The sequence below is a fragment of the Panthera leo genome, chromosome E3 (assembly GCF_018350215.1).
Source record: "Panthera leo isolate Ple1 chromosome E3, P.leo_Ple1_pat1.1, whole genome shotgun sequence".
NCBI classification, from domain to species: Eukaryota; Metazoa; Chordata; class Mammalia; order Carnivora; family Felidae; genus Panthera; species Panthera leo.
In genome coordinates, this window is record NC_056694.1 from 21,634,107 (window position 1) to 21,778,285 (window position 144,179).

At 43.8% G+C, this 144,179-nt stretch overlaps 1 protein-coding gene and 1 non-coding gene across 14 annotated transcripts; both read right to left on the reverse strand.

The window, feature by feature from the left end:
• Nucleotides 1–5,617: 5,617 nt before the first annotated feature.
• On the reverse strand, nucleotides 5,618–105,709 carry TNRC6A (trinucleotide repeat containing adaptor 6A). 13 transcript variants are annotated; one of them, XM_042922277.1, is made up of 25 exons: nucleotides 105,184–105,709; nucleotides 104,736–104,783; nucleotides 81,937–82,024; nucleotides 73,378–73,399; nucleotides 52,218–52,622; nucleotides 40,171–42,753; nucleotides 38,631–38,807; nucleotides 37,431–37,606; nucleotides 36,158–36,190; nucleotides 34,505–34,585; nucleotides 34,111–34,162; nucleotides 30,194–30,336; nucleotides 29,639–29,785; nucleotides 29,334–29,471; nucleotides 28,759–28,887; nucleotides 28,245–28,322; nucleotides 27,761–27,971; nucleotides 24,897–25,028; nucleotides 16,071–16,229; nucleotides 15,331–15,471; nucleotides 13,791–13,898; nucleotides 12,249–12,470; nucleotides 9,835–9,905; nucleotides 8,976–9,115; nucleotides 5,618–8,545 (listed from the first exon to the last, which is right to left on the reverse strand). In XM_042922277.1, exons 1-25 carry the CDS (start codon nucleotides 105,186–105,188, stop codon nucleotides 8,170–8,172), a joined length of 5,865 nt encoding a protein of 1,954 aa, XP_042778211.1. In that variant the 5' UTR covers nucleotides 105,189–105,709; the 3' UTR covers nucleotides 5,618–8,169. The 13 variants fall into 13 exon arrangements, 12 of the variants coding, with proteins under 12 accessions (XP_042778211.1, XP_042778202.1, XP_042778207.1 ...); XM_042922268.1 differs by lacking the exon at nucleotides 29,639–29,785 and adding an exon at nucleotides 99,566–99,686; XM_042922273.1 differs by lacking the exons at nucleotides 29,639–29,785; nucleotides 104,736–104,783; nucleotides 105,184–105,709 and adding exons at nucleotides 83,260–84,101; nucleotides 84,954–85,046; nucleotides 99,566–100,778.
• On the reverse strand, nucleotides 76,902–76,986 carry TRNAH-GUG. Its single transcript has one exon. It is a non-coding gene; the product is annotated as a tRNA-His (tRNA).
• Nucleotides 105,710–144,179: the final 38,470 nt, after the last annotated feature.

The window sequence follows — 144,179 nt, forward strand, 5'->3', positions numbered from 1 at the left end:
GTGTGAATACTGGGGTCAATGTGGTCTCCTAGATAGAATCTCTCTAGGTCAGATCCTCGACGTGGGATGGCTGGTCCATGGAAGACGGATCTTTGCAAAAGTTTTTGACAGTGGTTTGTTTGGCTGTTCTCGATTTTGTTTTTTTCAAGGATTTAGGTAGGATTGTGTGGGAAAGCCTGCGAATCTCTCCTAGTGAAACGATTTGTCAAGGCTTCTTCCAGAAAAAGGGAGTCACGGTGCGCCCTCTGGTGGCTGCTTTCTCCACTTACAGGCAAATAGGTCCAGGCCTAAAAGACCCCAAACCAATCAAGGGCTAGAAAAGCCACAGCGAAGGAGGGTTCCGCTCTCGCCGCCGCTGGCTGGGCAGTTTCAAGGCCACTCCCCACCAGCTTGCAAGAGTACTTTTAACACTGTAATGCAAGAGTGACCAAAGGGAGCCTCTTTTCTTTCCTTTTCCTTTTCTTTTCTTTCCTTTTCTTTTCTTTTCTTTTCTTTATTTTTTCTTTTCTTTTCTTTCTTTTCTTTTCTTCTTTTCTTTTCTCCTTTTCTTTCCTTTTCTTTTTCTTGGTCTTAAAAAAAAAAGGCCATATGGAGGCATAATTGATGCATAGCAAACCATGCATTAAGTGCCCAGTGGGCGCCCCCGTGTGGCTCAGTATCGTTCCTGTATTTTACCGACACCTCAGTGGGGACTGGGGCCATTCTCCGTCATCGAGCACATCACTGTTTCTGCAGTGAGACTGCAGAACTTTTCACGGTATAAATAAGACCCGTGAATAGCCTCAAATCAATTTCGCACCAAGCGAGTTTGCTTACAAACTCACCAAAAAGAATTTGGTCTTTCAGAGCCTCCTGGATTTCGGAATGATAGACTCAGACTGTATTTCTGTTTTACAGCCGAAGAGGCAGAAATATTAAGTATCGTGTACAAGGCCACCCAAGAAAGCATTCACGCCCTGCGTCGTCCCTGTCTGCCGGCCATGAACCACGTAGTCTCCCAGGGACCGGGGAGCTGGAAGTAAGCAAAACAGACAACCGCTTTCTCTTAGGAAGCTGGTGTTCTCACACAAACACTGTATGTGAGTGTTCACAGCAGCCTTATTCACAACAGCCAAAAAACGGAAATGACCCAACTGTCCAACTGATGAAGGAGAAACAAAATGTGGTCCATCCATACAATGGCGTATTGTTCAGCCATAAAGGGTATGAAGTACTGATACGTGGATGAAACTTGAAAACATCACGCTCACGGAAATTTCTGCTGAGCCAGACACAGAAGGTGTCACCATACGTACCGTGAGACGTAGAGGGTTTTATAAGAAGTGTCCAGAACAGGCAGATTTATATAAAGTGGATTAGTAAGTTGCCTGGGGCGGGGCGATTGGAGGGGAAATGGACGATGATTGCCATAAGGGGGACAGAACGACGGAAATGTCCTAAACTCGACTACAGCCACGAGGGCACCACAGCCCATTAACAAGCTCTCGATAAAGCTGTTTTAAGGAGTGGATGCTCTTGGAGGTGGGGACAGATTAGCACAGACAAAAATGCGGTCAATCCTTCCCAGAAGTCACCACCCTCTGGACACATACAGTTGAAACAGTTCTAGTTTTGCTGAGCACTGGTTTCCTACCTACCCTGCGTCCAGATACTCACCAATCGTTCCGGCCCAGCGTCCACACGCTTTCTATTAGGAGAATAGAAAGCATCTCACTCTGGGATGCATTAGTCAGGGTATTACAGAAAGAGAATGAAAACAATAGAATTGTGTATATATCGAGAGAAAGAGATCTTTTTTTTTTTAAGAGTTTTTAACTTTTTAAAAATATTTATCTATTTATGTTGAGAGAGAGGGAGAGAGGGAGCATGAGTGGGAGAGGTGCAGAGAGAGAGAGAATCCCTAGCAGGCTCTGTGCTGATACCACAGAGCCTGATGCAGGGCTCGAACTCACAAACCATGAGATCATGACCTGAGCCCAAATCAAGAGTTGGACGCTTGGGGCGCCTGGGTGGCTGAGTCGGTTAAGCGTCCCACCTCTGCTCAGGTGGTGATCTCATGGTCCGTGAGTTCAAGCCCCGCATCAGGCTCTGTGCTGCCACCATCAGAGCCTGGAGCCCGCTTCAGATTCTGTGTCTCCCTCTGTCGGCCCCTCCCCCCCACTCGTGCTCTGTCTCCATCTCTCAAAAACGAATAAACATTGAAAAGGAAAAACAAAACAAAACAAAAAAAGAATTGGATGCTTAACTGAGTCACCCAGGCATCCCTAAGACTTTAAGTAATCTCTACACCTAACATGGGGCCCAAACTCACAACCCTGAGGTCAAGAGTCACTCGCTCCACCGACTGAGACAATCAGGTGCCTCCAAAAGGGATGTTTTAAGGTACTGGCTCACATGACTGTAAAGGCTAGCAAGTCCAAAACCTGCAGGGCAGCCCAGCAGGCTGGAGACCCAGGAAGGGGGTGCATTTCAAGTTCAAAGACTGTTTGCTCCTGTTGCTCAGGGGAGGTCAGCCTTTTCGTTCTAGTCAAGCCTTCAACTGATTGGATGAGGCCCACCCACATGGAGGACCATCTCTGTACTCAAAGGCTACCGATTTAAATCTCATCCAAAAACACCCCCACAGAAACATACCAAGCTGACACATAAAATTAACCATCCCGGATTCCATCCTGTTTATTCTGAAACTCCACTCTCTATATGGATCTGGAACTTCCCCTTCTGGTTTCCAGAACCCTGCCTCTTCCAAGCGGGGCTCCTCTGGGCGGGTTGCACTCTTATCCGCGCACGCTCCCTGGCCTGGCCAGGGCGCCCACTGCAAGCCCCTCTCCGGCTCAAGTTCTTTCTCCCACTGCCATTTGTGCCCACCGCCCAGCTGGCTGTCCTTCTAGAAGAGCAGGATGGCTCAGAAGCGGCTCCCTTTCCCGGGTTCCCATAACCCCCCTGAAGCTCCAGGGACTGCATCTTCCCATCCCTGAATATGGACCGAATCTACTTTTCTCAGCCGAGCCTTGTGTGTGTGGGGGGGGTGTCTGCTCCCCAGGGCTGTGACCAGAGTAGCAGGATGTCCCCAGCCCCCTTGTGGGGAGTGTGAGGGGCCAGGCAGGAGGAGGGCAGGGCCTCGTGGACCACGGAAGCAGCTTGGGGTCCGTGCCCAGTGCAGGGGGACCACCCCCCGGGGGCGAGGGAAACCTGGAGCTTTTTAGTTAAAGGAGTAACACCCCCTCACAGGCTAATGCAGCCTCGCCCCGGCAGGTGTGTCCCCGCCACGTCGGGCAGGCCGTCTCTAATTCCCCCCCTGACTTGGGCCGAATCACACCAGAATCGAGCAGATTTGTGTGTGAGGTTTTTATAGCTCCTGCTTTTTTACGGCAAGTGGCACTGATTTTCCACACAGTGATGACATCGCCAATTTTCCTTCACCAAGCGATTGTTTTAAAAAGTTGGTCGTAGGGGTGCCTGGGTGGCTCAGTCGGTTAAGCGGCCGACTTCGGCTCAGGTCATGATCTTGCGGTCCGTGAGTTCGAGCCCCGCGTCAGGCTCTGTGCTGACAGCTCAGAGCCTGGAGCCTGTTTCAGATTCTGTGTCTTCCTCTCTCTGACCCTCCCCCGTTCATGCTCTCTCTGTCTCAAAAATAAATGTTATAAAAAAAAATTTTTTTTTAAAAAGTTGGTCTTAGGGGTGCCTGAGTGGCTCAGCCGGTTGAGCATCCGACTTTGGCTCAGGTCATGATCTCGCGGTTTGTGAGTTCGAGCCCCGCATCGGGCTCTGTGCTGACACCTCTGAGCCTGGAGCCTGCTTCGAATTCTGTGTCTCCCTCTCTCTCTGCCCCTCCCCTGCTCACAGTGTCTCTCTCAAAGGTAAATAAACATTAAAATAGAAAATAAGTTGGTTTTAAAAACTACAAAGTCAGTGGAGACTCAAGGTGGTTCAGTGATGTGGTAATGTAACAGGGGGTCTGAGTTGAATTCAGCCTACAGACTGTTCAAGACCCAGGGGCATTTAAAGCTTGTCGTTTTTGTTTTGTTTTTTTTTTCTTTTTCTGTGAGTTGGTTGGACCGAGGTACAGCCTCCCTCACTATCAGAAGCTGGGCCCTCATCTACCAGCAGGTCTGGGTGCTCCCCTACCTAGGTCAACAGCCAGCCAGGACAGGGGCATCCCCAAGGCTTGGACCGGGCTCCCGGACTAGGGGAATCACTCTCTTGCCCCTTTGCTGGAGTTCAGTCTCTGCCACCCAAGCCGACCCAAGTGGGGGCTCCTGGGGGCCTCACCATGGCTTACCTTTTGCAAGCATCAGAGCAGGGCAACTGGCTTTTTAAAACACTATCTATGGATGAAAACAGTGACAGTGCAGAATGCAACACATGTTTTTTTGACCTGAAGATGCAGAGCTTAAACCTGTGCACCCTAATCCCGAGGAGATGCACTTCTCCGCCCTCTGCTTAACTTTGGGGGTGTGCTGGTGGGGGGCTTGAGGGTTGCTGCGCTATGCTTTGTTTCCTGTTCCAGGGCCACGTTGGGGTGCTCTGAATGAAGGTCAAGTGAGACAACGTGTGCAAAGCACTGGGCATGCGGAGGACCCTTGAGTTACCATCACCCTTGTTCCCCCTTCCCCATGACCTTGCAAACGTCTGCTCGGAGGAGGGCCTGCCAGGGCCAGAGGCCAGGTCTCCGGAAGGGGCTCCCAAGGCTCGCTAGGGTTGCGATTCCGGCTCCTGTCCTGCGACCCCGCCGCCCGCACCTGAATTTAAGGGCTCCGCAGGAGAAGAGCGAAACTCTGAGGAAGAGGGAGGACGGCACAGAGCCAGTGCTTCGGGAAGTGGTGTCTTAGCCCAGTGGTGAGTGAGCCAGCTTGCTGGGTGCGACTTGCGTCTGTCCTCGATCCGAACATCCGCCCCCTTCACCCCAATCCCCTATCTTCACACTGTTCCCTCCATACCCTTTAACCTGAATTTGACCCCACCTTGTCAAGAACTTCACCCCCACCTTCCCTGGTACAACCAGTTTAACAGAGAGGCACCACTGCAATTTTTGGTCCTCGAACGTCAATGGGCAACAGCGGTTACGCCTTCCGGTGTTTACTTAGCACCGGCCACGTGACTGAGCACGTGGCTTCCACAGGCGAGCCGGAGCCCACACGGTGGCCTGGCCCAGAGCCTCGGGATGACGACCAGGGAGGGGATGACGATTTTGTAGCAAGCGGCAATGGCAGGGGGAGGGGCGGAGGTGAGGCGAGCTCGGCGAGGACCGTCCTCGAGGGTAGGTAGGGTGGGAGTCGTCGGGCAGGCCCGCTTGGGGACAGCAGCACCAAAGCAGCAAAGCAGAGCAGCTCAGGACATCCAGGGCCCGGCACGCGTCCAGGGGCACGGGAGCCACGCGACTGTGGCGAGCGGTCCTTAGGAACGCACGACCGGGAACGGTAAAGCGTTTAGGCCGCCTCCCGCAGGCAGGCGGCGACTCGAGGCCGTGGGGCCAGCGCGGGGCCCGGGGACACGTCGAGGTCGGGCCCGGACTGAGGCCCGAGCGCCTGCGAGGGGTGACGGAAGACTGAGGAACACGGTCGCTCGGGAAACGGGAGTTGTAATAACGGCAGGGCGGGCCAAAAATCAAGACCACTTTTTCATTTTTTAAATCAAACACTTTATTTTCCACATAACAAGCGCAAAAAACTCCCAAACACTTTAACAATACAGTTAACGCAGTTATGAACTCAATTATAGACACTACTCAAAGCCCCAAAAGGTCAATCAGCTTAACGTTGCAAACATTTCCAAACGTGGTTTTTCAAAGCTACCTTTGGTTTTTGGAAAAACCAGCGTGGAAGTCAATGTACGTTGACCGCACTGAACATTCGCTCGTAGGAAGCTGTCCAGTGGCAGCTCACACCCGGCCAGCTGGAGCGCGATTTGGAGTCCTCCACGGAAATACACGCGCAGGTTTGCCCCCGAGCTCCCGCGGCCGGGACAGAGGGCCGTGAAGGGGGGAGAAAAAGGCCAGTCCAGGTTGTGGCATTTCTCGTTTGTAACAGAGGTATGAGTTTGACACTAGAACACTGTCAAGTCATTAAGCTTCATGTTCCAAACGGTCTCTTGCTGAGGCTTGAGGTGGGCACAAATGGTGGGGAAGATGAAGTCACAGAAGAGCTTTGAGCAACCGGATCCCGAAGATGCTCAAAGAGGGTAGGGAGGAGCAAGCTACAGTTTCCCATTGTCCTCACATTATTTCAGGGTGAAATTGTGGAGAAGTTCGGATAGAATGTTCAAATATTTGCTTAGATTTTTACTCGGTTGCTCTATGAGGACCCTCATACACAGCAACGTTGAAACGTTCATTGTGAAAAAAGAGCGTACAAATAAATTCACAAAAAAGAGACAATTAATGTTGAGCAGCCAAAAAGTCATGGTTTATTATATTGGGAGGGATTTCATAATTCAAACACAACCAAACTGTACATTTTACAATCACATTCTATTTGTAAACAGTTAAAAGCCACTGACTTCTTTTGCATCTTAGGACACAAACAGTTAGCATCAAGGCAATGAAATGATGGCAAATTCTGCGTTGTTAAAATGTTTACCCTCGTTTGGCCCGTCTTCTTTGACTAAGCAAGCATTATAATACCATTTGTGGGCAAAAAAGGGGGGGGGGGGCGAGGAGAGAAAGGAAGTTTAAAAACGGTGTAACTCGTTAGTTTGCAACAACATTTAAAATCTTTATACAACGAACAATTCTGTGAGCCCAATACCTTGGCTACAGTATGCATAGTTACTGATTTCGGCTTTAAGGTACAACAGTTCAACATTAACACAGTCACAAGAGAGCAGAAACAGAGAGCCACTTGATGGGATTACAAAAATTATTATCACCTATTGATTATTAGCAAACCATCATCACTCACTAATAAAAAGACAGCATCTGAAAGCAGAATGTCGACTCCAGCTTCAAGCGTTTTTTTTGTTTTTTCTTCTTTTTTATTTTTTTTTATTTTTGGCAGAGAAAATTCTTGAACAGAGCAATGTGTAGTATCAGTGCTAAAAGTCGGGGTTTTCTTTTTTTCCTATAAGAAACTACAAGGAGGTTTTTTTTTTTTTTTTTTTTTTTTAATTTTTTATTTTTTTATTTTTTTCCTAACTGGGGAACTGGTTTTCCTGAGAACCATGCTCTTCGATTTAGGACAGGAATAGAAAAACAAAAGAACATGGCCAAATGCTGCTCCTTTTTCCCAGAGATAGAAAGCATCTTGTAAATCATCCTCCATTTTTTTTTTTTTTTGTCTTTTACATTTTTTTTAAATGATGGAAGAGTAAACATTTTTTTTTTCTCAAAAAACAAACAAACAAATCTGTAAACAAGAAGGTTCAACGTGGGAACCTTCAAAACAAAATGGAAAGCCTATTCAAAGTGCAGGGCCCGTCCTGGGTGGCAGGGGGGGCTGCAAGTCACAGCTGTGGCCACAGTTTTTCAAACTGCAGAGCGAAGTTCTTTAGTTTTAGAACATGGAAACACTGGTGCAATACTTTCACTTATAGTCCTAAGTCAGCATCAGAACTCGATGTTTTAAACTCCACAACACCACAATAAGGTAGGCAAACATCAAGGCATAGTAGAGAGCGCACACCTTTTAAGAACATCCTTGAGTAAACATTTACACTGGAACAGCTGCCCCCCCATATTGCCGATGAGACGGAGAGAACATCATTCAGTGCAAAGTTAAAAGCTCATACATTATCAGCCCAAAAAAATGGTTTTGCCAAAAAAATTAAAAAAAGAAAAAAAAAAAAGGAAAAGAAAAAAAAGAAAGGGGGGGGGGAGGAAAACGAAAATGGGGTAAGGGACGGGGAGGGAAACAAGGAAGGCAAAAAACAAAAAACCAAAAAGAAACCAAACCCAAAGGCTAAACATGATGACTATACACGTGAGCTCATTCTATACGGTTTAGCATGTATGGCGCTATTTGGGAGTGTAAATAGATAGATACCTTTTCACATTATAATATTGGCCTGCATGATTCAAGTATTCAAACTGATATGTTTCAGGGAAAACAAAGTGGAAAATGTGCAGAGAATAGCTGTTCCCACAGGTGGCCCCTGGCTGCAGGCGGCGAGCCCAACTTAGTGCTCCTTTCTTTCGCGTCTTGAGGTCACAGTTCGTGAGTCTGCGTCTACGCGCTACATGGACTCTCCACCCCCACCCAGGTGGTCAACAGAAAGAAAAGCATTAATGGGGGACGGGCTGCTCATTCCCCGGGGGTCGCTGCTGCTGGGAGGCCCCCACAGGCTTGTGGAATAATGGGGGGCCCCCCAGAGTGAAGTGCCGTGAAGGTCTCCACAGCTCGTTCCCGACAGCCCAGCACCATTCCAGTGATTGAGATCGGTCCGGCTGGAGAACGAGTGCGAACAGTCGAGGGAGCCCAGCCGGCTCTGGCTGGACCCGAGAGACTGCCAGCCGGGAGAAGGGGTCAGAGACTGACTTTGTGCAAAGAAACGGCTGATCTCCTCTTCACTGGCAAACTCAGCAAGAATAGTAGTGTTCCCCAATACACACCTGGAGGAAAGAGACACGGGGCGCGGTGAAAACTCAGGGTGTCGAGGGGTCTGACCCCAAGTGGGGGGACAACTCAGCCTCTGCCTCAAGGGCCAGGGGAGGCGGGGAGGCGGCGACAGGCCGGCTGCCCGGGCCGAAAGCTGCCCCGGGGAGTGTGGCTGTGCCCCCAAGACCAAGGCTCCGGTCTCCTACAGGCGACTGAAGAGGTCTGGGGGCCACTGTGGCGGAAGACGCTTCGCCTCCGAGTACTGACCCGGGAGCCTGAGACACGGCGAGGCTGCCGCCCTGCGAGGCGCTCTCACCGCGGGGCCCCGCACGCGGGCCCGGAGACGCCGCACAGTGTCATCAGCTGTGCCCTCGCACACAGGGAACCCCAAACTCTTGCATCGTGAGGACGCTTTGCGGGCGTCCCGCACCGGCCGGAACTTACATGTGCAGAGACTTCTGTGCCTTCACTACCTCTTCTTTTGAGCTGTAACGGACCAGGGCATTTCCATGTGGGAGGTTCAGGTGGAATGTTATCAGTGGGCCGTGCTGCATGCACAGAGTACGCAGAGTTGAGCCATCGATCTAGGAAACAGTGTGGGGGGCCGCCCGTCAGACCAGCCGCCACGGGGACCATCCAGGGAGGCTGTCCCCGGCTGGGACGCCGCTGCTCTCTCTCCTGCTGCCACTGGTCACTGGGGCTCACTGCTGTGATGGGGTACAGTGCCCCCCTCCCCACCTCCACTGGTCCCAGAGCCGTACCTCTGTGGCCTCTAGACTCCTGGACACTCCCCAGATCCCCACTTCCTTAGTTAGCCATATGCCCCTGCTGTGGCTTCGTGTCTTCTCTCTTCCCTGCCCTGAGGACAGGATTCATCAAGGCACTGCTCCCTGGGAGAGGAGGGGGTGGGCTCTTAACATCCGGCCTCCAGAGGAGGGTGGTCCGGGGACTAAGGAAATGTTCTAGTCTGAGAGGGTGGACCAGGGTTTCTCGAGTGCAGGAAGGACCAGGACCACCTGCTCCAAACTGCTTCAAATGCCCTTAGGAAATGCAGACCCCGAGGAACCTGTACTTCGGTCGGCTCCTGGGTACATTTCACAGGGTAAAAAAAAAACCCAGGTCGGACCATAGCCTGCCTGAGGCATCTGAAGATCGTGCCCTGTTGTGTCCTCTGCCCGGCCTTGACATCTGCTTTGTCCCACTTAGCGGGCCTGGGCAGAACCTCCTCTCAAAGCAGACTGGACCCCTTTGCTCCTGTGCCGGCTGGCGTGTGCCCAGCAGCCAGGATGCCAGGAACTCTTACCTGAGGTGTAAGGTTCTTTAGAACAAGCCAATTTGTTATTCTCCCTGAGCTGCTCTCACCCCAGCTGGAACCTAAGGACAAAAAAGGGCGAGTCAGTTTTCCAAGGCTGTGGCCTGAATGTCTTTTACGACACACACTTCCCAAACGACAGCTATTCAGGAGCATCACCTGGGCCCGTGGCGCGCATCGCTTCCCTCTTACCTGCACTCGTACACGGGGCGCTCTCCCCCCAGACTCAGAATGCCAGCTCATCCCAGCTCTGACTGGGCCTGACTTCCTGGGACACGTGGCTCTGCCTCTGGGGAGAGTAAGCTCAGACAGCCCCCAGCTCATCACATGGCAGGCGGGTGAGGCACAACAGGCCAGATCCTTTTGCGACCTTTTCAACTGTAAAGCTAAAACGACCTCAAAAGGGTGCTCTCTGGGAAAGGCCTCAGTTTGGGACGACCTCGGGTATCCTTCCATGACTCTGCATGCCTGTCGTACAGAGTGTGAAGCTCTAAGGGGACTTAAAAGCTTGCAATCGGTATCCATCGACAGATGATGGATAAGGAAGATGTGGTTATACACACAACGGAATATTACTTAGCCACAAAAAGGGAAGAGATGCTGCCGCGTATGGATGGCAACAACACGGATGGGGCTAGAGAGTATGATGCTTAGCGAAATACATTGGACAGAGAAAGACAAACACGTATGATTTCGCCCATATGCAGAATTTAAAGAACAAACGAACACACAAGGCAGAACCAGACCTATATGTACAGAGAACAAACCGATGGCTGCCGCGGCAAGGGGCGGAGGTGGGCAACTTGGGGGGGGGGGGGGGGGCGGAGTAGGCATAGGCTTCCAGCTGTGCAATGAATAAGGCACAGGAAGGAAAGGCACAGCATCGGGGACACGGTCAGCGGCACCGGAACAGCGCATGGGGACAGACGGTCGCCACACCGGTGGCGAGCAGTGACGTGCAGACTTGCTGCATCATACGTCCTGCACCAGAAGCCACTGCAGGGCTGTGTGTCAGCTGCACTTCAGTTACAAAGAGAAAGCTTGCAATGGCCCAGACGTTCCCACTTCTGCCTGGGGGGGGGGGGCCAGGAGCCCCAAGTCTGGCCTTCCGGCTCAGCCCCAGGGCACCCACTCCCAGAACTAAGACATGCTCAAGTCATCCCTACGGGTATCCAGGGTGCCTCACAAAGTCTCCAGTGTGGCTCGGGAAGATGCCGCGGGACAGGGCTCCTGCCTGTCCTTTCTCCCCCTACGTCTCTAGTGACTCCGCCCAGGAGCACTTGCGCCCCGGGCACACGCTACTCCCTCTGCTCTGCGTGGCTTACTCACCCTCAGCCGCACCCACCCTCATAAGGGGGGTGGGGGTCCCGGGCCACATTCACCATCTCCCCTCCCTGGGTACTGCCACCAGCCACTTGGCCACGCCCAGCCATGCCTGGGGCCTGAAAGATCCACTCACACACCCGACACCAATGACATTCATTGGCATTTAGCAGCTTGGAACACATTCAAGTGTTCATGTAATTAAAACTCCACCCCCCGCCCCCCAATGTCCCCCCAAATGAAACACTACCAAGCTTTCTTTCAGCCAGTCACGGGTGTAAAGATCAGAAATCACTGGGAGGTTTTACTACTCTTTTCAGCCTAGAGATGGGAAGGCTGCTACAGTTCTGGGCCTGGAGGAGAATGAAGACTGGAACTGTATTTACTGGTAGAATCGGTACACAGCTCTGAGTTAAATCTGTGGCTGTGTGAGTGTGTGTGTCAGGGCGGGGACACAACGCCCGTCCAAATCCCATGCTAGGGGAAGGGAGGAGGGGAGGCGTGTGTGGCGGTGTCCTGGGACAGGCTGCCCTGTGCCTGCTGGCCCCACAGGGTTAAGTCAGCACCGCCTTTCACCCTCGTGTGCCCCTGCTGAAACAGCAAAGGTCAGCATCATCTGGAACACAGGCCAGGCTTCCCTGAACAGGGCCCAGTCTGCAAAGCCAGGCGGGCTGCTTCCATCTTGCCCAGCCTCTATGTGTCTTTGTGACACGGCGATCCTCTGCGGGCTGCTGCGACCCGGAAGCTGTTGTACGGTTTCAGATGCGTTCCCGAGGAACCTCTCAAAGAGAGGTGATGCCCGTTTCGTGAACCGGACCACTGACTGTTGTGTGTGTTTGGGTGTAAGTGTTCCTAAGTAAACCAGACACAACTTAAAGTAAAATTTAAGAGTGACAAGGACATGGAAGTTGCGGAAGATGGTGATGACGGAGAACCGTGTGTTTATCTAAGGTCTAACCCTGCTCCACAGAGGGTAACGCAACATATGCTACTTCAGTCTCTGTTAAACTCAACTGTTCGTGCCGGTTCCTGTTCAGCAAATAAAGCACACGAGACCACCCTGCACATCTCACCCATCTTACCTGGGGTATACCTGGCGTCAGAATTTCCCCATCCTCCACCTACACGAAGGGGAGAGTTATCCCACGTAGACAAGGGTGGCTTCTGACCAGTCAGTCCCGGAGGTGGGCGGGACGGAGCAGTGATGTTTTTAGGTGGTAAAGGGACCTTCCACAGCTCATGAGCCAGAGAGGTGTTTGTAACTGAACCAGGAGACCATGTCAATTTGGAATCACTATTTCTGGCTACTCACAGGGAGAAAACACAGCAGAGAGGGGGGAGATAATACTTTTAGAAAAGAGAAAATTTAAATAATGATAGCACCCATTCTCCCACGAAAAGCAAACCAATCAAAAGACTGTCAAAAATCCCCAAATCAAACTAAACAGCCAAAAAACCACAAAAACCAAAATGAAACTGCTCCCTTGACTCAAAACAACTCAGACCATTCATCTAATATTCTTAATAATTTCAAGACTTGTGAAATTCTTAGCCCAGTGTACATAACTGTACTGTAATCGAAACTGAAACAAAGCTAAAAACACTCTGGATTGCACTAAAATAGCAACCGGGAGCACATTCCCTTCATGACCGTAAGTGAGCCACTCGAGACCGCCACATGGATCATTACAGAGATTTTAGAACTCTCTGGTTTACACACAGGAAAAAGGACCACAATAGTAGTCAGGCGGTGTCCTCAGGGGGTCTCCACCGCAGACGTTCACTGGGGGCCTGTGTGCGCTAAGCGCCCAGGTGCTGGGCACTTGGTGTGTGCTCTCTCTCTAGTCCCGACACACATCCTACCGAGGAGCACAGAGGTTAAGCAACTTGCCTATGGGTCCCGCACACAGCCAGGATTCAAACCTAGGCCTGTGTGGCTTAAAAAAGAAAGGGGGAAAAAAAAGCCAGCAAGCTCACTTCCTGAAGCATGCAGCCTCGTGGCAATCGGGGTGTGTGGGATCAGGCACACGGTAAACTATTTCAAAATAATGCTAAAAAACCATGGGGGGGCGGGGGTGCAAGAGGATGGAGAATTTTATAACTTCTGTCACTGTCCACCATTTTTCTACTTGATTCATAACGTGCACGTCCTGTAAGTCAGCGTGACTTCGAGTGTGGTCAGAAGACTGGTCACAACAGTTTCCTACTGGTGTGTGACAGCCGAGTACAGAAATTCAGAGTGAGTGTCTGTAAACCGACAGCAACGTGACATTGCCACAACTTGCACTTTTCCAGCAACTCCAAGTTCAAGTTTACTACACTTCATAAAATTATCAGTCTGTGAAGGATTAGAAATTACAAAAATAAAAGCTTCTTCAATGGAGAAGCGCTCTGAGAGAACGCGCACTAACTAAGCTGGCTCTCAGATAGGAGTGACAGCAGGCTGTTTTCGGAAAAGACTGCTGGGTACGGTCCATTTGCAAAAGGGATCAATGGGGTTACGAGTACTTTCCCAGGCTCGGAAATATACTCTCCTCCCTCCCCGAAAAGCCTTGAGACAAAAAGGAGAGCCCCCCCCCCCCCCCCCACTCTGACGGGGCCTCGGCAAGCCCGGACGAGCCCACCTGAAGTGCTTTGTGCTGTACTGCTGAGGGGAACGTTGTAGTTGGAGGCACGAATGGATGACCAGGCACTAGTTGAAGGCAGCGTGGTGTTCAAGGATGAGGATGACCCTACGTGGGGGAAGAGCCCAATTAGTCATCCCCAGAGCAAGGGACGTACGTGGTGCCTGAGAAGCAGCAGAAGCACCCGGTGAGGCTGCAACGCGACAGCACGGCCCAAGAAAGGAAAGCGGACGCCAGGGTCCGGGGCCGCTGCCCGTGCCCACAGCCGCACCTTCCTGTCCACTCATCATCCTGGTGCGGCTCGGGGACGTGGCTCCCCTCCTCCGCCTGATTCTCAGCCCCGTCCGTGTCACTATCCGTGACACGCTCGGAGACAGCGGGCCTCCTAGTCCCCGTCCCTGCTCCAGGAGGGCTCGATCCTCCCGCCCCCAAGCCCCGTCTCAGCTCCAGGGACTTTTTGGTACACGCCCCCTGCCCAGCACCACTCGCTACTCTGGGCTGGACCGTGACAGCTCTGTCCTGGCTTCCCACTCCAGTCCCCCCTGCTCGCCGCGGCCAGCCCGCCCGCCCACCTGCGACCGCAAGTCTGGGGCTCAAAACCTTCAATGGTGTGCTTCTTCTAACATCGAATCCAAACTCCTCTTCTGGCTATCTTGTACAAAAAGAAGCCCGTTTCTGCAAGCCACCAGATGCTTCCGTTAAGAAGCTGTGAGGCTCTACACTTGGCTCTGTCCCGCTTTCCTCTGGGAGAGCAGTGGGTACGTCCACCACTTCTACACAGCGGCCTAAATTCAGCCATTTTACAACGAGGAGGATTCCGTCCTTACCACTGTGATATGGCCAACACCTGTTCACGAATGATGCATTTACCGTAAAATGCTGACCGCTTTACATTTTATTACAAGCTGGCTAGCGGAATAGGAGGATACAGGTTTCAGAAACGGAAAATACTTCCATCTCATTCATCCTTTTCCAGGAGTGTGCACAGAACCCTGCAACTGGGCTGAAGAATAACCATATGGTAGGTGGCGGGACGATTTCCTCTGACACCCCACTAAAACGTGTGTCTGAGCGAGACCCTTAACTTGGCCTTAATTTTCACTTTCGGGAAAACAAGGAAAGCTCAACTGCTTCTTCCCACGAAGTCCTTTAACACCCAGAGTGCATAAACAATTAACGACAGAAAATCTTTTACAAAAAGCAGCACCCGTTTCTTAACGATGTCAACACTGAAGCCACATATAAAGCAGATAAACACCTTTTAATTGTTACTGCAATTACTGGAGAGCAAACGTTCGCTGGAGCTTTGTGTTACCTGATGCAGTGAATATGTTTGTTTACCATATCAAGTGCTAATAAGTCCCCATCGTTTCTAAAGTGGCAAAGAGTCACCTCTGGGAAAATGGAGAATTCTCTTTTTATTTTCACTATTCCCTTGGATGTCAGGTGCTGTGCTGTAAGTTTCACATCTGCTTTGGACCATTCTTAAACCACATCATCCAGCATCATTCAGAAATTCTGACTTGCGCCACCTACGTACCACTGTTCCTGTCCCTGAGGTGGTCAACTTCCCGCACAGTATTAATTGAAAGATTGTTTATGACACTGCCAGGAGTGACGTAAGGGTCAGTTTCAGGGTCGATGTTTGGATAACCTTTCCATGGTTCACCAGGGCGAAATTCTGGGAAGGAAATACTTAAAATTAGTCCAGGCTTATTTGTCACTTAAAAATCCGTTATTAAATATCCAAAACTTTGATTCCTAAAGTCCACGCAATTCTCCTGATTCAGTTACCAGAATTAGTGTAACATAAGCTGCTACTTATGAACAATTTGCACATTTTTGCTAGTGAAATAATTTCTCTGCGCTTGCATATTTTTAAACACTAACATTTTAAAGCGCTTTATTAAATCACAAGCCATAGCAACGCAACAGAAAAGGCGGCCGTAAGTACATTTCTGGTGACTCCTCAGCCCACAGAAAACACGGTCAAGTTGGTCCCCCAACACGGCGAAGAGGAACAACGAACGGAAGTTTTGTGTTATTCTTCACGCTGGCCTGCGGGACTGACTCCGCTCTCGCCGCCTGGAGCGTAGGGGCACCGGTAACGGGCCAGACCTGCTCGCTGGCCCAAGACCTGATGCTCAGCTTTCCATGCGTCCTATCTGTGTCCCCCCCACCCTCAGCCCAGGACTGGGCTACAGTAGAACCTACAACCTCTAGAGATAACACAACCTTACTGGGAAGAAACCCCCACGGAGGAAGCCGGAAGCACTTTACCTGGTGGCCAATTAACACTGCTAGAGCCGTTAGGCGATTTGGCACGTGGCCAGCCGTCTCCTATTGAACCTGGAGGACTGGCTGGAGAAGTACTGCTGTTCATAAAGTCATAGGGAACAAACGGAGACTCTTCCAGCCTGAAACCACTTGAAATAGCACCTACAGAGGGAGACACAGGACAGTGAACATGAGGCAAAATATACGCGTGATTTATTTCTTGCGGTTTCTCCAATAGCAAGAGAGAACTCGTCATGGGTCTGCGGGTTCCAAGTTGTGTTCTGCAGGCCATGTGAAAAGGCAAGGCGAAAACAAGGCTCTGCACTCTCCCAGACTTCAGTCACTTTTCACGCTCTCATGTACCGAGATCTGGAAATTATCATCATGAATTTTATTTCCGGAAGGATAATAAGGACCAGAGCCATCAACAAGTGACCCGGGTATGGGTAAGAGTACACACTTCTTTTCAAATCGTTAAAACACTGGTATCTTGGCCTACATGGAGACCGAGCACAGTGAAGTCTCTGTCCAGGAGGTGTGTGTGGGGGAGGATGGGCAGGGGGTGATGAGGAGTGATGGAGAGAAGAAAAGATCCGTGGAAAAGGAAGAATGATGGTGGGGAACACTGTGAGTGCCAAAGAGGTGTACCCGAGAATCGAGACTGCTATGCATGTAATGAAGACAAATATCCTTTTTTTTCAGGATGTTTATATTTCTACTTATACACACCCCCTCGTGACCATACCACATTAGTGAAGCTACCTGTTATCAAAATTGAGTGTGAAATCCCACAAAAAGACAATTTATGCTCACTTAGAAATCGTTACTTGTTTCCTGATGATTTATTCTCCACACTGATCTTTGTTTTGTCTTATTAAATTTTTTTTTAAATCTTTATTTATTTTTTTGAGAACAGAGCATGAGTCGAGGAGGGGCAGAGAGAGAGGGAGACACAGAACTGGAAGCAGGTTCCAGGCTCTGAGCTGTCAGTGCAGAGCCCGACGTGGGGCTCGAACTCACGGACCGTGAGATCATGACCTGAGCCAAAGTCAGACGCTTAACCAACTGAGCCACCAAGTGCCCCTGTTTATTTATTTTTAATACATATACCTTGTCTATTTTTTGCTGACAGCAGAGCGCCTGACACAGAGCTTGAACCCACGGACCGTGAGATCATGACCTCGCCAAAGCCAGACATTTAACTCTCTGAACTATGCGGGGGCCCCTAATTACCTTCTATTAATTGCTTCATGGGAGAAGGTGCAGAAGATGGGAAATGAGATCGTATAGGCGGCAGGTGTAGTTGAAGCAAGCAGAGCTGGATTTACGCCACAGAAATGCTGTGTCTTAGAGGCGGGCGTGTGAGCGGTGACCATAAGGAAGGCCAACACCGCCTGGGCACTGGTGTCTCACCCTGTCCTAGTGCTTGAGTGCTTCTGAGGTGTTGCCTTATTCACCCTCCAAACACCATAGGAGGTATTATTATACTCCCACTCAGCAGGTAAAGGTTAAGTTACTTGCCAACAGCTAATAAATAGCAGAGCTAGGTCTCAAATCCCAGGTCTGTGTCTATTTTGCCATTTTGCCATCATGTCAACTACCACTCGCACGCTTAAGAAAAATTCCAAATGTGATATGCCACTGAGTGGCAAATGTAACTTAGAATTCAGGTCTGTTTGATTCAGGGTTCGATGTTCTTTCTACCATGTGACCATTTCACCTTCCATTTCTGATAATCATCAGTCCAAGGTTCACAAACTAGCAAACTGACCTTTAAGCCAAGGTTACTCAAATAAAGTTTCAAGATAAAAATCCAGTGGAGAGGACCGAATGTCACAAACGTGTTAATCAGAGGGACAGATTTGATGCTGCTTAGGTTAGAAAGCAGAGAGGCTCTCCTGGCTGCCACCCAACCCCCCCCCCCCCCCCCCCCCCCCCGCCCATTATCTTAAATCACTAAGTCCTATCAATTCTGCTTCCTACAATTTTTTGTTTTGCACAACTGCAACAATTTAGTTTTGATAGAGCGCGCATGCCGCTGAGCGAGTGAAGGCAGGGCAGAAGGAAGAGGGAGAGAGAGAATCCCAAACAGGCTCCAATCTCAGTCCAACTCGGGGCTTGATCCCATGACCCTGGGATCATGAGCTCAGCTGAAACCAAGAATTGGATGCTCAACCGGCTGAGCCACCCAGGTCCCCCAAATGCAGTGATTTCTGAATTATTTTGTTTTGGGTCCCTTGTATGCAAAGAGTTGGATTTTGCTTTATGATTCAATCTGAATTTATTTTGATAAATTACTTTGGCTCATTTTGCTTATCAATTTTATATATATTTTGGTTCTAGTTTCTCATATTATTTTATATGATGCCTTTTATTTCTTCACAGATTCTTTTTTTTTTAAGTTTACTTATTTTGATAGAAAGAGAGAGAGAGGGAGGGAGAGGGAGGAGAGAATGAGAGCAGGCACAGGCAGAGAGAGAGAGGAGAAAATCCCAAGCAAGCGCTGTGCTGTCGGCACAAAGCCCAGACTCGGGCTTCAAAATCACAAACTGTGAGATCATGACCTGAGCCGAAATCAACCGTCGGGTGCTTAACTGACTTGACCACCCAGGAGCCCCGATTTCTTTATAGATTCCTTAAAAACTCTAAAAATACCTGTTTTTCTCTTTTCTGAAAATGTGGAAGACTTACGTTTTTCAGTGGGTGTCTTTGTAACTTGTTTAATCTCGTCTTCAAAAAATTCTGAGATATAGCTGACGTATAACACTGTATTAGTTTCAAGTGCACAACGTAAGAATTTGATGCTCTTATGTACTGTGAAATGATCATATAGCTCTTGAGTAATGACTACACTGGGTCAGGCTACACTGTCTCTTGTTTGGCTAAGCTCTGGATCAGGCACAGAAGTTTCCCAGCTGATCTCCTTGCCCCAGCTGATCTCCACTCCCCAGGTCTCCACAAAGCAGCCAGAGTAATCCCAAATACAAAACATGCCACTTCCCAGCTGAACGTTCTCCAACAGGTCTCCATTGCAGAGGGGGGAATACTCAAACTCTTCAATCATTTATAAGGCCTCCACCCATCAGCCCTGGGTTCCCCTCTCATCACCTCTGCTTGGTTAACTCCTGTTATCTTTCGTAATCTCAGCTTAAGAGATCACAACCTTCTTCTGGAATCCTTCAGCTACTGCCCTCAACCCCAAGACGGAAATAAATATTCTATATATGTACCCCCACCACAGAACAACGTGCTGGGTGCTGATGAGGGGAAAAGATTTTATCAACTGCCTTCTAGTTGTAGGATCTTAAGACCATAAAGCTTCCCAGATAACCTGGTCCAACCATTCTGCGACGCACGCACAACTTCCTGGTCAGATGTCCTTGCCATTCCACCCTACCTCACTTAACGAATCTGTCTTTTCCTACGCCGGAAGGTGTGCAGTAAAGAGTTAGGACAGTAGGCCCAGAGTACACATTACAAAGAGCTACGAGACTGGCCCTCCCTCACTCCTGGGCTCCTCCAAGCCCACAGCGTATCCTGCAGAGAAGAGTGCCTTTGCATACCCTGCACCTCAGCCAAGCCAGATAATTTCTGGTAACAAGGTGACTTCCGGTGAACATCTACTTCTGTCTGCCCGAGGCCTGGGTCATACAGTATTTTTATCAGATCTCTGAGAGGTCTGCGGGGGTTGGAGACCGCGTAACACAACCACGCGGGTGCCAATGCCTATGTGACTGACCCCCCGATAAAGACCCTGGACGCCAAGGCTTGTGTGAGCCTCTCTGGTCAGCAATACTTTGTATGTGGTTTCACACACTGTGACCGGAGAATGAAGTCCGTGAAACTTCACTGGGAGAGGACAACAGGAAACTTCTCCTGGACTCTGCCCTATGCACCTTTTTCCTTTGCTGACTTCCGTCTGTATTCTTTTGTTGTAATAAAGCATAACCATGAGTCATACAGCTTTCCTGACTTCTGTCAATTCTTCTGGCAAACCAGTGACCTTGAAAGTGGTCTTGGGGACTTCTGACACAGAAGGTCTCCTGGGTTCGCCCTTTCTTCTCTGCTCCACAAGTAACTTATTACTAGCTCTCTATGGTGATAAACAGAGACCCCATCTCAGACAGTGTTGTGAGCAGTCAATGCCGGCCAAAGCCTTCCCCAGCCTCAGCTCGGGTCTGACGCGAGCCCGAACACTACCATCACATGCCTCCCCCTTAAAGATGATCTCTACCCTGCTCCACTGCTAGGGGACAACAGCCCCTCTCTTCCACAACAGGGAAGCACAAATGCCAACATGAACTCAGGGTTGATGAAGAAGCGAGGGAGGTTGGCTACAGGCAAACTCCCGTGGTCCTTCCCCAAATGGGAGCATGACTAGAGAGCGAGATCTCTCTGGTTAGGGATTGTAGGCAAATCTCTTTCCCCCAGTGGAAGGGAGGGCACAGGTGTGAGGGGAGGGAGAAGAGAAACGGAACAAGCCCCGCACTCCCAAGTGCGTGCAAACGCAAATGGCAAATGCTGCCACCCGGGGCTGGTCGGGGGTGGGGGGTGAGGGGTGGGGGGTGGGGGTGGGGACCACGGGGCGGGGCAGCGAGCGCACCAGCAGGCAGCTACCCCGCTCCGGGTGTTCACTGCTCCGGAGCTCCGTGCCGCCAGGCCTGCTTGTTTCTAAGAGACGCCACAAGTCTGAATTTGTGCGTGAAGTTTTCTGAATGTTTACACGGATGCTGAAAAAGATGATCTCAAAATCGTGAGGGTCTAACAAAACATAACACGTGGGCTGGCACCTAGCTGAACACCGACAGCCAGGTGTGAATTTGATTGTAAGTGAGAAAGGGAAACCGCAGTGAACTATCAATAATGGGAATAGGATGATTAACATTCCTCTCCCTCTTCTTAATATAAGGAAAGGGAAAAACAAAGCCAACAAAAAAGATTCCGAGTCTCTGCTGGGAGAGAGGCCAGCAGGAGCCACCGATCAGGAAGGAGCAGCCCCGGGAGGGGAGAACGTGAGAGTGTGAGGAACTGGAGGGTAGTAGTGTAAGAAAAAGCACTTCTTTACACAGACTGCAAAGCTTTTTGAAAAAGCCAACACTCCGAGACTCGACATTTAGCAGGCTCTCACATACAGATATCAAACCATCTTTCCTTCTGGAGCTGAAGACCAAAACCACAACCGGGTCAAGAAGTATTTCCGAAATCATTTTTACAGAGGAGGAAAAAATACAATGACAAAGAAAGAATCAAAGCAACCAAACAGAATACATCAGATCAAACATTCTTGATTTTGAAAAAATTTTTGAGAGAGAAGGAGAACCTGTGCAGGGGGTCCAGGGGGAGGGGCAGAGAGAGAGAGAGAGAGAGAGAGACAGACAGACAGACAGACAGACAGACAGACAGAGACAGAGAGAGAATCTTAAGTAGGCTCCATGCTTAGCCCGAAGCCCAACACAGGGCTCAATCCCACAACCCCGGGATCACGGTCCAAGCTGAATTCAAGAGTCGATCGCTTAACTGACTGAGCCACCCAGTGCCCCATTCTTAATTTTTAAGGGGATGAAATGTAAGTCTGGAGATACCGAAATAATACCTATGAAACAAAAACCACTGGTCTTGGGTTAGTTACTATCAGCTATGCCACCTGCTCAAGTACAGACAAGGAGAACATTCTGGGAGCAGAGAAGCATGTAAATATTAAGTAATTTGTATTACTAATAGAAATATTTTTAAGAAAAGAAAGAATGACTAAGTTTCAAGCATCAAATTAGTAAATAAAGAACAGCAGGGATCTAGACTGGAGCAAAGAAAAAGGATCAACCTCTTCCTTATTCGGAAGAAGAGCACTTTCCTAGAACATATATAAGAATAAAAGTATTTACTGTTTAAGCTAGTAACTAAAAAACTTAAGAATTTACTGCTTACACTGCAGATTTATGCAAAAACAGTCCATGCGATAAAATGAGTGGGAAAAAAAGATCAACATTAAGTTGTAAAAGAAGATAAAATATAAATACAAAATCATTTGATTAATTGAAGCCAATGAAGGACACACAGGAACGGGCTGCTTACAGGAAGGCCCCGCCGCCCAAATGGGCACACACCAGGTGCCAAGCCGCAAGGGAAGAGCTTGACGGCTGTTACCGCATTCAGTCCCGTTAACAATTCTGGGAGGGCTCATTTCCTTTTGCAGGTGCAAACACTGTGGCTTAAGGAGTTTAGGAACTGGGATGAAATCCTAAGTGTATGTGACTTTAAAATCTATGCTGAGGACCCCATTTATGTGACACACACCATGTACCGGCGTGCCCTGGGTCAGTATGCCGAGCACTGTAGGGTACATGAGGGATGTGACACCTGCCACAGCAGTGCACGGAAGGCAAGAGGTCATTTTTACAAAGAAACTGAGGCTCAGATAAGCAGGGCAGACATGGAAAACTCCATTTTACCCTGAGAAGACAGAAAACCGTATGACAGAAGCGTTTCTCTGGCTCTCTACATCTGACCTCTCCAGCTACTCCTTTCACTAGAGCCACACCCGGATGCTGTCCTTGTTCTTTTCTAGGCTCCACTGCTCTGGGCAACCTCGTCCATGTCCATGACCTCAACATTCTGATGAATACCAAACCTTATTCTAGCTCAGATTTTTCTTCTGAGCGCTGGCCTCTATTCCTGATTTCTTTAGAAAACATTTTTTTTTTAATGTTTTATTTATTTTCGAGAGAAAGAGACCAGGAGCAGAGGAGGGGCAGAGAGAGGGAGACACAGAATCTAAAGCAGGTTCCAGGCTCTGAGCGGCCGGCACAGAGCCCGACGTGGGGCTCCAACTCACAAACTTCAAGATTGTGACCTGAGCCGAAGTTGGACGCCTAACCGACTGAGCCACCCAGGAGTTACCCCCCCTTTTTAAAGTTTATTTATTTTGAGAGACAGAAAAAGTGTCAGCAGGGGAGGGGCAGAGAGAATCCCAAGCAGGCTCTATGCTGTCAGGGCAGAGCCTGATGCAGGGCTAGATCTCATGAACTGTGAGATCATGATCTGACCCAAAATCAAGAGTCGGGCGCAGGGCGCCTGGGTGGCTCAGTCGGTTAAGCGTCTAACTTCAGCTCAGGTCATGATCTCATGGTTCTAGCCTCACAACGGGCATTGTGCTGACTGCTCAGACAGAGCCTGGATCCTGCTTCAGATTCTGTGTCTCTCTCTCTCTCTCTCTCTCAAAAATAAATAAACATTAAAAAAAAAAAAAATTCTTTTTTTAAAAAAGAGTTGGGCACTTAACCAACTAAGCCACCCAGGCACCCCACCCCAAGCCCAGTCTTAAAGGTCAAGGGGTTGGGCTGAAGGAGAGAGGCCCAGGAGGTACGTTACGGATAATCATGTATTTGCACAAGGACTTATGTTAGTTACCCAGCCCTTCCATCCTTAATTCTAAGGCTCTTTTTGGTGCACTCTCTCCTCATCCACTGCCTTCTGCCTCACTTACACTGCTTGGAGTCTTCTGTGTCTCTGGGTTGAAAGTTTAAGATGATTTACGGCACAAAGTGGTCTGTGATTTGCTCATTCTGGCCTCTACTGTCCTAGATTCTTCTTCCTCACTTTGCCCCCTCACCTCCGTGACACGCGTGCATAACAGAACCCCGCGGGTTGTCCTGCGTTTGAACTTTTCAAATGCTCTACTCTTTTTGCCATCCTCTCTCTACCCCTTCATGTGGTCTGAAGACCCGCTTCTTAGTCTCCATATAAAAGCCTTTCCAGACCCAGCGCACCGACAGGTTGTCGTTCCTGCCCCCTGCCACCCCCCAACAGTGAACCGCACACTGCTATCCCACGTGTGCCAACATCTCAGTCCGTCCGTGTTCCTGGCACCTACCACAGGGTGTAAAAGCTGTTACATGCTGACTTTTGCTACCAAACCAAAGAGCTCCGTTCAGGGCAAGTACTGCTCCTGGCTCATCTATGCTCAATGGTGTGCGTGCGTGTGCATGTGTATCTATGTAGTCCAGGTGGCCAAGAACGGTCCTTTGGAAAGCAGAAAATGTTCCACTAACATTTGCTAGATGGATTGATGTTAAACAGGTTGAAAATTATATTTCTAAAAAACAAATGTAATTAACGGATGAAAAGACAATAATATTGAAATCTCTATGATTTACACAAAGCAACAAAATACATGAAGAAAATGTGCCATTATACAAAACGCTGACAGAAATCAAATTATGCTGGGAGTTTTTAATACCCTCCCCATCATACTAAATTAAGTAAATGTTAAGTAGAACACTAGAACGACCAAATCTATTGCAAAAACCTAAATGACCATTAAAGAGGGACAAATTTTTAAACCCCAAATGTATACTGAATCTCGATTTTGTACAAAATCATTAATTGTGTTAATTGTGCCTTTTTAAAAATTTAACTAAGATTTAATAACTAATAAGCACTTTTTATTTTTTTTTTTAATTTTTTTTTTTCAACGTTTTTTATTTATTTTTGGGACAGAGAGAGACAGAGCATGAACGGGGGAGGGGCAGAGAGAGAGAGGGAGACACAGAATCGGAAACAGGCTCCAGGCTCCGAGCCATCAGCCCAGAGCCTGACGCGGGGCTCGAACTCACAGACCGCGAGATCGTGACCTGGCTGAAGTCGGACGCTTAACCGACTGCGCCACCCAGGCGCCCCTAATAAGCACTTTTTAATAATGAGGAAAGGGTCCACGTGGATTTGGCTACAAATACAGACATTTAAGAGAAAATAAAAGCCTAAATTTAGTATTCTACAGGCTTTTGTTTTGTTTGTTTGTTTAAGTACAACATGTAAGAATGTATTTCATACCATGTTTGCTGGAGTTTTGATCCAAAGATGTGTTCACAGAAATGCTGTCCACTGTAGTCCACTTCCTTAGTCTTGACTGTGGCTCTTTAATACTGTTCATATCCATATTTACATTCAAGTTTGAGTTCAAGCCTAAAAACAAAACAATATTTTAATAGAAAACCACTTTACAAAACATAACATGTTTTTCTTCCAATACCACGACCTCCATTTTCTAGAAAAAAACATGTAACTAATCTAATGTTTTTAATCCTGTGACCTGTGACTGTTCCTTAGCAGGTATCACCCTACAAATGTGCACAGCCAAATGATTACAGACAAGCACAAGGTAGGCAGAACACTGTGGGCCCCTGGCCAAGGTTGTGTAGAAATCCTCAATAGATATTCTAATATTCAATAACCCAATGTTTTCAAACCATGAAACTGTTAAAACTATAATTGTGTTAATGTGGAAAACTATTTCTCTATAGAATATGATTATTTTAAAATTCCTTGGTGGGGCACCTTGGTGGCTCAGGCAGTTGGAGCATCCAACTCTTGATTTCGGGCTCAGGTCATGATCTCAGGGTTGTAGGATCAAGCCCCACATTTGGCTCCATGCTGAGTGTGGAGCCTGCTTAAGATTGTCTCTCTCTCCCTCTGCCCCTCTTGTGCTTGCTCTCTAACGATAAACAAGCAAACAAATAAATTTCCCTGGTAAAAAGACAATTTTAAGGAAGCTCAATATTAAAGTTTATCTCCAATAAAATAGATCTCTTTAGCTATCCCCCAAGAGCACCACGCATGAAGAAACATAGGGAATCACGTTCAGTTATCTTTTGCTTATAAACAAAAGTTTTCAACTGGCTGGCCAGCCAAAGGACACCGTCATTGAAAAGCAAAAATGTCCTGGGGCGCCTGGGTGGCTCAGTTGGTTAAGCATCTGACTTTGGCTCAGGTCACAATCCCGTGGTTCGTGAGTCTGAGCCCCGCATCAGGCTCTCTGCTGTCAGTGCGAAGCCTGCTTTGGATCCTCTGACCCGCTCTCGATCTCTGCCCCTTCCCCACTTGTGCTGTCAAAAGTAAAACAAACATTAAAAAAAAAAAAAAAGTAAAAACGTCCTGCTCTAATAATTTAGAGACTCCCATATCTCAAGGCGCAACTTCCTTGACCTTTGGTGATGAAACACATCACACTCAGATACTCTGTTGGAACAGGATGGAAATTTCCATCTTGCATACTGTGGGTCAGAAAACTGACTGTTAAGCCAGGGTTTCTTAAGTGTGATCCAGGGACCATCAACATCAGAATCATCTGAGATTCTTGTTAAAAATGAACACTTTTCAATGGGAGCCAGAATCTCTGGCCACATAGCCAGGTGGTTCGTATTTTAAAATTTCAAAACAAACAGTTTTAAATACTTGGGTTTGACGACAGTCCATGTGATATCAGGTCAAACTTAAAAACTTTAATAACGTGGGGCTCCTGGGTGGCTCAGTTAGGTGACCAACTTTGGCTCAGGTCAGGATCTCACAGTTTGTGAGTTCGAGCCCCGCGTCGGGCTCTGTGCTGACAGCTCAGAGCCTGGAGCCTGCTTCGGATCCTGTGTCTCCCTCTCTCTCTGCCCCTCCCCCATTCACACTCTGTGTCTCTCTCTCAAAAATAAATAAAACATTAAAAAAAAAACTTTAATAACGTAAATTCTCTAATATCATCCCAATTTTTGGAAGACAGCAATTACATTTGCTGTTCTCTGTACTCATCAACCAGACCCAAGACTCGGCAAATTTTTCTGTGAAGCTTCAAATAGTAAGTATCTCAGGCTCTGTGGGCCACAAGGTCTGTGGGTCTCTGTGCAACTCTGTTGTAGCACAAAAGCAACCACAGAAAATACGCTAACAAAAGACCATGGCTGTGTTCCAATAAAACTTTCTTTACAAAACCAGGCCACCGGCCAAATGTGGCCAACAGGCTCCAGTCTGCCAATGCCTGATTTAGACAACCATGCTGTGTTGGTATGGGTTAGGCAGACCTCTTAACCAGGAAAATGTATCTCTCTGTCCTTGCTGAGAGTCCGCAGCAATACGAGGGGGAGCCAGAGTGCAGCGAAGCAGGGCAACAGCAGGCCCCACCCCGCCCACGGCCAAGAGCAGGCTAGCTCCTTAGCTGTCTTCAACACACTTGGGCTGGCTACCAATCAAGCTGGCTTTCGAGAAGCCATTTTAAGGGAAAAGAGAGAAAGCAAAAGCAAAATCAACAGAGTGTCGACAATCAAGGCTCAAAATATAATCAGAGGCACAAAGAGAAAAGAGACCCAGGGAGGGGGAAAACATACAAGCCTGAAGTTTCCAGAGGGAGACAGGGAAAGAAAGGAAGAGGGGGGCTACTGCAAGGGCAACAGAGGCAACCCTCCTGCCTCTGTGTCCTACACTCAACACTCAAGCCAGAAATCACCCCTAAAGACTCAGACAATCGTGACAATTTCAGGTGCTGCCCCACAGAAGCCAATCATCCCAGTTATTCCCCAAAGCGGCACTGCTCCGGGTGTCTCTGGCATGTGGTTACTCACCACCCCCCCCCCCCCCCCCCCACACACACACTCTACAAGGAAACCACCTGGGGCTCGAGAGCAACTTCACCTTTATTCTAACCCACTTTAAATGAGCAGGGAGTTTTTGAAACAGCATGGTTTTCTGGAATGGAGAGAGGCCTTCCTGGAAGCAGGGAGATAGGCTGACCCTGGGAGAGGCAGGGCAGCTCCCAGAGAGGAACGAGCCACAGAACCGGCGCGGTTCCGAGGGGACAGAACGGTGCCGCCAAGGGAGAAGACGTCGGGCAGTGGCTCCTGGTGTCAGGTGAATGCCCCGGCCAAGGAGAAACCCACCTATAGGGAAGTTGCTGAAAGCATTTATTGGTGACGGCCCTTTCTGCAGCTCGGGTGTAGTGTGGGGCATGACGTTCTCGAGGAAAGGTTTCATGGCTGGCTGATGGAGTGGCTGCTGCTGAGCTGGCGGGGTCTGTTGCTTCACCAACAGGTTGGGGTCCAGTTGGCGAGACTGCTGCATCATTTGCTGCTGCACACTAAGAGGTCGACCCTGAAAACAACCAAGTGATCGGGAAACACTGGAGAGAAAGTCTTTAGGGATACCCAGGTATTCCCCCCTCAACTGCCGAATTCCCCTCCTCCCCGGCAGGAAGGTGAATAATCACCACACTCCAGTTAACACGACCTCCGGGCAAACAGGAGACTTAACGCATCACATATTTTGTCGTATCTTGATACAGGCATTTCGCCTCTCTTGTCACAAGCTCGAATGAAGTGAGTTCAGCGCAAGCGAAGCAAAAGGGGAAAGAAAGGTGCGATCTACCTGCTGGTCTTGCTGCTGCCGGTTCCCAGAAGGCACGCTTCTCTGACTCTGCGCCCTTTGCTGCTGCGCTAACAATCGCTGGAGGGGAGATGGCGAAAAGACCGTCAGCACCTCGTCAGAGTCGTGTCACAGAGCAAGCTTCGGGATGGCTGCAGGTGGACCTAAGGCGTGGCCTCATCTGGCGTACCCTCTTCCTGGGGCTCCCTGGCCTCAAGCCGTTGTTGAATTCGGTCTTTGGTTCGGTCTAAACTACTTGCGCTTCATGAGGGACATGTCCTCACCCCCCCTCCCCGCCCCCATCCCACTCCCTCCGCCATCCCAGATCTGACTGGGTGGTGCTCCAAGAGCATCCCGCCCTTCCAGCTCACGACCTGTCCTCCCCGACAGACTGTAAACTTCCTGGGGGCGACGGCACCCACTGTTTGCTGCCACGCTTCCCGCAGAGTCTTGGGTTTATTAGCACACAGTAGACGCTCAACAGACTTGCACTGAATAGGACTGTTAACCGACTCACCTGTAACTGGGAGATCTGAGAAAGCTGGTTTAGTTGGGATAGCTGGTTCAGCATGGCTACCTGTTGAGGGCCAAAGAGCGGATTCAGGCCACCGTTGTTTGGTGCATACTTCAGCAATGAAACTGGAACCTTAGGATCACAATGGCAAGTTAATAACGTTGATCAAATAACTCAAAACTAACTAAATGTGCTGTGTATTTTGACTTGTCAATAGAGCAGTTAAATCTGTGGACTACTACCATGGAAGGTTGCTTAAGTTCTTGCTTTGCTTTATCGTTCATATAAACTTTTCTGGGTTAACTACAAGAGGACAGGGGTGAAATCTTAAAGCGGCCAATTTACTTTGCTGTTGTCTTCCTCCCCTCAACGTGTTTTCCGGAAGGTAGTGGTAAATTTCAGGTGTAACTGAACTTGGACTCATTTTCTTGACCCAACCCACATCCGTTCGTAAAGACAGCTAATTCTGCATTAGCTGCGTCTCAAAGATGCCAGTCGACGTGATGAGCACCTAACTGTCTCGTTCAAATATCAAGTGTTTCCAGGTACACAGGGGAGAGCACGCCCGCAGTCGCTACCTGAGGGGAGAGTAATGGAGGAGGCACTTGAGCACGGAGATTAGGCTGAGATGAACTAAGAGGTTGTGCTGGAGGCTGCTGCAGGCCCCGGGCTTGTGCTGCTGTGTTTCCAACACCGAACATACTGGGATTGCCATTCTGCAAAACCAAACGACAGCAACAGAACCCCAGTGGGATTCTTTAGGGACGGACGTCGCAATACCACACTGTAATATTGATTTAAACACAGTAACTACAAGTAAGAGAGATCTTATTACTTCTACAAAGCATTCAACAGAGAGCCTAAAATACACGCGTGGACTTACCTGTCTAACAGAATTCAAGTTTTGCATACCCAGCCCTGCTATGGAGCCAAGGGCCTGGTTAGGTAGTGCACTATTTGAAGGGGGAAGCTTCATGCTTTGACTGGACATAAACTGCATGTTTTGGGATTCATCTGCTACAATGCCATCCTGATTGGACAGACAGAAAGATGTGCAACACCAGCCAAGCAAACAAGTAGAAGGGAGAAATCATTGCAGGAACAGAAGAGAAGTCACATGACATTCCAGCATCAACAGGAAACAGGTAGAGAACAGAAGAGATCAGATTAGTGTTAATTCTAGAGTACATAAAAAGAACCAAACACATTTTATGGGATTCAGAAGAAAATACAAAATGCAATCCCTATGCTAAATTGAAACATAAAAGGGAGAATGAACTACAAATCCAGTAGTAGGATTTGGCACTGGATTATAAGCAGTACCTTACATTAAATGCCCTAACCACTAATGAGAAAATTATGCCATTAAGTGTACTGGTTATTAGCCACAGGGGTGAAACAAACAAACAAACAAACAACAAACAAACAATCAACTTACCTTATCAAAATAAGGGCTGCGCTCCATGGAAGACTCTTTGGAAATCTGAGGCCGAGAACCAGGGCCTTTCCCGACCGTTCGATTGTAATCACCAATATTTAGGCTATGTTTATCTATGTCCATTCGTTTGTCTTGTAACATTCCTAATAAAGGCAGGAAATGATGTTACCATGTAGGAAGACAATTCAGTTGGCTTCAGATAAATTTACAGTAGAAAGCAAAACATTTCCTCCCTGCGGGAGGGCTTATGCCTTGAGAAGGACGTGTGAAAAATGCGCTTGCATTTAGTAAATCTTGCATTCCTCACAAGTAAAGTTGGGTTTAGCAGACGCTGCTGTTTTACTGAACCAATTAACCTGAAGTAAATAGGTTAAGATGTCTTTGGTCATCTTTAACCTAAACTTTATAATAAAAACAATTTCCAGTTACAAATAACAAAAACAGCCGCCACGAGAATGCGCCATCGGGACAGATGCGCGCAATGTGCCGGGCACTCACTGTCCCAAACGTGTGCTCTAATTTCATGCTGGTAACCCTACTCTTCTCGCCCCCATTCAGCAGATGGGGAAACTGGAGACAAGACAGGCTCACACCTTCTCCTCTCTCAGGTCTTCCTCTCCCATTACGGTCCACATTCTGCCTTCTCTGCAACCTCAAACTCAATTTCTTATTCCTATATGTATCTCATCTTTAATAATAACCACGTATTGTTTACTGTCTCTCAGCTCCAAATTCACCCTTTCTGACTGCCCGGTCAAAGCACACCTGGGCTCTTTACAGTTTTTCCTTTGCCAGTTGGTGCAGAGGCTCTGTCGGCAGAGGGCGCCGGAGAGACGCTGTGGGAGGAAGTTCGATGTGCTCCCAGCAGCCCCCAGAATCCCCCCCCCATCCCTCCACATGCTCTGTAGCAGAGACTCTAGTGAGACACCGCTCTGCGGACAGATTTCCACCAAGTGCCACCAGCACAACAGCACAGCGACTCACGTGCCATTCAGTGAGCCATGGAGGAGGCGGGGCCTCCTCCTCACAGAACGGGACCCACGGTCCGGATACGGATTTGTTTTTCCTGCCTGAAAAGCTTCTGGCATCCCCAGTCTGGCGGAAGGCCTTATATCCCCACAGCACTGTGTCTGACCACGGAACTCACTCCAGAGCAAAGGGAGGACGGTCATGGGATCACGCCCATGGATCAAGCGGTCTGACCACATACGCCGTCACCCAAAAGTAGCTAGCCAAACTGACAGGTAGAACTGGTTACGAACCAAGTCGGGAGACAACATCCTTCAAGGATGGGCTTCTGCTTCATGGCGCACACTGCCACCCACATCACCAGAACACAGAGGTCTGGGAATCAGAAGGTGAGAGTCGTCATGGTTTCTCTGTTATACCTAACAAGCCACTCAGAATTCTTGCTTCCTGTTCCAGCAACTCTACAGATTTGGAGACCTTAGTCCTCAAGAGAGAGAAAACCCCTTCTACGAGGAGACACATCAGGCCGCTGAACTGGAAGATGAAAACGGCACCTGGACATTTTGCCCTCCTTGTGCCACTGAACCGCCAGGCAAAAGGGGTTCATCTGCTGGCTGAAGTGACTCTGACACCAGAGGAAATGGGCTTTTTGATACAAAACGAGGGCCGCGAGGACTCTAGAACCCAGGGGGTTCACTGGGGGTGCTCCTTCGCATTTCCGGGCCCACAAGTAAAGGTCAATGAAGAGCCAGAGCAACCAAGAAAAGGCAGGATGATTAAGGGCTTGGATTCTTTGGGAACAAAGACCTGCATCCCTCCAGCAGCAAAGGAACCCGGGGGCGCTGAGGTACTGGTGAGAGCAGGACAGTGTGGGACGAGTGGCGACAGAAGCAAGCCAGGACACCAGCCACAGGTCTGACCAATCACAGAAACGAGGTCAGTACAAGCTCTGCACGTTTCCTATGGTTTGTTACGTGAGTGTGGTTATCTGGATAGGCCAACCTTCTCTCTCCCATTTTCATTTTATCCACTCTGAACTGATGAAAGTTCCTACCCTATCCAACTGCTGAAAGTTCGCTCTACAACTCGGTCTTTCAGTCTCAACTGTGACTAACTTTGAGGGGTGGTAATACCGCCAATGACAATGCAATGACTACTGGGACCGTGTGTGTCTCCTCAGTTTGGTGAGAGGGCAGACTTCCTCACCCGTCAGAAAGAGAAAGAGAGCCGTGTCTCGTTAAGACAGAGCCGCTCTGCCACTGCAGTGGGACAGGGCAGTGTGCGCACAGGGCGCGTGTGGAAGACGGTGGTTGAAGGGCGGGGTGAACCGTGCCATCCATCGACCTACCGCCTCTCAGCTCCAAATTCACTTCGTCAGCCCCGGACCCTTTCCGTATCTTTCCCTTGGCCGGCCGACACTGCAGGTTTGCGGGCAGAGGGTGCAGGAGACACTGCTGTCTCCCGGGTGCAGGCACCCCCTCCTGCTGCACAGACCCCACCCTGCCGCGGCACCCCCGGCAGCGGCTCTGGCGGTCTAGTGGCAGAGCGCCTCCCGTGAGACACCTCCCCGCGGGGCACAGCTCCTGCAGTTCCTCGTGGGCGACACCACCGTGACTTCTCTGCCACGCGGTGAGCAGAGGCCGGGTCCAGGAGTCTGGACCCCTTGCACGGGCACGCCACCTCAGTCCTAAGGTCAGAGACCTCTCCTTGCCTCCGCTAGTCTATCTTCAGTGTGCTCCTTACCTCCTACTAGCCAAAGCCTCGTCACTCGAATAATTCCTTAGATTTGTATCAAACCTTCCTGTTCAAATCACTGCATAGTCCGCTCTCCTGCCCGGACTCAGACTAACAGAAAAACGGCACCACCTACTAAAGTTTTCAGGCAAGAAAGTGGAAATCAGCTTTTATCACACCCGCTCCCTCACCCTCCACAATGAATTGGTTCAGACTGGTTATCAACTTTCGTTGATTCTAATTCCTGAATCTCCACAGAATTAAGAGTCTTCCCACCTACTATCTTAGAGTTTTGAAATCCTCACTGGATTTGAAATCCCACTCCAACAAATCTCACACTGGTTCTGGTATCTTGTCCTTAGTCCTCTGCCGCAAATCTTTCCTGTCCTAAGACATTTTCAACCTGCAGCCATAATAATTTTACTATTATTATTATTATTATTTTTAAAGTTTATTTATTTTGAGAGAGACAGAGAGACAGCATGCATGCATGAGCAGGGGAGGTGCAGAGAGAGAGAGGGAGGGAGAGAATCCTAAGCAGGTTCCATGCTGTTAGTGCAGAGTCCGACACAGGGCTCAGGTGAGATCATGACCTGAGCAGAAATCAAGAGCTGGGCACTTAACTGGCTGAGTCACCCAGGTGCCCCTACCATCATAATTTTCTTAAAACATAAACCCAAATCATGTCATTCTCCTGCTTCAAATTATTTAATTCTGTGCTTTCAGAATAAAGTTCAAACGCCCCAGCTCCCTATGTTTTAGCCTCTGCCTCATTTCTAGCACCTTCCCTAGGCAAAGCTTCTTCATTACCACACTCCCACCACCACAACCAATTTACATTTCTTCTCCCACTGCATGGAACTACTTGCCATTTCTCTAGCTGTCTTATACTGTCTCTGTCCTATTATCTGAGCCTTTACACATACCGTTCCCTGAATTACTAAGACTCTATCACCCAACCTGGATGACTTTCCTGACAGGACTAGATTTGAGGTAATCACAGACTGGTATCACCATGACCTCAGACCTTGCACAGCGATGTGCACTTGGAAGGCTTATAAACCACCGTACTCTAACGCGGGCTGGAGAGCACAGGATACCGTAACGGGAACCCAGATCTCCCCTCTCCTGGCCCAGGTCAGTGCTCGCTTAGTAGGATCATGTCACAGATCCGTTTGTCCATCAGTGATGAATACAAACTCAACCTGATTTACCTCCAGAAAGGTCCATCTTATTGCTCTGTACGTTTTCTTCTGGTGAGTCTCTCTGAAGGAAGAAAATGGGGCATGTTAGCAGGCCTTCATTCATCAATGGAAAGAAATTAAAAATGAAAACCTTTACTTCGTTATTTGTCAAAAGGCAAAGAGGATATGTGACCGATGTTTTTAGCTACAACTATAAAAATAAAGAAGGCTTCATGGCCCATTTTATTGTAACCTCCAGCAGACTCATAAGGCCTCAAACGTAAGTAATAATTTGTTAAGAAAACAAAAAGTTAAATTAGGGTAATTTAACCATCATTATAGGTGGTTAACAGACCACCTATAACATTATGGGGTATCAGACCACCATTAAAAGGGGAGGGGGCTGCTGGGAAAACATACTTACCGAAAAACTGATATTTGAAAACTGTTTAACGAATGGATTTATCCACGCTTCTTCTTGTTTGTTTCCACCTTTCATGGTTCCCTTTGCAAAACAAAAGAGTAGAAAGCTGCCACGGCCACCTCTATTGATCTGGGTACAGTGATGGATTACTATAACTTCAAGACAATTCCCAACTCTCATTTTTAGCCAATTAATTTCTCCTTCAACCAACTCTTATCCGAGTTGTTAACAATTACAAATCAACTTATTTGATTTTCAACTTCCTTTGCTCCAGTCCTCTGGTATAGCTGTAATGTACAGAGAAATCCCTAAAGGCAAGCAGTCAGAAGGAAAAGACGGAAGCAAAGGGCCTTGATGACCCACACAAGGAAAAAAGGTCCTCGGACTAACGGAGAACTGCTCGTCACACAGTTTCCAGTTTATAACTGGATGGTGCTCTGAGAGCTTACTCATAATCTGGATCTGTGGAGCTCTCACACCACACTAATGTAAAAGTAGTCATTAGGTTTCTCGGGTTCATCCAAAGAAACCCACATAACGCGTACTTTAGTTATGCTGCATGCGCTGTACTTTGAAAAAGCACCACACGTTTCCAAATGAAAGACTTGAAAAATTATGATCCGTGTTGTCAAGAACACAGTACCCCAGCAGCAGCTGAGGCTGGGGACCCCCCCTTCCACCCCGGTGCTGGCCGGGAACGGGCGGTACAGAAAGTACCGAGACATGCTTCGAGGGGGTGAATGGTCCACGACATGCCCGGTTGACCGGGAGGCTGGAAGCCACAGGGACCAAGGTGTCCCGTGAATGTGAAGACCATGGGGCCATTCTCGGTCTGCTGCCTTAATTTCCCTTTCCCGTTGCTACCGCCTGTTCCTTCCGACTGTGGGACAGAACACAGCTTCACAGTCCCCCCCAAGTGCAGGTCTCTGAAGCAAGCACCTAACAACCCTCGCCGTGGTTTCTGAAGTCGTCCTTGATTCCTCTGCCTCTCACTCCCACCCGCACGCCTAACTGGCTGCCAAGGCCTTCTGTCCCTTCCATTTCAAAATGTCTCTCCAATCAGTCCTTGCACTACACATCCATTCTTGCTTCCCCATTCAGGCCCTCACTTCTCACCCGAATGAGTGCAGAAGCTTCCTGAGATCCCCAACTCTGGTCCCTCCTCAGTGCCAATGATCTTTCATACGATCACTGGTTAGCTTTCTTTAAAGTGAGTAATTTAAAAAACCCAAGTTCATGTTGCCTTCTATGCAATTTCACTGGCTCTGTATTTTAAACAGAATAAAGCTCAAGTTCTTTGGCACGGTACTGAAAAGACTTTACAACCTGCCCCTTCATCTAACTATAGAGCCAGATCTCTTGTCACCTCTGTCCAGAGATTCCACATTTTAGTATGTCAGGCTACTATTCTCCTTAGCACATCCCACCCCCAGGCATCTTCCAAATTCAAGTGGGCACTCCTTAGAGCTCTCCTATGGCCCCACACTAGACTCTGAGCTCCTTGAAGGTGCAGCTCATGTCCTAGTGGTTTTGAACCCCCAGCACCAAGCACAGTACCTGGCACACAGCAGAGGCTAAATAAATGTTTGCAGTTGCTTTCTAAAAGATTTTTACTAGCAGAAACAAAGGAGAAAGAGTAAAAAGGCTACACACCCTTTCCCTTCTCCTTTTTTTGCCACTCAGACCCTGTAAGGAAAGACAAAGTCACAAAACAGCATGGTCCAGTGGGAAGAACACAGGGTTTGGAACTGGAAGGCCTAAACTTAAGTTCCCGCTCTGTCACTTACTAGTTATGTATCTCTGGGCATGCCACCACCTTTTCCGGTCTCAAATTCCTAATCAGTATTCTATCACAAAAGGTCATGAGGATCAAATGGCTTATGTAAAATATGGGAAAACACTTCATAAACTACATGGAGGCAACAGGCAAATTCAGCCAAATGAAAATCTTTGTAAAGGAAAATGGCAGGTCCTAGACTGAGAATCCCAGGATTGAAAGGGAGGGACCCTGGTGGCCAGCTAGGGGAGCTACTGGATATTTTACCTGCAAGGTCCCTTGGGGTGGGGAGGGGGGTGTAAAAAACAAAACAAAACAAACGTTTCTCAAAAAGGTGGCGGCGGCGGTGGGGCGGGGGGGGGGGGGGGGGGAGGGAGGGGGGAGAACCCCCAGGGGAGGGCCCCCCAGGGAGAACCACCTGGGGGCTGGGCATATATTTTGAAAATGGTCCCCAAGAGAATCTGACACCAGCATCCAATACCATCTCTTAAGAACCTGTGCTTTATGTCAGTGGTCTCAGACCTGGCTCTGCATCAGAGACATTTGGGGTCCAATTTCCAAAACTACAGCAGGTCTGGGGTACAGGAGGTTGTGCTTTTAACAAATGCCATTATGATTCTGATGTGCCGACAGGTTTGGGGGTAACATTTGTCCACATACTGGAGACAAACCAAACAACTCTGATCATTTCTGGGCATTTCTGTCACAGGACCTTTCGGGGTGAGGGAAGGGCTGAGGACGAGGAATGAGAAAGGAAGACGGTGATTCTGGGTAAAGGGGGGTTGGGGGCTCCGGGCGAAGCGGAATGGGAGATGAGCTGGCGGTGGGATGGAAAGAGTCAACATGGAGATTTGCCCTTCTCTTCATCCCCACCACTGCGGGCACCACTCTGGGTGAGGGGCTGTCCCAGGCAGCACTGGTGGAAGGGGAGGAGGAGAGAAATCCCAAGCTGTAGCAGTGGGGAGAAAGGAAGTTCCTGTGGTCTTACGGTTTTCTAGGTGGCTGCCCGTACACGAGGCTACACCTAAATTGGGGACTGCCTAGACTGTACTGGTCGCCATAAATGGGCAGGCAGGACAGCAATTTTTTCTGAGGGTAAACTACCTTTGGAATTCAAAGTTTCAAGGGCTGTGCCCTTGAAATGTTTACCTTCGATGACATTTTCTTTGTATATGGTGGCCAATTTAAAGATGAGTTAAGCTCTTGAGATGAATTACTATTCCACATTCCAATCTCTACATCCTCTTCCTCTTCCCAGCCAGTGGGGCGATTTCCAGGCAATGGCATATCATCACCACACCAGCCATCTTGCATAGATTTTGGCCCTGATTGTGGATTTGTGATACAAAGAGAAACATGCTTTAATCAAACAATTCTTTCTAGAGGATGAGTACTCATTAACAGGGTGGGGCGAGACGGGGGTACCTAAAAAAACCCCGCTTTTACTTCCCTTCCCAAATCTACAGGGCAGAAGTGTATGTTTTATACTGAGTTGAAAGTTCCATTAGGCAAGAATTTTTTTTTCTTTTTAGAAGTAATCTCTACACCCAACATGGGGCCCAAACCCACGACCCCGAGATCAAGAGTCGCATGCTCTACCGACTGAGCCAGCCAGGCACGCCTAAGCCTGAGAATTTTTTTAAATTAAAAATTTCAATGAAACATCTCCCATGCTTTTACAAACAGAAGGTACCTAAGATGGAACAATGGTAGCCTTCTTGTTCACCCTTAACATTCTGCATGGCAGCGCACAGGGCAGAGGATAGAAAAAATTTAAAACTTCATTTTGAAATACATTTTCAACGAGCACGGCCAAAAAGTATTGCAAATCATAAGCAGAAAGTATCTCATCTCTATACTCAGCCTTTGGAAGTCCTACGGGGTACCCCACGCACAACTTATGGGACAGTGACCGTGTTCATCTAAATAACAGGGGTCCTTCTTGAACTTTGTTCATTTTACATATAATATTCAGGGAATTATCTGAAACCTCAGCCGGACATTTTGGATATGCGTCCACATGACTATATATTCAGTCACTCATGCCGGACAGCATAAAAGTTGCTTGACCGTTACTAGATAATCTTATTTGGTAAAATGTAATTTAATTTAGATTTGGTGAAGTATATGCAAATCCTTAATAGTTAGCACAGTTCTAAGGAAAGGTAAGAAAATTCACAACGATAAAAGAGCAAACCAAGTTACGAATTCAAAGAGCCAGTGAAATCATCCAGTATGATAATACAGGAATACATTTACAATATAAACATTATCTGATTATTTACAGTCCTAGTCAACGACCGATCACCACTGTGACAAAATAGCTACCAGGAATTATCAACAACTTACCAGATTTGCTTAACGCTTGAGGACCAACAGAGCTGGAGCCCCACGTGGACGTGCTGGATGCCGCAGCAACGGGCTCCCCCCAGCTGGGACCACTGTCTATGGGTTTACCCCATGCTGAAGTACCATTATCCACAGTTGTGGCTGGAGTAGAAGGCTCCCCCCAGGGCTCACCCCAGCCTTTAGAAAGTGTGGGAAAAGAAGTCATCAGCACATGGTAGGGTGGGGCGGTGGAATAAGGGGCAGTAAGGAATACTTTAGGGAACAAAAGATGAAGACCTTCACATTCGCGTATCTAATAATGATGCTGTGATGCGCAAAAACAGATGGCATCTGTTTTATGCAAAGATGACGAGTCATTTCCCATTATGATAGTTTAGCCAGTGATGTGACTTTTTCCACCTCTTCTTTCCTAACTGCCCTCTGGGTGTAGAGCAGACTGCTTCCAATAACCCCGATTATGGCAAGTTATCTTCCTTCGAAGACGAACTTAATTCCTGGGAAAGTCAAGTCACTCTGAGCCAAACCTAGTGAATTCAAGCGGGTGATCAAGCCGCGTTAACAGCGTGTGGATGAAATTTGTACCCTAAGGGCAACCTTTCAACATCACTGTTCTGGGATAAACAAAAATGAACTGCCAGACTAACAAAAGGTAGGTATCCGATTTTTATACCTGCTGGACAATGCTTCTTAAAAATTCTGAAGTGTTAAGTTGCCCAAAGCAAACCCATCAACATTGTTTAAAAGAACCCAAACAGCCTTTCCCTCAGATAGGCACCTGTTTCTTCTAAGAATTAAATTCAAATTAATACAATAAGCTCTACTTGGGAGACGAATTAGATGCTGAGAGGTTAGTTTATGAAAACACTGCTATCGCTACGTCCGGTGGGATTATTATTCAATAAAACCTCCATTAACAAAGACAATGCATTCCAGTGACACTTAATGAAAACCTCATTGTCAAGATAATCTGCAGAGATGGCAATCAGTTCCTTGTTATGGGAGGAAAGTGGAACGTACCACCAGAAAAGTATTATCAAATGTGTTAAGCACACATACACACTGTGTGTCTAACAGACTTGGATTTCAGGCCTCCTTAAATAAATGTCTCTGGAGGCCAAATACAGCACCTGGTGTTTAGAGTATTATACTTGGATGCTTGCTGTATTTCTGGGACTACTGTAGTCAAATAACAAAACCAAGAAGTGACGGCTAGGCTCCGGAGAAGTGGGAAATGTACGGCATTCCCACTCGACACCACTTTTCCGACTCTGCCTTCTGAAGCCTTCCTAACAGAGAATGGAGCGCGTGAGGGTCACAACCAGCGCGGCCACCGGCAGAGCTCCGCTCCCTCATGTTACACACCTTGCCCGTTACCATCTTCCCTAGAAGCTTCTCCTGCATTAGAGCAGAAAAGCCCTTTGCGTGCATATCCAACTACTCTGTGAAACAAATCTTAACAGCAGCGGTAAACGAAACGAGGCTACTGCAGTCCTGGGGGGTGCTGTGTGACACCACCAGACTCGACCCGGTGGAAACTTACCGGAGCCGCCGCCCGTCTCTTTGCTGGAGATGGCACTTGCAGACGGGAGCAGCTGCTGGACCTGTGCTTGCTGGTCTGAACGGCCGCTGCCGTTCGGGACGTTTCTGTTCCACATGTTCACATTTTTGTAGTTGTACTTGCTTGGGTCTCCCCAAGCCGAAGTTCCGTCATCAATCTCCATTTTGCGACGTATGGATTCCGGGGATGGTTCCTCCCAGCCTGTGGGCTCTTCTTCCTTTGTCGGGGCTGGTATAGGTCCTCCCAGCCAGCCTGTACCGGGAGGTTTGCCTGTAGCTGGCGGGATCCCCCAGGATCCGACAAGGTCTTGTGGCTTGTTCCAGTCTGGAGAACCGACTGGCTTCGACGAATCTCCCCAACCTAGAGACTGATTAGACTTTGGAGGATCTCCCCATCCCTGGGAAGGATTAGGTTTAGAAGATTCATCCCATCCTGATGAATTATTTGGATTTATGTTATTTCCCCAAGTAAAAGAACTAGTTTTACCAAGTTCGTTCCAACCGGAAACGGACCGGTCACTGTCACTACCTCCTGAGCTAGATTTCTTATTAGCCTCACCCCAATGGTTACTCCTTGAAGTTTCTCCCCAGTTATCGCTGGCGGACACGGCCCACCCTTGGTTTGATTTTTGCCCGTCACCCCATCCCTGTTTGCTCTTTTGCGAATCATTCCACGTGGACTTCTCTTCTTTGCAGTTCCCCCACTGATTGCTCTTGACCGTTCCTGTAGCAGCAGAATCATCTTCCCATCCCCCCTGGCAGTTCGAGCCTTTGGAATCTCCCCACCGCAGAGCAGGTTTGGGATCTCCCCACCCCGATACAGATGAGGTATCGTTACTAGTAGGGCTAGTCTTATCTACACACGCCCCTGAGTTAAAAGTCTGTGTGGCAGAGCTTCCCCAGGCCTCTGTCCCATTGTCAGTCTTTCTTTCCCCTCTAGGTGAAGTTTCGGTGTCCCAGGCAGTATTCTGCTTAATCGGAGTCTGTCCCCAACCAGAGTTGGAGAGGACACGTGGATCCAAGTCAGTCCTGTTCACGATGCTTTGGAGTAATGTGTGCTGATCAATTTTCCTCCTATCTCTACTCTGACTTTCCCCAGTTGCTTTTTCCTCGAGGCGTCCAGTGCTTTCTGTACTACCTTCACTCTCCACTGTTCCTCCTGTTTTGGCCCACACGCTGTTCTGCTCGTTTGTCTGGGATGTGGCAGCACCCTGATCCTCTTCCTCAGTAGATTTCCATCCGTTTGTAAACTTCTTACCATTGCCGTTTGCACTGTCATTGGAATGCTGATTGCTAGGCAGTTTGCTCCACTCCGCGCCGGGTAGATTAGTGCCAGTGTTTTGTGCGGGAGCTCCCCACCCTCTTCGACTTCCTCCAGAACTGGCGCCATTCCCGCTTCCCCATGACGCACTCTGGGAACCCGCTGCCCCGGACTCCCACACGCCTCCTCCTTTATTTGCGTTAACTTGAAAGTTAGTGCCCACAGGCCCATTCATGCCAGGCTGCATTAGAGTTGCATTCACAGTGTCACCATTAGCTTGGCCGTTAGGGCTCGAACATTTGTCTCCAGAGTAATTAGAACCATAGGCACCCCACGTAGTACCGTAAGAGCCTCCACTTTTTGACTCTCCATTGCTAAGGTGAGAAAGGGAAGTGCCATTCATAACTGACGGAGCCTGTATCTGAGGAGGATTCATTGTGCTCACACGCCAGGCCCCTGTATTACTAGGCAGTTCATTATTCTGTACTGAACCGGAGTTTGGTAAACTAGAGGTCATAAAGTTAGTAGTGTTATTTGGTCCAGTCATTTCAGTGGTAATATTCTGAGGTTGACCACTGAATGAAACCTTCTGTGTACCACTTACTTCAGATTCACAAGTTTCCTGAAGGCTTCCCCAGGTACCATGGGTGGCAGAGCCACCCACTTTAGAGTTAATACTCTGATTGTTAGGCATCTGGCCTATGGTACTGCACTGAATATTGATGCCGGAACTACCGCTCCCTACAGGCCCTTTTAGGGCAAGTCCGTTGTTTTCTAATACTGGCCAGGCACCATGGTTGCTAGCTGGATTCAAAGTGCTTGGATTTAACCCTCCATTTGATGAAGAACTTACAGTGCCCCAAGCATTCATTCTATTGTTGCTACTTTCTGATTTGCTTTCAGGAGCATCCACAGAGACCTGACATGTGCTTATTATGGCTCCATGGGAAAAACCCCATGGCCCAGTACTACCTCCATGGCCCACATTATTGCTGCTGCTACCAACCACAAACTTGTTTTGGGAACCAAGTCCAGTGCTATTCCGAAGGCCATCTTTTTCACCACCTGTGTTCCCTGAAGCCATGATAGTGATGTTTCTCTCTGATTCAGAACTGGAGACAGAATCAGCATCCATACATTCTGAAGCCAACTCTGGATCACTGCCAGGGACTGAGGGCCATACTTCTTTCTCAGGGGAGTCGTTCACAACAGCATTCTTACAATTTGTGCTAGAGTCACTCGGAGAAGACACAGGTCCCCGCTGCGAATTTTCATAATGGGATCCTGAAGTGTTGTGGTTTAGATCTAGAGTAAAGGAGAAGTACAAAAACACTTAGGAAGGGTCTGAGAAAATGATAAGTACGTTATAAATGTATGTGGTTCCGCCATACTGACAAATACGATACTTGGCAGTATGGTTACAAAGGCACTGGGTATATGCCAGCCGCCAACGTTTCTCATCCAATTGTTAATCCCACACGGGAAGGGTATTTTGCTGCTTTGTTCACTGATGTTATCCTATAAGCCTAAAGCAGCACCTGGAACATAAGAGCCCCCTCTCAATAAATATCTGCTGAATGAACAAACTGTTACCTTATCAGCAAAGAAAAGAATTTTGGTGTCAGGAAGGACTAGGTGATAGTAAGCGTATTAGCATAATGAGGCAACCCAGGCCTAGAGGCCTGACATGAGAAAGAAGGGGTTGGAAAGTAGATGGGTACGGACAAATAGACAAACTTGATTAAATGTATTAGAAATATACTAGAAATGCCTTCTTGTCTTCCCTTTCTTAGAACGGCTTTTTCACACAACTGTTTTTGGGTATTATAACATGCTTATAAAAATTACAAAGTCTTTTCCATTATATTTCCATTTCATTAGTGTTTATACTCAACCTGAAATACTGCACACAAGTCAGCATATTTTTAGTTCCATTCCCCTTCATAAAAATTTAATTTACCTTCACAGCCATGTTTTTTTAGAAGATCACAGAATTGCGAGGATTAAAAAAATCAAGGGCAGACACTGGACACTATTAATGACCGACCAGTCATATAATCCTATACTCTTGGCCTCACCGCTGTATCTCATCATCTAGTTATTTTGCCGCAGGTAGGGGGCAGGCAGTTCTCATGTTTCTAATACCTTCCCAGATTCATTACTCTCACTTGGCTTAAGGATCTGGTAGTTAGTAGTTTCTCAGAGATGCTAACCTGCATAAGATGTCTGCATTTAGACTGCCTTTAGGGGGTCGCTTATGTTGTAGTTCTCGACTAGAGTGGTAATCAGAATCCTATGTGGTGCTTCTAAATAACCCACGGGTTCAAGTCATATCCCAGACTCAATGAGCCAACCGCCAGGGACTGGAGGCCTAGAAAACATATATAACTCACTATCAGGATGTTGCTAATGTGGAAAACCAGGTTCACCTGGTATCATTTTGTCTCAAAGCACAACCTCCAAGCAGCAAAACATTATGAGCTAGAAAAGAGTAGCAGAAAAAAGGACTAAAGAGAAACCAAAAGCATGTATATAATTCACTAAATACATGAAATTTAAAGTTCTATGAGAGACTCTGGTCTCCGCTCCCTGTTTGAGAGTCAGGTTTTTTCAGCTGCCAAATCAAGTTTGCCATCTTTCATTGCCTGTGAGAAGGATTTTTGTCACAAAACACAAGACACCGAACAGTCTGTCTCGTTGGGCAAAAACAAGCCAATACACGGACTAGCACCTGCACCGCCAGCAACATCATTCAGTACCATGGGTCATGTGTTTTCTATGCATTTTTGTCACTGACTCCTTGGAACGACCCTAAAGCACAGCTATTACCTTCAACTTTGTAGACGGGGAAATCGAGGCCCAGAGGGTAAGTTATAGCACAGGTGAGGAAGAGCGGATTCAGCACTTGGGTGAAAAAACTAGGTGGCTAATAACAACACAGCTGGAACTCTAGAGACACAGAGGTTCAAGTCCGGGCTCTATGCAGCAGCTGTATGACCAAGTCTGCAGACTGGGGACACAAACTGCACCACGCCACCCAGCCGGGAGCTACACTGTCCTGTGTAAAGTATTTAGTTCAACACCAGCTTCGAGGAACTGCTCCACGGAGCGCCAACTGGGTACAGTGAGTAAGAGCACAGCTCTGTTGCCAGACTGCTTGGACTTAAAAGCTGCCCTGCCATTTACTAGCTGTGTGATCACAGGCAAGAGGCTCCGTCTTCCTGCAAATTAGTTTCCTCATCTGTAAAGCAGGGACGATAATAATACCCATCACAAATAGCTGGAAGATTGAGTGGTTAATAATTAAAAGTGCTTTGAACCATACCTGATCCAGAGTAGGTACTTAATAAATGAGGGCGGTTATTATCACTGATTAATATATAGTGACGATTACTGGGATTTTTCAGTCCTGTCTCCAAAGCACATTTTTCACTCCATCACGTCTATCTCAGGAAGAACAAAACTGGAAAGCATACAACAACCTGCTTACTTTAAATCTCTACATAACTCACAAAGAATGCTAATTCCTGAATTATTCCCCCACAGGCACCTCCTCTCAAAGGGGGAAAAAAGTTCCTGCTTCTTTATTGCTTTTCTTCATCTCAGTAAGTTTCCTAAAACCTAAGATTTATCCTTGCTTGCTTCCTGAGCGCGGCAAATCCTAAACACTGCCAAGCCCCAAATCCATCCACATCTCCAAATCTAAATAATCAAGCCGCCGCCACCGCCGCCGCCGCCGCCGCCACCACCACCACCACCACCACCACCACCATCATCTCAAAGGCTAGAGCAAAAGTACTTGTTTCCATTCTTTGTTTTTCTGCAAGCGCGTGTTTTCTTGCCACTTCCAAATAGCAGGAGTCAGTAAGTAAGATCAAGAATGTTAGACAAAACTACTTAAGCTGAAAATAAACGAACAGACCTGGAATTTAACACTGAAACAGCAAAAGCACTCCCATAACGACAGGAAAAAGGTAGGATAGGTGTCGTCAACACTAATACGCAGCCTTGTGCTGGAAGATGATCCAGAAAAAGGTACGGAGAGCAGACAGGAAACAAAGCAGGTTAACATGTAAAAGCCATGGTTTTCCTATACACCAGAAATAGTCAATGAGAAAATGTGATTGAAAAAGGATCCTAACTGCAGCAGCCACAGAAACTATAAAGCAGCTTGGAACAAAGCTAACAAAAATATTTAGTCATTTATGATTACATTTGATTGCAGGCCACAGAAGACAACTTGATTAAATACAGAAACTTGTTCCTGAATAAGAAGATAATAATAATATTCTTTCTTAAAGTTTAATTCAATTAGAAGAAATTGCCAGCAGGAGTCTGTAACTTGGTTTAAGTGACTTAAAGATTCATGTAGAACATAAGAAAATTCAAAAAAAAATCTCAGGAGTGGGAGAGGGTGGGGGAAACTGCATGATCATGCAACAGCTAGCCAGTGCTGCACTGCCCGAGTGTCTAAGCTTTAACCGAACAGTAAAAGCAAACCAGAAACAGATCCAAGCATTTGTGAAATGTTAGCATTTTAAATCAACAGGAGAAAAGGAATATCCAATACTTTAAAAAGATTTCTTGAAATGAGACAAAATTTGTCAAAAATAATTTCATATGATTGTGTTAAAAGGTGAAACCATGAAGTCACCAGTGAATGAGAATTTTTATACATAAAAAAGTAAAAAAAAAAAAAACAAAACAAACAACAAAAAACAAAAAACCCACAAAACAAAGGACCTAGATCTGACTACTTGCCCCAAATGCGAAGCCTTTTTATGTCAGAATACATCAAAAGCAAGCAAGCAAACAAACAAAAAAAAACCCCCCAGCAAACAGCATGATACATTTTGCAAACCAAATTCTATCACCTTTAATGTTAGTAAAAATTTCTCAGAATCTAGTCATGAGCTGGTTTGGAGGTGGTGGTGGTCTAAATGTGTCTTTTGCTATATATTTCTATGTATTTTAGGAAAAGGAGAGATCCAGCAGCACTTATTAGCTAAAATTCCATTTTTAATCTGAAAACTATTTGATACTTTCAAAAAAACCTAAAAGAGTATTTTGAAAACTGTTTACCAAGGACCTTTTGGTTATGAAAAATGTGCAGTTTAGACAGAGGTGGGGAGATCCTCGTCTAATTAAGGTGTAAAAAGAAGAGGGTTCCTCGGCGATTGCAACTAAAACATTTCAGAGACTGAGATTATTTCAGAATTGGGAGAGGTCAAATTTTTAGTATGTTTCCCTTACAGATAAGGAAACCAAAACCCATCATCACAAATGATCCAGAGGATAAACCCAGAGGAACCTTATTAACAATCCTGTTAAGTTTTTCCAGGAAACAGCAAGCAACAGCGAGACTGTGAAACCCCGTGTTGGCGTGAGGAAAGGGGACAGTGGAGTTTTACTGAGTGTGGTGCAAAACACAAATCTGTACACACGGCAATGATGTGGGCAAACTAAGATCTGTATGACTGTGCTTTAACTGCAGAACACTGGAAATGCAAACTACCACCGGCTCCTAGTCTCTCAAGGGTGCTGGGGGCAGCTCTAGCATCACATCTCAAGAAGAAAGGTATCACTTCCTAGAGCCTCTGCACAAAGATCAAAGCGGGCGTGTGCAGGCAGAGCACAGACTGGCTATAATTCAAGTGATTTGTAAATTAACAGTATAATCTGCTCAGGAAGAATTTAGATTCAAGAAAGTTCATTTACTTTTCTTATTAAATATATAGCATATAACAGATTTAACAGTTAAACATGTGCTTTCTGCCTTAAAGACTTCATTCTCACCAGAGGAGAAAGTCCTTCAGAAGTAAATAGTACTTCCGTGTCATAGTATTTCTGGGAAGGATGATGCAGTATCACTGGGAATATGAGAGGCTGACATGCACAATTTCAAACAGCACTCAAGGGACAAAGTCTAGAACGTTTCTTTCAGTTATTCTGGCCTCTAGTCCAGGGGCTGGGAAAACTTTTCCCGTGAAGGTCCGATTAGTGAAAATTTTAAGTCTTGCCAGTCAGATGGTCTCTGTGGCAACCACTCTGCCACTGTGGCCTGGAAGCAGGCATAAAAACAATGTGGACACGAGTGGCGTGGCAGTCTTCCAGTAAAACTTGACTGGAATGGGCTGCAAGCCATCCTCTTCTAGATTAAAGAAGACAAAAGCAATACTACCAACCAAATGTGATGCACGGATCATGGTTGGTTTCTGGTTTGTGACACGAGGTGAGGCTGCTGGGAGACAACCATAAAAGACAATCTCAGGGGTGCTGCTCCAGACCAGATGGTGAGTGCCTCGATGGGGCCAGTGGTGATGGCCATCCCCGGGAGAGGAAAGCTGAGACATGTGGGAGATGAACCAGCAGGACCTGGACAACCAGTGGCCCGTGAGACATGAGTTTAAGATTTCTAGATGGCTGGTGCTGGATGATGGGGGTGCCAACCTTCTGAGCAATGGAACCCAGAAAGAGACACTGGAATGTGGCCAGATGAGAAGTTCCATTTTGGACGTGTGGGGTTTGAGGGGCCTCACATCAGCTGAAGACATCCAGAGGACATGAACCTAAAACTGGGGAGAGATCTGAAGCAAAGCCATGGGGGGGAATAAAACCTGAAAATTGGTCAAAGAAAAGGGAAAGAATGCAAGAGCTTTCAGGAGGAGGGCGCGATCAACAAAAATGTAGGTGTCTATTAAGATAAAAACGGAAAAGTCTGTTTTTTGCCACAACTAAAACTAAAAATAAGTTAGTCTGGATTTGTCGTTCAGAAGATCAGTGACCTTAGGAAGAGCTATTTTAGTCAAGTGAGCAGGAGCCAGACTACAGAGGACTGAAGTGATGTATCGGAGAGTACAAATATAGACCACTCTGCGAGACGGTGGAGGAGAGAAATTCTGTGATTCCTCAGGAGACTGGGAGTTTAAATTTTTCTTAAAAAGACGATACAAGCTTAACTAGGTTTATAGACTAAGGGCGAAGAGGTGCGAGTAGAGAGCAAAAAGCAGAAGCTCCGGGACAGCAAGGACGTGAACCACACTGAAAAGGCAGTAAAGAGCACAGGTGGATGGACAATATTTTCATCTTGAAACACCTCTGGAAACCTTAACATTTTCTTTTTCATTAAAACAGCCCCGTTTCTTGGTCATTCCCCATGATAGCTCAAATGACCTTGAGATCTCTTAAAAAAAAAAAAAAATTCAAACGTAGTAAAGGCTATGAAAAGTAATGCAGACAATACCCACATGCCCCTCCCCGTGAGAAATAACTAATACAAAAAAGTCCTGTGCACCCTTCTCTGACCACATCTCCTCCCTTCCCCAGTGAGTCACCGAGGGGTAACCACTCAAAATGCTGTATCTGAACTCATCTCTAAGCAATACAGAATGCTGTTTTGCAGGCTTTATATTTTATATAAACGATATCCTACCATAAACAAACAAAATGACATTCTTGGAAGAACCAGTGGAACTGTGAACACGAACTACGTATTACAAGATACTGAACGTGCCCCCTCTTTGCGCAGGGGTGGATCGTGGCATCATGGTTGCACAGGAGACGATCCTTATTCTTGGGGAACTTCCTGTAGCAGTATTAAAGGTGAAGTGTAATGAATGTGCACGTGTGTGCACACGTATGTACACATGATGGGGAAGTGTACACGTGAAGGCGAGGAGGAAGGTGAGGGAAGGAGGTGTGTATGTGAAGTCAAGGTGGGAACTACTAAGAACCGCTGGATCTGGGTGCAGGGTACACGGGGATTTGTTTCTCTCTCCCTTTATCCCTTATTATCCCAGCTGGATAATAAAACGTGGGTCGGAACACTTTGGCCCCGTAAGAACAATACTGCTGCCAGCCCTGTTAGGTGCATCAGCGCCGCCCAGATCCTTTATTACCTAAAGGCCTCTAGGTCCCCCAAACTGAAGTGTTATTTGGGCAGCAGCAAAGCCCGATACCCGAAGGCTCTAAGTCCCTTGGCACGGACCGAAAGCATCGTGCGTGTTTGAGGCCCGGCCACAAACGGGAAGCTGGGCACGCAGAACAGTGTGGTTTGACCGGCGCAGCAGGGTTCTAAAGGCTGGCACAGGTATTTCGGAAGGGTACAAAACTCAGTACAGTTGCCCCAGTTCCCATCACTCTTTCTCATCTTCTACTTCACTTACTTGCCAGGCCCTCGGAGGGGCTGAGCTTGTGACCTCTGATTCACGAAGTACTATTCTCATCTAGGTGAGACCCCTGCTCCCTGACTGCACTGAATAAACGAGAAATGAGTTCTGTGAGGACAAGGGAGGTGTATCCAGCACTCCTCACTTTTATCATGAAAACTTTAAGCAAATAGCTGCGTATTTATTGTATGTACTGATTAACACGTCAAATCATCTCCATTAACTGCATCTGTTCGGGAAACAAAAATGTCAAACACGGATACAAAAATTAAAAGTTAAGATTGTGTTCGTACAATTCGGAACTGCATGCGGTTCACAACACCGCGGCTTTTGTGTCTGTGGACCGCTGCTCAAGTTGTTTACAACATAGGCTACGCCGCTCCTCACTGATCACTAGCCTAAGCTCGAATCTGTAAAATGAGGCTTGAATGTGTTCGTGAGGTGTGTGCATCGTAGCGAACACCCGCTAAAGGTTAGTCGTTACTGCTGTAAATTCCCCTCAGAGGCCAGGGCAGGCCTGACAGTCTCAGGCGGCTTCCCTGGCTCACAGACACCCGGCGGTCTCTTACGTGGCTAAAGTTGCTCCTACTCTGAGTAGCGCCTACAAAGAGGTTTTAATGTAAACATGCGACATATGCTGGTAAGGGGGGTTCGCAAATGTTTTCAAAACAGATAAAAGCACAAGTCTGGTTTTTCTGCAGAGCACTCTGCCTTTGTCATTCACAAGCCTCCGGGCTCAGCCAGACTGCCGACTGCCGCACCCTCCTGGCTTCCGGCTCCACCTCCACATTAAGGCAGTGCCCCCTCGGAAAGTCCTTGGAGAAACACGCAGGATACTTTTCCTTTTCAGCCTCTGTTGAAGATTTCTTCCTATGCTCACACAGGCCTTCTTTTCATCTGAATGCACATCTGTCATTCTTGGGGATTTCTGACCACTACCCACTTTTGAGAAAAACACTCTTACACTCCTATTGGTCCATTTCAAAAACACCTTTGTTCTTTCATGTCCCAAACTGAAAAAGCGTATTCAACATCATACCATTTTCTAAATTTACTGGCCCCCTTCCCTGTTTGTTTTGTGAACTCCGATGCCACCAGTTTGGCGTGTAGTAGGTACTCGAGCACGTGTTGTGTGAGTAGCCTCTCCTAAGGTTTCAACCACACTTTTAGAAAACATGCTGATGACTCAATACATCTGTTCCCAATCTGATTTCTCAGATGAACTTCACACCAAATTAACTGCTTGGCATCATATATAATGTCTAAACCAGACTCTTCTTCCTGAAAAGTACAAGTTCTTCTGTAAAAGTTTTGGGGAAGATAATTCATTCAGCACCTAAACATTAGGCGCCAAGCTACATGCTTAAAACACATCGCACAGTTTAATCCTCAAAGCAACCATATAGGTTGGGCACTAATGTCCGTACTAACCGATTAGGAGAAGGTCCAAGTAAGTTAAGTGATTGGGCAAGCCCACACAAGGGAGTTAAGTGGCTGGGGTGTGGGGGGAGGGGCGGTGGTAATTTACGTTTGCATCCTTTCCAATACTAATGTGCTGCTCTGATCACCTATGCTAGAAAGATCACGTCTGTGTCCTCTTCCTCCTTCCCCACCACCGTGCAGTATGGTGCCCAAATACAGCACGGCTGTCAGGAGCACAGCTCTGGAGCTGGAACTTGAGCTCTGCCCCTCATTAGCTGGGAGACACGGTAACATGACGTGCAGAGTTCCTGGTGTACATAGGACAGCACAGAGAGAGAAAGAGAGCAACTCTTGCCGGGACGGTTAGTAAAGGCTGCTCGGATGAGACGCAGGCTCGTAGCGCAATTAAGTAACATGTCCAAAGAGCCGGGATTTAAAAGCCAGGTCCATTTGGCTCTAGAAACTTTGTTCATAACCAGGATCTGCTAGTGTTTGCATGTGTGGGAAACTTGATTCTCCTCAAGTCTCTATCTGGCTTGTAGTAAATGCTTCAAAACAGTTTGAAAAATGAACGGACAAACCATCAGAGCCCGTCAGAACATGTTGAAACAAACCGAGCTTTGAGAAAAACTGTAATCACATACACTTCCTGCCTCACCACCCTTGCTGATCTGTGGCAATAACTGAATGGGTGTGCTGTCTGAATATAATTTCCACGTGCAACAGTCTTTTAATGGCACATGGTAACGGAGTGAGGTCAGGCAAGTTAGCTAATGTCTTGGTGCCCCAGTTACCTCTGTTGAAAAGTGAGGATAAGAACAACTTATGCCTCACAGAGCTGTCAACAATTAATTGCAATAATGTGTATAACTGCTTAGCACATCCCTTGGGGGAGGGTGCTCAATCTGAGCTACAGTTTTATCGATTTAAGCTATAAGCTACTTACTAAAATGGGTAGAACCTGGAGGGACAGTGATTAAAATAATCATTTAAAAAGCAGGATGGGCAGTCAGCTTACAGGAAACATTTTTAGGGTTCCCCATTCGTAACTCCCTGCACGGAACTCTTATTTGCAGACACTGACGAACACAAATACACCCCCCAAAAGCCATGAATGTATACACTTGCTACGCTGCTAATGATGACAGTGGGAGTCTCGTAAGAAATGCCTTCTCTCACCTGACTGGTTTTTGCTGTTCTGCACCTCTCCGTTATTTTGTGGCTGTTGGTTTGTTAAAGCACTGCTTTCTGACTGGCTGCTTAACACTTTAACAGCAGATCCCAGGTTTGCTGCTATGACAGGAAAATGCTGACCCCTCTTTAGAAGCTGTTTGTGTTCCTGGTGGCGAAATCGTGGTGGTACTTCCCGAGGATACCGAGGCAAGGCCTGTGGTGGCTGCGGCTGCGGCTGCGGCTGCTGCGGCTGCTGTGGCGGCTGTGGTGGCTGCTGCGGCGGCTGCGGCTGCTGCGGATTGTTGGCTGTGGCTCGCTTGGCATTATTATTAGTGCTGGTTGCTGTGGAAGTGCCGTTATTAGAGTTGGCAGGCTGAGGCTGGCTTACACTGGGCTTTATCTGTTCTGGCACTAATCCCAACAAAAGAAAAGGGGTGGAAAAGATTAGCCAGTAAAGTGTACCTCCACAGTAAGCCATCTAAGTAAAAAGGCACTAAGAAAAACAACCCTAAAGGAACGGAAAGTTCAAGTGCGTGAGGATATCCTCACTCACAGGCTAGGGTTTTCTTAGGAGAGAGTCAAATTTTACTTCTGCTAACTACCTTTCCAATAAGGGCGTGGACATCATCAGCACCCCCTGGCCTGGACAGCTCATGCTCACCAGCTCCGTCCCATATTATTCTGATCAGAGAACAAGCACCTGATTGTGCAACCAGAGAACTCACAGTAGCTTCAAGAACAAATGTGCTGAATTGAATTTTGGTAATCCTAAAAGAATCCTCAATTCTCTGGAAACTGTTCTTAATCTGCCTCATTTTTAATGTGTTTGGTTCCTATTCTTCATCTCTGAAAGACTGAACACAAGTAACAGGTAGAAAGGATAGAAAACAATCTGACAGTTTCTTTAAAAACAGACAAAGTTAACAATATTTTTTGCTGTTAAAACATGAAGTCTCAATCAAATAGGACAAACTCAGAACGGGGAAATGAATACAAAGATAACAGAATGACATCTATGAAACTAACCAAAATGGGAGAAGTAACATAGATAACCTCTCTTAAGCAGAGCTGAGAAATAGCCATTTGTCCACTGTATGAACAATCTGGAATTATAAAGTGTATTTTTAGACCCTTAAAAGAGATCAAATAAGTAAACAAACTGATGGAAAGGACTCAAGCCGGTGAAGATACACCTAGTCTCTAAACTACATAAATGCCGCGTAGTATAAGAACTTTCAGTGCTGGATGGACCCAGGTTTTAATCACAGTGCTGCCTTTACTGAGCTCTGTGTCTTTGGACAAGCTGTATAGACATGACTGAGCCTGTGGTCTCCCCCGTAAAATGGGGAAACACCTATACCCTGCAGAGCTATCCTCGAGTTAACTGTTACTGCTTACAGAGCACCAAGTACAAGGCGATACAAACAACGGGTATCTGTTAATGATCGGCACAATTCCACCTTTTGCGGCCGTTTAACGTTTCCGTGAGAGTTCGACACATCTTTACAGATGCCACTGTCAAACAAATGAAGTGAAATGTATCCATGTGACCAGTGAGGATGCTCGGAGAAAATGCTGCCCAAGGGTTGAGAGCTCCAGGCCTGAAATTAGAGCAGCGGCCACTAGAACTGGGTCGTCTGTGTGTCTTTCACCTTGCCCGTACAGGCAGTGTTGATCTAGCACCCAGCACAATGTAAAAACTCCACAGGCAGAAGCTATTCTGTGGACCAAATACAGGAAATATTTGTTAAATGCCTACAATGTGTATGATGGTGTGATAAAGGAGGTCACCGGTATCATTTCCAGCAGCTACCTGCTCCCCCGTCCCCACCCCCACGCCTCACAGCTCTAGAGTCTCCTTCATGTAGGTCTGGCCTCACTAACCACCTTCTATCTCCCGGCCACTGGTGGAGTTTGTCTACGTCACTAATACTAGTATTCTTTAATACAGGATCTGGTCTCTTATTTTTTCATGTGATTTTGATTCCTCTAAAGTAATACAAGCAAACTGTCATTCAGGAGGACTGCACTGAAAAAATTACAAAATTACATTCCATCTATTGCTTGGAATCCCTTCCATTCTTGAAGGCAACCAAAAAGCCTCACATTAATAATTTGATCCAAGTATATTCTAGGTCTAATTACTTTATATATTAAACTTTTGTCTCCCAGACAATTTAATGCTCCCAGAAAGCAGCAATAATGTATATTCCTCTGTCACAAGGAAAACAAGGCACTAGAATATTCTAAAGTACCTCTGGAACCAAAAAAAAGATAAAGTACACATAACTATGAAATCATAAAAAACACAAAAACTCCAACTCAACCTTTGCACGTTTAGTACCAGGTTCAGCACTGTATCTGGCAATTGAATGTAACCTTGTAATACGGTTATCCACTGCTAAAACACAGGCTTGCCTGCCACTGTATTACTAAAAGGAAAAGACAAGATTGTAACAATTTAAAACCCAACGACATTATTTATATGAGACAGCAACAGGAAAATGGTCTTTAATACATTCAAGGAATTAGAAGATAACCTACAGCCAAACACTTGTGAACGATTTATGTGAATAATGTAGGAGAACCTTAACACTATGCCAAAAGTGACCAGGAATTCAGAAGCAGTATTTCCGTCTGTCACCCGGCAGCCCCATCCCTGCCTCCAATTCAGAGAGCTGCTGTACTCCTCAGTCAAGTGTCATGGGGAAAATAAGGCTGAGATAGGTCCTCATTTCTGGGGCCAGAAGAGTTAACTAAAACCAGTAAAAATATTAAGACAATGTCACTACTGATTATAAAACTGAACTAAGTAATCTGAAGTGAAATCCCAGATATAAACATGACGCATACTGAAGAGTAAAGAAGTTAACTGCGTGTGAAGGTAGGGTGGTAAGGATTGGGTTGCTGGGTAACAGACATAATTACTGCATGATTTTTGGCTAGTGTGTTTGTGCAGTTAAAATTTAGGTTAATTACATCAATAAATATCCAAACCACTGAAAAGAGAAAAAAATGAGCAAATAAGAAAACTCAATCCATTCAAAAGATACAGAAAATGCAATAAAAATAATTATTTCAGAATTGCAGTTAATATGAAATATAGACTAAGATGCCACACATAAGCTCCAAACTATCTGTAATCAAAATAAATGTAAATGAGTTAAATTTACTTATTAATAAAAGCTCTTTAGCTTTTTTAAGAAAAGAAAAACTTTAAGGAATGTACTTTGCAAAAATCACTTCTAAAACAAAACAATACAGAAGTTGAGGGGGAAAAGTATACAGATATATGACCAAAAACGCTAACAAAATTTAAATAAAAGCAATATTAATGTCCAGTTTAAAAAAATTCAATCAGAAAAGCATTATAAAAAACAAGATGTTTCATACTGATAAAAGAAACCAACTAAAAAAATTTAAACAGCTAAAGAACCTTTATATACCAAAACTTAGTATCAAAACATGTAAATCAAGTGGAGACAGAAAAACTGGGAAAAAAGGCAAAACCATCTACCTTGATGGACAGAGAACACCTTTTTTTGACAAATACCGATGAAACAGTATAAAAGTACACACACACACACACACACACACACACACACACACACACACAATATAGTACTGAAGAAAACACCACTATATTGCAAAAAGTACAAATAATACAGATGACATTTCTGGATTACAATGCAACCACATTAGAAACAACAAAACTAGCAAATGAAACGGCCTTAAATAAATTTTGAGCTGAAAAAGAAAAAGAAATACCAAAACTGTAGAGTTATCAAAAAAATACTAGTGAAAACAAAATACATGATAAATTTTAAGATACGGCTAAACCAATGCTTAAAGAAAAATTCCTAGCCTTAACTATTTTCAACAAACAAGAATGAATAAAAAGCATCTTATTGAAGTTAAAAAATGAACTAAATGAAGCATAAGAAGGAATTAGTGGAGATAAAAGGAGAAACCAAGGACTTTACAAAGTAAACTAGTAACTCCAAGGTGTGGCTTTATGAAAAAAATAAACTGGTAGTTAACCTGATTTTTTAAAATTAGGAAAAAAATGAGATGATTTTCTAAAATGAAGATATTTCTTTAGGCTCAACTCTATAACTAACTCGAAAAGATGGAGGAGAGATTTAACTCTGACCCTGAAAAAGGCAAGAAAATAAACAGTAATTAGAACAGAAGAAATGGAGGAATTTATGAAATCACCCATCAGGATCAGACAGTTTGACCAATACTGCCATTCAGTGTTTTTGTTTTTTTGTTTTTACTAAAATACTTCTAAGAAACATGTAACTCTAAGTCTAATGCTACTTAAATCGTTGAAGAGCACAGCAGAAAAGGGAACACCCAACAGTGTTAACCAGGAAGTCTGACAGAATTTTAGTAATCCTGAACAATGGGGAGAAAAAAGAAATACAAACAGTGCCGGGGATTAAAAAAGACAGAATTCCAAATGTAAACAATGTTCCATAACATGGCTTGGCAAATCTTTCCTGTAAAGAGCCGGATAGTAAACATTTTATAGGCCATATAGTCTTTCAACTACAACTCTGCTATGGTAGCACAAAAACCAGCCATAGACAACACATAAATGAATAGATGTGACTGTGTTTCAGCAAAACTTGGAATACAAAAATAGGCACTGGGCCAAATTTGCAAGCTATAGGCCCAGTGTCTGCCCTATAAAGTATAATCTACCCAAATGAGCTTATAGAGAAGATCCTAGAGCAACATCAAAAAACACTGAAAAAAGTCCTCCACGATTTACCTCTCTAAAAAGCACCAGGCCCAGATGACTTTATAGGGAATGTGCATATAAAATCTTCAAGAGGGGCACCTGGGTGGCTCAGCTGGTTAAGCGTCCAACTTCAGCTCAGGTCATGATCTGGCGGTCCATGAAATTCGAGCCCTGAGTCGGGCTCTGTGCTGACAGTTCAGAGCCTGGAGCCTGCTCGCATTCTGTTTCCCTCTCTCTGTGCCCCTCCCCTGCTCTCTCTCTCTCTCTCAAAAATAAATAAACATTAAAAATAAATAAATAAAAATAAAATCCTTAAGAAACATGTCCTATCAATCTACACAAACTGTTTCAGAATAAAGAAGTGCAGGTTCAAAAGACTGACTAGATTCAAATCTTGGCTCTGCAACTTACTAGCTGTATGACCATGGGCAAGCCACTTAAGAACCTGTACCTCTGTTCCCCTCATCTGTAAAACAGGGGTAAGTATTAATACCTCCACCATGCAGGGTTGTTGTGAGGCTTTAATAAGACAATGGATGTAAAGAACTGAGAATAGTACTTGGCCCCTTGCTAGTACCCAATAAATGTTAGTGATCACTACTGCTGTCTAGGTTAAAAAAGGGGGAGTAAGGATGACCCTCAGATTTCTGGCCTGGAATGAGTAAGGATGACCCTCAGATTTCTGGCCTGGAATGTGGGTAGACAGTAGTACCATCTACCAAGATACTGTAATAGAAGACAAAAACTAAGTTTGGAAAATACGTGAGAATGAGCTTTGGTTTTGATGTTAGGTTTACTGTTTCTGTAGGACAGTAACTCTCAAACGTTTTGGTCTCAAGACCCCTTTATGCTTTTAAAAGTTATTGAGAACACCAAAGATCTTTTGTTTATGTGGGTTAAAACTATATTTACCATATTAGAAATTTATAGAGATATTTAAAAATATATTAATTCATTTAAAAAATAAACTCTTGGGGCGCCTGGGTGGCTTAGTCGGTTAAAGCCTCTGACTTTGGCTCAAGGGCTCAAGCCCCGCATCCAGCTGTGTGCTGACCGCTCGAAGCCTGGAGGCTGCTTAGGATTCTGTGTGTGTGTGTGTGTGTGTGTCTCTCTCTCTCTCAAAAATAAACATTAAAAAAAATTTAAAAACACAAACAAAAACAAAAACTCTTGGAGTGCATGGGTGTCTCCGTTGGTTAAGCATTCAACTCTTGATTTTGGCTCAGGTCATAATCTTACGGTTCATGGGACTGAGTCCTGAGTCAGGATTCTCTCTCCCCCTCTCTGCCCCTTTCTTGTTTACTTTCTCTCTCTCTCTCAAAATAAATAAACATTTAAAGAAAAAAATAAACTCTTACACGAATATGTATTTTCACTGAATGAATATATATTTTCTGAAATAAGTTTTCCAAAACAAAAAGAGAGTGAAATGTATGCATGCACTGTTTTTACATTTTTCCAAACATCTTTAATATCTGGCTTAACAGAAAGCAGGTCGATTTCACATCTACTTCTGCATCCAATTTGTTGTGACATCCACATTATGTAGTCTCTAGAAAACTCCACTATGTACTTATGAGAAAAAAGAGTGAAGACCACAAGTAAACTTCCTATCATTATGAAAATAGTGTGACCTTGTGAATTTCATGGAAGTTTCAGACTGCCTCTGGGGAGTCCTCAGATAAATTCTGAAAACCACTGCTCTAGACTATCCATGTGTAGAATGCAGCTGAACATATGGTTCTGAAGTTCGGTGAAGTATGAACCAGAAAAATCAACTTAGCATTCAGCAGAGAGGTGGGAGAAAGGTGACGCGAGCAGCAGAACGAGAAGCATCACCGAGACCCAAAGGAGAGGCTACTGTAGCCAACAGAAGAGCAGTAGTGGCCAGAGAGGCAGGACAGAAAGAGCTTTTAAAAATGGCCTCCCTATTTACTCAAGCAGGGACTTGTTCCCCAAATTCTCCCTATCCCTCCACGTTCAGGCAACAGGTCTGACAGATTATCTACTGGACAGCATTCAAATGCATCCTTATCATCTCCAATGTCACTGCTGTGATTTAGGCCCTCCAATTTACTCTTGCAAAAACCTCTTACTTGGTCTCTGGGGTTCCATCTTGACTCCCCTCCCCAAATCTATCATCTCTCTGCCCCAAGTTGTCTGTATCATTAAGTGCTTTCAGAAATCATCTAAAGTCCTTGGCATGGCCCCGGTCTACCACTTCTCCAGATTCATACCCCATTGCATAAACATGCATTTCCTTCTCTCTCACACCAAGAACCTGCCATACTCCAAAAGGTACCATTCTTTTTCAGGATATTCTTTGTGCCTAAAATGCCTTGATACTTTTCTTTTCTTTTTTTTAATGTTTGTTTATTTATTTTGAGAGAAAGAGAGACAGAGAGAGCACATGAGCAGGGGAGGGGGAGACAGAGAATCCCAAGCAGGCTCCACACTGTCAGTGCAGAGCCTGACGTGGGGCTTCAACTCACAAACCTGCGAGATCATGACCTGAGCCGAAACCAAGGGTTGGACGCTCAACCGACTAAGCCACCCAGGTGCCCACGTCCTTGATACCTTTCTTGAAAATCTTTCTGTCCACCTTTCCTAGGAAACAATGAACTACCCTGCAACCCCTCCCCAGGTTCTGCCAGTCTTAAAAGCATTTTATGACAAGCAATTTCCCCTCCTCTTTCCCATAAAACTCTTAATGCATCTCTCGCCCTGCACGTGCTTAAGTGCCGCCTTCTTGCTCCTCCCCTTTATCACTGGCATTCCCAAGCACCACACACAACCAAGAACTACTGGCTGAATGAACAACCGAAGAACTGTCAGCATGACATGAACCCAAAGAACAATGTAGAATGATACTGAAGATGAAACACTGTGAAACACTGACATTTAATCGGTGGAAGAATCAAGAACTGGTAAAGAGAAAATGATCAAAAGAAGAAAGAGTTAAGGACGATGATGGTAGCTGGGTGGTATGTTGCTGAGTAACTCAGTGGTTAGAAATCTCTGCTCTAAACAAACAAACAAACAAACAAACAAACAAACAAAAAACCCAGAGCTAGCATCCACAGAACAAGTTCAGTAAATATGATTGTTTATCTGGGAAGTTACCCTAATTAGCCACAACATCATGTTATCCATAATACCAGAAAAATATTTTGAAGGAATTTCATTTGGCCAGTACAAAACACACATACCCACTAAAACTTTTTTATTTTACATTTTTTTGCCATTCTGTGACCCAACTGGTCTTTTGTACAGTTTAAGCAGATGGACAAAATTATGAACTGGCCCAGAAATCAACAAGTTTTAGAACATTTTTTAGAATGGAAAAATTACTCATGCAAAGAATTTAAACCGACATTTTCCTAAATCATGCTCCAAATCAAGACTTCGCACTTTGCAAAAAAACCGAAAGAACCAATGTGACAATTAAATTATTAATTTGTGCTACTTTCATGTGTTTTGAGATTTCTTATGCACAAGCATGCTATCACTCTGTAAACTGGAAGCTGCTCTGAAAAACGTCTATTAACTGGGGGGAAAAAAACCCACAGCAATTGTCCTACATTCAAGTAAAATACTAGGACTAGATAAGAGATATTTAATATCCCAAATCCTAAATATACAAGTTCTAAATTTGTAAAAAATTTTTTTTACTTATTTACTCAGTCATTACAAATTAAAATTATATGAATATTTATTTCTTTTAATCTTTAAGATAACATTTTAAATGCCATCTGAATAAATTTCAGAAAACAGTAAATAAGAGAACTTCCTGTTGGCTATCTACAAGTTTAATAGAAACAATAGTTGAAATACAAAGCAGCCATCAGTATCATGAATTGCTTACCAAACTCCCCAAAACATGAATGACCAAATCTTAATACCTCAAGCCCTTCCTTTAGTCCTACCCTTCCAAAGTCTATAATTTAGCTTTGTGTATGAGTCTTCATATTGGCTACATTGTGAATCTTCTAGAAATACTGGCATAAACAGCAGGCATAGGATACAAAAATGCCATTTAAGACATGATTTCACTTTTAACAGAATGAAATATTAAATTGACCTCCAAAACACAGAAACCATATACGGATTTGTGTGTGAATTCTTAAAAGAATTGAAATAGTTGACATCACCAGTTTAAAATAATACTTAATAAGTATCTATAGAATACACAGTGCTTTTAAAGACTTCTTTTGGCAAACTTTAAATTTACCTAAAGTAAGGGGCACCTGGGTGGCTCAGTCGGTTGGGCGTCTGACTTCAGCTCGGGTCATGATCTTACAGTCCGTGAGTTCGAGCCCCGCGTCAGGCCCGCGTCAGGCTCTGTGCTGACAGCTTGGAGCCTGGAGCCTGCTTCAGATTCTGTGTCTCCCTCTCTTTCTGCCCCTCCCCTGCTCATGCTCTGTCTCTGTCTCAAAAATAGATAAAAAACATTAAAAAAAAAATTTACCTGAAGTAAGCATGCCTACCCTTAGTACCCGTCATCATACAGGAAAAGACAAGTGTCAAGCTCTCTCTGAAGACACATGGCAAAAGCACCCATGAAAGGGCCTCAGCTGGAAAATGTCATTCTCACATAAGAGCAAAAGTCCAGGGTTGTCCTAAGTATTTCTTATTTTTATAAGAAGACACACGGCAAAAGCACCCATGAAAGGGCCTCAGCTGGAAAATGTCATTCTCACATAAGAGCAAAAGTCCAGGGTTGTCCTAAGTATTTCTTATTTTTATAAGAAAAAACACCCTACCTTCTCAAACAAGTATGGGGTACGTGTAATTGACAAGATAAAAAGGTACTGACAACAAGCCAGAGTTTCCAGAAATTAACATTTCTAGCTGTCAATAATTAGGCTCAACTCCAAATGCTTGATGGTTAAGAAATTCTTACCTTTGCTCAAACGGTATTTTAAAAAATAAATGTCACCTATAAACATTCTTTGAAATCTTCATTACAGAGAATGATTTTATGCTCTTAAAAGCCACAAAATAAAGTAACTTCTGGAAGAAAAGTCAACATGTTACAAACTAGTATATTTAAACTGTAACTGCTCATCAGGCAACACCACATACAAGATTTGTCTTTCTTCCCTACTGTTAATGTTTCAGTAAGTAATTATAATCTCTTTAAGCCTAAACTCTCAAATCAATTATTCTAGCTGCTGTGCTAAAATAATACGGTAGTTTTCAATAGAATCTGCCTCATGATCAGAGGAAAAGCAAGCCCATACAGGTGAAATCAATTCTTCCCGTTTTCCTGATTAGCAGCAGCAGCAGCAGCAGCAGCAGCAGCAATGTCACAGGGGACAGAGTTTCAAAAAGCACAAACCTGACAAAAACTTCAAGCAGATTAGAAAATTCTCTACACCAAGAAATTCTAAAGAAAGGAGCTTCCAGCTTCTGTTGCTTTCCCACTCCATAGCTTTCTGCAGGAAATGCAGAAAGGCACAGTGTCACTGAACTGCTGTGGAGGTACAGCTCACCAACTTCCCCTGTATTTGAGGCACAATAACTCAAATTCCATCTGCTTATATTTTAAGAGGGACAGGAGGGGAAAGCAGCAGCCAGCTGGTTAAACAATGCAAAGAGCGTTCTGGTCAATTAAGATGAGCCTACAAATCAAATTTATCTAAAACTTAGCCAAACTTTGTACTACTATAAAAATCCTCTTACTCATTAATAAACACACTGGAGGATTTATAATATATTTCCCCTGCATAATATACATTCCCTGTCCCATACTGACTTTGGTGAGTTCTGGAGTGCTGAAGGGCACTGAATGGCACAGAAGGGGCAAGTCTGGCTTTTAAGGTGATACACACAGATGTAAATGCTAGAATTTTCACTGGGGACAAATGGCTGCAGTGTTAAGTGCCACTGGTCAACCTGGACAAAATACCTAAATGCCTGCCAATCCATCAGCTTCTGTTAATCCTTAGCAAGTAGGCTGAACTAGATGGCTATTTAAGAAGTTGAAGACTTAAAAACTAATATGAACTATAACAAGCTATATTTATATTTTACACAGGCGCAAACAAATCTTAATATATTTGTTATAAAGTTACTAAAGTAAGGAAAAATCCCAAGCGGCATCATAAACAACTCAAAATTAAATACTGAATTTAAAATACATATTAAATTGAACTCATTTGGTTGTAATTCGCTTCACATGCCCTAGAGAAACGGGAAGCATACCTGTTCCCGAGTCTTAGGAAGCACCCACTTCTAATCCCTCAGGGAACGTGATCTTCCTACCCAAACATTTCCCACCTCAAATTACTAACACAAAGAGAAACATCGCTGATTTGCCTCCATACGATCCTCAACTCTTCAGCAAAATGCCTGAGCAATCTGTTCTAGAGTACAGATCTTCTCTAACAGCTGGAGGATATCCACACAACATTCACAGCATGGTATTTCCAAGATCTTTAGTTAATCTATCCATCAAACCTTGTCCTATAAGTATGTGAGATTCGAAACAATGGGATGATGGAAAGAGTTATCAGGCAGATGTACACGCTTTCAAAGAAAAAACAAGTCAGACTGCCCTTAAGTATCTTTCATAACTTAAATTCTAGAAGTGATCCTTAAATTTGTTTAACTAGCGCTGTTAAGGGAAAGTTGTTTAAAAAAACAGATTCTTTAGCCTCACAGATAAATCAGAATCTATATTTCTTAAAACAAATGTCGCATGTGGTTCTCATGTCTGAATAAATTTGGAAAACTGTTATGACAGATAGTGTAGAAATATCTGGAGAGCTTCTGAGTTCCATTTGTGACTCAAAAAAAAGAAAATACCTAACAATTCAACTAAGAGTTAGTAGCAGGAACAACGAAAGTCCCAAACACACTGAAGCTTAAAAAAAATTAAGGGGGGGGGGGGTGTCACCAAATTTATGCAATAAAGAAATTGTCATAAATTACTGAAGATAACAAATTATTTAGGAAATACAGGATGGTTAGTTGATTTGTCTTAATTAGAAAAAATAAAGTTCAGATAAATCAGTTAATAATGTCATAAAGTGCTGGCATTTTTAAAAGCTTTTAGAAAAGAAGCAAATTTTTTTCTAAATCTGGATAAACAGCAGGCTTTATAAAAGTCAAGTAATCAAAAAGTAAAAGATTAAGTTTAACCCAATGAAATTATGCAGTGCAACTTATTTTTTCAAGGGTGTGTGTGTGTTTATTCCAAATTAAAAGGCAAACTGGAAAAATATTTGTCCTTTGGAATAAGTTAAAGGGATCCATTCTCTCTCCCCTCCCACTGCCTACCCCAATTTTCCCTAACAGAGGGAGGGAAAGGAGGTACTGTTTTGGTTTAAGGCCCCTAAAGCTAACATAGGGAAATATTCAACAGAGCCACTAGAATTTAGGGCCAGAGTTCAAGCTAAGAGTATAAAAGTTATTTAATTTTGCTTTTCTTCTTCTGACTATGTATTTTTACATCCTATGCATACATATACCCCCTTATGGGATCTAGTATTGGGCAAAATTTAGATATTTTTGTCTGGTATCTCATCCTCAGAACAACTTCAAACATATGACATAGTCTGTAATGTTGGAAATATTTCCATCAAATATATCAGAATGCTAATAAGCGTATTATACAAACAGCTCGTGCAAGCTGATAACAAAAGCTCTAGGCCCAAGGGGTGAATGGGTCACAAACAAGAATGGGTAATTCATAAGATGAAAAAAGTACAAGTGATTAAACATATGATATTCCATTTTACCAATAAACAAATGTAAATCAAAGCAATAAAATACTAATTTTGGCCTGCCAAATTTATAAAGATGCTATGGCCCATTTTAATGCTGCAAGACATACTCCTTGCACTATGGCAGAGACGCTGCCCTGTGATTCACCCAAGCTGGGTTGGGCCCTACTTTAGCGAGAGGAAAAAGCAAATCATCGTCTGGGTGAGGGAAAGCCCTGAACTGACCTGGACACTGTATGCGGTTTCTGGAGACTGAGAGACTGCCAGGACACTGCACAACCACAGTGGTGGTAATTAAAACTTACCAAGTATCAGCTGGATGCCAGACAATATAGCTGGTATCTATCTTCAGGATTCTATAAACTTGAAATAGTATTTCCATTTTTACAGATGAGGCAACTAAGGCTTAGAAGAAGGCTGCCCATGATCCAACATCTACTAAATGGCAGAGCTGAAATGTGAAACCAAACTGGACCCCCAAACCAATGTTTCTCCTAGTATAAAGTAAGTTTCCTCTTACTTATAAGAGCAAAATCAAACTCTCTGAAAATACGGAAATCACTGATTAGGGCTTAGCCACTCTAAAAGCTGCAAATCAAAAATTTCTATCATAAGATGTCTATATTTAGCATTTACTAACCTCTGGCCCAGTGATTTATGTTCTATATGATTTCATTTCCACAATATCAAGTAGCCTGGATTATCTCTTTTTAACCAAGTCAAATTGAGGCTTAGGGGTTGAGAAACGTGCCCAAGGTCACAGAAATAAGAATACAAAGGCGATATTCAAATCGAATGCTATCTGACTCAGAAGCCTGGACTTTTAACACTATGCTGTGTTTACGCTAGAATTCCAAGATTATCATCTTCAGTAGAAGATTCAATACTTTCTGCTTCAGGCCAAATGCTGTCTTTATGCATGATTTTATTAAGTGCGTTTTCACTAAGACTACAACACTGAGCGCGCTCGCACTCAGTACGCATTCTGAAACACAGCTACTACTCTTATTAGAACTAAATGAAGAACATAAAAGTGGAAATTACGACCTATGTTGTGTTATTTGCTAGTCTGGAGCTTTCTCTTACCTGGTCATAGCTGATAAAGCTATTCTTGCTAATCTCTCCTGACTTCTCCAAAATTTAAACCAGAGGACTCCGGGTTTGTTTCCTTTGAAACTGAAGACCTAACTGTTGCCAAGGCAGAATCTCAGGGTAGGACACAACCTCAGGAGACTCCCACAAGCTCCCCAACAGCTATGGGATCATTGGCCACTGAATCTACTTTCCAACAACAGTTTGCCTGCTGACTGCACGGATCTCTGCTTCTCTCCTATTTCCTGTCTTTGTCCTGCCCCAGCCTCATCACAGATCTCTAAAGTTACAAAATCTTTCATTTCTACTTATTTTAATAATTTACTGGCATTTATAAGCAAACATATCTACATTGGCTAGAAATAAAATGTTCCTTACCTTACAAGCAAAAAGGGGTCCTTAAGTGTCATTACCTCATTGATCACATAAATGAAGATTTACATGTATAAACGTATATAAATCATTTCTCCTTCTCAACAGGAGGAAAGGAAAAATGGTGGCTTTGATATACCTAAACAGAGTAATTTTACTATTTCCCTGGGAAGCAGAATTTTCCCCTTCCAGTTAGTGCAGAGCTACAAACAGAGTTACTTACAAAGCTCAAAGACACCTCCCATGAGAAGAAACACCTTTGCCATCAGTAAATTCTTCACCAGCAGGAAACCTGCTTCTCCTTCAAAGAGGTCAGCACATATTTGCCTTCAAAAAGTTACCAAGACGGCACATCTGGGATCAGAACCTGGTCTGTCTCTATGACTTAATACCTGCCTATAACACAGAAGTCGTGTTATACTATGTGTGTGTGTGGGGGGGGGGGGGGGGGACGGGACACTGCATGAAAGCCCCAATTCTAACAGAACTTCCCAACCTGTGTGACAAAGAGTCACAGGTGTGCTGAGGGGAGGAGCACCTCAGCGGCTGCACAACCAGACTCTCTGGGACTGTCAGCTTCAGCTGGGGGGTGGCCACTGCTGTTTACCTTAACACAGCCCCACCAATACCATTTCCACGTGAGCCACTATGTGATCAGGTCAGGCAACACACTTTGAGTCACATCTTTTTGGGTCTCAGCTTCTCCTCTGAAAATCTATGCAGCACAGGAATTCTTGGCCAAGCCACCAAGTTCCTGAATTTCAGTATCACAGGACTGTGACTGAAAAACTTAAGACCTTATGAAGGAATAAGCCGAGACCACAGGTAAATATATTTACCTAAATATAAATATATTTACCTATATCTGCACTAACACAAAGATGAGAATGGGAACACAGGGGGACAAGGACTTGAAGTTGGTTTTGTCATGAACAACACTGACAACAGTACACGAGACGGGATCAGACACAATAAATACTTCACGAACGTTAAATGAACAACAACAACAACAACAACAACAACAACAAAACAATGACACTTTATGGATCCTAACTTTGGGAAAATGGGTTACCGCACAATTATTTTGCATTTATCTTTGTTTCCCAAAGGTTGTGAGACATAGCTGACACCGGCAGTGACGATTAAAAGAAAAAGCAAAGAAGTGCTTTATTTATTAATGAGAAGGGAACAAATTACACACTTTTCTTCCTTGGGCTGAAATTGAGTCATTTCCATCATATTCCCAAAGCTAAACTGTGTCAGCTTCACCAGTCAAAGAGCATACTAAAAAGAAGGGACTCTTCAGAATATACTTCTCCATCCTTCTGAAGAGTGCATGACATGGAGACTCTGCGGTTTTTTGGTCAGAGTCTCTTTACATCCTCCTTAATTAAGGAGCTGGAGCAAGGCATTCCAAGCTTAATTAGTAGAAGTCAGGTTTTGTACCAAAAAGGGATTCATTCATTTTCACTGTGTGGAAGTCTGACACACGGTGAAAGCTTTTAGAAAATTGGCTTCTTACTTGGTCCTCAAAACTCCCATTCTTTTTCATCAACAGAGATGAAGTAAACAATTTCAGAGCTTTCTCTAGTGATTCTTGAAAAGCCAACCACTTTATACACTGCAATTGTCAGATCCTTCCCGATTCATGAAATTATGCTGGTGATAACAAGTTTTTATTTATTTCTCTGTGCTCAGGGAAATACCATAAAAACCTGTTAAAAGATCTCTCCGGAATATTTTCAAAACATGCTTTAGGGGTGCCCGGGTGGCTCAGTCGGTTAAGCATCCAACTTCAGCTCAGGTCATGATTTCACAGTTGGTGGGTTTGAGCCCTGCACTGGGGTCTGTGCTGACAGCTCGGAGCCTGGAGCCTGCTCAGGATTCTCTCTCTCCCTCTCTCTCTGCCCCTCCCCTAATCGCGCTCACGCTCGCTCTCTCTGTCTCTCAAAAATAAATAAATAAACTTAAGGGGCACCTGGGTGGCTCAGCTGGTTAAGCATCTGACTTGGGCTCAGGTCACAATCTCCCGGTTCATGAATTCGAGCCCCGCGCCAGGCTCTGTGCTGCCGGCTTGGAGCCTGGAGCCCGGAGCCTGCTTCAGATTCCATGTCTCCCTCTCTCTCTGCCCCTCCCTCACTTGTTCTCTCTCCCCTCCTCAAAAATAAAAAATAAAAAAAATAAACATTAAAACATGCATTTATTTGGTTTATTCACTGAATATTATTAAAGCATGGGCAAGAGCGTAGCCTTCCTGTTTTGTCTCCCATGTAAATACAGGGCTGTTTTCAAAGAAAAAGCAGCAGTAGAGCCCAGTAGAGTCAGTCCTCAAACCCGGGCTCAGACACTCAACAGCTGCATAACCAATAGGCAAGTTACTTTTCTTGGCCTCAATTTCACTTCTAAGCGGTGACAATACTATCTACTTTCATAGGGCTGCTGAAGGGAGTAAATGCAGACTTAACATTGTGCACACACACTGATAAAGCCCTACTTCCATATTAGTTTTTCAACATCCTACTTCACAAAGACTCAGAGTTCCCAGCCTGCTACCCTGGCCCCTCCCCTGGGTCCCACACATCTCCCCAAATTCAATAGCTAAAGATTACTCTTAGCACATGAAGCTTTTAGGACACTGCTCCAGTATGTGTTCTGAATCACTGGTGACCACTCATTATTAGTGATTCAATATTCAGAATATTTCCCTTGGTTAAATGAAGTAAATATAAAGCAGTGCCTGACACACAGTAGGTGCTCCAACTTAGCTATTATGGTGTCTCCAATATGACTTGACATGTAGTCAATTTAATAGGTCTTGAATATTTTGATCATTCTCTAGGAGCAATGAAGTTTTAAGCAATGAAAATGTGTTTGATTAAAAAAAAAAAATCCTCTAAGGCTAGAATTGAGTAAGAAGGGGCGGGGGGAAGTGACTGAGCAAGAACAAAGGCTTCCAAATGTGGCAAGGAACAAAAATGTGTTTTAAATGTTGATCCAATTTTCATTAAGAGTTTTTAGTTAATCCAGAAAGAGAACAGCAGCAATAAACTATGCTTCCCTATGTGAACACCAGCAAACAAAAAAATCATTATCTACTATTTTCCATTACTGCTTCCATCCCAGCCTCCCTTCATCTCCTTTTCAGAGCTCTGAGGTTTGTTACTCTCTGGAATATAACTTGCTTATAAAAATCACCTGAAGAAAGCACTGGTGAGAGAGATGGTGAGAGAGAGAGAAAGAAGAAGGAGGAGGAGGAGGAGGAGGGGAGGGAAAGGGAGGAGGGAGGGAGGGAGGCAAGAGGAGAGGTTAGCTGTCAAAAATTAACAGTGTTTATTCTTTTACAAGGAATATATAATCAGCATGTTTTAAAAACAAGCCAGTGTCAGAGCTGAAAAGCTGCTTTTAAAAAATTACTTTTCTTACTCAAGTTCCCAAGGGTGTTGTGAAGCAGGGGAATATTAACTCCTTCCCTGCCTTTACATTATGTAGGCCACAGGGCATTCTTAAAACTTATCCATCTATTCGCATACCTCACCCTAAATTTTTCAGCATTTGACTCCCCTGTTGTGTGAAGGAGAAACTCACATATTTTTAAAAGACATTTCAAATATTCAAACATTCAAATATTCATGCTCCTTACAGTTTTTCAAAAAAGTTCAAGTCACAAGGTGAGAATAAAACTTTCAAGAATTTCATTATGTCTCGCATTATGTTGGCTCACATTTTTATCCGATGAGTTATGAATCCACTGCACCCAGAAATAAACACCTACTTGTCTTCATGTAACAAAGCTGGTCAAGAATTTAATTTATGATACTTTACAAAAACCCAACTTTTATATAAACGGTCTTACCACAGGGTGAAAGCAACATGAGTGTTATTTAACCAGAAATGGCAGTAGCCTTAGAAAGAACAGCTCGTTAAAGTCAGAACTCTCTAGAGGGTGCTACAGCCAAACTGGTAACGCTCAGTCTGAACACTAAGATCTTGATTCTTGACAATCAAGAAGGCTCTAGAGCTATGCGACCTAATCAAATTTAAAATTCAGTTCCTTGGTCACAGCTTTCTTCCCCACAGCCCTCTGTCACATTTCTGTCAAGTATGTGATAGCCACAAATAACTCAACCTGGGCCTGATACAGACTCTAATATGGAAAGACAAAAAATGCTGCTGACAGTATATTCTGGATTATGTGGATTCTCCTGATTTTTAAAGGTTGGCAATCAAAATTTTAAAGGATAATAAAAATACTGTGTGGAGACCAGAGGAGACTGAGGAAACAGGACAACTAAATGCATTTGTGTATCTTGCACAGGATCTTAGAAGAGAAAGAAGTTAATGGAAGAAACAGTGAAATCTCAATAAAGTCTAGAGTTCTGTTAATACCCACATCAGTTTCTTAGTTTTGACAAAGGTGTCACAGAAATACAGGATGTGAATCATGGAAAAACTGGGTGGGGTGCATATGGGAACTCTACTACCTTTTCAACTTTTCTATATAGCATCAATTATTCCAAAATCAAAAGTTTAATAAACAATAACAACCGTGTGTGCCAAAACTGTCCCACAAGCCTCCAGTCTGTAATCTCTAAACACCACGAATCCCAAATCACAAACACCTCACAGATATTATACACAGCACAAATACAAACAATACATTTTCATAAACGAGAATAATCGTGACCAATTATGAAGGGAGATGCCATCAGAAGAAGGGTAAAACGAGTAAAACGCTGGCAAAACAACATAATGCACCTTGAAGAGTTTCATAGCCTAACATTCTCAGAATTGTGCAAAGTCTAAAATCTAAAAGATTCAAATATATTCATATTTTAAGTATAGATGTACACCCATGGGTCAGGCAAAAATCTAAGATGGACTATAACCATGTGCCCCAAAGTAAGATACATCATAATAGCCTAAGAAATCGGGAAGGGAGGACCAATGGCCACTGGAGCGATCTGGCAGACGATGAGCTCTGAGAGTCTGGAAACATTGAAAGGGCCTCCTTGGCCGAGGAGTTGGATCAAAAAGAAACAGAAACAGGGATGAACATGAAAGAGAGAAGAATGCTCTGCCAAGTATAAAGGAGTGAGGGGCAAACAGCCTGGTTAGATCATGGGAGGTCAGATCAAAGAGGGCCTTGAAAGCCAAGCAGAGAAGCCTGGCCTTGAAGCAGGGCAAAGGGACAACGTAACATCCCTACAGAGGGAAGGGGTGTGAGGAAAGCAGAGCGTGAAGAAGATGAATTTGGTCATGTTCCTACTACATTAATTTGGAAATGCTCACCCCCCTGTATCATTCCACACCCCTGTAACTTTCTCACATATCCAGGTTCAAAGCCACAATGTCACCCTCAATTCCCCCTCTGATCTCACCAGCTGCAATCCTACGAATTCTATACCTCACACATCTTTCATCCATCTTCTACCCCTGCTGCCAAGACCTCAGTTCAAATCATCTTTACCCTGTCTGCTCCTCCTCTTCCCTCCCTGGTACTGTTTCTATTGGTGACACTAGACGCCACTGACAAAGAAACATTCCTGAAGCATAGCTTATGACCATGATCTTTGCTGGCTCTCCACTCTCTCTTTTTTAAGACTCAAATCAGTAGTTTACTTATTTTTATTTACTTTAATTCCAGTACCATTAACACACAGTGTTATGTTAGCTTTCGGTGTACATAATACAGTGATTCAACCATTCCACACGTTGCCAGGGCTGGCTCTCCACTCTCTAACCAGCAGGAAGCCCTACGATTTCCCCCTACCTCCAGGTCTATATTCTGTCACTTCCCCCAACACTCCCACACTTATTCTCTGAATACTCCCTCTTCTTGTCCACCTGCTTCCTCTGCCCAAAGCGCCTTGCTTCTCTTAGCTCCATCTTCCAGCCAAGACTTTCCATGCACAATGACTGACAGCTTTCAAAAAAGAACAAAAAAACAAACCATGTCACTCTTCTGCTTAAATTCTTCCATGGCTCCTATGTATAAAACGCACGTCCAGGCTCCTGGGTCCACAGAGCATGTAAGGCCTCCATTGACCTAACTCCTGCCTATCCCTTCAGAAAAACCCTTCTACCCTCTACCTACTTACTGCTGGGCATTTGGTGCTCTAGGGATGTCCATTGCCAGTATCATCACATTATTTCTTGTCTCTGTACTTTCAATCATGCTGATCCCCTCTGTCATTTCCTTCTTTCTTGGGTTTGGCTGTTTCATCTTTTAAGATCCATCACCTCAAGGAGATTTTCCTTACCCGCGCCCCCCCCCCCCCCCCCGCGCCTTCCTGTCCTGTGTTAAAGAAGCTAACTGTCACTCCTCTGCATCCAGGACAACATCAACATTTTTACTTGAAGCAAATCACCTCATACTATCGTATGTATAGGTGTGTCCTTCTACTGCCACTTTCTCTAGTAAAATGTAAGCTAAGACTGTTCTTATTCACTCTTACACACCTGCTCCTAATAAACATTACCTTAACGAATGCTGACCTCAAATAAAAACAGGAGGTACTGGCTGCGTATCTCAACCAAATGTAGAGGATATACTTCTGATACAGCTAAAAGTAAAAACTCAGAATCTTCGAACTAACAAGTTCAGCATCTGAGAGCCCTACACCTTTCATTACCAGGCAGTCAACTCCCGGGAGGGCAAAAAATTCCTGATTCAGGATCTGAGAGGAATTAGGATCCTGCCTCCTTACCACCCCGAAGGCTTTTGCTTGACATGTACCGGGAGCTGTTCAACCTAGCAAAATAACCATGAGGTTAGCAATCCGCTATTCTTAGTAATTAAATAGACAGCGGGCATCATCGTCTGCCTCTAGGAAGGAGCTGGGGACAACTGTACACAGAGACCAAGGAATAAAGCAAGGGACGAGGCGAGAGTCTCAGAGGTAACCCCAGACAAGAAGACTTTTAAATGGAAAACTGAAGGGAAGGTACATGTGCTCAAAGACTCAAATCAAGGGAGTATGTTAGGAAGTGGTGTTCAACCTAGGAGACAGTTGTAAGGTAGGTCTTGAGGCAGTATATTTTAAAAGTGGCAATCTAGACCACAGTAACCATTAACCCCAAAGGACGTCACTGAAGAAGTCTGTCCCCACCCCTCTCTTCTTTCATGCTCTTCACTCTCCCATCCTGGGGGTTAATAAAAATGCATATCAACAACCTTTATGAAAAAAAAAAAAAGGATAAAAAATAGCTTTAAACAACGTACCTTTGATTTTTTGTTCAGTGGCCTAAAATAAAAACAAACAAACAAAAAACAATGTAAATATGAAACTGAAAGAAATGGATTGTTATGATAAAATGTTCATATATTACTATTACATAAGACATATACACTTTTATTAAGGAATTTGTCACTCAGATGAACTGCATAGGAAAAGATATGCAAAGAAAGCATGCTTTTCCCACAGATGTGCCCCATTGTCTCTGACACAATGTTTAGTAATAAAAAATTTTGAAATGTTTCTTTTAGATACATAGCAGAGAAGACATCATTGTATGATAGTAAATAAAAAAAAAAGGGACTGCACTGTTCTCATTATTTAGTTTTTAAATGATTTTTATGTAACTGTCACCTTTAACATTTCGTGGATCTACTGAATTTTGCGTATGTTTAAATGGCTTCAAAAATTCTTCTTTCAAATGATAAAAGATGGATTAAGTTTTCTGGAAGAAAAGCTGAGGTTAGGTTAAACATGGTTAACTTTTAAGTATTTCTTAGTGGGAGAAAATATATCAAACATATCTGTCGCTTCTGACACACCCGACAATTCAGTAAGATCACTGTGTTCAGAAGCTGAACTGCCACAAAGCCCGTCTTTCCGTGCCTGCCCCATCGCACACCCTGAGGTCTCCTCATGAGGAGCAAGGGCTTGTGACTCCAACTTCAAGGGCCCCCAAAAGAAATAAGTGATTACAGACAGAGGCCACAAGCGAAAATCAACTTTTTTATTAAGATCAATAGCATGGGAGTCCTAAAAATAAAAGACACGAGGAGAGGCAGGGAGGTGAGGAAAGACCAAATAATTAGTAGCTGAAGAACCAGGAATTCTTCCAAAATAAAGACAAGGCTTTCCTTAAGTGCCATGGGGCATGATAATTTTGCTTAGTCATATGAAACTACTGTCATTAGAAATATCATTTTTTGAATTAGATCATTATAGAACTAGGTGGTAAAGGACTACATGGCAATTACCCTACTCCTGAAGCCACACTGAACAATCTTCCCCTGGAGAGGCGGAGTCAGTGTGGCCAGTGAGCTACTTTACCAAGCTTTAGAGCACCAATGCTGTGGCAAATAATGGAGGCCCATCTTTTACTCTATATGGATCAAAAATTAAAAAAACAAAAAACAAAAAACAAAAAACAAAAAACCGATGGAAGGACAATGGCAAAAGACCAGTCAACTAGCTTGAACCCTTTATTTCTGGAGACATTGTTTTAAAATTTGATGGTAGAAAAACAGTCTTATTCGAGAGAACTTGGTATATGAATAGTTTATGACAAGTACCGTACCGTGTCAAACAATAAGATACCTAATTTTCTGAAGCCAAAACATTATAGCACAAAAATTATTTTACATCCTAAACTTAAAAAAAAAAAAACAAACCAAAAAACCCTCCTGGTCTCTTCCACAGTTCACTTCCAAAGGAAACTAAGTTACGGAAGCCACGACCACATTGCTAAATCCCAAGACGGACAGCCAGCGTTGCTCTTATAGGCCTTGACATAAAGGATGTGTACTCTCCAACTCCTCCGGAAAAACGACTCCAAGTTGCTTCAGAACAGCCAACCTCATTCAGTATTCTGTCATCTACAGAGAAGGCACCAAGAAGACATCCAAAGGTGTCTGCCCATCAGGACGCCGACTACCACAGTAAAGGGACGGGAATAATAGAACCCAAGAGCGCCTAACAGATTAGGAGGCAACTGAACCGACATGTGGTCCAGGGACCTAGCGTATTACTCAGACTATTAAAGAGAATTTCCCAAATGGGATCAGTAATTTTAAGAGTTGTCCGCACTGTTCAAAATGGTAGCCACTGTCCACATGTGGCTGACCCGTGAAATAAAGCTAGTCCAAACCGATGTGTAAAATACCAGATTTCTATTTTTTAGTATTTAAAAAAGGTAAAAATATCTCATTAATAACAGTCATGTTTTGGATATATTTGGTTACATAAAATATATTAAAATTAACTTCAACATTTCTTTTTTACTTTTACATGACCTTGTAATTTAAACCCTCTGGGCCTCGGTTTCCTAATTCTTGAAATGGGGTGGGGGAGGAGGGCAGGGGAGACTGGACTGCCTACCTTTCAGGGCTATTATGAGGCCTAAGTACAATATAAAAGATTTTTTTTTTACAACACTATTCAAATGTGAGGTATCACTGTAGGACAGAATTAAAGGCTTCTGTCAAATCTAGAAGCAAAATTACTTCCATATTGAATATTTTTCCCTTAAAAACACAAAAACAGGAGCACCTGGCTGGCTCAGTTGGTACAGCACAGGAATCTTGATCTCAGGGCTGTGAGTTTGAGTCCCACGTTGGGCGCAGAGCTTACTTCAAAAAACAAACGTGAACTGTGATTCGACAAGCAATTACCTCAACTGCCTCACTTCATAAAGGTATCGGACAGGTGGCAGACACACCACACGCCAGGCTCTCTGTTTCTGTCAGGCTCGGCACCAGTTGTCCCCACCCCTGCAGCCCTAAGCAGACTTGAGCGGCTAAGAGCTCAGTGTCTGAAGCCAGACTCTCAATCCTGGGTCCACCACTTAACACTACGTGACCTGGATCAAAATTAATTAGGTTCCGTAAAGCTCAGTTTCCTCATCTATAAGGGCAGAACAAAAACACCTACCCCAGAGCTGTTGTGAGACTAAAAGGATCTAACTCATGAAGAGCTCAGAGGGGAAAAAAGAGCTTAGGACAGCGCCTCGCAGGCAGGAAGCTTTCAGTGGGTATTAGCAGCTGCTGCTGTCTCTGCCCGCCCGTCACCAGCCACACCTGCCGGTGGCAGTGGCTCAATCCTTTCATGCCGGGAAAAGGCCCAACTCAAACACTCCAGGTTCCCAAGTCCCTGTTTATTTTCTCTTAATCATCTACAGTATCTAATACAGTGCCAGGTATTAGAAACTAACATTAGGGGGGCACCTGGCTGGCTCAGTCATTGGAACATATGACTCTTCGTCTCGGGGTTATGAGTCTGAGCCCCACGTTGGATGTAGGGATTACTTAACCCTTAGGGGCACCTGGGTGGCTCAGATGGTTAAGTGTCCAACTTCAGCTCAGGTCACCATCTCACAATTGGTGAGTTAGATAGAGCCCCATGTCGGGCGCTGATCTGACAGTGTGGAGCCTGCTTTGGATTCTCTCTTCCTGTCTCTGCCCCTCCTCCCCTGTTCTCTCTCTCTCACAAACAAACGTAAATATAAAATAAAATCTTAAAAAAACAAAAAGGAACCTTAGGAATAAAGAACTGATGCTTGAAATCACCTATTTTAAATGAGATAATCAGGGCTCAGAAAACTTTTCTAGGATTTCTTAGCAAGCAGCACTCAGTCTAGCCTTCAAGGCTAGATGCATACAAAGTGGCTTTTTAAAAATTTTTTTAATGTTTTTATTTATTTTTGAGAGAGCAAGACAAACTGTGAGCAAGGAAGAGTCAGAGAGAGGGGGAGACACAGAATCTGAAGTAGGCTCCAGGCTCTGAGCTGTCAGCACAGAGCCCGACGCAGGGCTCGAACCCGCGAACCGTGAGATCGTGACCTGAGCCACAGTCAGGCGCTCAACCGACTGAGCCACCCAGGCGCCCCCAAAGTGTTTAAAAAAAAAAAAAAAAAAAAAAAATGACTGGAGACCAGCAAGGTGAAACAGGCAGGACTGGAAGAGAACACCTGACTGCCCTGGATGACTGCAGCACTCCAGGCCTGCTTATGTTACTGCCCAGGCTGCTGAGAAAATGTTACTTACACTGCTGAACATGATCCCTAGTCTCAGAACAAAATGGTCTTTAGGAGACATGGCGATTAATACTTAAATCTCCAAAAAAGGGGAATAAAAATTGGAAGTTTTCTACGATGTAAGTCCCGCTTAAATTCAAACTGAGTACATTTAAATCCACAAAGCCTAGAAAAATCCTCACAGCTCTTAACACAGTAACAAAAATACTCAACGGTCTGTGTTCAACAGGCTTTAAAACAATCTCAACAGTAAAAGGTCCCAATTTGTACTGTTGCTTCCCTCCGGCCCCTCAATTCTTAAGTGCTTTCTAGGAACTACAATTACATGCTTAAAGGTTATACCAAATTATCCCTCTATAATTAACCTATTTCTCAACCTCCTTTTCCCTCCTCCCTACATTTCTCTCAAGATTCCTTCTAGAAATTTCTTCTAAAAACAAAACCTGGAGATAAATCCAACCTACTGCTACCACGGTTGCCCCCCCCCCCGCCCCCCGCCCTCGCCTTTTAATTGCTTGAGCGACTCCATTCTGAGCCTGCCTACTACCCCGTTTAAGCACAGAAACTACATTCCCGTGGAATATCAAATTATTTCCTAAGCCTTAGAATTAAAAGATAAGTAAACAGCCATGATTCTTAGATATGAAATAGAAATATTTTCAAAAAACAAAATTAAAAATAAAGACATCCAGACATGGACCTTCATTGTGAGAGATGTACTGAGGCTGAAATATAAGAAGCATGTAATCTTTGTGTAACATTTCTTTAAAGAGGAAGTTAAATACTTAAATTTATATTGAAGAAGATAAAATTTTAAAAACTACCATAGTAAAAATATTACGGTGAGCCATGTTGGTGTCTAATAATTTACATAATGAGTTAGGTCACTGGGTTTTTTTTTTTGTTTTTTGTTTTTTTAAATTTAAAATAGAAAATAACCAGGGCACCTGGGTGGCTCAGTCGGCTAAGCATCCAACTCTTGGTTTCAGCTCAAGACAGGATCTCAGTTTGTGGGTTCAAGCCTTGCATCAGACTCCGCACTGATAGTGCAGAGCCTGCTTCGGATTGTGTGTCTCCCTCTCTCTCTGCCCTTCCTCTGCTCATGCTCTGTCTCTCTCAAAAATGAATAAACATTAAAAAAATTTTTAATTAAGTAAAATTAAAAAAATTTAAAAATAGAAAATAACCTGTGATCAGAATTCCTTAAAAATACTATAGTGACTATTAGGGACTGTTTCTGTATGTATGCATGGCATACAGGCCTGTTAAATGCCTTACAGAGATTATCACAATATATTATTTGCAGCTTTAAAGTTCACCTTTAGGTTCGGAGGCGGGGGGGAAGCAAGAAGCATGAAGGATACAGATGCCTGGCTGGCTCAGTCGGAAGAGCCTGTGACTCTGGATCTCAGAGTTCAAGCCCCACATGGGGTGTAAAGATTACCTGAAAATAAAATCTTTAAAAAGTAAAAAGGATAGGGGCACATGGGTGGCGCGGTTGGGGGTCCGACTCTTCACTTAGTTCAGGTCATGATCCCAGGGTGGTGGGATGGAGCCCTGTGTCAGGCTCCACACTCAGTGGAGCCTGCTTGGAATTCTTTCTCTTTCTCTGCCCCCCCCCCCCCCCCCCCCCCACCGATTCTGTCTCCCCTGCTGGTTCGCTCTCTCTCTCAAAAATATTTAAAAAAAATAAAAATTAAATTAAAAAGATGAAAGATAACACCATGGCACCTAGTTCTGGAAAAGTGCCAGCTGGGGGATTAAGCAGCTTCCCATCCTATTCCTAGTTCTGTTATCCTGACAAAACCATGGTTGGCCACTTAACTCACTTTAATGCTTGGGCTCCTTCTATTTGTAATGAATGGATCAGAACAGATAGTATCTGAAGACTTTTTCAGAAATAAAAACATATAGGTTTTTTTTTTTAACATTTGCATAGATTACATAAAACAGGCAGATGGTTTTTACTGTGGTGAGTTTATGTTCCAACATTTATATAAATGGGCCTGCCTACCTGGCTTATGTAGCTGTCTGCCACCTACCTGCATACACCTGCTGGCTCCTTCTACAGACAAAAAGCAAGCTTGAGGAAACCTGTCTGAAAAGTCTTGTGACTCACATTCTTTCATATGGACTGTACATGTGCCAACTTGGGATTCTTCTTTGTTTTGTTTTTTAATAGCTATTTGGTAACAGCCTATAGCAATACCAGCTGTCCTCGCTTCACCGATGTGTGTCATCTGAATTCAGTTATAGGATGGAATTGGAAGAACAGTCTTATTTACAATGGCAGTCTACCCTACTACACTTAACATTTATTAGAGGTATTAAACTTTCTTTAATATTGTGTTAAGTGATTAGTATTACTGTGTCTACAGGACACACAGGGTACCCTACCAATGCTCCCCCACCATTATCGCTAAGCCTCTGTGATGATTCCAGTGGGACATGGTTAGGGGGAGAGACTGGAATGGGTGAGGCAGGGATGGAGTGGAAAAGAATATGAAAAGCTGTCACTTCAGATCTGATGAGAAGCCAAATGGCACAAAGGCCATTATTCATGTATTAAAGACACTGACTTGGTGATTTAGAGATCTAGTCATAAAAGAACCTAAAGATGAACTTCAGCAATTAGAGCCATTATTTGTATTTGTTACAACTTAAATTTTTTTTTACTTACATTGCACATTTCAAAAGCATAATTTTAAAGAAATCATTCCAGTGACCCCCCTGTCTCAAAACTTCCTCAGTGAACAAGGTAAATCCTAAATAAACATGCTTCATTCCATCATACCTTAGGCTTCTTCTCCAGCCATTTCACAGACATACCGACTTACCAGCTAACTTCTGAATTCCTTAGCAGCAGGGATCAACAGGTCCAATGCAACACGCAGACACCTGCCAAACTACCGATCCTACCTAATGTACACCTAAGCATCTTCTTCAACAAGACTCTGATATTTCTTAGTTTTCTTCGTTAAGTAAATGGCCTTCACACCGTGGAACAAGAAGAGTCTCATAAGCCTTCTCCCAACCTCAGACTTGCAGAGGATACAATTCTCTACAATAAATCCTGAGCTAAAGACTGATCGCACTGTAAAGACCAACCTATATCAACAGGCCTCTGACAGAAGCCTAAGGCATCATCAATGCCAAAACTCTGTAATTAGAAACGTGTTTCAAACCCTGTGACCCTTATGGATGCATCCCTCCCAGTCACTCCTGAGAGCAAGCAAAAGCCCAAATGCCTAGGGTCGCCTCTCACCTCTTCACTCTCAGTTCTCCAGTGGTCTGTACTCTACCTCCCGCCCCCTCCAGCACTCACTGGTCACGCTGTAAGCTCATCACTCCAGAAGGAAATTCTCATTCCCCCTTTCTTTCTATTTCCCTGACCTGATTAAGTGCTCCCACGATGCACTCCATCACTCAGTCTGCAACTTAAGAGTCAACCGAAGTTATTCTTCCTTCATATCCCCTTCGGTCCCTCCACCAGCACCCTAGCCTCTAGTTTCCACCTCTTCCAACCAAAGTCCAAGTCCGCTAAGTAAACATTCTCAAACGCATCACCCTGCTAAAATGCCTTCGCTGTTTTCCCCAACACCTAATGGCCCAAACCCAGAGAAGAGTCGGCAGCTACCACCACCCTCTGCAGTCTCATCCTTGGACGTTTCTGCCCTTGGCGTCTCACCCCAGCCAATCAAAACCTGTACTTCTGTAAGGCTGTGGACGCTTACCTCGGAGTTGACTCTGCTTGGAATCCCTTTCTACTCCACTCCTTGCTCACTGGGCTAATTTCTATTCCAAGAAACTGTCCCCATTCCCTGGCCCCATTCCAGGCTGACTGAAGCAGTTCTGTGTGCTTCAACAGCTCCCTACCTACCGCAGATGTATGCGCTGTTTTTCCCTAATAAATAATGCAGAGATAGTGTGCAGCCGTAACACAGTGCCTGGCACAAAAGAGGTAGAGGTTACAAATTAAAGTCATAATTTTCATTAGAATAGACAGGTGGAACAGTAATTTCAGTGGGTCTTTTGGAACATTTTTAAGGTCCTTGAAAACTTGAGACAGTAGGAGAGGACTGCCCAGCTGTCATCAGGATTCAGTATTAATTTGTAAAAATCTTTATAATCATGGACATAATCTTTTAGTTTTCTGCAATTCTTATTGCTTTAGTTACAGTTTCTGACAATGTACTGGCTAGAGATTAGCTACAGTAAATTATGTCCTAGGCTAATTTTAGAGTATCTTAATGTAAATAGCAAATTCTTGAAATCAGCCCAGGTACTAAATAAAAAGTGAAAAGGAAATTGACACTTTATTCCCAATTGTGTGCATTATATGTATTACGTTATTTTGTTTAATTAAATTCTCATTTTACAAAACACAAGGAAACTAAGGCCCAGAGAGGCTAAATGAAGTTTAAGGACACACCGTTCGGTATGCTGTGTGGGAGAGACAGATTTCAATGCAGCCCTCTATGCAGCTACAAATTCCATGCTCTTCTCACGTATAGTAAGGTATAAATATATTATGAAAACCTAGGAAGAGTTAATTGAAAGACAAAAACCTATATAAAGCACTTACCTTTGAAAACACTATCGGCAAGGTTAAAGAACCATGCATTAAATTGTACACACTTGGCAAGTTACTATATATGCATATTCAAAACACTGAATGTTAAAATGAATCTCAACTGAAGTTAAAACATTCAAATGCCTTAAAAAATCCAATAAGAGTAACTTTCTTTTTAAATCTGTTTAGACCACTTAATATAGAGTTTATACATATATATACTACCTTCTTTTGAGCAGCTTCCTTCTTTTTCTTGTCGTCTTTTTTCTTTTTCTTTTCTTCCATCAACTGTTCTTCTTCTTGCACTAAATCCCTGAACCACACAGTTGCAATTAACTTTCCCAAAATGTATTAAGAAATACAAATAAGGTTGCATACAGATTCATTTTCACTCTTATTAGAAGTAAAGACATGACAAATTATTCTTTTACATTCATGAAATAAAACACAACTTGCAACCTAATCTAACCCCGCAGCTACTATTTAGTACTCTTCCTCAGGTAGCAGAGCTTTTGTCTTCGTGTCATGTCAAGGAAGACAACCTAAAATTAGCAAATTCTACTCTGGGAAACAAGCTACTCCTTCCAATTCTAGAACGTAAACATCATGTGAGCCAGAGTTAACCTTGCTTCCGGCCCCAATTATCAATTAGTAGCCAACAGCAATGCCTGGGACCTCCCCACAACCCTCTCTGCCCAGGTATCTGGGCTATCTTTGGCTTTCCTTGCTCTAAAAAGCTGCATTAACTATTTTTTAAACACAAGTTATTCATAAAAAGATCATGTATTTCAGCTTACAATAATTTCATATCCCATAAACATTCCAAATAATTCTATCAATAAAACACATGGGAATCAATAATGTACTCACTATATAAGTTTATTTCAGTTCTTAAAATCACAAATGCTTAAAGTTGTCTGGGGCGTCTGGGTGGCTCAGTCAGTTAAGCGTCCGACTTTGGCTCAGGTTCTCACAGTTCATGAGTTTGAGCCCGAAATCGGGCTCTGTGCGGACACTCAGAGCCTGGAGCCTGCTTCAGATTCTGTGTCCCTCTTTCTCTGCCCCTCCCCGCTCATGCTCTGTCTCTCTCTCTCTCAAAAATGAATAAACATTAAAAAAAATAAAAAATAAAAATAAGAAAACCAAATGCTCAAGTTGTCAACAGAACCCCTGGTTCATAATTTCAAAAACGATAGACAGATTAGGGAAATGGGTTTGCCTCTTTCTTTCCACTCCGCCTTACTGAAATGATAGGAAGAAAAAGTAATAAATCTATCCAGAGCTGATACATAAACAAGAGCAGAGAAAGCTACAACCCAGGAATAAACACAAGAAACATCATGAATGGATGAATGTGCCAAACCTTGGTGGAGCTCTAGAGAGGCTCCAACAGAGCTAGGAGAGCAGGAATAGGCACAGAGGAAAAAAAGACTGCCTAAGGAATAAAAAGCCATAACCATTCCACTCCTCCTTTTCCACTTTCCATCCCCATGACTACATGGCCACCGGCAGCAGCTGCACTTGAATCTAAAACCAAAGAAACAAAACCTTGGCAGGAGGCAGGGAGGACTCCTTCAAGGGGTTTGGGACCCCAGATCAAAGTCTTCTTTATTGGAAACTACTCTCCATCACACCAGTAAATCCTGGCAATCAACACCCTTTTCAGATAGACTCAGTATCCATCCTTCCGTTCGAGGTGGGAGCCTCTGGGTAATGAGGAAAGTTGGAGGAAAAGTTAGAGGACACTCACTCTAGTTAACCCATATTAATCCCCCTGGATTCTAGAACCTAAACCTTCATCCATAATATCAACAGGCGACCAAAAATCAGATACTTGAAGAAAATCACACAAAAAGAAAGTACCTAACTCTGCCCTGAGGAAGCTTCCCAGAGGGGACATTATAAATATCAGGCAGACAAGACAAGGTTCAAGGAACATGAGCTGGATGTGAGGAACTGCAAATAATTGATCAAGGCTGAAATGCATATGACAGTGGGGATGCAGAAGATAAGATGAGAAAGACAAGCAAATACCTAAGAAACTGGAAAAGGGCTGCAGGTGTAGTGCAGTGAGATCACACAAAACTTAAGCTGGCTTTGTGGATGGAAGAAACAGAGAGGAGCTGCAGGTAGACAGTGAAAAACAAAATGAGGACATTACGTATGACAGATGGTAATTTAGTGAAGTTGCGTACATGACCGATAAAATCAGTTAGAAGCTGGAAGAAGAGTGTAACGGTTGCTGTAATCTGTTGTCGTTTTGTTCCAAGTAGAACTGTCGTGTGGCTGATGGAGTAGCACAACAGGGTCATGCCAACTACAACCATGACTCACTCTTTCGCCTCTTCCGTGTCTGGGAGGCAAGTAGAGTGCGCAAGCTCTCCGTAACCCTGGGGAAGTCGGGGATCGAGACAGCCACAGCACAGGAGAAAGTAAAATCAGCAAACAAATTAAGTTACATCACCGTCATGTTACCCATTAAGACCAGATTATTACCTCTAACTACTGAACATTCTTCAGCCTCAGTGTCTTCATTAAAATTGGAGATTAGTTTCTGCAGACATCTACTTCATAACATTTTGTAAGGATTTAATGAGGAGTGCTTACTTAACATGGTGCCTCTAGCAAGCACTCAAATGCCTAGTTAGAAGCTCCTCTCACCAATTCTCAGCGGCACCACGACTGTATTTACTTTTGTCAAGAGTCTACGGACACTTCTTGTGCAGAAACATCAGGAACCCCCAGCGTCTGCTCTCCGTGTCCTCCTGTAAATATTACAGAGCAGATGCTTTCCACCCTTGTCCTAGGTCAGTATTATTCTACTCTACGGCATGCTCCTTTGCTATTTATCCGGAGTTTTGTCTCTCTTCTCAAATTTCATTTTGAAGGCTTTCTGATGAGGTTAGCAGGTGTGTTTCTGGCCCCAAATGGTGGCATTCGTACTTACAAGATGCAGCACGTTAGCTCTTGGGAGGTATTACAGTATCAGCTGCTACTCTAAGCACAGGGGAAAGTTCTGTTCTTCAGCACGGTCACCACAGCCAACTGACCACACTTGACCCACACCTCCTCCTTCAGAAAGCCACGTGAAAAAATATAGAAATATCCTACCTGTGCCCAAACACTTTGGCTTTCAGGATTTAAATGCGAGCAGAGATTTATTTAAGACATCTATCATTTTACAGATCTATCAAAAGGAGGAAGGGGTGATGGATCTGACTGATCTACGTGGTCCATCATACTTGACACATGCTCCACAAAGAAAACATTCCAATCAGTAATCCTTCATTCCTTGCAGGCTAGTCGCAGGACACCCAAATCTGCAAGCTCTGGATCTAGGAATGAGAACAAACCTCGGAGTGACTAAAATGTCCATGACTCTGCTGGGCACTTTATGCATATTTTCCCATTTATAGTTACCACTTGTTAAAAAATGATAAAGATGTAGCCTTTTATAAATGAAGAGACTGAAGCTCAGAAAGAAATGAATGGTCCAAGGTCATACAGCTAGTGCAGGGTAGAGTCAAGATTCAAATCAAGGCTCTCAAAGTCCTGGTCTTTCCTCTCCAGCAAGAAACCTCCCAAAGTAAAGTGCTAGTGCCTTTCAGGAGCCACAGAGAAGAAATCCTTTGGCTTTAGACAGGTTCCGTGATAGACCTTCTTACTTACAGCGTATCTTTTCCCCAGACTGTGTGCCTCCACAATCCTTTCCTCATTTCCTTCCACGTTTTACAAGAACACTTCCATGGCTATGTCATCAGGAGCAAGAACGGCAAAAAAATCAAAGACAAAGACTGCACAGCCACTGGTCTGAACAAGAGGGGACTGGGCACTGGTGATCTTTAACAGAGCGATGACGGCATTTGTTTCGTGAATGTTTGTGGGAGGGTGATGTGGGAGACACAACTAGATACAACTAGTGAACGGCTGTAAGGTCCCACATCAGAGGAGTTCAATAGCTGAGAGAAGTAGGAAGGTAGCTAGAAGGCTACCAGAAATTAGCAAAAACGTCTGTCCTTTAGAAAAAACTCATGACGGAAAATGCCAGGAGCACGACAGAATACGCAGGACACTATCATTCGTGTAAAAAGCAAGAGAGAGGATACGTGCTCTCATTCCCCTGTATGTGTACGAAATGATTCTGAAAGAACACCTAAGAAACAAACAGTGGCTGTGGGGAGGAGGAGGGAGGACCTGGGCTGATGGGGGATGGAAGGAAGGATCTCACTACAAACCTTTTCATAGTATTTTAATTTCTGAGCCATGTGTGAATGATAAGCGTTAAAAAATTAAATATTAACAATTTTTTTCAAGCATTAATATTAAATGAGTACATTTTGATCTTCACAAAGTAAAAGGCTGTTCTAGGTTTCTGGTTTGCCAAGAGATTTGGTCATGTGTGCATGCTAGATTTTGTTAGGTTTCTTTCCTGTATCTATTGAAACACTTATATGATTTTTGTCTTTTTTATTTTTTTCAGATTTTTATTTAAATCCTACTTAGTTAACATATAGTATAATATTGGTTTCAGGGGCAGAATTTAATGATTTGATTTTTGTCTTCTGCTGGCAGGTACAATTAATTGTATTGATGAATTTTCCAGTAGTGAACCAAGCCTGCATGTGCCAGTATAAGAATTCAGCTCAGGCCATGATCTCATGGTTCTTGAGTTCGAGCCCCGCGTCAGACTCTGTGCTGACATCTCAGAGCCTGGAGCCTGTTTTGGATTGTGTCTCCCTCTCTCTCTGCCCCTCCCCACGTTTGTACACTCTCTCTCTCTTTCAAAAATAAAATAAACAATAAAAAAAGATGAAAACTATAACGTTATATCTTTTTTTCTTTTACTAATTTTATTGGCAAAAATGTTCAAGAGTAATATCTGGTTCTGGCAAGAGTGAGAGTTAAAAGGTTCTCTCTTCTATTGCTGGTGGAAAACTACTGGAAAGTACTGTGGTGTTTTAACAACTGAAGTTATATACATCCCAGACAGCCAACCCATTCAGTAGAATGTATCTGATGATAATAAACCCACAGTATGCAAGGCCATATGCATATCAAAGTTCACTGAGAGGTTCACAACGGAAACTGAATGTCTATCAACAAAGAAATGGCTATCCTCTCGGTTAGCATAGCACATTGTATTGAAAAGGAGTTGCTCTGTTTGTTTACTGACTTGAAGGAATGGTCCTTCTTAAATTTTATTTTGTAAGATTTAATTATTTTAAGTAATCCCTACACCCACTGTGGGGCTCAAAACCACCAATCCCAAGATCAAGCGTTGCACACTCCACCAAGTGAGCATGCCAACCGCCCTAGGAATGTTACTCTGTGTGTGTGTGTGTGTGTGTGTGTGTGTGTGTGTGTGTGTGTGTGTGTAGACATATAAATATATAAAGCAAGTTGCAAAAATGTGAACAATGTTATCCCATACTTTTTTCAAGCTGTTTATATGTGCTTGAACAACTTTATAGGAATTTAGAGAAAGTCACGAGGAAATATCCTCCTGAACTAGGAACATCAGAGTAACCTCACAACTGGACCAAGTATCTAAGGAAATTATTAAGTTTTTTAAAAAGTGTATCCCAGGGGTTCCTGGCTGGCTCAGTTGAAAGAGCATGCAACTCGATCTTGGGGTCGTGAGTTCAAGTTCCACACTGGTACAGAGATTATTTAACTAAATAAATAAACAGACTTTTAAAAAAGCATATCTCAATTTGAAATGTTACATTACAGGTACGTTACTTTTACAAATTAGTACCAAAGAAATGTTTAAAACTCCATAATGTCCAGGATTTGCTTTCACTACTCCAAGCCCCACCCCATCCCCCCAAAAAAGGACAAGAGAAAAGTGCAACATGATTGGCACGTTGGCAACTGCTGAAACTGAGTAATGGGTGCCCGTAGCTTCTTTGTTCTGTTCTTATCTGTGTATGTTTGAAATTTTCCATAATAAAAGACAAAAACAAGTTACAAGCCTCCACATGAATGATTAAAGGCAAGGCAATATGGAGGGAGATTAGAGACAGAGGAAGGAGCAAAAGTGTAAGAACAGGAGTCGTGGGAGCAGGAAGAGAATGGGTAAGGCGAGTGCCCATGATGGCAAGCAGGACACAGCCAGGATCAAGAATGCCCTTCCTCGTCCTGCTCTTCCTGATGCTTGATGGTCCGTTTTTCCTACATCCCCAACATGAACATCACCAAAAGTAATCACTTCCAAAGGATACTCTTGTAAACCACTGTGGGGAGTATGGACTAATAGAGCCCACAGGTGAACAATTTATAAGTATCTAATATCAAATTTTCAAATGTCACTATGTTATGACCCATAGATTCCAATCTAAGCCCATAAAAAAGAAACTGTACAAAAACAGATACTGCAAAATAGCCTAAAACCCCATCAACAGAGAAAAGTTAAACACACCATAATGTACTCTTACCGTGGAATCCTACCCAGTAGTTTAAGAAACGAAAGGGGGTTGTTGACACAGCAGGTCTGAGACGGTGATCCTTAGAAAGGCTGGCCCTTGGCTGGTGTCAAGGAACCTGGGTTTCAGAGAGGTTCCCACCATTCCCTAACTGATAATGGTAAACTGTACAAGCCATACAGATCATGCTGAAAAGGCACAGTTGTGCTTTCCTTTTGGGAATCTGGAATTTTGGTACATGTTGGCAGACAGCACCTCTGTCACCAACCCCTAACAGGAACCTTGGGCACTGAATTTCTAAGGAGCTTTCCTGGAAGACATCTGACACATGTTGTCACAATTTGGTGCTAGAAAATGAAGCATGCCCTGTGTGACACGACAGGGAGAGAGCTCTTGGAACTTGCACCTAGTTTCCTCTGGATTTTGCCCAGTGTGCCTTTTCTCTTTGCTGATAGTTTTGCTGTAATAAATCACAGCCACGAGTACCACTAGATGCCGGATCCCAGGGAATCATCAAACCTGAAGGTGGTCTCGGGGACCACCTGACAAACATGGCTTTACAGAGAAAGATCCCTAAGACACATTGCCGAGTCAAAAGAAGGTCAACATTCAGATCACTAAATCATTTGTTGGAAAAACAAAAAGAAAATCCCACTAAAAGGCACACATTTTCCACAGTACAGTAGGGAAGCAGAGGGGAGCAGACCCTCAAGGTACCCAGTTGACTCTGCACCCAAAATTATTTAGTGACAGCCTATACAATGATTAGTCACTATACCAATAAAAATGTCCTATAAGCCAAGCAGTCTCTGCGCACTAGGAGAACCTAAGCATAAAACATGACTTTATTTTTTTTAAATCAATTTATTTATTTTTGAGGGGTGGGGGAGGGGCAGAGAGAAGGAGAGAGAGAATCCCAAGCAGGCTCTGCCCTGCGCACGGCCTGATGAGGCTGTAAGCAAGTTTAGGAAAATAAGACATGCATACGAGCTGTTACAGCTATGGAAAGCTTCAAGAAGGTGATCTTAAAGGATCCTGAAGAGTTTTCTACAGACAGAGAGGTGGGCCTTTCAGGCAAGGGAGGACAGAAAGGCACAGACACGGCAAAGCATAGAGATTTGTTAGCATCGTGATTTCAGGGACCAGTACTCAGAGGAAATTTCAGAAAAAAGGAGGAAAAGTTAGATAAAAGTAGGAAATAAATTGCTAAATAGGGTGACAAGCCTCTTGCAATACTTAGAGTAAATATGCAATGTCCTGAGCCACAGCAGTGGACCGGAAATGAAAAGCAAAGATCACCACACCAAGGTAACCATAAGACGCTGGAATAGTTGATGGTATTAATAAGAATGACGAGAAGCATGTTAATGATGATACCTCCAGATTTTAGAGAGCAAACATTTAAAAGTGGAGGTTCTGGTGTTGAGATGGTAATTCTATAACGGGACAAAAGGTTATATCTTGCTTCAGAGAATAGAAGACTGAGGTGGGGAGGCAGCTTTCCACAGGGCCTAACTAGCCTGCCAGTCAGCAACCTACCATAAGCCAGCTCATCACCACACAGAAGCCAGCTGTATGTGACAAGCTGGTTATGAAAATATATTTCACATCTCCTGCCAAAAATGCTGTTCTCCTACTTTTCCCCTTACTGTCTATTCTATTTTCTCCCAGGCTTCCTGCTTCCCCTTTTTCTATCTGCTTGCCAACCCTCCCTTTTCTTTTCTCCTCCTCGTCCTCCTACACGTAAATTAATCACCAAAGCCAGTCTAGCACTACACAGTACAAAGTCACTAGTAACCTTCAAAACAATAATTTCACCACATAGTAGAGATGGAAACCCAAATGCAGCAAAAATAGGTAAGAATGAAATCAGGGGTTTGGACAAGTTTTTCAAAAACTTTGGCAGTGATATAAAGAGAACACAATAAAAATGAAGTTTTTTGGATTGTTTTTAAAATAAGAAGACTAGGGGCGCCTGGATGGCTCAGTCGGTTGAGCATCTGACTCCTGATTTCGACTCAGATCATGATCTCACAGTTCAGTTTGTGAGATTGAGCCCCATATGATGGCTCAAACCCGTGTCCGTGCTGTCAGTGTGGAGCCTACTTGGGATTCTTTCTCTCTGCCCCTTCTTCCTTGCTCTCTCTCAAAATAAATAAACATATAAAATAAAATAAAGACTAGAACTTATTTGCAGATAAAAGGGGCTAGGGAATATAAGTATCAGAGAAAGTGACAGCAGATGGGGTGACACAAGAGAGCCTAGTTTAGAGTCACAGGCAGTTTAATAGCCACACATACTGAAGGAGTGCAATAAAAGTGATACATCCATAAAATGAAATACTACGCAGCTATAAAACAGGTAAGATCCCCATGTTCTGGTATGAAAGATTCTGGAAGGTATTCAGTTAGTTGGGAAAAAAAAACAAAACAAAACTGTAAGATTCAGTATACTATGTTTTGTGTTAATAGGAAGAGATAAAAATACATATCCCCTTGTGTTTTATTTGCGTAAGGAAATTCTGGAAGCACACACAAACTAATAAAAAAATATCAGGATGGCAATAATGTATATTTCTAGATACTATCTGATTTTGAACCATAGAGCACAGACAGCTTAGCTTTAGAGGCACAGGTGGCAGTGAAGAGTCTGCGTATCTTCTGGTTAAGAATTACAGGAAGGGGAGCCTGGGTGGCTCAGTTGGTCAAGTGTCTGACTCTTCATTTTGGCTCAGGTCATGATCTCATGGTTCGTGGGTTTGAGCGCATCATGCTGACAGCATGGAGCCTGTGTGGGTTTCTCTCTCTTCCTCTCTCTCTGCCCCTCCCTGGCACTCTCTTGTGTGTGCATTTGAGTGCTTGCTCTCTCTCAAAATAAGTAACTTAACAACAAAAAAAAGAATGAAGGGAAAATAAGACAGAGATAGCGATGCATTATCCAGATGGTGATACCGAGTCTGGATCTCTTCAAAAAGTAAGAGGGTAAGCCTGAAGGGGGCTTCCCCTGGCCTCATAATCTGAGCACCAAATAATTCAAGTCAAGGATTACAATCCACCAAAGAAAATAAGAATCTGGGAGATCTTAATGATATTAATAAATGCGCGGATGGATAAATGCACAGGGTAAAGGGAAAGATCTTACAGCAGAATGTCAACAAATACGGAAAGAATAATGGCCTTGGAAAGTCACTATTTGGCAATCCATTGACTGAGGCAAGAATCCTGGTGAGAAACAAGATGTTTTACATAGTTTCAAAGTTCTCCCAAGAATATAATTATTAATTACAAAAGGAAAAATCCTAACTTTACAATTACAAACCTGACATACACCACCTTAACCAAGTAACTGAAGTTACCGTCACCAGTAACGGCATAGATGAACATCATCGGCCTCCTGACACAATGCACCAGGCAAAACACAACACTGCTTCTGTGCTATTCCTGCCCAAAATGCATAACCTGGGGCACCTGGGTGGCTCAGTCAGTTGGGCCTCCAACTCTTGGTTTAGGCTTGGGTCATGTCATGGTCCTGGAGTCTTGGGATCGAGCCCTGCATGGAGCTGGGTGTCGAGCGTGCTTGGGATTCTCCCTCTGTCTCCCCCTCTCTACTCCTCTCCCTTACTCCCATGCACTCTCTCTCCCTGTCTCTCTAAAATAAAAAAAAAAAAATTAGAAAAAAACTTTTTAATGTTTATTTATTTTTGAGACAATGTGAGAGACAGAGTGCAAGCAGCGGAGGGGCAGACAGAGGGAGACACAGAATCCAAAGCGGGCTCCAGGCTCTGAGCTATCACCCCAGAGCCCGACACAGGGCTTGAACTCACGAACCGTGAGATCATGACCTGAGCCGAAGTCAGACACTTAACCGACTGAGCCACTCAGGTGCCCCGAAAATAAAAAAAAAAAAAAACCTAACCAACAGGACACAACACACAAATATGGATGAGGGACATCCTACCAAATAACTAGCCTGTACTCTTTAAAAAATTTCAAGGTCTTAAAAAACAAAGACTGAGAAACTTCCAGAATGCCGGTGACTAATTGAACATGAAAACTAAATGCAAACTGTGTTCCTGGGCTGAATCTCCAATGAGAACAGTTTTGTTTTGTTTTTTATTTGCTCTAAAAGGCATTATTGAGACAACTGGCAAAATCTGAGTAAGGTCTATAGCTTTACTCTTAAGACCTGCACCAATATTACTTCCCCAATTTTGATAATGGTACTATACAGTTATTAAGAAATGTCGTTGATTTTAGGAAATAACTACATAAAAGTTTTTGGGGCTAAAGAGGCAACATGCTTCCAAGTCACTCTAAAAGGGTTCAGAAAAAAAGCAGTATAGATGTAAAAAGAGAAAATGATAAAACAAATGTGGTTAAATGTTAGCATTTGAGGAATACAGGTGAAGGATACTCAAGAATTCTTTGATCTATTCTTGTAAAATTTCTCTAAATCTGAAATTATTTTAAAATTAAAAGCTCAGGGGTACCTGGGTGGCTCAGTTGGTCAAGCATCCAACACTTGATTCTAAGGTTATGGGATCGAACCTCACGGTGGGCTCCACGCTGAGTGTGGAGTCTGCTTGGGATTCTGCCCTCGCCGCCCACGCTCCCTCTAAACATATAAACTTTTTTTTTTTTAAAGCCCTTAAAATAAAAAGCTCAGGTTGAGGACAGTCGGTGAAATTAGAAACAGGAGAACAGACACCCCACCACAATGACAGAAGCACCCCATAGTCTGCAAGTGCTCTGAGAGATTATCTATTTGAACCTGCAATTCTGACACACAGAACTGATGCTCTTCCCATTTGAAACTTAAAGAAACCAATGATCAGAAAGTCTAAGTGACTTGTATGGTATATGGTAGTCGGGTAAGGCTGACCCAAAACCTGGTTTGCTAAACTACTCTCCTAAACTCTACTCTTCTGAGGCTTAATTACTAGTTCCTTCAGGATTCTTTCCAACTCACACAAACCTCACTCTTGACCTCTAATTAAACGATGCTCATTTTCTAATTGTTTCAGATGTTAATCTCACTCTTCCAAATAGGACTACTTGCTGCTCTGAAGGCAAAAACCAGTTCTACTTGTATTGTGCTCCCCAGCACTGGGCACTGCAATTAAACTCCTGCTTCCTTGCTTTTTACTAACACTCTAAGCTGATCCCCACCACCAAATATGTGTTCTTTCCACTCTTCTACCCACATTCTACATAAGGACGATCCTACTTAAGCGCTTCAATCTCCAGTATCTACTTGTGTAAGCAACTTGTTTCTTTTCTCTCAAACCTCCATCTCCCCCTTTATGAGAAGTCTCAAATTATACCTCCTCCCAAGGGTTGTTGTGAAGGTTAAATTAGGTAATGCAGAGAAAGTGCTTAATGGACACACATAATAAGTGTACACTCCTCATTAGCTACAAGACTGAGATCCAAAATCCTGTACTAAATAAGGCTAAGGTTAGGACACAAGGAAGGGTGCAAACTGAAGAAGGGAGAACATATGGCAGAAAACAGACCTGATGCACCTCTCTGAATGGCTCTCATCAAGAAGACAAAAGATAACAAGCGTTGGTGAGAACAGGCAGAAGAGGGAACCCTTTTGTGCACTGCTGGGAATCTAAACTGGTGAACCCACTATGGAAAACAGTTTGGAAGCTCCTCAAAAAATTAAAAATACAGGGGCGCCTGGGTGGCTCAGTTGGTTAAGCGTCTGACTCTTGATTTGGGCTCAAGTTATGATCTCATGGTTCATGAGCTCAGGCCCCACATCTGCGTCTGTGCCTGACAGTGTGGAGCCTGCATGGGATTCTCTCTCTGTTCTTCCCCCACTTGTGCTCTCTCTCTCAAAATAAATAAACTTACAAAAAAATTAAAAATACAACCCAGTGATCCCACTTCTGGGTATATTTCCAAAGGAAATATAAACAAGATATCAAAAAGATACCTGCACTCCCATGTTTACTGCAGCATGATTCACAATAGCCAAGATATGGAAACAACCTAAGTGTCCATCAGTGAATGATGGCGATGTGGGATGTGTGTGGGTGTGTACACAACGGAATACTATTCAGCCGAAAGAAAGAAGGAAATTCTGCCATTGGCAATAACTAGATGGGCCTTAGGGCATTGTGCTAAGTGAAAGAAGTCAACAGAGAAAGACAAACACTATAGATATCACTTATACGTGGAATCTAAAAAAAGTTGAACTTCTAGAAACAAAGCAGAACGGTGGTTACCAGGAGCCAGGGAATGGGGGGATTGGGGAGAAGTCGTTAAAATATACAAACCCGCAATTAGAACAGGAGTAAATTCTGGAAATCTGATGAACAGAAGAGTGATTATAGCCAACAATACTGTAGTATACGCTTCAAAGTTGCTAAAAGACTAGATCTCAAATGTTCGCACAAAGAAGGAATGCTAATTATGTGACATGATTAGAGGTGTTAGCTAACACTATGGTGGTAATCACACTGCAATATATAAACATTGTATCAGCACACTGTACACATTCGACTTACACAAAGTTAGGTTTCAGTATCTTAAAAACAAAACAACAGCACACAAGGGCAATGCGCTAACCACTGGTGGGGTGGGGATGAAATTATTTCAGTTGTCAATCCTGCCTTTATAAAGATGGAAAAAAATTAAAAAGACAAAATGAAAACAGAACCGAATACATAAAAACAATTATTACAGCACAATGAAAAATGAGGTAGATGCCAGAACAACAATTCAAGACCCTAGATTCCAAACCAGACCAAAGTACCAGGTACCAAAAGAAGACAAAGATATCAAAACTACAGACCAATAACACTTATGAATACAGACACAAGTCGTCAACAGAAGACTAATAAACCCAATCCAGCAACGTATAAAAAGTACTAATCACAGTGCCCAAGTGGGATTTGTCCCTGGAATGCAAGGTTGGTTTAGCATATGAAAATCGATGTAATACAACAGTGTAATGGAACAATGGGCAAAAACGACATGGTGATCTCACTAGACACAGAAAAAGCATTTGACAAAATCCATCATTTCATGACAAGTTAAAACACTCAAACTAGAAATAGAAGGAAACTTCCTTAACCTGATAAAGGCCATCTACAAAAAGCTGCCAGCTCATAACATACATAATGGTTAGGACTGAATGCTTTTCCTCCAAGATGAGAAACGAGACAGAAGTCCACTCTTGCCAACTTCTATTCAACACTGTACTGTAGATTCTATTCAGAAAAATTGGGCAGGAAAAGTAAATAAAAAGCACTGAGACTGGAAAGGAAGTTATAAAACCATCTCTATTCACTGATACGATGTTATATATAGAGTGAGAGTCCTAAATACACACACACACACACACACACACACACACACACCCCAACTAGTAGGAATAATAAACAAGTTCAGCACAGCTGCAGGGTACAGGATCAACATACAAAAATCAATTGACTGATGTGCTATGACATGGATGAACCTTGAAAACGTTATGCTAAGAGAAGTAAGTCAACCACAGAAGGAAAAACATATGATTCCACTCATATGAGGCACCTGGAACAGTGAAATTCAGAGACAGCAAGTAGAATAGTGGTTGCCGGCAGTTGAGGGTATGGGAGAATGGGGAGTTATTGGTTAATAGGTACAGAGTTTCAATTTTGCAAGATGAGAAGGGCAGTGGAGACGGCTGGTGGTGACTGGCTGCACAACATGGTGAATGTAATGCACTTGATGTCACTAAATGGTACACTCAGATTTGGTTAAGACGGTAAACTGGACATAACGAATTTTAAAACTTTTGTGCTTCAAGGGACATCAAAAAAAAAAAAAGGCAACCCACAGAATGGGAGAAAATATTTACAAACTGTGTATCTAACACAAGACTTGTATCTAGAATATATAAAGAACCCTTATGGGGTGCCTGGCTGGCTCAGTAGAGGCTGCAACTCTGGATCTCCAGGCTGTGTAAGTTCAACACCCACCTTGGGTCTTTAAGAGATTACTTAAAAATCAAATCTTGGGGCGCCTGGATGGCTCAGTCGGTTGGGCGGCCGACTTCGGCTCAGGTCATGATCTCACAGTCCGCGAATTCGAGCCCCGCATCAGGCTCTGTGCTGACAGCTCAGAGCCTGGAGCCTGCTTCAGATTCTGTGTCTCCCTCTCTCTCTGACCCTCCCTCGTTCATGCTCTGTCTCTCTCTGTCTCAAAAATAAATAAACATTAAAAAAAATTTTTTTTAATAAAAAAATAAAAAAAAATCAAATCTTACCAAAAAAATTAAAAAAAAAGACCCCTTATAGCTCAACAAAAAAGAACCAAATTTTATTTTATTTTATTTTTTAAAATTTTTTTTTTTTAATGTTTATTTATTTCTGAGACAGAGCACGAGTGGGGGAGGGGCAGACAGGGAGGGAGACACAGAACCCAAAGCAGGCTCCAGGCTCCGAGCTGTCAGCACAGAGCCCGACGTGGGGCTCGAACTCACCAACTGTGAGATCATGACCTGAGCTGAAGTTGGACGCTCAACCGACTGAGCCACCCAGGCGCCCCAAGAACCAAATTTTAAAATGGACACAGGATTTGAATAGAGATTTCCCCAAATCAGATACACAAATGGCCAATAAGCACACAAAGATGCTCACATTATTAGTTATTAACGAAATGCAAATAAAAAAATCAAAACCACAATGAGATACCACTTCATACCAAGATGACAACAATAAAAAAGAATAAGAAGTGTTGGTGAAGATGTTGAGACACTGGAATCGTCATACAGAGCTGGTGCAGATGCTTTGAAGACAGTCTGGCAGCTCCTCAGAAAGTCAAACACAGAATTCCCATCTGCCACAGCATTGCCACTTCTAAGTAGGCACCCAAGAGAACTGAAAACATCACGGCCACACCAACACTTGTACAGGACTGTTCACAGCATCATTATTCATAATAGCCCTAAAGTGAAAACTCTAACGCCCATCAAACGATGAATGGATAAAGAAAATGTGGTATATTGGGGCCTTGGCTAACTCAGTCAGAGAAGCATGCGACTCTTGATCTTGGGTTGCAAGTTCAAGCCCTACACTGGGTGGAAAAATTATGTAAATAAATAAAAACAAAAAAAAAAAAAGAGAAAATGTGTTACAGATGCACAATGGAATGTTTTTCACCCATAAACTGATGCATGCTACAACATGGAGGAGTGAATGGGGAATGATCGCTATAAAGCACAGGGGTTTTTTTGGCGGGGGTGCGGGGGGCGTTAGGCAATGATAAAAATGTTCTGGAATTAGGCAGTTGTGATAATTGCACGACTATGAATATACTAAACCCCACAGGATTGTATACTTTACAAGGTTGGATTTAATGGTATGTAAACTGTATCTCAATAAAGTTGCTATTTAAAAAATGGACGGAGAAACTAACAGAAACGTTTGCAGTAAAAGCTGAGGATAGGGCAAGAATAGATTGGATAACACTAAAGAGAGAGAGAAGCTGAGCATAGACAAGAGCGTATGCTTAAATTCCAGAGTCACTGGGGAGCCAGGAAAGGTTTCTAAATAGTGAGGGACACGCTCAGAACTGTCGCTTGAGGACGATTAACTTGCAGCAGCGGAGAGGATGCTCTCTATGCCCCTTCCTATCTTCATGTGGGAAAAGTCTCACGCACACATACACCTCACATCACTTGGAGCTTCACAAGTAGAAATACTAAGCAAAACATGTTTCTCTGACAATTATCAAGCAGTGGAGTCATGCTTAAAATCACATTTAAGATTGGTGCATATTTAAGCACCACACAGCGTTAATGCCTTGTGTTTCGCAGGGACACTTCAAAAGAATAAGAAAAGACCAAAGTCAACAAAATACAGATGTCAAAATTATAAAAATATTCAACGATCAGTGCGTCAAGCTGCTCAGTAAATGCTAGCTGACTCAAAACCACTAGTAAGAACAGCAAAATAAGTGACTTGGTTGAATCTTGTTGGTTACTATACCAATCCAATCAATTGCTGTTTGCGGAAAATATCTTGTAAGGTTCCAAGTATAAAATTCCTTAACCAGGTTTCAATCTGTTGTGAGGGCTCCATCGGAGACGGGAAGTCAGCTGAGTCATTGCCACACAACATACTACTGCAAATTCAAAATGCTCTCCCCTAGTTACAAGAGTAGAAAGGCTAGGATTTCTGCTTCAGAGCCAACTCACACACCCAGAGTATGCAAATCGTTTTTAAAATAAGACCACCTTCATAAGACATTTAAACTATATTTACTTCCATGGTTTTTTGTGGGTTTTTTTTTTTTTTTTTGAAGAGAGAAACTAGGCCTCTGTCAAATGTTACTTTCTCTCTTTGAATCTTAAAATCTCCCTTTTTGTTGAGACTATTCAGCTCCCTGATACCCTCCCTGTAACACACTGTCTCTTACTCTTTGGGGAGCCATGACCTTTTGAAATCTGACAAATGCTAAGGTCCATTTTTTTTTAAAGCACACATTCAATTTTTCAAACTAACTCATGCCATCTGTATCCCTGTGTGGAATCCAGGATGAGAATCTCGGTTCTGGTGGCATCCTTTTTCAGGAAGCAGATCACGAGCCCAGGCCCTATGTTTCATTTTCTTACCAAGGTTATCACCGGTCATAGTTGAAAACAAGCAACTTTTATGTCTAACAGTTAGGGAGCTACCTTCAGAATGACCCTTCAAGAAAGCTACAATCGTTACAATGGATCAGTTTAAGCATGAAGACCTGTAATTATCGTAACCTCAACTATTTAAAATGGTATCTCAGTTTAAACTAATTGTCAGCATATCCGAAAACGAAAAGAAACACTGAGTTAACATAAAGGTAAAAGTACAGGGTCAACTTTCAGTTAATCTGTTGAAAAACAGTGGGGGAAGGAGCCTGATGTGACCTAGTGACAACACATCACCTATGTACTATTCCTGCCGAAAAGGTTTAACTGAATCTAATCTTACAGGAACCATCAGAAAAATCCAAACTGAAGCCTGCAAAAAAGGGGAAGGAGAGGATAAAGAAGTGCTCCTGACATAAGGAAATTACAGACAACTAAAAGCAACCCTGGATTAAGGAATTTAGAGAGGGAAACCAACATATTTATAAAGACATTACTGGGGCTCCTGGGGGGCTAAGTCAGTTGAGTGTCTGATTTTAGCTCAGGTCATGTCACGGTTTGTGAGTTCAAGCCCCACGTCAGGCCCTGTGCTGACAGCTCAGAGTCTGGAGCCTGCCTCGGATTCTGTGTCTCCCTCTCTCTCTATAACCCTCCCCCGCTGGTGCGTGCTCGTATGCCCGCTCTCTCGTCTCTTTCTCGCTCTCTCTCAAAGATAAATAAGCGTTAAACAAAAAAAAAAAGACCTTAGTGGGATGACTGGGAAAATGTGAATATGGACGGAATGGCATTGCAACAAAGTTAAACTTACCCGTGCATGACAATGCGATGGTTATGCAGAATGCCCTGGTTCTTAGGAGGTACACATTGTCTTACTTAGGCGTGAACTGGCATGATAAAACACTATGGCGAAAGATTAATAATGGGTAAACCTAGAAAGAGATACAGGTGTTCACTGCACTATTCTTGCTATTTTGCTGATGATTAGAATTACCTTTTAAAAATTTTAAATGGGAGGTCATCTTCTCGACTTTGAGCGAGAGACCTATCAAAAGACAGCCTGAAGAGAATACATACAGCACATTCTATTTTAGCCTCTCCAATCATGGGCAGTACTTTTGAAGTCAGAAAAGAGAACTGTAAAGGATTTTAATTATTACTTGCAGACTTACTTCAGATGCCAAAAACACAAGAGGTTACAGAGTAGTACTCAGACTTTTTAATGACGTTCATATTTAAATTTTCCACAGAGGGTTGTTACGCATTTTTAAACTAAGCTTACGGTTTGATTCATTTATTCTATCAATTGATTTACCGCATAGCTGCCAAATTAAACTAGAAAGAAACCTACCATTATGAATTTGCTGGCCTCCAAACCATATCACAGGAAGGCAACAGAAAAGCGTAACAAAAATCAGAAGGCTTTTTTTTTTTTTTTTTTTTTTTTTTTTGCAGCTAAAGGCTGATGAATTACAAGAGAAGGGTCCACCTCATCTAGGGAGACCTGCTATCCTGGTTCATTCCTGCCGTCCCTAGTCTTTTTTTATGGAGCACCTGTCCCAGGCAAAAGTGCCTCGGACAACAATGTCCCAGTTTAGATGCTATTTTATATGGCATCGCAGCATCTTTAACAAATTTTCTTAAATGATGGCATTCAATAGCTGGTTTGGGGGGGGGGAAATCAGCTAACATGAAACATGTAACTTTTACTTTAGATGATATACCCTACATTATAACAAATTAACTAGAATGAGCACAAAATACATTGAGATAATTGTTTTTACATTTCCCGAAAGGAGAAACCAAAGTTATCATTTTTTTACTGTGCAATATAAAATAAAATATTGCTCAGCTGCAAGAACTCGATAGAACTGAGAGGGCTGTTGGAATTCCAGATCTGTCACTTGAGAGAATACAACCTTGACTGCGTTACTAGATCTGTCTCAACCATAGCTTTCTCATCTGTAAAACAGGGGTCATGGGGCACCTGGGTGGCTTAGTCGGTTAAGTGTTTGACTCGTGATTGCGGCTCAGGTCATGATCTTACGGTTTGTGGGTTCGAGCCCCATGTAGGGCTCTATGCTGTTTCCACAGAACCTGCTTGAGATTTTGTGTCTCCCTCTCTCCCTGCCCCTCTCCCACAAAATAAATAAATAAACATTTAAAAAAAAAACAAAAAAAAAAAAAAGAAGGGCTCAGAATACTGGCTGGTCTCTCTGATGTCATGGTCTAGCTCTAAATACCCAATGATTCTATGGCTATGGCCTGCAAAAGATTTTTTAAAATTAGATCAGTTGCATTCGAAAATTTTTTTTTATAACTCAAAAATGTAAGTTACTATCTTCTCTCACCAAATTCCTATTTCTGTTCTGACCTCTATTCTGTTCAGAGGCTGAGTCAATCTCCCATTCATCCAACACAGAGACCCCGGTATGTCTAGGCCCCTCTCACAACTAAACCCAGGTTAGTTACTTGCCAAATCCCAGACTACGCTTCCTCAGTATCTCCCACTCTCACGCCTTTTCTACCACCGCTGTAATCCGGGCCTCCCACACCTCCAGCCCACATCACAAATTACCATTATTCTAGCGTATCACACTACCCTCCCCAAGAGCATATGATAGCTCCACACTACTGAAAGATCTATGCCCAAAGTCCTCAACCTAATACTGCATCCGTCCCTGCTCTTGTATGCCAATCCAACCAAACTACCCACTGTTATTTCAAAATTCCCTGTACTTCCTGGATTTTGTGCCTTCAGTTCTGTTGTTCTCACACTGCCCTTTTCTCTGCCTTTCAAAAGTGATTCTATCCTTTAAAGTTCTGTTCCAAATGTGACCACCCCCATCTAGATGTTACAGTTTCCTCTTTTCAATGCCCATGATACTGACATAAAGTGACAATTTAAAATTCTTTTAATGTTTATTTAGTTTTGAGAGACAGAGCGTGAGCAGGGGAGGGGCAGAGAGAGAGGGAGACACAGAATCCAAAGCAGGCTTCAGGCTCCGAGCCGTCGGCACAGCCCGACGCAGGGCTCAAACCCACGAACCATGAGCTCATGACCTAAGCTGAAGCTGGGCATTTAACCGAATGAGCCACCCAGGTGCCACAGAAAGGGACCATTTTAATGGCCAACTGTGAAAGGACTATAGTTTACTCCAGGTAAGTAAACGAAATTTCTGTCTTGTGCTGATTCTAACTCTCGCTCGCTACCTGGCACGCTGTCTTGAGGATCTACCACTTGGCAGAGGGAACGAAGAACAGCAATACGACGTTGACATTCAGAGACTGGAGGGTTCAAAACAGGGGTACACACAGTAACATTTGGACTTCCACAGTACTAAAACACGTTAAAATTAACTTAACATTAAAAATTTGCATGTTTGGTTATCTTTGGGGAACATGAAGATCTAGAATAGTGGTTCTCAGCTGTGGGGGTGATTTTGCCCCCCAGAGAACATTTAGCAACGAAGACGTTTCTGAATGTCACGCCTGGATGGGGGTACTACAGGCAGATTGCTGCTGAACACCCCACAATGCACAGGGCAGACCTCACAATAATAAACTATCTGGTCCAAAACATCAACAGAGCCCAGACTAAGAAGCTCTGGTCTGGAAGTATTATATGTACCTGTGTCTCTGCCTCCTCAGAGAGATTTTCGAATTTTTCAAGGCAAAGAACCATGTCTCTAGTAACAGATGATACGACATGATCTAAAGCCTGACAGCTCCTTCAATTACTAAGTGGTGTGGCCTCCTTTGTCTCAGAGCAGGAATATTCCTGTAAAACAGGACCACTGGCACCCACCTCACACAGTGACCCAGGGATGAGAGGAGTCCACGTAAAGTCTTGAGAAGAGTGTGCCAGGCAGAGTACGCATTCAGTACATTAAGCTACTTCTTTCTCTTCTCCTCCCAGGTGCCTAGCCTTGCGTTTGGAACACAGAAGATGCTGAAGACATGTTTGCTAAAGGAATACAGGATAATGCCTGGATTTCCTAGGGAGAGCACAAATGCCTCCAGACAGACACACTCTCCTTATATGGGAAAAAGGAAGCACAGAGATGGAGTTGACAGAAAGCATTTGCCCGCCTAATCGCACCTCTCCCCCCTCGGAACACTTTTAACCTTTAAGCAACACTACCCCCTCACGGTCCTTAGTACACGCTGCCTTGTAACCTCCTTGATACTCGTCCTTCCTTTTCCATCTTCAAGTATGGCAGGAGATGGTGGCCTGACCTCTACATCATCTGCCTTGTATTAGTTACTTGTGCACATATTACAGTCTTCCTACCGGATTGAACAAGTTCTCTGTTGCCAAGTGTCACATTGGACTCCTTTCTATACAACCCAAGGGGCCTAACACACCTTAGCAACTGGCTGGCCCGAACCCCTTGTTTTATAGATTACACAGAGAGGCTAAGTGACTTGCCAAGAGTCAAGGTCATATTGCAAGTGGCAGAGCCGGGATTCAAACTCTGATACATACATACAGAGACTCTAAGTTCTATCCAACTAGAATAGCGTATGAAAATTACACCCACAGTAGAGGCAATTTTTAATTAAGCCCCAGAAAACCTCCATAGAAATTATACTGATAGAGTTACCTGACAAAGCAAAAAAGGAAGGAGAAAGAGACTCCAATCTCCCTTCTGCTGCTGAAAATTCAACCTGTTTTCTTTCACGGTTTCATATCTTAACATTTTTTTTTTTAAAGGTTTTGACAACAAAACTTATTAAATGTCCGAAGGACAGATATTTAGTCAGAGATGTCAGGCTTAATTTCCTTTAACCAGTCCCCATAATTATAACAGAAGATCTCTTATTTAGTAAGCCAATGACGCCCACCCTCACCAACTGAAAAGATTTTTTAATGATCACCTTAACAGACTAATTATCTACAAAACTCAAAAGACCAGCAATTTGGAACGAGTTTACGTGGTGAAAAATATTCACATGATTTGAATTCCGTGTTATTAACCTCACCATAACGTAAACCTAAAACTTACAGTTGTCAAGGACAAACTCCATTAAGACCTGAGACAGGAGAAATTTTACTTTACTCTGGCCAAGTGAAAAAGAAAGGTGCTCACTGATAAGGTTAATCTAGAAGTTTCTCTGAGTCTCTCAATAGGATTCAAAAGAAAATGGCAAAAAAAAAAAAAAAAAAAAAAAAAAGACTGAGGAAATGGATGTGAAAAGGAGTTAAATACAGTGCAATGCTCTGATGCTTTAAGCTATTATGGCTCAATAAAGCTAAACATTTCCATAAAGGCAACGTTTAAAAAAACAAAAAATCCCTTTGTGGTGATGATTTAAGTTACCAGTGCAACAGCACTCAGGCCCAATAGAAATGATAACCACGCATTGGGAACAAATTTTTAATTATTCCACCAGCTGATAAGAGCACACACCAAACACAGACACAAACCTAGTTTCAAAAGAAAACAAAACGCAGTTTATGCTTGTTCAAGTTCAAGGGCAAAACTGTTTCCAGTGCAACAAAATCCGCCTGACTACAATGTGTTGGACGAAAAAAAAAAAAAAAAATGCGAACATAGTATCTTCTTATAAAGGCAACAATTTGAGTTACAAAGTAATAACGGGGAAGCCAAAACAGTTTGACAGCCCGCCATAAGGGCCGCCTCAATCATGAGTCACACAATGCCTGCAACCATTTACAATAGTAATTAATGCACAAGTCCCCTAATTAAATTCTAAAAGGGTGAGAATGCTTTAACTAAGTTTACAAGAATTGCTTTTCGCTGTTTTTTTTTCTCTCCCAAAGAAAAGAACACACGCGTAATTACGCATCTCCCCGCAATCCCTCCATCCAGTATTCCCTCCGGCCTCTTCTCCCGTCTGCCTATTCCCTGCGTGCGAAAGAAAATGACACGGGGGAACTTCTAAACCCAGAAAGGGCAAACCAGAGTGCAAATACACGATTAATGGGGCGACAGACGGAAGCTCGCCCATCTTACCTGCTAAGATTCCTTTCTACGTCTTTGGTAGCTTTAGCTTCCAATTCTCTGCAAGAGAAAAGAAAAGGGGGAGGGGGGAAGAGAGAGGGAGAGAGAGAGGGAGAGAGAGATGCGCGTGAAAACGGAGCTGCTGCGGCAGAGGCTCGCGCCGGGGCGGATGGGGGAGGGGAAGGGAGCCCGGGGGTGCTCACAAAGCTGCGGGGCTGCAGCCCGGACTGCGGGCGGGCTGCGCGGGCGAGCCGCAGCCCCCGGCCCGGCCCCAGCTGCGTGGCGCGGCCCCTCGGGCCTCCCGCCCGGCCTCCGCAGCGGCGCCCTCGCGCCCCCCCCCCCCTCCCCGTCGAGGCCCGAGGTCTCGGGGACGCCCGCCGCCGCCGCCGCCCGCGGTCGCGGGCCCTGCGGCAGCGCCCCAGGCTCCTCCCGCCCGAAGGGAGGACCCCGCCCTGCTCACCTCATGTGTGTAAAGTGCACGAGCAAGTGGGGCGCGGCGAGTGAGGCTCGCGAGCCTCAAGCCCTCCGCAGCGCCGCGGGGAGAGGCCCGAGCCGCTGCACCAGCGCCATTTTCTACACCGACCCGCTGCCGCCGCCGCCGCCACCGCCGCCGCCGCAGGCCCCAGACCGGAAGTGAATGCCCCGCTCGGCAACCCCTTCCGGGGGCGCCGCGGCCGCCGGCCTCAAGATGGAGGTCCTAGCAACTAACCCCGCTGACGGGACGGGCCCTTGGCAACCGCCCGGGCGCGGCTCGCGGCCCGCGGCCCGCGGCCCGGACCTCCCTGAGGGAGTTCACTGCCTCCTAGGCGCCCCGCACAGAGGCTGGGGAGCCCGCCGAGCCCCGGGCCCAGCCTCTTTCGCCGCTGCCGGCTGCGATCCGACTGGAGTCCCGCCCCTCCTCCTCCTCCTTCTTTGCTGCGACACAAGTTTCCTTCCCTGCCGCCCGGCCCCTCCCCCACCGAAACACACCAAAAAAAAAAAAAAAAAAAAAAAAATCCTAAATCGCAAATTCTACCCCTGCCGCAGCAAGATGACCCCGCGCGGCTTTTGAAATCCGCCACTTGTAATTATTTTTGACCTTGGGCCAGTAATTTAACCTCTGTGCTCCTCTGCTTCCTCCTCAGGTAAAGAATGCATACCTGAGGTGGGCTAGGAGGTTTAAAAGCGATTTTTATCCACCGAGTTTTGCAGACCGTTTGACTCAGCAATTCCACGGGCACGGATTTCTGTTCCGAAAATAATCCTGGGTATCTACAAATATTTTCACCGTCAAGATGTTAAGTGCAGGCATGGACGATGGTGAAAAACCGTGAACGGCCAAAATGTCCAACACTCTAAGGTGGCTTTAAAAACTGAGCTACTGCAAAAATGATGGGGAGGAAGGACGACGGCGAGGGGAAAGTGGTTACAATAGAATAAGTGAAGAAGCGGGTTCCAAACTCACTCACACCGCAGGAAGCATGTAAATACAATACGCTCCATTCGTGCAGTAAAGTGAAAATGTATACCCAAGTGTCGATGGGAGATTGCTGCTTACCTACAGGTAGATACAGCAAAGTACCTACACGTAGATACAATAAAATACATGTATGTGTTCGTGTGTGTATGTGTATTTTCTTTCCATCCCCTCAAAGCGCTTTTCTTCCCCCTAATCAAAAACGATTCAGTGCTTAAAATCCACTCCTTCGCAGAAACCTCACTCTAAGGAGCATCCCGTTTCCCTCTTTCTAAACTAGGTCTTTCTTCGCACTGCCTTTAAAACATGCCCCAATCTCTCCCATTAAAAAGAAACCAAACCTCCCTGGTTTGGCAGTTTGGAACTACCTGCCCAGTTCCTCTCCTCTCTGAGGCAGATGTGTAATAAGTTAATGAATGAATGCATGCATGCACAAAAAGTCCTAAAACATAAGCGCCAAAACGTTAGCTGATGATATTCTGAGGATTTTAAATTTCTTCTTTTAACGTATACGGCTTTTTTGTTTTGTTTCATTTTTATACAACGAGCATGTTAAACACACACACGATTTTAAAAATCAGGTTTACAAAATGTAAAAGTAGAGGCCGTCAAATAAACCCTAAGTGATTTTCCCCCTGCCATTAAGTCCATACAAACGCATATTTGGTTTGGTTTTCTTTTATGGTCCTTTCTACTTAAAGTGTTAAAAAATTATATTACATCATTTCTTTAGGAGTTAAAAAATATGAACATGTATTTATAGCACAGTATGTTTTCATACCAGGTTTATGAATAATTTTCCATAACAGCATAACGCAATGAAGACAACAATATTTATTGACATTTACACAGCTGATTTTTTTAAAAAAATCCTTTGTAGTCCTCCCCCAAATTGCTCTTATGCATGTCACAATTGACCTTGAAACTGCCAAACTCAATGTGACATTTCTCCCCCGGTCTTGACTTAGGCCTTAGCTGTATTTCCACAACTGGCCACTCCTACTGAGTCTCTTCTACCTGCTGTCTTGGCAACCCATTCTCCCAAATTTCTTTTTACCTCTCGGCAATTCCTTTTTTTGTACCCTCTGCCAGCATCTCCTGCTTTATACCAAACAAATGTCGGGATCCCCAAGGCTCTGTTCCAAACCTCCTTCTCTCTCACTCTTTCTCCCTCTCTCTCTCTCTCTCTCTCTCTGTCTCCACTTTCTCCTTGGGATGGGTGATCTCATTGACTCTCTTATACTTAAATACTGTTCAAATGCAGACTTTCAAATTCATGTATTTAGCCCATATCTCACCTGTATACACCAGAATGCCAAAACGACAGATCACCCATGCAACAAATATTTATTGAGCACCTACTGTGTGCTAGATACCGTGTTAGGGCCTGGTTCCCTGCCATTTGTGAGGAACTGCTTTGGTGGATGAAGTCTAATGGGACAGATTTCTTTTTTTTTTTTTTAAGCAAACTATAAAGTATATAATTACAAACGATGACAAACACACAGAAGGAAACGAAGGTGTTCCAAGAAAGTGTAAAACGAAGGAACGTAACATAGATTATGTGGTCAAAGGTTTCTTTGAAAATGTGAAGCTTCACCAGAGAGCTGAAAGCTGAGGAGAGGCAAACCAGGACCCAGGGAACAGCAGAGGAAAGGTCTCAGGCTGGAGGTTTATACTTGTGAGTCCTTGTTGTGGATGAAAATAGGTTCTGTATTGCATTTGCCTTTAAATCCACTGGAGCCACCATTTTTATTCTACTTTGCATAATCAATTCAGAACAAAACCAGAAACGAGGTCTGGTATGCAGTAATGGGTTTCATTACCACTGCTCATTTCAGTAAGCAAATGCCATTCCTACAACAAGCATACTTTCTAATTAAATGAATATTAGAATATTTTGTGTGGCGCATTGTTGAACTTTACAGTTTGAGAATTTGTACAGAACATGAAACACTTTTCCAACAATAACTTTTTTTTAACGAAAAAGCTTGGGAAAAACACGTAACTGTGTCAGGAAACTTCTCGCTTCTTCTTGCTGAGCATAATATGAAACAGAATCTGTACCAATTTAAAAACTTTTTGAAGATTTTATGTTTAAGTAATCTCTACCCCCAATGTGGGGCTCGAACTCACCACCCTGAGATTAAGGGTTGCATGCTCTACCAACTGAAACAGCCAGGTGCTCCTGAATTTAAATTTAAATAAGACCTTTTCTTCATTTGTCTTTGTTCCTTGGGTTCTTGTTTCTTTGGTTTCTGAGGTTACCAGAACATATATGTTCTTCAACCCTTTCTTCTTCTCACTGGGAAGAGTGAATGACTAGCCTGACTTGGGAAACTACGTACTTGAAAGAAAATGATTTTTTTTTCCTCCCAAGCCTTTTTTTTTTTTTTAACCAAATGTCATCCTGATATATCTATATATGTATTTTTTAGGCAAAGCTGACTCAAAACATTTAAGAAAAATTTTTTAGTGTTTTCATTATTTGTTTTTGAGACAGAGACAGACAGAGCGTGAGCAGGGGAAGGGTGGAGAGAGAGGGAGACACAGAATCTGAAGCAGGTTTCAGGCTCTGAGCTGTCAGCACAGAGCCCGACATTGGGCTCAAACTTACAAACACAACGTGAGTTCCAACATCGACGTGACCCTTAACTGACTGAGCCACCCAGGGGCCCCAAAACGTTTTTAAATTTAGAAAATTTTCCACAATAATGTATAGATGGAACTTAAAGGCATGAACATGAAGAAGATTTCCCAGGGAGAGTGTATTTATTTTATTTAACTAAAATTTATTTGGTGCTTAATACGTGCCAGTCATGCATTGGTGTAAGTGCTTGACAAATATTAACTAAACACTCATGGTTTTCCTCGCACACCCCCACGAGGTAAGAAAGTGCTCCCCGTTTTACAGATGAGGATAATTAACTTGTCCAAAGTCACAATAATTGTAGTAGTAAAACCAAGCAATTTGGCTCCTGAGCCCAGGTCACTAACCACTACATTGTAGTCTCGTTTATCTCAACCATTTTAGACTCTACAGGCCCTTTTGGTAACAAATATTTTGTAACACCACCCTTTACTCTCCCCAAATGATAACCATAGATAATATAACCTACCTAGCACATCATTTCAAAAGAGGTATGCAATGACTGATTCAAAGGAAAAATAAGAGAAAGGTACGCATCATAAAATAAACTATCTTTCCCTGGGTAAGGGCTTGGGAATAGTGTCCACTGGAAACCTCAGGAAAGTAGGCAGAAGCTGGCCACTGCAGGTCGAATCCCTATGACAAATGCAGGCTGACCCAGCAGTGTCCCACCGATGACGCACGCACCGAGAACGGTAGTGATGTTGGAGACAAATTTTTATCCGGAATACAGCACAACTCTCAGTCAGGTTCCGAACGACCAGACAATAATTCTCCTTCAACCGACGTGGTAATTGCATTCCCAGAACTTTTCGGGTACATTAAAACTGAAAAAAGTAAGGCATTGGGTCCTCTGGTGATTAGAAACATGCCGTTCACTTGTGTGAGTGCCTGCCGGGCGAGAGAGGGAATTTTCCACTTTGTGGGACCAGCCAGCACCCACGGCTCCTAGCCACTGAATCTCTAATCCGCTGAGGAACGGGGGTGCAGAACCATTTCTTGAGACCCATTGCTACAGAGTGAGAAGATCGTGGCCAGAATGAGTCCTGAGGAGGTTTGATACTCCAGCCAGGGAGGAGGAAAATGGGCTAAAGGTACTATGATGGGGCCAAGTACGTTAGACTGATGAGTCTCAGACTCACGTCCTCCTCTGCCTCCTTCCCCCACCGCACACAAACATGTCTCCAAGGGGACAGTTTTCCTTAGGTCAGTAGTAACTGACTGTTACTGTTCAGCTCACTGAACCTGCCCAGCCAGAAACCCAAGAATCCGTTTTGACTTTTCCCTCCCCCCATCCAATGCATCCGTAAGTTATTTGGTCTCCAAACGTCTTTCTTATTCGTCCCTTCCTCTGTTTCTCCACCGCCATCTCCAGCACACCCCCTAAAACTCCACAAATTCTTCCCTTCCTCCCTCTTTTATTTTTTGCTTGTGGTATTAAGTAAAACAAATGCACCCATGTGAAGTGCAAAATGCAATGAGTTTGACAAATAAATACACTCGTGTAACCACTACCACAGTCAACATGTAGAAGACGTCAAACACCCCAGAATATTCCCTTGTGCCCCTTCTCAGTCACTCATCTGCTCCCCCTCAACACACACACACACACACACACACACACACACACACACACCTGACACCAGGAAGCTGCTACGTTTCTGACTTACATCCCCATAAATTAGGATTGTCTGTTCTAGAACCTTATATAAATGGAGTCATACACCATATATATATATATATATATATATATATATATATATATATATATATATATGGAAGTCTTTGTGCCTGGCTTCTCTTGCTCAATGTCAGTGAGAGTCATTGATGTTGTTGCAAGCATCAGAAGTGAATTTCTTTTTGTTACTGAAAAGTATTCCATTGAATGGATGCACAGCTTGTTCACCATCTTCTGTTGATTGACGTTTGGGTTATTTCCAGCCTGGGGTTATTATGAATAAAGCTGCTAAGAACATTCTTGTGCATGTCTTTTCTGGTGGACTGTAGACATATGTTTTTATTTCTCTTGGATAAATAACGAGGAACACAATTGCTGAAGCACAGGATACGTGTACGTTTAACTACGTGAGGAACTCTAGAATGTTCCTAAAATGGTTCCACCAGGTTGTACTTCCAATCCTGGGAAGGGATCCCACCGCCCCACGTGCTGGGCAGCACTGCACGTGTTCACTCCTCGCCTCTTGAGATCATTCTCCATGTAGCATCCTTAGCGATCTTCTCTTAAAATGAAAACTTAATCATCTTATTCTCTAGCTTCAAATCATTCAAAGACTTTCCAAGGCTCTTGACTCAATGCCTAACATCTTTAACATAGTCTGCGGTTTCTTCTTCTTCTTCCTCTGCTTTTTTTTAATGCTTATTTTTGAGACAGAGAGAGAGAGAGAGAGAGAGAGAGAGAGAGAACAAGCAAGGGAGGGGCAGAGAGAGAGACACAGAATCTGAAACTGGCTCCAGGCTCTGAGCTGTCAGCACAGAGCCTGACGCGGGGCTCGAACTCACAAACTGTGAGATCATGACCTGAGCTGAAGTCAGCCGCTTAACCGACTGAGCCACTCAGACGCTCCAATGGTGTTTTCTTAATGGTATCTCTGGTCATTCCCCTTGCTCATAAATCCAGATAACCCAAGGGCCTTCCTTTCATTTTTGAAAAGGTGCCCAGCTCCTCGACCCGGCCTGTTGCTAACCATGTACTGGCTCTCAATCCCCGTGGAACTTCCTCAGGAAGGACTTTCTGACCACCACCTGTTAGTTGTCCCAATTACATATTCTAAAGGCAGTCTCTACCTCTTTGTAGCATTATCAAATTTGTGATGGAATATTTTTGCCATTATTTATTCAATATTTGATTCTCCAGATTCTTTGTAAGTTCCAGGAGAGCAAGGACCAGGTTCCTTGCTCTCATTTTTAGCATCTATCACAATGCCTAGTATATATTCGGCTCTTAGTAATATTTACTAAGTGAAGGAATCATTTTTCTAAAGCAACCTTTTTTTTTTTTAAGTTTATTTTTAGAGAGAGAGAGAGTGAGCAGGGCACGGGCAGAGAGAGAGGGAGACAGAGAATCTCAAGCGGGCTCCGTGCTGTCAGCTGGGAGCCCGACGCAGGGCTGGAACCACAAACCATGAGATCATGACCTGAGCTGAAATCACGAGTTGGATGTTTAACGGACTGAGCCACCTGGGCGCCCAGGAATGATTTTTCCATGCATTGTTCACCTTTCTCTATTCAAATATCCACAATGCCATCAAAATGATCTTTCAACAAGCAAATCTGGTCAGGTATTGCTGCTGCTTAAAATTCTCTCTATTCTATAGGATATTATCTGAAACTCCTTGCCTAGCATAAAAGGCCCTTTAAGAATTCTTACCAACCAAACTTTCCCAGTTTCTGAGAATTCTTTTTTTTCCCCCGATGTTTATTTATTTTTGAGAGATGGAGAGAGACAGAGTGTGAATGGGGGAAGGGCAGAGAGAGAGGGAGACACAGAATCCGAAGCAGGCTCCAGGCGCTGAGCGGACAACACAGAGCCTGACACGGGGCTCAAACTCACGAACCAGGAGATCATGACCGGGTTGGTGGGAGCCGAAGTTGGACGCTTAACCTACTGAGCCACCCAGGTGCCCTTCTGAGAATTCTTATTCTGTGTTCCAGTGATACTGAATCGTTGCTACTCTCTCGTTTTGTCAATGCTTCTACGACTTAAACATCTTATTTCTTCTGAATGGAATACTTCTATTATGTCCACCTAACAAACTCCTATTTCAAAGCCCAGTTCAAATGTTTTGACAAGCCTTCCCTGGGATTCTCTGGACCTCATAACAACGTAGATGGGATTCGAGTACCAATGCTAACTTAGACTTCACGGACTCTTGTCCCCTCCTATTCAGGTGGAAACCCAGCTCCCTGGAAAGACCCCCTTGAGCATTTGTGGCTGGAATTTCACATGTGCTCATGAGTTAGCTCATTTTATCCCAACACTGCTGGCATGTAAGGCCCTGTAGAGCGGGGACCTGACAGTTGAGTTCAGTGTTATATTCCCCAGTACCTACAGCCTTGCCTACGAGGCATTAAACATTGAATTAATACTTGTTGAATGATGAAGAATGAACGTCGTTTTTCTTCCAAGGAGTTCCATAATGTGTGTCAAGGAACATCGTTGTTCTCCCAAGTACTTGCTTGTTACCGTCTTGACTGCCAGCAAGAGCTAGATTCGCCTAGACATATGCTTGGCTTCTGATTGGCTGGGTTTTGCTTTACCTTAAAGATGCAAATAACATTCATTCTGTAATGCGTTCCTTTGCCATCAGGTACCTTCACTATTGTGTCGAGAATAAAGTGAATGCTTCTGCTCCTTACTGGGTCCCTCAGACATTCACTGTTAAAATAATCAGTTATTGGCGCACCTGACTGGCTCAGTGGGTATCACACATGACTCTTTATCTCAGGGTTCTGAGTTTGAGCTCCACGCTGGGTGCAGAGATTACTTAAAAATAAAATCTTCAGGGGCGCGTGGGTGGCTCAGTCTGTTAAGTGTCTGACTTTGGCTCAGGTCATGATCTCACAGTTTGTGAGTTTCAGCCCCACATCCTGCTATCTGCTGTCAGGACAGGAACCTGCTTCAGATCCTCTCTCCCCCTCCCTCTTTGCCCTTCCCCTGCTCTCTCTCTCTCTCTCAAAAATAAATAAACATTAAAAAAAACTTTCAAAAAATAACAATCAATTGTTCTTTCCTTATTTTTTGTGTGAATGGACCAAGTGATAATGGCACCCTGCTTTTCCTTGAGGGCCAATCACCTTCATTGTCAGTCCATTCATTTTGGTGGAGAAACGCCACACCGAGCATTTCCATATTTAAAAAGGTTTATATTCACTGACCAAACTTAGGATAATTTTAACATTAAAATAAACAATGACAGTAAGGGATTATAATCCACTCAATAAAATAGGAAACTATCTGTTTGTATAGACACAAATGTATTGCATTCATTCATTCATTTATCCAATGTTTGATGAGGAACAAGGACTTCTGCTTCCAACTGAGACGGAGCAAACAAAGCTATATTTACCCTTCCTCCTGAAACAACTGAAAATACACACAAAATTTATGAGACAACAGTTTTCAAGATGTTGAAAATCAAGTAATGGAAGACAGTAATCCCTGATAAGAAAAAAAAAAAAAAAATGGAAACAAAAGAACACCCTTCTAAATAACCCGAGTGTCAAAGGAGAAATCAAAAGGAAAACTAGAATGTATGAATAAATGAAAATGAAAACATAACACACCACAGTTTGTAGAATGTAGCTAACGGAGTGGAGGATATTTATAGCACACTAAATATCTGTATTAGAAAAGAAGGTCTCACATCAATGGACTTAGTTTCTCCCTTAAGACACTAGAACAAAGAAGAGCAAATGAAAATCAAAATAAAGAGAAGAAATAATAAAGATCAGAGTGGCAGTAAGTGAAACAGAAAACAGAAAAATAATTGATAAAAATCCATGGCGGGGGGGACCCTTGTTCTTCAAGAAAATAAATACAATTCATACAATTCTTTTAGTCAAGAAAAAAGAAGACACAAAGTAATAATAAGAAATAGGTGATGTGATATCACTGTAAGCAAATAATGTGAACCAGTTTATGCCAAAAAAAATTCATCAACTTAGATAAAAGGAACAAATCCCTTGAAAGACACAAACTAAAAAACTCACTCAAGAAGAAACTGATGACCTGAATAGTCCTATATCTATTTACAAATTTGACTTTGTGGTTAAAAACGTTCCATGAAGAAAACTCCAGGTCCAGATGGCTTCATTTATTTCACCAAATATTTAAGAAATAAATGATATAAATTCTATCAAACTCTTCCAGAAAATTAAAGAAGAGAGACTATTTCCCAATTCCTTCCGAGGTCAACATTACTCCAGTAACAAAGGCTAAGATATTGCAAGAAAACTACACACCAATGTCTCTAATGAACACAAATGTACAAATTTTAAAATTTTGCCAAACTCAACCATATATAAAAACAATATTCCACAGCCAAGTGGTATTATTCCACAAATGTAATCAACATAACTCATATTATAAAACTATAAAAGAAAAGCATATGATTATCTCAATAGATGCAGAGAAAGCTCTTAACAAAATCCAATATCCATTTTTTAAATTTTTTTAAAGCTTTTTTAAGACTTGTTTTTTAATGTTCATTTGTTTTAGAGAGAGAGAGAGAGAGAGAGAGCGAGCACAAGCTGCGGAGTGGGAAGAGAGAGAGGGGAACAAAGGATCTGATGCAGCTCCAGGCTACCAGCTGTCAGCACAGAGCCTGATATGGGGCTCGAACTCACCAACCGTGAGATCATGATCCGAGCTGAAGTCAAATGCTTAACTGACTAAGCCATTATTATGCCCCCCTTATTTTAATATTTTTATTTTTGTAAAGTAATGTCTTCACCCAACATGGGGCTTGAGCTCACAATCCCGAGATCAAGAGTCACACACTCTACCAACTGTGCTAGCCAGATACCCCCTCCAATATCCATTCTTGTTTTGGGGGATTTTTTTTGGTTTGTTTGGTTGGTTTGTTTTGTTTTTTAAAGCCTCATAGTAAACGAGGAATAGAAGGGAACTTTGCTCAGCATGGTAAAGGACATGTACAAAACTTTTGCAACTAATATCACACTTAATGATGAAATACTGAATAGTTTTCCTCTAATATCAGGAACAAGACAAAAATGCCTGCTTGAACCTCTTCTATTCAACATTTTTCTGGAGCTTCTGGCCAATGCAGAAGAGGGAAAAGGAAGAAATACAACTGTCTTTATTCACAGATGGACCGATCATCTCTGCAGAAATTCTATGGCGTCTACAAAGAAGCTACTGGATTTAATAAGTGACTTTAGCAAGGTTGTAGAGCACAAAAGCAACATCCAAAAATCAGTTGCATTTCTATACAACAGCAACGATCAATCTGAAATTGGAACCAAAAGCACGACCATTTTCTTTCTTCTTTTTTTAATGTTTATTTGTCTTTGAGACAGTGATAGACAGAGCACAAGCAGGGGAGGGGCAGAGAGAGAGGGAGACAGAGAATCCAAACGGAGGCTCCAGGCTCCGAGCTGTGAGCACAGAGCCTGATGTGGGGCTGAAATCTATGAACCGTGAGATCATTACCTGAGCCACAGTCGGACATTTAACCGACTGAGCCATCCAGGTGCCCGAAGCACAACCATTTTCAATGGCATAAAAAAAATGAAATACTCTGGGTGCCTGGGTGTCTCACTCAGTTAAGCGTTTGTGGCTCAGGTCATGATCTCACTGTTCGTGGGTTTGAGCCCCGAGTCCTGCTCTGTGCTGACAGCTCAGAACCTGGAGCCTGCTTAGGATTCTGTGTCTCCCCTGCCCCATTTGCATGCACTCTCTCTCTCTCTCAAAAATAAATAAACAATTAAAAAGTGTATAAAAAAAGGAAATACTCGAGATAAGTCTGACAAAACATCTGTAAAACCTATACACAGAGAACTACAAAAATATCACTGAGAGAAATTAAAGAATACCTAAATAAATGGAGATATATTATGTTTAAGGATCAGAAGACTCAATACTGGTAAAATATCAATTTTTCCCAAACTGATTTACAGAATTAATGCAAGGATAATGAAACCCCAGCAGGCTTGGCCTTTCTTGGTTTGGTAAAAATTGGCAAGTTGATTCTCAATTTCATATAGAACTGTGGAGGAGGTAGAATGGCCACAACAATCTTGGAAAAAAACCAAAACTGGAGAGCATGGCTACTCTGACCATAAAGCGTGTGACTCTTGATCTCGGGGTCATGAGTTCAAGCCCCATGTTGGGGAGAGAGCTTTACTCAAAATTTAAATAAGTAAATAGGAGCGCCTGGGTGGCTCAGTCGGTTAAGCGGCCGACTTCGGCTCAGGTCATGATCTCACGGTCCGTGAGTTCGAGTCCCGTGTCGGGCTCTGTGCTGACAGTTCAGAGCCTGGAGCCTGTTTCGGATTCTGTGTCTCCCTCTCTCTGACCCTCCCCTGTTCATGCTCTGTCTCTCCCTGTCTCAAAAATAAATAAAATGTTTAAAAAAAAATTAAAAAAAAAATAAGTAAATAAGTAAATAAATAAAAATTAAAAGAAAAAAGAAAAAGATCCAAGCTGGAGGATGTAGACAACCTGACTTCAAGATTTATTGGAAAGCAGCTGTAATCAAGTGACATCAAGAGAGACAAATAGGTCAATGTAACAGAGCAGGAAATCCTGAAATAAATCTATACACTCTGGTCAATCTATTTTCAGCAATGGGTATGAAGACAATTCTGTTGGATAGCCATATGCGGGAAATAGTACCTCCACTCATACCCTACACCATATACAAAAATAAACTCAAAATGGATCTCATGTCTAAATCTGAAAGCAAAAACGGTAGAATTTCTGGAAGAAAATACAGGAGAAATCTTTGTGACCTTGAGTTTGGCAATGATGTCATAGTTACCAAAAACACAGTCCATAACACATAAAAATTAAGAACTTTAGCTCTTCAAAAGACACTGCTCAGAGAATGAAAACACAAACCACAGACTAGAAGGTATGTTTTGATATAGGTATACAGCCAATCACGTATCCAATAAAGAATTTGCATCCAGAATGTACAAAGGAGATATAAAACTCAGCCATAAGAAAACAACCTATTTGTTATTTATTTTTATTTTTTTAATTCTTAAAAACATTTTTTTTTCATGTTTGTTTATTTTTGAGATCTTGAGAGAGAGGGCGAGCGGGGGAGGGGCAGAGAGCGAGGAAGAGAGAGAATCCCAAGCAGGCTCTGTGTTATCAGCGCAGAGCTGGGTGTGGGGCTCGATCTCACGAACTCATGAGATCATGACCTGACCCAAGATCTAGAGTCAGACGCTTAACTGACTGAACCACCCAGGTGCCCTGAGAAAAAAACCTATTTTTTAAATGGGCCAAAAATTTGAACAGACACTTCACTCAGTAAAGATATATACACGCTCCAAAAAAAAAAAAAAAAAAAAAAAAAAAAAAAAAAAAGATGTACACATGCTCAACATCTTTAGTTTAATTAGGGAAATGCAAATTTAAACCATGGTAAGGTAATACCACACACCTATAAGAGTGTCCAAAATGAGGGGCTCCTGGGTGGTTCAGTCGGTTGAGCGTCCGACTTCAGCTCAGGTCATGGTCTCACAGTTCATGGGCTCGAGCCCCGTGTCAGGCTCTGTGCTGACAGCTCAGAGCCTGGAGCCTGCTTCGGATTCTGGGTCTCCCTCTCTCTCTCTGCCCCTCCCCCGTTCATGCTCTCTCTCTCTCTCTCTCTCTCTCTCTCAAAAATGAATAAACATTAAAAAAAAAAGACTGTTGCTGGTGAAGATATGAAGCATCTGTAGCCCTCATACATTGCTGGTTGGACCATAAAATCATGCAATCACTTTGGAAGGCTGTTTTGGTAGTCTCTTATAAAAGTAAGCACGCACCTGCCATATGATCTAGCCATTACAGTCCTAGATACTTACCCAAGAGACATGAAGACATTTGTCCAGACAAAGATGTGCGTGTGAATGTTTATAGTAGCTTCATTTGTAATAACCCCAAAACTAGGAACAGCTCCATTGTCAACCAACAGAACAACGGATAAACAAATTGGTGTATATCCATACAATGGGATATTCTTCAGCACTTCAAAGGAATGAACTATTGATGTGTGCAAAACATAGATGAATTTTAAAATAATTATGTTGATAGAAAGAACTCAGACTTCCAAAAAGAAGAAAACTATCATTCAATTTCAATAAAATTCTAGGAAATGCAACTTATTCTATAGTAGTGGAAAGTAGATCAGTGCTTGCCTAGGGTTGGGGAAATGCAGGAAGAATGAGAGGGGAAGATTGTCGAAAGGCAGGAGAAAACTTTCAGGGGCGATGGAGGTTTATTATGTTGATTGTGGTGATGGTTTCACAGCTGTGTACATATGTCAAAACTTATCAAATTACACACTTTAAAAACGTGAGTCAATAAGGCGGTTTCCACACACACAAAAACGTTTGACGAGAAAGAGGGTATGTACATAATATCAAAACGTCTCCCGCAAAATACTTACAAATTAAAAGAGACAAGAGCAGCTTTAAAACAGGGAAGCCTCAGAGACACCACCTTGACGGAGTCATAACCGGGGACCTCACCTCAAAATCTAGCAGCACCTGGTAGGTAGGATCCAACGAGAAGTTCTTGTGCCTTTTCTCTCAAAGGTGCATGAGTCAAACCTAATCGTGAGGAAATCTCAGACCAACTAAACCGTTGGGCATTCTTCAGACCAACTGGCTTGTAATTCAGTCAAGTGTCAAGGTTAATGACAGTCCAGGAAAGACCGGAGAGCTGTTTGGGGTTGAAAGGGATGAGAAAGCTCAACTAAAAACAATGTTGGCTTCTCTGGATCCCTTTGCTGAAAAGACATTATTAAGATAATTATGGGCTTGAAAGGGGCCTCAGGGTTAGAGAATATCAATGTTAATTTCCTGATTTCAACCATCGTGTGGAGGTTATGCAGGAGAATTTCCTACCTTGTAGGAAATGTACTCTATCTTATTCCACACTGATGAGGCATGTATTTGGGTCTATTTCCAGACTGTGTCCATGGTTGGTTCAGGAAAAAAGTTCTTTTTCTGTATTTCCAGCTTTTCTGTTAGTTTGTGATGGTCAAAGAAAATTATTCTATTTACACCTTTGTTGACATATCTGAGATCTCTGTGCCATGAATTCGAGGAAGTAGACTAGTTGGGTCAAAGGATATGAACATTTAGGAATGTAATAAATATTACTAAACTGCCTTTCAAAAGATTGTGCCCAATATGTACTCTTGCCAGCAATTTATGAGAGCACCTATTTCCTTTCTCATTTGGGGCACTATGAAACACTTGTATCTTTGCCAATCTATTATCTCATTTTAATTGATATTTCTTTAGTTGCTAGTGAGGTTGAGAAACTTTCTTTCTCTTTTTCTTTTTTTTTTTTTAATTTATTTAGTTTGAGTAATCTCTACACCCAACGTGGGGCTCGAACTAATGACCCCCTAAGATCAAGAGTCTCACGGTCTTCCGACTGAGCTAGCTAGGTGTCCCAAGAAACTTTCTATGTGTTTACAAGTAATTTCTTTTTTATGAGATACTTTATATTCTTTGTCCAATTTTAAAGCTATTCCTATTTTCCTGTCTATTTATAAGAACTCTTTACATATGAAAAACATCGGCTTTTTTGTCTGTTGTCTGGATTTTAAAATACCTTTTCTAGCTTGATACCTACCTTTTAACTTAGTCTGTTCTATTTTTATTTTTATACTGTCCACCTGATTTTCAATTTTATGTAGCCAACTTTTTCTTTTTAACTTCTTTTTAAAAATTTTATTTATTTATTTATTTATTTATTTTTAATGTTTATTTATTTTTGAGAGAGAGAGAGAACAGAAGTGGGAGAGGAGCAGAGAGAGAGGAAGACACAGAATCTGAAGCAGACTCCAGGCTCTGAGCTGTCAGCTCAGAGCCTGATGCGGGGCTGGAACTTACAAGTCATGAGATCATGACCTGAGCCAAAGTTGGACACCCAACCGAGTCACCAGGGCCCTCCCCCCTTAAAAACAATTTTTTTTTAATGTTTATTTATTTTTGAGAGACAGAGACAGAGCATGAGTGGGGTTGGGGGGGGTGTAGAGAAAGAGGGAGACACAGAATCTGAAGCAGGCTCCAGGCTCTGAGCTGTCAGCAGAACCCACAAGGTCGTGAGATCACGACCTCAGCTGAAGTCGGATGCTCAACCGACTGAGCCACCCAGGCACCCCCTTCTTGTTAGCTTCTCAGTTTTATTTCTTGCCTAGAAAGACTTTATCCATCAAAATTGCGTGTGTGCATGCGCGTACGCTTCCACGTTTTCTTCTTTCCTTGTTTCATCCATTTACATTTCAATTGTTTATCTGTCTGGAATTTATTTGGTATACGGAATCAGATAGGCATCCAGCATTAACTTGTATTTTTCCAAACGGCTAGCCAGTCACCCTAACGGCAATTACTTCACTGTATCATTCTATTTTTTCTGCCCTGATTCAAAAAACCATAGCTTTACTGTGTAATAGCTTCTCAAATGCATTTGGGTTGATTTCTAGATTCTAATCTGTTTTGTTAATCTGCCTTTCTCTCATGTACCAGCACCAAACTTTTTTCATAAATGCAGCTTTAGAGTACGCTTCGATACATACTGGGGTTAAACCTTTTTTATTACTTTCCTTTTTCAGAATTTTCCTGGCTAGTCTCACTTGTTTATTTTTCCATTTGAACTTTAGACTCAGTGAGTCTACTTCCAAAAAAAACCCTCCGAATGTACTTTTTGTTGATATAAAATTAATGTAAAGTTTAGTTAACAGAAAACATGCATCGTTACACCATTAAATCTTCTTATTGGTGGACAGGGTATGTCTTCATTTGTTTCTTCTTTCATTTTCCTGCATTTTTTGTTGTGGCTGATGTAGTAATAGTCGGTGTTGGAGCTTTTTTAAAGTACAATATTTTCTTTCTTTCTTTTTTTCCTAGCTGTTTTTTCTGCAATATAGAAATGCTGTTGATTTGGGGGTATTCATTTTATAACCAACTTAATTCTGACTTAATTCATTGTTTGTAAGATGCTTTCGATTAGTATTCTTGGATTATCTAGATATGCAATTCAATTACTTGAAAATAATTATCATATTTTTCTCCACTTTGGAATTCATAAACTTCTTATTTTTCCATCTTGGTACATCCAGAATAATGTTAAGTAATAGCAGTATATTTCTCTTAGCTCGTTCTTGGCTTTCATAGAAAATGCTTCTAGCGTCCAACCTTAGACATGATGCATTTTAAAACCGAAACATGTTGTTATCATGTCAATAATGGATGTTGAAATTTATTGAATGCTCTTTCAAATCTCTAAGAAGGGTCACGTGGTCATTCTCCCGTAGCCAGTATTAAAGATTCCTCTAATATCAGCAAAGAGTCTGTGTGACACAGAGTTTGAGAGGCCACGTTGTCAGGCTGAAGTAAGTTCTAGCCCTGCTACTTGCCCACTCGGCAAGTTTCTTAGCTTCTCTGTGCCTTTGTTGCCTCCTTTATAAAGCAATCAACCAAGGGGCGCCTGGCTGGCTCAGTGGGTGGAGAATGTGACTGTTGATCTTGGGATTGTGAGTTTAAGCCCCACGTTGGGCATAGAGATTATTTAAAAAATCAAATAAATAAAACAATCAACAATAGCACCCAGCTCATTGGAGTGTTGCAGGATTTAAAGGAATAAGTATACACAAGGGCCTTGGAATAACATATGGCTCACGGTGAATGCCCCATAAGTATTAGTCATTAGCGTTGTATTCCTGAAATAACCACAACTGTAGGGCTGAGCTTTTCCGTTTGTTTAAATGAACTTATTTATTTATGGGAGCAAAAAGCACAAAGCTGGATGAACCACTACACAAGTTAAGGCACACATTCGACTCCACCCCAGAAGATCCCCACATCCTCCCCGCATTTCTACCCTATGCCCCTCCCCACAGGAAACCACCACCCTCATAGCTAACAGGTTGTGGTGCACTGTATGATTTTAAGGTGCTGCTAGATTTGTGTCTGATTTGCGTGTCAGTATTATGCTGGCTTTGTGGAAAAGTTTGAAAGACTTTCTATTCTCTCTCTAGTCAGTCGAACCATCCCACACTGCGAATATTCAACTGTTTTGGAATTTACAAAAATAGCAATTACATTAGAGGAGGTTTATTTTTTCTATTTTTTTATTATTTCTTTTTAGAGATTTAAACAATGGAAGGACATCCAAAAGACTCAACATTGTTAGGGTGGCAACATTCTTCAAACTGATCCAAAAATATAACACGATCTGTATTGGAATCCCAGCTGCATTTTTTATAGAAATTGACAAGCCAATCCTAAAATTTATATGGAAATGCAAGGGAGCCAGAATAGCTAAAAGCATCTAGAAAAAGCACAAAGTTGGAAGACTTACATTTCTCAATTTTATTAACATTTTTTTAAGTTTATTTATTTTGAGAGAGCAAATGGGGGAGAGGCAGAGAGAGAGAGGGGGGGGGGGTTTAAGCAGGCTCCACCGTGGAGCTTGACCTGTGGGGCTCTATCTCATGACTGTGAGATCATGACCTGAGCCAAAATCAAGAGTTGGATGCTTAATCGACTGAGCCACCCAGGTGCTCCGCACATTTCTTAATTTTAAGAGTTATTACAAAACATAGTAATTAAACAGTTTGATCCTAATGCAAGGATAGACATTTAGGTCAATGGAAAAGAACTGAAAATCCAGAAGTAAACCCTTATGATCACACTTATGATCGGCTGGTTTTCAACAAGGATGTTAAAACAGTTCAATGAGGAAAAGAGTAGTCTGTTCAACAAATAGCACTGAGGGGCACCTGGCTGGCTCAGGCAGAAGTGCATGAGACTCTTGAGCTCAGGGTTATGAGTCCAAAGCCCCATGTTGGATGTAGAGATTACTTAAAAATAAAATCTTAAAAAAACACACACACATACAAAAACCAAATAACTGGTTCTGGGACAACAGGATATTCAAATGCAAAAGAATAAAACTTGATCCATATCTCATGCCATTAACTCAAGATGGATCAAAGACCTACATGTAAGAGCTAAAACTATAAAATTCTTAGAGGAAAATATAGGAGGATATCTTTATGATCTTGGATATGGCAGTGGTTTCTAAGTTATGACATCAAAAGCATAAGAAACACAACAACAAAACAGATTAATTAAATAGATCAATGGGACTTCATCAAAATTAGAAACCTTGGTGCATCTGAGGATACTACCAAGAAATTGAAAAGATGACACACATATAATTTAAGAAAACTCAGTCAGTTGAATGTCTGGCTTCGGCTCAGGTTATGATCTCATGGTCCATGAGTTCAAGCCCTGCATTGGGCTCTGCACAGACAGTGTAGAGCCTGGAGTCTGTTTGGGATTCTGTGTCTCCCTCTCTCTCTGCCCCTCCTCTGCCCCTGCTCACACTCTGTCTCTCTCAAAAATAAATAAACATTAGAAAAAAAATTTTAAAGAAAACATTGGCAAATCAGATATTTAAAATATTTTTATTTATTTTGAGATAGAGTGCAAGTGAGGAAGGGGCAGGGAGAGGGAGAGAGAATCCCAAACAGGCTCAGTGCAGAGCCCTATGTGGGTCTCGAACCCACGAACCGTGAGATCATGACCTGAGCCAAAGTTGGACGCTTAACCGACTGAGCCACCCAGGTGCCCCGGGTGCCCCAGGTGCCCCAAATACTAAACGTGCAAAGGATCAGTATGGACAGTCCGCCAAGAAGATATACGAATGGCCAATAGCACATGAAAATACTCTCAACATCATTAGTCACCAGGGAAATGTAAACCAAAGCCACAATGAGATATTACTCATCCCACTAAGATCACTGTAATCAAAAAAAAAAAAACAAAACAAAACAAAACAAAAAAACCAAAAAACAAAAAAAACCCAACAACAGATAATCACAAGGAACGGTAAGAATGTGGAGAAGTTGGAACACTTACACAGTGTTGGTGGGAATGTCAAACAGCGCAGCCACTTTGGAAAACAGTGTAGCAGGGCCTCAAAAAGTTAAACATAGTTACCATATGGATCCATCCACTCCACTTCTAAGAATCTACCCAAGAGAAATGAAAACGCACATCCATGCAAAAACTGGGGCATAAACGCATTCAGCAGTTCTGTTCATCATAGTCAGGAAGCAGCAATAACCCAAAGGTCTATTTTTTTTTTTTTTTTTTCAACGTTTTTTATTTATTTTTTTGGGACAGAGAGAGACAGACCATGAACGGGGGAGGGGCAGAGAGAGAGGGAGACACAGAATCGGAAACAGGCTCCAGGCTCCGAGCCATCAGCCCAGAGCCTGACGCGGGGCTCGAACTCACGGACCGCGAGATCGTGACCTGGCTGAAGTCGGACGCTTAACCGACTGCGCCACCCAGGCGCCCCCCAAAGGTCTATTAACAGATGTGCATAACCAAAGTAGTATATCCATTCAATGGAATATTATTTGGCCATAAAAAGGGATGGTGTACAGATACACGCTATAACATCAATGGATCTTGAAAACATTACCCTAAGGGAAAGAAGCCAAGCTGGAAAAAAAAAAATCACATATTATATGATTCCATGTATATGAAATACCCAGACTAGGCAAATCCATAGAGACACAGAGTAAATCAGTGGTTGCCGAGGGCATGGGTGGGGGTTTGGGGGAGAGGGAGGTAATAATTAAAGGATGTTGGGGTTTCTTTTGGGGTACTAAAAATGTTCTAAAACTGATCACGATAGTTGCACAAGACTGTGAATATACTAAAAACCACTGGATTGTATACCTTATTATTTTTTTTACTGCGGTATAGGTGACACATAATGTCACGTTAGTTACAAATTGTACACTTTAAATGTGTGAATTGTAGGGTATGCGAATTACATCTCGATAAAGCTGTTGCCAGAAAAATGGCCATTTCGTATGCTTTTGTATGGCTTTGTGCTGACAGCTTGGGGCATCTTCAATAGCACCATCAGACTGCGGTACGGCCTGAAGGTTCGATAGAGCTTCTATGGACAAGGCCTGGGCTTCTGTATAAGGAGGACGAGGAGAAGGAACCAGCAGAATGGGAGATGAAGGAGCGGGCATGAGGTTGATGGCCGGCCCCCAGAGTCTGGAAGGAAGAAATCACCTTGGAAGGAGTCCAAGCTCTTTTCCAGAAGACCAGAAGGAAGAAGGAACGGATGAGGTCAGATACTAATTAGTTGGTGGTGTAGAGAAGTTTTTTTCTGGCTGGCCTCGATTTTCTCGGGAAAGAAGTCACAATAATTTGCAAAAATGAGAGGGGGGAGCAGGGCGGTGGGTTTGCGGAGAGGGGAAAGCTACTGAGAGCTTAGTAAGGACAGTGACTGGGGCGTTTGGAAGGCACTCAGGAGCACCCGAGGCCCCGCGGCCAGCGGAGGAAGGAATTCTGAAGTGGCAGGAGACCTGGCTCCTGAAGGGTTCCCCTCCGGTTTCCTGCAGCCTCGTCCGGGAGCCTCCTCCTCCTGAGTCATCTCTGCTTCGGGCCAGACAACCCCAATTCTTTCGATGTTACTCATACATCCTGGCGTTCAGCCTCTCACTCTGGACGATATCCTGTGAACTGGCTGCCTTTGGCAACCCTCCTCCCAGAACTGAATGTTCTTCCCCAGTGAGGGCTGATCGAAGTCCGCCTCCCAGGTTCTGGGCCCTATGCCTTCATTAATTCAGCCTGGGATGACCAGATTCCATTTGGCTGCCTCCTGGCATTGGGTCAGTGACAAATCCAAAGAGCAGAGAGCAGGTCTGGGTGGAGGTCCCAGGGCTTTGTTAAAGAAGCTAGAAAAGATGGTTAACATGTTGACAAGTGGGGAATGTCTCAAGGGGTGTGGGATCAAGGATCAGGGGTGGAGGGGCACCTTGGTGGCTTAGTTGGTTAAGTGTCTGACTCTTGATTTTGGCTCAGGTCATGATCTCACAGATGTGGAATCAAGCCCTGCATTGGGCTCTGCACTCAGCATGGAGACTGCTTGAGATTCTCTCTCTCTCTTTCTCTCTTTCTCTCTCTCTCTCTCCCTCCGCCCCTCTCCCCTGCTCACACTTTCTCTCTATCTCTCAAAAAAAAAAGGGGGGGGATTGGGGTGGAAACACATGTGAGGGATATTCCCCAGGGCCAGGATCTCATTGGGTAAAGCCATCCAGATAACCTCAGCACTGATCACCTTGAACCTAGGTACCGAGCACAGCCAATCAAACACCTCCACCCTGGAGAGACACAGACAACGAGGGTTCAAGAATGCAGAAAGAGAATGGGAAGAGTGTGAGGGAAACTTGCAGGACACCTTTTTTTAATTAAAAAATTTTTTTAAATTTTAATTTATTTATTAGAGAGAGAGAGAGAGAGAGAGAGAATCCCAAGCAGGCTCTGCAATGTCAGTATAGAGCCCAATCTGGGGCTCGAACTCATGAAACTGAGATCACAACCTGAGCCCAAATCAAGAGTTGGATGCTCATCTGATTGAACCACCCACGTGCCCCCCCAGTTTTTTTTTAATTAAAAAAATTTTTTTAAGTAATCTCGGGGCACCTGGGTGGCTCAGTCGGTTGAGTGTCTGACTTCGGCTCAGGTCATGATCTTACAGCTCTGTGAGTTCAAGCCCCGCATCGGGCTCTGTGCTGACGGCTTGGAACCTGCTTCGGATTCTGTGTCTCCCTCTCTCCCCCTAACCCACTTGCATTCTGTCTCTGTCTCTCTCAAAAGTAAATAAACATTAAAAAAATTTTTTTTAAGTAATCTCTACACTCAACAAGGGGCTCAAATTTGCAATCTCAAGATCAAGGGTCACACAATCCACCGACTGAGCCATCCAGGTGCCCCTCGGGGACAACTTTCGACACCAGTTATTATTAGATACTGGGGTTACTGCTGGCCAAAGTCTCTGGACACCAAGGGATATAGGGTCCCTGATTCTAGAAGGGGCTGGAGAACACGTAGTGGAAGGAGCACAGCATTTGGTGTCAGGTCTAGATTTAAAAACCTGTCTCTGATACTTATTTTCCACATAACACTAACATTTGGCACATTGCTTAGCCTCTTGGAGACTCAGTTTCCATGTCTGTAAAATGGGAATTAATAATATCTACATGGTTAAGCATCCAACTTTTTTTTTAAATGTTTTTATTTATTTTTCAGAGAGAGAGTACAAGCAGGGGAGGGGCAGAGAGAGGGAGACAGAGGATCTGAAGCAGGCTCTGCATTGACAGCAGAGACCCTGATGTGGGGCTCAAACTTATGAACCATGAGATCATGACCTGAGCTGAAGTCAGATGCTCAACTGATTCATCCACCCAGGTGCCCACATCCAACTCTTGATTTCAGCTCAGGTCATGATCTCACACTCATGGGATCAAGCCCTGCACCACGCTCTGTTCTGACAGGCAGAAGCTTGCTTGGGATTCTCTCTCTCTCTCTGCCCCTCTCCTCCCTCCTCTCTCTCAAAGTAAAATAAATAAATAAACATTTTAAAAATAATAATAATAATATCTACCCTTTGGAGCTGGCTGTTGATGAAGTGGCATCAGTGACGCTCCAGTGCAGGGTTTTGTTTTCTCGGAAGCCCCTTTTACACAACCCAGCTTTGCCTGAATATCGCCTGGTCATCCTTCAGGCCGCATCTGGCTCTTTTCTGTCTCCTGCAATCCTTCCAGGTCAGGTGTCCCTCTTCTGTGCTCCCACAGTGCTGCCCACTTTGCTTATCTTCCACACAGCTAATCACACCACACCAGAATGTCTGTCTGTCCTCCCACAAGTGAGAGGTAGGAGTGCTGTCCTGCTCACCCTCAGGTCCCCAGTTCAAGGCATGCGCAAGGCACTTAACAAATGTCTTGATGGAAGGAAATCTTGAAGGCGACACAAGATCATGATTGTTTAGCCCAGACCTCTCAGGCCACACTAGCTGGGTGTAAAAATAGGAACGTGAAAGAATACATATCCACCTTCTAGCTCCCTTGATATTCTCCCCAAAGACTGTGGGGAGATCTCAAGGAAGAGAGCATGGACCCTGGAAAGAGAATTTTCCAGAGTCATTTATCAGCTCTATGATTCACTCTACCTGTGCCTCAGTTTACTCATCCATGAAATGAGTCATAAGGTTGCCATGGAGATTAAATAAGTGTAACAATGACTTCAGGAGTAGATTCCTTAGTGCCCCTTACCCATTTAGCCCATCCCCCCCCACACCCCCTCTAGTAACCCTCAGTTTGTTCTTCATATTTAAGAGTCTCTTCTGTTTTGTCCCCCTCCCTGTTTTTATATTATTTTTGTTTCCCTTCCTTTATGTTCATCTGTTTTGTCTCTTAAAGTCCTCATATGAGTGAAGTCATATGATTTTTGTCTTTCTCTGACTGACTAATTTCACTTAGCATAATACCCTCGAGTTCCATCCACGTAGTTGCAAATGGCAAGATTTCATTCTTTTTGATTGCTGAGTAATACTCCATTGTATATATTTTTAGTTTTTTGAGGAACCTCCATACTGTTTTCCAGAGTGGATGCACCAGTTTGCATTCCCATGGGTTGGCTACCTCTTAAATAGTGAAAATTTCAGAATTACATATATAGTAGGCTGCTAGCTGTTTAATTTTTTAAAAAATGTACATAGCAACAGAATGTGGATTCTACAGAAAAACAATCTGTTTAGAGAAGCATCTGGAAGGATACACTCCAAACTGAACAGGGGCTGGAGAAAGCAGCCTAGGATTGGTGATGGCAACCAAAGGGGACTTTAGCCTTACCTGTTACATTTTAATTATTTTTTTTTAAAGGAGGATAGATTCATGTATTACGTATAAATTAAAATGACGTGCTAACAACCTAACTTACAATTAAAAAAAAAAAAGATGTGGGTGAGAGAGTAGTTCAAATGGCCCCAAGAAAGGGCACCCATGGAGCACCCTTTGCTTTGCTTTTTGCCCTTGGGTCTTTTGCCCCTAAAGGGTTTCCATAACTATAGTTTTCTGTTGGTTTGAGAAAGAAACAAGGAGCCCTTTCTCTGAAATCTGGTCAACTCAGTGCTCCAAGTTCCAAAGACCTTCACGTTCTGGGTCTGTTCCTGTACTCTAACAAACTCTAGGCAGCTCCCAGAGATGATAACCGTGGACGCACAAAGAGGAGATACGTGGGCAATGGAGACAGAGATAATCAAGAATTGTGGTGAAAAGCCTCACCAGGTCTTCAGGGCAGGCTTAACTATCTTTACCCTTTAAAAACCTTTATGCTTCCTCTCATGGAATACACTGGAAAGATTTCATTCATCTGATCACACATAGCCTTCATAGTGAATTCATTTTCTCTTTCCTTTTCTTTTCTAATAGCACTGCTCCTAGCTTCTGAGAAACATGACTTTGGACCCTACTAAGTTATCACCATACTGTCAAAAAGGAAAACAGGGGCACCTGGGTGCCTCAGTTGGTTGAGTGTCTGACTCTTGATTTCAGCTCAGGTCATGATCTCATGGTGGTGGGTTCGAGCCCCAGATGGGGCTTCTCTCTGACAGCATGGAGCCTGCTTGGGATTCTTTCTCTCCCTCTCTCTCTGCCCCTCCCCTGCTTGTGCTTGCTCTCTCTCTCCCAAAACAAACAAACAAATAAATAAAACATTTTAAAAAAAGGAAAACAGAGTGCTGTTGGCTGGACCCACAATCTATTACCATTGTGCCATCTTGGGTGGCTTACTTTACATGACTGGCTTTTGGTTCCCATATCTATAAAATGGAAACTAAATAAAATAATATTTGTGAAGAGATTGGGATAATGTGTTTGGTTTTCACATAGTAGGCACCCAATAAATACCAGGGTTATTCTACCATTACAGCGTTACTCTTGTGTACTTAGTCACAGAGTACAGAAAGGTACTGTTTGTCAAAGCTCTTTGTTGATGGGGCACTGGGTAGCTCAGTCGGTTAAGCATCGGACTCTTGTTTTCAGCTCAGGTCATATTCTCACAGTCATGAGATCGAGCCCTGTGTTGAGCCTGCTTAAGATTCTCTCTGCCCCTCCCTCACTCATACTCTCTTTCAAAAAACAAAAAAACCCCAAACTTTTTGTTGAGAGAAACCTCTACTTTGGAAAGCCATGGATTGGGAACTTCTGGCTTGTAATTTCCCTTCCCTGACAAATCCTTATTCCTTTTTCCCTTTTTAAAGTTTTTCTTCATGGGACAGATCACCATACAACCAATTCTGGAGGTGTGCTTATTCATTTTCTTTATTGTCTGCTCCTCCGCTAAGATATTGAGTCTAGAAGGGCAGCAAGTTGTGTCTGTCTCCTCCACTGCTCCGTCCCCAGCAGCTAGCACAGTACTGGCACAGAAGAGTTCCAAAAAATGTGTTGGATGAATGAACAAATATTCCTACATTTTCTCCTGGCCTGTCATGTGGTCCCACAGTCTCAGGGCATTTGGAGCCTAAGGAATAATCCTTGTCCGTGTGTATATATTACTTCCAGTCTTTAGTGTTACCTAAGTTGTCCTTGGTCCACACACTCACACCGGATGTCTTACCTCTACTCTTAAATCCTACTCACTTTCCTCACTACCACCAGAGGGCTCTTTTTACAGCATTAGATCCAGTCATGTTACTCTTCTCTACAAGATCCTACGTTGCCTCTTGATGGGTGGATCTCCAGGCTACATGTTTATACCAGTTAGGATGCCCCTGGATTTTTATTTTCCTTTTCCTTCCTTCCTTCCTTCCTTCCTTTCTTTTTCTTTTCTTTTTTCTTTTCTTTTCTTTTACCAACTGACTTAAACAATACAGAAATTAATCAAATCCAATAAAGAGTCCAGATGTGGCGTAGATTTCAAGTCTGATTTGACCCAGTGGTTCCTGCTCCAGTAGCCTGGGCTTTAGTCACGCATAGATTTCTTTCACAGGCTTGTAAAGAAAATAGCTTCAGTGCTGGCCTCACTTCTTCACCCAACAATGTCCAGAAGAGGAGGGACTGATGTATCTTGAGTGCTGTGAGTCCTTCTCTAAGTCATTGGGCCTCAATAGACTGAGTTGGGTCATTGCCCATCCTTAACCCAGTTCTTGTCTCTGAGAGAATGCCATACTTGGATTGACGTAGATCTAGATTTCTGAATCACTGACATAAAAGATGAAATACAGGAAAACCTTGGGGCGCCTGGGTGGCGCCATCGGTTGAGCATCCAACTTCAGCCAGGTCACGATCTCACGGTCCGTGAGTTCGAGCCCCGCGTCAGGCTCTGGGCTGATGGCTCGGAGCCTGGAGCCTGTTTCCGATTCTGTGTCTCCCTCTCTCTCTGCCCCTCCCCCGTTCATGCTCTGTCTCTCTCTGTCCCAAAAATAAATAAAAAACGTTGAAAAAAAAAATTAAAAAAAAAAAAAGAAATACAGTAAAACCTTGGTTTGTGAGCATACTTTGTTCTGGAAACACGATTGTAACCCAAAGCACTTGTATATTGAAGTGAATTTCAAGAACCTTTGGCTCAGTTGTGATCACGTGACATTCGGTGTCACGTATGACTCATATTGCAAGACATCACTCGTTTTATTAAGTTAAAATGTATTAGAGGGGCACCTGGGTGGCTCAGTCGGTTGAGCGTCCGACTTCAGCTCAGGTCATGACCTCACACTCCGTGGGTTCGAGCCCCGCGTCGGGCTCTGTGCTGACAGCTCAGAGCCTGGAGCCCGCTTCAGATTCTGTGTCTCCCCCTCTCTCTGCCCCTCCCCTGCTCATGCTCTGTCTCTCTCTGTCTCAAAAATAAATAAAAACATTAAATAATTTTAAAAAATGTATTAGAAATGCTTGCTAGTCTTGTGGAACACTCACAGAGCAAGCTACTCACAATCCCAGGTTTTACTGTATTTCATAGCATCCCATACACTATTGCTTCAATGACCATAGTTGTTATTTTGAATATATGTGAATAAATGAGTAAATGAAGGAGTAGGGTTTCACCTGCCAGGAAAAAGAAAAAAAGAAGGATGTACAAGAAAGTTGGGACAGTCCATAAAGCCGTGGCTGCTTCTTCTTCTTCTTTTTTTAATGTTTATTTATTTATTTTTGAGAGAGTGACAGTATGCAAGCAGGGGAGGGGCAGAGAGACTGGGAGAGAATCCCAAGCAGGCTCCGCACCATGAGTACAGAGCCCGATTCGGGACTTGAACTCATGAACTGTATATCATGACCTGAGCCGAAACCAAGAGGCAGTTGCTTGACTGATCTACCCAGGTGCTCCTAAAGCCATGTCTTCTTAAGATTTGTTACAACTAGAGCCTAGTGTGGTGGGCTAGGAAGAATTTCCAGAAATTAGATTAAGTGAATGATGGGACTATTCAGAGAAACAGAAATAATAAGAAGCATAGATAAAGAGATTTATTATAAGGAATTGATTCACATGATTATGGAGGATAAGAAATCTGAACCCGGGAGAACCAATGGTATTGTTCTAGACCAAGTCTGAAGGTCTGAGACCCAGGAGAGCCAGCGGTATGAACTGCAGCCTGAGTCTGAGTCTGAAGGCAGAAGACTAATGTCCCAGCTTGAATACAGTCAGGCAGAGAGAGAAAATTCTTTCTTATTCAGCCTCTTATTCTGTTCGGGCCTTCAACAGATTAGATGAGGCCCACCCACACTGGGTAGAACAATCTGCTTTCCGCAGTCTACCAATTCCAGTGGTAATCACATCCAGAAACACCCTCACAGACACATCCAGAAATAATGTTTAACCAAATATCTAGACACCCTGTGGCCCAGTCAAGTTGACACATAAAATTAACCATTACAATGGTTCTTAGTCAAATTGTATGGGTGACAGTGAGGTTGGACTTACTCGTTAGCTGTTCAATCACTCACATATTCACTGATCTCCTGCTCCACAGACTATGCTAGGAGGTGGGAGTAAGATGGGGAAATAATGCAGATATGATCCTTGACCTCAAGGAGGTAGGGGAAGGTACAGATGTTGAATAGCTAATTATCTAGATGCTACCTCCTCTGGTAAGGCCTCTCTCACTGCTCATCCTCTAATTCTCCACGAAGACCCAGCATCTCCCTCCTCTGAGCTCCCGGGGTCCCCGGAGGTAGTGGCGATAATACAACAGATCTAAGACTGTTGTCCCAGGTGCATGCATTCACTCATTTAAACCTCAAACAGCTCTGTGCAGTGGGCACTAGGTCAGTCCCTGCTGAACAGACAGGTTATCTAACTTGCCCCAGGACACAGAGCTGATAAGTGATAGAGCTGAGACCTGAATCAGTCAGTGCCACTCCAGAAGGCAGACTCTTAACCACCGTGCTCTGGAACGCTCCAAGTGGGTATGCCCGTTGTACAGATGAGAAGGCCAAGGCTCGGGCTAGGACTTGCATAAGGCCATGGAGTTTGGGAGCTGGATCTGAATGCGGGCAGGTGGCAGAGGTTGAGCTTGCCCCCACAGTTGCGTAGCACCCTGCAGAGTCCTCTGTCAAGGCACGAGGCATGTTGGAGAGTGTTTAGTCACTCCCACTCCTGTCCCCATTCTCGAGTGGACATGCTCCTCAGACAGACTAAAGACCCAATCTATTCCCCCTCGCTTCTTCAGCTCCAGTAGAGTTTGGCATTTAATCCAGTATGCACATGTTTGTTGAATGAATGAAACAACTACTAAAAAAAAAATATGAATGAATGAATGAATGTTAGTGACATTTCCAGACTCAGGGCATGACCTGTGATTAGATGGCACTCAGAAATATTCTTAGCAAACTGGGGTCGTGTGTGAGCCTCCGTTTCCTCAGCCGCAGGAAGCAACAAAACCCTTGAAAAGGAAGAAAGAAAGAAAATGGGGCGTAGCAAGGATTCCGGGTTGGATTCCATGACGTCACCCTCAAGTTGGATGTCTGGGCCGGTAAACAAAGGCTCTTGTGACATGGGCCCTGGCTGGGCTGCCCACCCGGCTGGCGTGGGGGAGGCAGCTAAAGCGGCCTGCCTCAACCCTGGCCTCCACCCCAAGCTTTAGCCCAGACGTCTCTGCATTCAGCAGGTATCTCGTCCAAGGGAAAACCAGGACAGGAAATCACGTTGCCATGGAGACCAGAGAGGCCCTTCCAGACACAGGGGAAAATAAACACGTTCTGGTTGGACTTAACCCCCACGAAGCCAGGGTAGCCTCACCTCCTAGTCTGAGAGGTCCTGATTTTCACTAGAAATGCCCAAGGGCCCTCAGCACCAAGGGCTACGCGGCCACCCCAGCCCCCTCAGCGTCTCTGGGGGCAGTGTCACCCCGGGGCTGAAGGAGGAAGCCATTTTTCTTTGCCCAGAAGACCTCCTCCTCAGTCTCCTTCGAAGCTGAGAGCTTAATGCTGATAAGGATTACCATTTATTTGGTGCCTGCTGTGTGCCGGGCACATTTCTACACACTGTAAGTCTATGAGCTCATTCAATCCTCACGACAACCCAATGAGAAAGGCATTGTTCTTATTATCATGCCCATTTTACTGACGAGGAAACTGAGACACAGAAAGACTAAGTGACTCGTCCAGGGTCACCAGATAGTTGATGGTGGCACCAGAACATGAGATGCTTTGAGAGTTCAGGGGCAGCAGAGTACAGGGCTCTGAAGCCTCCAAAACTAGCTGTGTGACCTTGAGCAAGTGAAGTCATCTCTCTGAGCCTCAGTTTTCCCGTTGGTATAGAGGCACCTACCTTGAGGGACTGTTGTGGGGTTAAATTTGATGCACGTTTATGGGGCACTCACTGTGTGCGAGGCACTACAGTACTGCGGAAACAAAGACACGTTCAGTCCCACGATCACGCCGTGGGCAGGTGCATTGAGGACAGAGGGAAGTGTCCTTCTGGAAGCCCTAAGGCAGGAAGGAGTTGGCCCCTTGGAAGAACTGGAAAACGGCCAGAGGGGCTGAAGTTCCCAGCACCACGGAGGCGAGTGCCAGAAGCTGGATCACACGGGGCCCCGTGGTAGATTTATCTCTAACCGGAAGAGGTGGGGTTTGTTCCCAGGCCTGACATCGAGCGAACACAGAAGAAAGTCAGGTTTCATGGGCGCCGTTCTGCCTGAAGGGGTTCAGACTAGGGGTTGGCTAATTGCGGACTGGGGGCTAATTCTGGCTTGCCTCTCGTTGGCCCACGAATTAAGAACGGTTTGAGAAATGTTAAGTCATTGGAAAAGAATAAAAAAATATTATTTTGCGACAGGAAATATAGATTTCAGTGTCCATAAATAAAGGTTTATTGGAACCCAGCTGCACCCACGTTTACTGACGGGTCTCTGGTGGCTTTGGCCCTGGGAAGGCAGAGGTGAGCAGCTGTGACAAAGATGTAGGGTCCATAAAGCCAGAAACATCGAATGTTTGGCCCTTTACAGCCCTAGATGAGACGCCTCTGGCTTTGGGGAGCAGAGTCGAACTAAGGAGAGATGTTACCTCAGGGCCTTTGCAGGGCAGGAGAGGCCAGAAGGCAGCTGTCCTCCATGACTTAGAGCAGACATGAGAAAAATGAGCCGCGTGCTCCACATGTTTTCACTCACGAAGCCCTCACTGAAATAAGTTCCTTCTGAAATAAGTGCCATGATTCCCCTCACTTTACAGAGGGACAGACAGAACCAGGATGAGCTAAGGAGCTTGCCCGGGGTTACACAGCCCCGGGGGGAGGGGGTGCAGAGCAGGACTTGAACTTGAGCAGTTGCGTCCAGAATCAGACTTGCAGCCTGCACTGTCACCTCTCCTGGGCGCGCCTCCATGGTGGCTGGGGACTCGTCTACCCGCCCTGAGCTACCACCTCGCCTGTCACAGAAGCTACAGGAGAGTTTGGATCCACAGCTTTGCCCTGTGTTGGGGAATTTCAACATTCGACAACAGGTTTGTGCTGACTATTGCCTACGTGCCCTCAGATCCAAGCTCAAGGGCCCTCAAGAGCACAGAGCTCAGGAGCCCTCGAAAACTAGTGTGACCTTGGGCAAGTTACGTAATCTCTCTGAGCCTCAGTTTCCCCATTGAAACGTAAGTGCCTACCTTGAAGAATTGCTGTGAGTGTTATATTCAACGACACATTTATTGAGCACTTACTGTATGCTGTATGCCTTATGCCTCGGAAGGCCAAGTGCACAGACTATTCAAAGGGTTCCCTTGCCCTCTGGCTGCCCATTGGTTTTGACCCAGAGGGAGTTCCAGAAGGTAACGGGGAAGAGGGGGAAGGAGGAGAGTACGATTGGGGGTACTAAATTGCCAGCTTCCTTCCTGTCGGGTCTCTGGGTGCCGAAGGGTGACAGAGCCAGCCCCTCCACGTGGGCCTGTCACGGTCCAGGTTATAGTAGTTAGCCGCCCTTCTGCCAGCCTCTGCAGGCCTCGGGTGGTAACAGAGCCTTCCTACCTAGTCCTTGCGGATGCTTGAGGCGCTCTGATACCCCACCCTCCTTTGGAAAGGGTCCCTTTGTTAAACGTTGCTCAAATTACCTAATTTGAGTGTGCCTTCTCTTTCCTGCTGGGACCCCGACTGCGGCACTCTTCATTTAAATGAATTTCCCAAGCACGCTGGGTAGGCTCAGTGCATTCTGCCTGGTGTCCGTTCCCCAGTACAATATTGACAGTTGAATAGCCATAGAGATGAATACAGAATCAAACCAACTGTCTACCAGTAGTTGACTAGGTAAAGGACTCAGTGGGTATTTTTGGAGTACCTACTAGGCTTCAAGCACTGTGCCAACCCCCAAGGACAGAGCGGGAAGCGTACGCAGAAAAAAAAAAATTAATAGTTCCATATGTGTGAGTATAGAAAGATGTCCATGATATATCATTAACAAAAAAGATCAGTGGCTTAGTTGGTTAAGCATCTGACTCTTCAATTTCGCTCAGGTCATGATCTCACAGTTTGTGAGTTCAGGCCCCTTTATCAGGCTCTGTGCTCACAGGGCGGAGCCTGTTTGGGATTCTCTGTCTCTGTCCTTCTCTCTCTCAAAAATAAATACATATTTTTTTTTTAAAAAGAAAACTCCAGGCTACAGAACACTAAGTGAAGTAGGATCCCATTTGTATTTTTTGGTTTAGAAAAAACTATGGAAGAATATAGAACAAACTGTTAATAACGGTTAACTGGGGAGATGGGAGTTATCACGGACTTTCCTCTTTTATTTTACACAGTCTGTATTATTTGAGTTTTCCTGGAATAAGCTTTACTGATTAAAGAAATTTCCATTTTGAACAACCAAACCACTATGTCTCCTTCCTTCCTTTTCAGAGTAATATTTGCTTTTGCAATTATCCATCAATACATGCTTGGAGTTGAAGTTTCAAAAACTATAGACAAAGCTTAAGTCCTTCTTAACCACCCCAAGGTAACCACTGCTGTCTCTGGATATGGTTAGCTCCAGAATTATTTTGCATTTTACATGCATTTGCATACACTTACACATAGCTATAGACAATATTTTGTGCGTTGTGTTGGAGTTTTTTCTTTTACGTGAATGATACCCTACGTTAAGTATTACTCTGCACCTTGTTTTTTTAAATATTTTTTAAAAAATATGTTTTTATTTGTTTTTGAGAGAGAGACAGAGCACAAGCAAGGGAGGGGCAGAGAGAGAGGGAGACACAGAGTCTGAAGCAGGCTCCAGGCTCTGAGCTGTCAGCACAGAGCCCGATGTGGGGCTCAAACTCGTGAGCCACGAGATCATGACCAGAGCCGAAATCGGATGCCTAACCAACTGGGCCACCCAGGCACCCCTGCACCTTGCTTTTTAAAATCCAGTGTCTTGAAAGCCTTTTCACATTAGTATAGATTGACTTAGCTTCTCTTAACCACTCCAAAATATTCATAGTATGGGTATACCACAGTTAATGTCAGTTATTAGAGATCGCAATTTGAAATTAAGCCTTAGGTCATGTATTAGTTATCTATATTTACATAACAAATCACCATGGAATTTAGCAGCTTAAAACAATAAATATTTATTATCTTACAGTTTCTGTGGATCAGGGTCTCCCACAAGGCTGCAGGCAAGGTGTTGGCCGGGACTATAGTTTCATCTGTGGCTCAAGTGGGGGAGAATCCAATTCCCAGCTCACTCACATGGTTGTTGAGGGGTCTCCTTGCTGGCTGTTGGTTGGAGGGTCTTCCTCAGTTCCTTGCCATGAAGGTCATTCCACTCGATAGCTCACAACATAGTAGCTGTCTTCCCTCAGAGAGAGCAAGCAAGAAAAGGCATGCAAAAAGGAAGCCAGAGTCTTTTTGTCACCTAACCTTAGAAGTGACATCCTGTCACTTCTTTTGCCATATTCTATGCATTAGAAGTGATTCACTAGGCTCAGCCCAAGCGTAAGGGGAGGAAATTATATAAGGGCACGAAGATAAGAAGTCAAGAATCATTGGGAACCATCTTGGAGGTCATCTGCTGTTGGAAAGATAATCCAGCAATTACATGAACCATGGATATAAAGAGGAAGCACGCGTAGCTCAAGCACAGACTGCTCATCAATTCAACAAATACGTATTGAGTACCTACTTTGTGCTTAGGCGCTGTCCTAGTACAGGGGATACGATGATGAACAAGACAGACCAAGCTGCAGACAGACCTCATGGAGTTCACAGTACAGCAGAGGCAAGAAAAAGCAACTAGAGTATAAGCTTAAGGAAGAAGAGAGAGCGGTCATGCAATTCACAAGTGATGTCACAGGTAAACTCACCACAGCCTGTGACCGATTAGATGCGGTGAGTGAAGGGGAGGGAGGAGATCAGGGTGACTCCCGTGTTTTAAGGTTGGACAACTGGTGGACTCTGGTGCCCTTGCCTGAGGGGAGGCGGAATAGACTCAGGGAAGATACTAAGCCGAGTGTTGGACATGTTGAATTTAAGGGTCAAGGGTCAACTGGACACCAACCTAGGAGCTCAGAAGGGATGCCTGAACTGGAGACAGAAAATAAGGCATAAGTGGCATGGTGGTGGCATTTAAAGCTACATCAGTGACTACAGAGAGAATAGAAGGCTGGTGGGACCCTGATGACTGGGAACATCTAGGGGGTGGGGAAAAGGAAAGAGAAGGGCAAAAGGAAGGAGGAAAAAGGAGGGAGAAGGTAAGGAAGAAGTCAGAGAGACAAGGAGGGGATGCCATGGATTCTGCAGGAGCAAAGAATCGGAAAATAAAGGAGTTATCAGATACATCAAACTCAGTCAAGAAATCAAGATGCCTCCCTTGGCGCAAAAAGGAGGCTGTAGGTGACCGTGATGAGAGGAGTTTCCGGTGGGAACAGTTTCAGAAGTGGTGACTGGGAAGTGGAGACAGTTGAGGAACAGAGCTAGTGAGTGCAAATCACTCTCACCTGCTTTCACTCATTGGCACGTATGTGAATTCTGAGGCATTATCTGAATTAAATGTCCATCCTTGCAGTTATTTTAGTGTCTGGGAGGCTGCCAGCAATTCCTTTTCATTGAGTCCTGTTGCTTTGGTTGGGAACCATTCCATTAGGCAAGAAGAACAGGATTGCTTTCGACAGGTGGGGAAACAGAGGGGAGAGAAACCAGCCAGGGTGGCGCATCCTTCTAGACTGTGGTTGTGAAGATGTGGGACCTCCAGTAAACAGAGAAGCAAAGATCTCCAGGAGCACAATGGCGGGTGTGGCACAAACGCCTGGATCCCATGTGGGTACTCAACATCGCTTTTCTAAAACGAATCTTCGGGGCCCCTGGATGGCTCAGTCAGTTAAGCATCCAACTTCGGCTCAGGTCATGATCTCACGGCTCCTGAGTTCAAGCCCCTCGTCGGGCTCTGTGCTGACAGCTCAGAGCCTAGAGCCTGCTTCAGATTCTGTGTCTCCCTCTCTCTGCTCCTCCCCCGTTTGTGTTCTGTCTCTTGCTCTTTCTCAAAAATAAATAAACATTAAAAAAATTTTTAAATGAATCTTCATCCAAAGCTGAAATGCATTCATATCCTATAGCAACCTGGAGTTTTAGGAAATCCAGGCATCTATTATTTAAGTAGGAAGAATCATAGCTTTCCTCGCGTGAAATGTCTTCGTGGACTTCTTTTGCAATTTCGGTTTGTTCTCTCTGTCCACCAGAAGCCTTGCCTACTCCCTTGGGATCAGAAAACTGTACGAAACTGGCAGTGTTGGCTGGAAAACTGGAGTGGATTAACCAAGATGGGTCGTGTGGAAGCCTTTCCATAACCCTTTAAACAAGTTGATGAACATGACTGCTCAAGATTTAGTCCAACCTGTACGTGTGTGTGTTGGGAGAGGGGTATTTTAAGAGAGTATTTACTCATGCTTAAAAGGATCACGTTTCAGGGTGTCCGCTTCTGTCACAATGCACTGAACAGTGTACCTGCTTTTGTGTGTCACTGTGTAGCAATGGTGAGGACACCCCACCTCCACCTGCTGTCCTTACAAGGGTCTATTACTTGCAAAATCCCTTCCTGGTTAGTCCCAAATTATTCAGTCCACCCAGGAAAACCGGTGCCTCCCTGTTTGCGGGTCTACCAAATCACTTACTTACCATTTTACTTTTAGAATCACCTACAAGTTGGAAATAAAAAGTAAGCCATTGGTAAACATTAGCATTCTCCCTGAATGGCTTTCCATTGGGAAGTAGCATTTAGAAAGAGGTACCTCGGGCTGGAAAATTTCAGAACTAATTTGCCGATGGCATTTTCATGTTTACCTGCCTTCCCCCAAATCATTCCCCCCGCTATTTTGTTTTTGTTTTAAACCAACCTCCCCTCCCCCCATTTCATTTTATTAACTCATGTTCAGACACTGACCTGCGGTTAGGATCCGAAAACAGTTAACTTTTGCAAAATGTTATTGTCAATAAAAACGACTTGCAATCTGTAGATTTTACTCCCTGGAAGAGACTCATGATGCTTCCGGGTGTGATGTGATGTCCCCTCAATCAGCCTTTGATCACCTATAACAAAACCTCCAGGGGTTTTGTGTAGCCTTTTCCATCGTCTCTCTTCCACATGGCAATGATTCCGGGGAGGGAACCATGGCTGTATTGCATCACCAGTTTTAGCTTTAAGGCCACTGCCAGTTCTTTCCCATCACAGGGAAGCCAGAAGCTCCATGATTCTATTCTTCTTGATTAATTTCCTCTGCATTTCCCAAGTTCTTCTGTTGTACTGATACAACTTTCTCCTGTGTCATTTCTGCTTTTCCTGCCTTCAGTGAAATTTTAACCAAGTTGATCCTTTCTATCCATTTCTTCTTTTCATTCTTGGTTTATAACCTGCCCTTGTATCTCATTGAGTAGAGAGCATTTTTCAAACAGGCTGCCTTCTTGGCAGTAAATGTTTGTATCTGGAGAGAGATTTTCTTCCGAGCTCTTTGATCTTTGTAATTTGCCTCAGGCTGTTAAATGTTTTCATACATCCCAAGGTTTTATTTTTTACTCATTGATAATCTATTAGTTTACTTTTTAAAAAATCTACATATGTGTGGCTGGAATGTCTTCAAGATTGAGTAGATGTTTCAACCACTACAGATGGCCCCTGATTTACGATGGTTCGACTCAGATTTTTCGACTTTTCGTTGGTGTGAAAGCAATATGCGTTCGGTAGAAACTGTATTTCAGATTTTGAATTTGGATCTTTGCCCTGGCTAGGGATATACAGTACGATCCTCTTTTAACGATGCTGGGACAGTGGCAGTCAGCCGGAGTTCCTGGTTGGCCACATGATTACTTTAAGACTTGCAGGCTTGTTAAGTCGAATGTTGAAAGTAAAATTTGGACTCGGTGCTTTTAAGACATATTCTTGATGCTATTGTTAATGTTGATGTTGTTATTGATACTGCAGATATTTTGATGCTACAAAAATTATAGGCTCCCGACTCCCCTCCCTAGGCTGCACCCAGAAATATGTTTCAAATGGTATCTGATGCCAGACTCTGAGAATGTAGTCTAAAGGGGTTGCCATGTAAACCGCACAAAGGCGGGAACTTTTGTCTGCTTTCATTCACAACTGCGTTTCTTTAGCCGCAGACAGTCACATTGTTGTCTCACAAAAATCTCTCTTGAAGGAATAGTTGAAGGGTTGTTTCACTGCTTGGGCCGGTGGGAATTCTCACACCATGCCAGAACCTGCTTCCTTACCTTTGCTGAGTACATGGTCCCTTACAAAGGGAAGCTTCTGGTATCTCTAAGGTGAGCAGTAGGGCAGGGTTCTGGAACACAGGCTTTGAAGCCAGGTGGCTCAGATCAGAGTTCACTTCTGACACCTTATAGCTATGTGACCTTAGGCAATGACTCAACCTTTCTTTTCTACTTTCCCTCACACTTACTATGAAGAATTTCATACATACAGAAAAGTTGAGAGAATAGTACTACGATGACCCATGTGACATACTACTGACAACCCAATGATGAACCACCAAGTTTCAATAATTATTCACATTTTGCTATATTTGCTCTATATGTGTGTGTATAAGTGTGATACCGTAACAAAAATCAAAATTTGGTCTTGTCCCCGGTTCCTGGCACATAGCTCCTAAAAACCCCTGGATCCCTAGGAGTGGTAAGAGTGTCTTTTGTATGCTAATGAATGACTGGTGACTCGCTGTCCCTAGGTAGCTTCAGGATGGGGGCCGGTCACCAGAAAGACCAAGGCACAATTAGATGGTTGGAACTTTCAGCCCCCCTACCCCCCACATCTGGGGAGAGAAGAGAGGTTGGAGATTTGAGTAGGTCGCCAATGGTCCATGATTTCATCAATCCTGCCTATGTGATATGAGACTTCCATAAGAGCCTCCAAATAACAGGGATTAGTGAGCACATGGAGAGGCTGGGAGGGCAGTGTGCCCAGCCCAGACAGGGCATGGAAGCTCTATGCCCTTCTCCCCTGCCCTGTGCATCTTCCCCATTTGGCTGTTCCTGAGTGGTATCCTTCATAATAAACCAGTAAATATACGTAAAATGCTTTCCTGAGGGGACTGTGGGCTGGTATCTCAAGTGGGGCAGTCTTGTGGGACCAACCCCTTAACCTGTGGGGTCTGAGCTAACTCTGGGTAGTGTCACAATTGAATTGTAAGACCCCAGTTGGAGTCCAGAGAATCAGAGAACTGATTGAAACCGTCACAGAGGGGCGCCTGGGTGGATCAGTCAGTTGAGCATCCAACTCTTGATTTCGGCTCAGGTCGTGATCCCAGGAGTCATGGAATCGAGCCCTGCGTTGGGCTCCATGCTGAGTGTGGAGCCTGCTTGGGATTCTCTCTCTCTTTTCCTCTGCTCCCCTTCCCCATTTGTGCTATCTCTCTCTCTCTCTCAAATAAAATTTTAAAAATAAAAAAAAAAAGGAAAACATCACAGAGTATGTATATGTACAAGTAAATTATAGACATCATGAGACTTGTTCCCTAAATATTTCCGCCTATATCCACCTAAAAATAAGTACGTTCTCCTACATAAGCATAAGACTAGTATCACACTTAATAAAGATTCACAGTGATTCCTAATGCCATCTAATACACAGCCCATATTAAAATCCCACCAAATGTCCCTCAAACGTCTTTTATACAGTTTTTATTTTCCATATCAGGATTCCACGTAGGATCACAAATTGCATTTGGTTCTTAGTCTCTTTACTCTTGTTTTTTTTCTGGGAGATATCCCTACCCTTTCATAAATGACATCAATATTTTTGAAGAGTCCAGGCCAGTGGTCTGTCTCGTAGAATGGCCCACATTTTGGATTTGTGGGATTGTTC

What these genes read in the sequence shown, in the direction of transcription:
- TNRC6A (XM_042922277.1), bottom strand. An exon ending in CAAAGAAAATGTCATCGAAG is followed by an intron (nt 36,191 to 37,430) that starts GTAAACATTTCA and finishes CTTTCCTTACAG; the next exon opens with GGTCTGAGTGGCAAAAAAAG. An exon ending in CTCCATTACTCTCCCCTCAG is followed by an intron (nt 28,888 to 29,333) that starts GTAGCGACTGCG and finishes TGTGATCCTAAG; the next exon opens with GTTCCAGTTTCATTGCTGAA.